Genomic DNA, 144179 nt, shown 5'->3' with positions numbered 1-144179 from the left:
ACTCAGCTAATTTTTTTTTTTATAGAGATGGTGGGGCCAGGGTATCCCTATGTTGCTCATGTTGCTCAGGCTGCTCTTCAACTTCTGGCCTCAAGCAAATCTTCCACCACAACCTCCCAAAGTGCTGGCATTACAGACATGAGCCACCATGCTTGGTCTGGAAATATATTCCTTGGTCTGTCATTAATCAGCAGTGTGACTTTGGGGCAATTATTGCAATTCTTTGGATCTCCTCATTCTCATCAGAGATCAATTTAAGCTGATGGACTAGGTGATTTTAATGTTCTCCTCCATTCTAGAATTCTGAGATTGCAATTTCCATGTGGGGAAGTGACTATGCCACAGAGGAAGATTTTTTCATTAGGGTTGTCAGATTTGTCAAATGAAAGTATAAGATGACCAGTTTAATTGGATTTGAGGAAAACAGTAATTTTTTTAGTGTAAGTATATCCCATGCAATCTTAGGGATATTCTTACTCTATAAGATGTTTGTTGTTTATGTGAGATCCAAATTTAACTGAGCATTCTGTATTTTATCTGGTAACCCCCTGCCTTCCACCAAACATGTCTGCCTCACAATGGAAGTGCTGGGGAAGGCATTTCTGCCTCTCTCCATCTTCTTACTGGCATGTTCTGATGGAAGGGAGCTAACTAATGTGGTTGGCCAGAATTGGTAACATTCCTTGGCCACATTTGACTGACAGGGAGAACTGTCTGTGTCTAAGGCAAAGCTCTTGGCTTCCCCGTTGGGTTTTACTGCCTGGACACAGAAACTGTGTGCTCTTTTTCTCCTTCTCTGTCTTAGGAGAGCCCCCAAAGGATGGCTGCCTGTGGGAAAATGGTGGGAACTTCTCCCTTTGTTCTGCCCCTGCAGCTCTCATTCATTCCAATGGCCAAGTGAATGGATTGGCAGTGAGCTCCGCAGGCCCATTCGTCATAGGCATGCTGGAACTCTTAGGTCCCAACATAGAGATTTGGAATGGGAGCAGAGAGCCCATTTGTCCTAACATTTAATCTTTGATTCTCTAATCTAGCTTTTACCAGTGAGCACTGAATTTGGGAGCTTATAGGATGCTTGCTGGCCTAGTAATAAACTGACTTTGACTTCCCCCTGGGCTAATGGATTTCCATGTTTTCCTGTTTGACCTAGAAGGGAGGAGCTTTGATCCTTAGGTCCTGAGCCTCTTACATTATTGCTTTCTCTACAAGTCAGACTCACTGGCCCATCTTGATTCAGTCTCACTGATTGTAAAAAAGAAAAGAAAAAGTGGATGGCATGTGAGATCATTAGAATGACTGGACAAGGAGGACAGGATCAACTGTAGGTCATCTTGGGACATGTCTTGTTTACTTTTAGGAATGGTCTTGGAACTTCATGTTGTAAATAACTGCTTGCTGTAAGAAAGAAGATGGGAGAGCCTTAGTCTTGTTGTGCAGCATTTCCAGTTACAGACTTTAACAATGAGATGCTTAGCAGAAGACACTGCTGGAGAGCCTTTGCCAGTGGATGCTATCATCACAGTTACTGGGATTTTCATAGCTCAGGTCCTTACTTATTGCCTGGACCTTTGCTACACACAGCATTGTAACTCCATGCCTCCTGTACTTGACTTTGCTGAGTGCAGAACTGATTATGACACAACATTGCCTAAAAGCTTACCCTTACCTGCAGAGGCAAGTCCCATGCTTTTCATGCCATAACATGGCATGAAAGTCTTCCCAGGCTAACATGACATTTCTTGCATTGCCGCTTTTCTCCTACTACCAGACTCCCAGCTCCTGGGCACACTACGTATTCCAAAATAACCTTTTAGTGATCACCCAAATATTCTCCTTCATATCTCTAAGAGTTTGTTCATGCTGGTTCTTTTGTTTCTAATGCCCTTCCTCTTGTCTTTCTGGCAAACATTTTCTTTTGAGAGTTCATTCAAATGTCAGCTCTCCAAAGCCTTGTTGAATTCCTTTCTTGGCAGAATTCCTGTCCCCACTCCCCTGCGTGCTAACTCCACCATCTTGCATGATGAGGATTGGGCCAGGTATCTATTTCTCCCATGGGTCTAAAAGCTCCCTAAAGGCAAACAGCTTGTCTCATTTATCTTTGCCTCCCTGCATCAATGTCACAGGCTTCTCTTATTCCTCTTTCACAGAACCTGGCACAGCAGGAACATTCACTAAGTGATTATTGCATAAATGAGGACCACAGAATACAGTCCAGATATCTCATATTTAAGTTGTTTTAATTAGGTGGTGTGTGTGAATTGTCAGACAAAATAAATCTTCAGGGTGGAAATGATTGAAATGAAATATTACTGTAGGAACATACGGTGGCTCATAAAAACCAAATAGATACTGTAATTTAAGAGCGGGATATTAAATCTTTATCTCAAAGCACAAATCAGAATAGTGCCACAGCATGAAACACTTGTAATAGGCTAACATTAGCATTTAGTATTAGCATGCAGTAATCCTTCCTTCTTTGGGGTAGAGAATGCCTTTTTGGTATCAAACAAACAACATTTAATCAACATACGCGTTATGATTTATGGGAGGGATTTTTTTCCTTGTTAAGTGAAATTCATCGGATCAGCAAAATATCTCTGTTGGCAAGCACTTTGTGAGAGGCTGTGAGAATGATCACAGGGATAAAGAGTATTTATTTGGTACTTTGCCTAAATGAAATCTGGAGTGACAGCTCTTCTAACATTTTATTTCCTTCAATACACACTGGGCATAAATTCAGCTCTTAAAGTCTAAGGACCTTAAGAGGAAAACCATGAAGCCAGAAGCACTCTAGTGAAGGAGCACTGGACTTGGAGTCAAGATTTTAGTCCCGATTTTGATACTAACCAGCTGTGTGATCCCAGGAAGTCCCATAACCTCGGAGGACCTCAAGTTTCCCCATCTTTATAGCGAGGGTTGTACTATATGATCTCTGAAGATATTTCTCTGCTCCATCACTTTGATTCCGCATGCTTGTCTGCAGAGACAGATTTACTGTGACTTTAATGAAGCTCAAGCTTTAGGACTCTTTACTTGCTTAGCTCCTTCCAAAAGCCCCAAGAGAGGCCCCATCAATGTCTTTTACATGGTCGTATATTTTTGCAAAGTTTCAAAAGTAAGATATTTTTACTGAAATTGGTTAAGACAGCCGTCTCTTTCTACTCCCTCCTCCCTTTCACAAATCTTCAGGTGCAGGTCGGCCTGACAGTGACAGCAGGCATTTTTGGAATGGAGTTGGGGCTATGTGGATTTTGGAAGGGCAACTGAGTTGGGGATGTGTTGATTTGGGATTGGTTGGTATATCTTTTGTACTTTATAGCTACTCTGTATACAGTTACACTGTTGCTAGTCATCCTAGTATAGGTATGACTTCCAAGAATATTTCTACCACCCACTGTGTAGTCTCCCCCAGCTCTGTGGCATGAAGGTTCAGGATATTGTGGGAGTAGGTACTTGTCCTACAATACCTGGCACTAGGAGCATGTGGAGAGTGGAAGAGAAACCAGATTGGAAATGGACAGAGCCAGAAGCAAATCTGTGGAAAATTCTTCCAATCATCAGACATATAAAATTGGTAAATGAACGATTTAGTTCACAATGATGACTAAATAAAATAGAAATATTACTCTGTCAGGAATATACTCAGTAATGCAACATACACAATTATAAACACACTTTCAGTTTTTTGATGGCAATTGCTCAGAATAGAATCCACCAGAATTCTTGTGTTTGTAAGGACAAAAATCTTTAATTGTATTATGAACAGTCTGTATGTGCTGTTTCAGGTTTTAGGCATCTCAAAAAGTCTTAGTATATTTGATGCACCTTCTCGTGATAAATGTTGGTGGTTTTAGATGAAATGGCATGCAATTTTGACACAATGCAACAGAAAGTCCCGAAGAAACGAGGGTTCTAGTGACAGAACTCCTATATTCATCAGTACGGCAGCAGCAGCAGATACTACCCTGATGTAGTATCAGGGTAATTTAATCCTACTATTATGTAGCTCAATGTATTTGTATTATATTGTATTTAAATACAATACATTATATTTACAATTTTAAAATGTGTGGCTTTTTGTGGGGGGTGGGGAATGGGGACGGAGTCCCAGTCTGTTGCCCAGGCTGGAGGGCAATGGCATGATCTCAGCTCACTGCAACCTCTGCCCCCCGGATTCAAGTGATTCTCCTGCCTCAGCCTCCTGAGTAGCTGAGATTACAGGCACCTGCCACTGCACCTGGCTAATTTTTGTAGTTTTAGTAGAGGTTTCACCATCTTGACCAGGCTGGTCTTGAACTCCTGACTTCATGATCTACCTGGATCAGCCTCCCAAAGTGCTGGGATTATAGGTGTGAACCACTGCACCCGGCCTAAAATGTGTTTTACTTGTTCTTGAACATGCCTTAATTTCAGACGAATTTTGTTTCTATTTTCAGAGTGGTTGATCATACTAAAACTCAAATGAGAAGGGAAGGCTATAACCTACTGGAAACTAAAGGCCTAACGAAAAGAAGGAACTTTTAGGAACTAGCAGAAACTTCAAAATGTTGAAAACTCTCTTTTATCATAAGAGAAGAGAAAAACTCTTTATGATGCCCTTTATGATAGTCACTCTCATAAAGACAAAAAAACAAAAAACAAAAAAACAACCCAGACTTGCAAGAGCAAAGAAAATGTAGATAAAACAATAACAGAAGAGGTAAAGAAATGTATGTGAATTGGGACAGACACTCTGGGGCCTGGAGCAGAAGAGAAGAAACATGAAAGAATCATCTGCACAAGGATGTTTGAGTGTCCTTGATTCCAAGGGCATTTAAAATTAGCCACTGGATGAGAACCATGAAATGCCATGACTCTTACAGCTCCCATGAAAGACACTGGATAGAGCTTATCCTAATTGAACAAAACTCTAGAAAATTTTACATGATTTTACAATGAGTTGAAAGTTGAAAAAAAGCTTTTCTAGATTACCAAGAATGAAAGACAAATTTCTAGCTGACTGAATTAATTCTCATCTTTCTATAGAAAGATCATAGAAATTTTTTTGTCATATCAAGAGATAGCTAAAAATTTAGAAAAATAAAGACGTGTGTTAGGCAGCTCATGAGTAAATGCATTTTGTCCTTTTTTCCTCCAGAATTTTGTGATGTTTGTGGTACTTTTCTGCTTTTAAAAATTTGTATTTAATCAGGACTTATTCCTTTATTGTAAGAAAATATTAAATTTGTTCTCAATCTTTGTTTGTGATTTTGTATATTTTTTGGTAAAAAGGACTCCCCAGATTATGTAAGCTTTAGGTCTCACAAAACCTAGACCCGTTGCTGTATCCTTTCTAGAGCAGTGTTTCTCAAACTTCAGTGTGCATTTGAATCTCCTGGGGCTCCTGTTAAAATGTAGCTTCTGAGATTATGCATTTCTAACAAGCTCCCAGTGCTGAGACTGCCCATCTGGGGACCACACTTTGAGAATTAAAGCTCTAGAATAATGGTTCTTACCTGTCTGTGCATTGGGATAATTTACAGTGCTTTTGGGAAATACATTGTGTCCAGGTCCCACCCAATTCTCAGTAGGTTTGGAATAGGGTCCTATACTTTTTTTTTTTTAACTCCACAGTTTGGGAAAGAGGCCCTTTCATATATTGTTGGTGGGAATACAAATTGATATAGCCATTTTTGAACTTGGTTTGGCAATATCTTCGTAAGAGAAATCAAAAGCCAGTTGGCAAGGCAGTCTGGAAAAGGCAGTTTACTGATTCCCACTCCAGAGTTACAAAGCAGGTATAGAAGGATGGGCTTTGGCTGAAATATAAAATGGGCACAGGTATATTCTCTGTGATCCAGTACTTGCACTTCTAAAAAACTGACCTAGTAACATTATAGGTATCAAGATTACATATAAAGTTGTTCACTTCCATAATATTTGTACCAGGGGAAAACCAAAAGCAGTCTATATGCCCATAAATAGATTATACAAATTATGGAACGCTTTTCCAATGATGTAACAATAGCTAATCTTAGTTGAGCAATTATTACTTTATGTAATGTAGACATTGTTCTACCTTATTTATAAGTATTAACTAAATTAGTTTTTATAATTATCATATTTCCATTTTACAAATGACATAATTTATATTATTGACCTGGGAAGATGTCCAAGGATATAACAAGCAAAAAGCAAGAAGCAGAACATTATGTCTATTATGCATTACCATTATAATACACTAAAATCTAATTCATTTGATTCTGATACACCCTCCCCAGTAGGTAACAACGGATCTCGGATCTCATATAAAAATGAAAGAACACACTCCCCAGTAGGTAACAACGGATCTCGGATCTCATATAAAAATGAAAGAACATTGTTACATCAAACAAACTGTTTTAGTGCAATTTAGTTAACTGGTAACACTTTCAGAAGAAGACAAAGTAAAAATGGTTAGGTCAATTTGGTGGTGTAGAGTATTCTATCGATCAGTGGTCAAAAGAGGAGTCATTCTGAGTGATCTCTAATATTAGGATTGATGGAAGAAATAACCCATAGATGTTCCTAGATCTTGTTTCTTTTAGGACACACACTTGGGAGAAATTGTCCAGTGCACTTTGTCCAGGCTTTTCACTTGGACCAACTACTTACATTATGTTGTTTTCATGTTAGTGATTCTGCTTTCTAGTCCACAGCAAAGCTTTTTTTTTTTAACATATATATTTTTTTCCAACACTTTATGGGAATTTTCAAATACACAGAGAAGATAGAAATTTACAGAGAACACTCGTGAATCTATCAGCTGGATTCTACAGTTAACATTTTACTGTACTAGTTTTATTGCATGTCTGTTTATCTCCCTGCACATCCATTGATCCAATTCATCTTTAGGATGTGTTTCAAAGCAAGTTGCTGACATCAGTACACTTTCCCTGCAATACTTTGGTATGTACATCAATAACCCTAGTTTAAGATTTGTTTCTTTTTCTTTTTTCTTTCCTTTTGAGGTAAAATTTACACACAAGGAAATGCACACATCTTAAGTGTACCATTTGATGAGTTTTGAGTAATGCCTACATGTTGTAACTCAAACCTCTATCAAGAAAGAACATTATCATACCTGAGAGTATCCTCATCCTCCTCCCCTGGGGCACTCCCTGCCCCTCCACACCAGTCCCCCCAGGTAACAACTGTTCTGATATCCCCCTTGCCATACATACCTGTTTTACAACATCATATAAATGAAATGATACCATGTGTCTGTTATATAAGTTTTATTCCACTCAGCTTAATGTTTTTGCCATTCACCCACATTATTGATCGTATTAGTACCTTGATCCTTCTTATTATTGAGTAGTATTAGCTTATATAAATGTAGCACAGTTTATTTTCCTATTTTGATAGCTACATGGGCTGGTTCTGATTTTTGCTTATGCATAAAACTGAGTTTTCTTGTACAAGTATTTTTGTGGACATACATTTTCATTTCTCTTGGCAAAATACTTAGGAATGGAATTACTGGGTCGGAGGTTATACTTTTAGTTTTCTAAGAAATTGTCAGATCTCTTCCCAAAGTAGTTGTAACATTTTACACTCCTGCTAACAGTGCATGAGAGAGCCAGTTTCTCTGCATCCTCTCCAACATTTGGTGCTGTCAGTCTTTAAAAATTTTACTCATTTTGTGGTTGTATAGTGGTATCTCATTGCAGTTTTAATTTGCACATCCCTGAATGTGTGTAGGTATGTATATGTGTGTATTACATAATATATATAATATTGTTTCTTTCATTTATTTTGAAGTAATTTCAGAGTTTCCAGAATAATACTGAGAACTCCTGTACTCACTTCACCAGATTCTCCAGTTGTAATATTTTATTGCATTTGCTCCATTGCCCACTCTCTGTACTTACACCCACATCAATGTTTCTGAACCTTCAGAGATGAAGTGAGAAAAGATATGATGTCACCACCCTCCCCTTCTAGTGTGCCGTTCCCCCAAATAAAGACGTTTCCCTACAGAATCAGCATATGATCCTCCATATCAGGTTATCAACAATAGTGTAATACTGTCCAGTCCACAGACCCCATTTAAATTTTGCCAATGAGCCTTCAAATCTCTGCTTTTTCTTTGTGTTCCAGGATATTATCCATGAGCCTGTGTTTCCTTAAATTGTCATGTTTCTTTGGATTCCTTCAAACTGCTACAGCTTCTGTGTCTATTCCTGTCTTTCATGTGCTTGACAGCTTTGAAGAGTACAGGTCTTTCATTCAAGAGGATGACCTCCAGGCCAGGTCCACCTGATGTTTCATCATGGTCATGCTGAGGTTATACATTCTGCATAGTAATTCCACAGAAATGCTGCTTTGTTTATCTTAGTGCCTCACACCCAGTGGCATCCCCCATCACCACTGGTGATGCTAACCTCAATTGCTTAACCACATTGTCGCCAGGTCCCTCCTCCTCAAATTCAACATTTTGCCTTTTGCAATTTATTTGTTTTGTGGGAACATATTTTCATTTCTGAAATTAGTCAGTATCCTGTTCCTTATCAAACTTCCAACTCTGGTCTTAGTATCCATTGACTGAATCAACTGCCTTTATGTCAGTTTCCAAGTGATGAGTGTCTGTTTTCATCATTGGTTCTATTTTTGAGTTGGTATTTTACTATAAGAAATAGCATATTATTTTCTATGCTTAAACTATGGCAAGCTTTCAAGCTGGTTCTTGTGACTTTTTGGCATAACCCCATTGTTCATTGAGCATTTCCTTATTTTCTGACATAAGAAGATGTTCCAAGTGCAACTTGTATATTACCTGTTTCAGCCCTGGAATCAGCCATTTTTCTAAGGATCCTTGGTTTCTTTTAATAAAGGATACTATTTAGAAGCTAAGATCTGTGTAATCAGTATTTTTTTTTTTTGAGATGGAGTCTTGCACTGTCGCCTAGGCTGGAGTGCAGTGGTGCAATCACTCACTGCAACTTCCACCTCCAGGTTCAAGTGATTCTTCTGCCTCAGCCTCCAGAGTAGCTGGGATTACAGGCACCCACCACCATGCCCAGTTAATTTTTTGTATTTTTAGTAGAGACAGGGTTTCTATGTTGGCCAGGCTGGTTTTGAACTCCTGACCTTGTGATCTGCCTGCCTCTGCCTCCCATCAGTATGTTAATTGCTAGTGGGGTATCATTGCTTTTAGTCCCATTCAGTGGACAGAGCAAGGAAAAATATACATTTTTTCATGTCTATGTATGTATGTATTTATACATTTGTATGATTTTGATATCAATCTCTGTATATTACACACACATATAATAAAACCATAAGTCCAGACTAATATCTCTATTTCAATCCAACCCCTCAGGATTATTTTTCTAGATTTCCCCCCCTTGGTATTTATAAATATCTGCTTCAGTAATGAGGATTTGGCTCCTAGTATCTTCAATATAGTTACTTATTTACTTAATCTCCCAACTACATTGCTGTCTCTTCTTCCCATCACCTCCACATCTTATCTCCTTCCTGACCTATATGTCACTGGCTCCTGCCCTGCATCCTTGGTTTTTGGGCTGTTGGTCCATGTCTCTTCACAGCTCTCTAACACCCTCGCCTCCTTATGATTTCAGCTACTGTGCCGACTTATCCACACTGGGAAAGAAAATGAAGGGACAATGTAGCAGGTTTTGGTGGTAAAGCAAACAAACAAACAAAAAATTAAACAGAACCAACCCTTCATTTCCATTTGCAGTAGTTCTATTTCCCAGCTCCCATTCTTGAATTTTTACAAAGAAAAGCACTCAGTCTTTAAAAAAAAAAAAAAAAGTGAAAGATTGAATGTAGCTAGTTACAATTTTATTTAAGGTCCCAAATAAAAAGGCTCTTTAGAAAGGTTATCAGAATTATAACCTGTTCCTGCTGTGCAGTCAGCTCAAACCTATCACAACTCTGCCCAGCAGGAACTAATGCTACACTCTATCAAGTGAACATGCTTATGGCCTGCAAAGGGGTTAATGAACAATAAGGAGTTTTAGCAGAAGCCTCCGTTTGCACAAGTGTTGGCTGTCCTTTGATGGGCACAGTGGGCGAGGATCCCTGCCACCTGCACCAGTCCTCTGACCTTGGTGTTCACAAGGTCTCAGTTGTGACAAGCCTGCAGGCACCAATGTCAGGTTTTCAGCATGAACTGGAGCCTCATGGGGGCTTTCTCATCAGAGCCTTTGCCTACTGCCTTAGGGGAGAAGCACCGCAATCATTAGTTTCACATTCTTTAAATCAGAGACATGATCTGGCTGTTGGAAACAATCTGATAGCACGTTCTGGAAATTGGGGGTGGTAGACACACCTTGAGAGTACCAAGCAGCTCTTTCATTCCTTGCTAGACATTGACTCACTCCCCTCACTGCATTCCCTGCACCAACCCGAAAGCACAGATTCTTGGCTTAATATAGATGAGAGTACACAGAACTGGGGCACCCTTGGGGTCTGCCTTTCTCTCTGATCACACATTCCCCACTCACCAGGGAACCCACTTAATCATCTTTGAAATAAGCCTCATTTGCAGGTGTAAGGCAGCTCATGACCTATGATAGGGAAGGAAAATTTGCCTCAATACATGTGCTAGCTCTGATTGTGAGTGGAAGCCTGAGAGAGCTGTGTGAAAAGGATTTTGAAGCCTCATCTGGGTGTGATAGGAGAGTGCTATAATTGATTAGTGGTATCTGCCATGAGCATGGAAGGGGGGATTGGGACAATGCACAACACTAGGATAGAGATGTCATCTCTATCCTAGGATTTAACTCCATTTTCCAGCAGAAAATTGCTGAGACAGTTTTCCCTGAGATATTTGGGGAAATTATCTTAATTTCAAGGCTGTCTGGTGATATCTCATGTTTGTTATCCTTATTTATATTATTAAGATTTTGGCACTTGCGTGTTCCCTGACTAATGATGAGAGAGAAAGTGAGATAAATGAATATTTATTAAGCACCTACTAATTGTCAGTTATTCTTTTAGGAGCTTTAAATATGTATCTCATCAAATATTCACAGTAAACCTGTAAAATCAGAATATTACTCCTCTTTTTAACAATAAAGTAATGAAGGCTCAGAGAAGTAAAATATTTGCTTAAACCACAATAGAAAATTTCAAATCCAAGGATAATACTCATTCTTTTTCTTTTTTGGACAAGTTTAAAACATATATTTAAAATATGATTTATAAAATGCTTAATCTGCCAACTCAGGAAATACTCATTCTTATATACTTGGGCAGTGGGTCTTCATCTTGGGAAGATTAAAAGAAAATGTAAAGTACAAATGACTGCATCTCATCACGATAATCACATCAGAATCCCCAGGAAAGGGAGGCTTAGGCCTGAGAATGGTGTTAAAAATTCCCCAGTTGATTCTAACCTGCAGCCAGGGGTGAGAACCACACACAAAGAGGCTAGGGAGCAAGATAATTCTCATTTATAAAATGCCTACTCTGAACCTGGCTTTTTCTTTTTCCCTCTATATTTTATCTTATTTAATTTTTACATGATTCCTTAAATCTTTATTTTCATCAAATATTCACAGTAATATTCACATCAAATATTCACAGCCTGTGAGGGAAAACTGAGACTCAGAAAACCTAAGAACATTTCTGAAGATCATGCAGTAAAACTGGAATTTGAATGCAGGTCCATTTGGTTTCAAAGCTCTTGCTCTGTCCATGGCTCCATGCTTCTTCCATTAGGTTTCTGAACCCAGGCTCCATCCTTAATCTTAGTGTTGAGCAATTCTGGATCCCACCTGGTTTCCAAGTCTAACCCCAACCTGTCATTCTAGCTTGGGTTGGAAGCATCATTTGTAGTCTTAGCATTTGGTTTTGTGGGAGAAAAAATGTAAGAAGTGCTTCAGAAAGCTACTACCATTTATCCTATGGAATTTGGGCAGCTCAGCATGAGGCCATTTCCAGAGCTAGGGGTCCTGAACAAACCATGTGACCTTGCCTCTGAAGGATGTCTGTGTTTAGACCAAAGGAGTTTGGAGTTTTCCTTTGGTCCCCAGGCAGTTCAAAGCCGGACAAAAGAGTTGTGGGGTCCAGAGTTCCTGATCCTGTGGGTTGTGGGCACCTGTGTTCCTTCTTTGGCCATCATGGCACCACACTGACTTTAGCTCCTGTGGACAGAGTCATGGGTGTCCTTGAGATAACAGAGCAAACTAACAGAACCTCAGAGTTGGAATGGATCTCTAACTCAATCTAGTTGCAACCCCTGCCTAGGGCAAAAATGCCCACTCTAGCATCATTGTCAGAAAGGGAATTCAAACTCTGTTTAAATGCTTCCCAGGGATGGAAATGCATGATCTCTGCATTAATTAGCGCATTGTTGGGCAGCCCTTGCAGCTCAGAAGCTGTTTTAAAATTAAGTTTATATATTGCTCTCTATAATTTTCAAGTTCCTTGGTTGGTCGATTTTCCTCAGTCTTATCAAAGACCGGTTTCTATAAAGCTGATCCATCAGCCAAGTCATTTATGCAAATCAGAGTAGCCTAAGCAAGGTTAGTTTCAGGCAAAATTATTAACAAGGTCTCCAGTGGACTTTATTTTCACTCCCCTTCACCATGCTGCCTTCCTTTAGGGACAGCTGCTTCTCACTCACTCCAGCAAATCTTGCTGCCAGAAAAACTTTGGAAACTCAGCCACTATCAGCTATAAATGATGCATAAAGCATGACTGCTCCCTTCCAAGAGCAATTACACTTTATTAAGGATGACACCTTGAAAGGTTTTGCATAAAGGAAAAAACTTGAAATGAATCTTAGTCATTAGGCAGTCTGAGGGAGGGTAGGGAGGGGTAAGGTAACATAGCTTCCCAGTGCTTCTGACACACCTCATGTAGGGACATCTGGTCGCATGTCCCCACCTTGGGGCTGCTGCCTGGTCGGAGGCTGCTTCTGTCCTAACTGAACACTGGTGGTCTCATGTAAAGTTGGAGTGGACCCTAAGGAGGTTAGATCCCTGAGGTATTTGAGGTCTAAGTGCAACAGAAAATGGCTTGTTTGCTAAAATTAAAGCCCTGTAGGATTTGAATGGCCACCCTGGGTTTGACTGATAATCTGTTTTAATTTTCTTCTCAAAGATGACACCTCCAACAGAGCAGTCTCCACCAGACTGTTCCTGCCGCCAAAACAAGAGTCCGTGATCATCGGAGGGAAGTTTTCCTCAGAACAAACAGTTCTGTTTGTGAATGCAGGGCACAGACGTTCCTTGAAAGGCTTTTTGTTCAAAACAGACAAGGTCCCAGCCTGCCTTCCTTTAAGAGAGATGAAAATATCACAGCCTGCGGTGGTTGAGGGCGCTGCGAAAACCGAACTTCTTAGCCCTGAGGTGTAGGGAGGGCGTGTGTGTTTTCTTTATTATTTACTGAAAAATCTGTCCAAACACTGCATTTTAGGAACTGCTAAGAAACACTGATGAAAATGTGAGCACTGGAGGCACAAAAGAACCTTTGAAAGTAGGACACACTTTCATTAGAGCCTTACCTGGACTCCGTGGGTGAGGCCGTTTGCATGCACCACCCTCTCCTCATTCCAAATTCATTTTGCAACTTGGTTTAGACTCTGGGAAGCAGTGAAATTGGGGATTTCAAATGAGCCTCTCAGTCCAGATGTGTCCATAATAGAAACTACTGGGCAGTGGGTCATAATTGACAATCTCCCCTTCACTGAAACCACAGAATGGCATTAATTTTGCCAACTAGGCTTGATGTGAATTGGCTAGAATGTCTGAGTAGATTTCCAGCTGCTGCTCATGTAGCTCTGGCTTCCAGCAGTATTTGCATTCCAAATAAAACGAGGCCTGAAATAGATGTGTGATACATGTTCAAAGCTATTTTTAATCAATGATCACTTGGTTAGCTGTGAAAGATTATCAGCAGGTCACAATCCGTTTTGAATTTTGCTGTGTCCTGCAGAACTGATCTAAATACGCAGCGACTTCAGCTTCCCCTGCAGTCCTTGTGCTTTGTCAGCTCTTTGGGTGAGGGGTAGGAGGGGAGTGAGGTGGGCTGGAGCAGCACAGATGTGCCACAGTGACAAGTACTGGAGCTGGAGGGCCATTTACTCAGGGTAAGGCTGTGTTTAAGTTGGCCCTGGTCCCCCCAGAGAAACCTTGTGGCACAATCATAAGACTGAAAACCCTGTCCCCTGAATGTCCCCCCTGAAACTCACCATGTTACTGTCCAGAAAGCCAGAGAAATGTTTGTTTCTTGTTTGCTAACCCCTGTCTAGCTGTGGGGATGCTTTGGGCATTGTACATTTCTTTATAGAGAGTGTCTTACTGAAAGCTTGAGATTTCTATGGAGACTGTTGCCAATATCATTCACTAGTTGTGTGTGTGTGTGTGTGTGTGTGTGTGTGTGTTTAAATAGTAGCCCCTTACATTTACTTAGCACACTATTTGCAAGCAAATCTATAATCTCATTTGCAAAAGGCATTTACATAGTATGAATACTTAAATACTTATAATTGCAAATTAATTTTGCTTAACAGACTATGCTAATATTATTTTCCCCTCCCTTTTCTTTTTCCATAATGTGTTTTTCTTTTTGATCTGGGTTTTCTGACATACTTTTCCACATGCTTTGCCAACTGAATTTCAGTTGCACTAAAGAGTCTTGATCCCCAGAAACATTAGCTTTAAGGCTTTATCTTTCTATTTAAAAAATAATAACCCACTGTCTTTTGCCCCTAATATTAATTTTGCCCTCATTTTATATCCTTCCCAAATATTAATGTGTAGTTTCCAAAAGCTTTCTGCCATGATTTATTTACAGCTTAGATGTGGCTTTGTCTTTTCTCAAAAAAGTTCTCATAAGCATTCTTTGCTTAAGTTTTAAAATGGTCGATCTGTCTTTTCTGTTAAGAACACTTGATTGCCATGCAAATGAAAGAAGAAGGTAGGAGCCCAGAGGTGAACATGCATCTCAGATACACCATAAAAAAACAAAGCAAAATAAAACAAAAATCACAGGTTGGGCGACCAACTCTCTCAGTTGCCTGGGACTGTCCTGGTTTTAGTACTGAAAATTCCGTATCTTAGGAAACCTCAGTGTCAAACAATCTGGAATGGTTGATTACCCTAGCTCTTGGGGTAATCTCCATTGGGATGACCTCCACAAGAAAGGGAGAAGATGCAACTGACCAAGAGGCTTAGATGAGATGCGTCCACTTCCTAGGTTAAATCCTAAGGAGATTAAAGAGCTTCTGCTGCCTCCCTGGTTTATGCAAGGGCTAGTTTGCTATCTATTTTTTCTTTTCTTTTCTTTTTTTTTTTTTTTTTGAGATGGAGTCTCACTCTGTAGCCCAGGCTGGAGTGCAGTGGCGCGATCTTGGCTCACTGCAACCTCTGTCTCCTGGGTCCTGGTTAAAGCAATTCTCCTATCTCAGCCTCCCAAGTAGCTGGGATTACAGGCATGAGCCACCAGGCCCAGCTAAGTTTTGTATTTATTAGTAGAGACAGGGTTTCACCATGTCGGCCAGTCTGATGTTAAACTCCTGACCTCATGACCCGCTTGCCTCGGCCTCCCAAAGTGCTGGGATTACAGGCATGAGCCACTGTGCCTGGCCAATCCATTGTTTTTTCTAACCTCACCTCTCCTTTTATTTTCTTCACAATTTATCCCCATCATTTAGAAATCCTGCCTCTGTATTTTGGCCACAGCAGCCAGAGCAGATCCCTAGAGATAAACAAAAAAGAGTTAAGTAAGAAATTTTAATTCAGGGTAGAGGGAGTTGGAGATGGGGAACTTGGGAATGGGCAGGGGTAATGCATGCACTGAATATATACAACCTTAGATCTATGCTTATTTTAGCTCTGTCACCCAGGCTGGAGTGCAATGGAACGATCTCAGCTCACTGCAACCTCTGTCTCCCAGGTTCAAGCGATTCTTGTGCCTCAGCCTCCTGAGTAGCTGGGATTACAGGCACCTGCCACCATGCCAGGCTAATTTTTGTATTTTTGGTAAAGACAGGGTTTCACCATGTTGGCTAGTTTGGTCTTGAACTCCTGATGTCAGGTGATCGGCCCACCTCAGCTTACCCAAAGTGCTGGGATTACAGGTGTGAGCCACTGCACCCAGCCTGAGTCTTACTTCTGATGCCAATCACAAGCCCCAAGTTATTTTGCCTGTGCCTCTGACTGAATGGCTGTAAATATGGTTTCCCACAGCTCCCTCCTTGGGTTAGATTAATTTGCTAGAGCAGCTCACAGAGCTCAGGGAAACATTCACTTTTACTGGTTTATCATAAAGGATATTACAGATGATACAGATGAAGAGATGCATAGAGTGAGATATGGGGAAAGGCTACAGATAAATTAATTATGGCTAGATTGTGAGAGTGGCGAGAGTGAGAAATGAGTCTGGAGAGGAAAGTTACATATCTCTATGTGAACTTTTCTTTACAAAAATTACAATTGTGTGGTATAGATCTTTTCTAGAAGCCTATTGTTTTTGGAATAAAAGGGGTTAAAGCAAATTTGCAAAGTATGGAAAAGTATAAAAACAAAAATATAAGGCAGCTAGATTTCAAAACCAAGTGACATTCCCTGTGCAGTTTATATAATAACCACCACCACAACAGTGAATGATTTAGTGCTGTCCACAGAGCACTATTCTAGAGGCTTTGTTTTTAATAACGCATTTAGTCCTCAGGCAACGCTGTGAGGCAGATGGCGCTCACATTTCCTATGTTACAGATGAGGCAACTGAGGCACATAAAGGATGGGTTTCTTCTCCAAACACATGACTGCTAAGGGGATAAATAGTGATTCAAACCCAAGCAACTGGACACGACTTCCCATATCTTATAATAATGTACTGCTGTATTAGACTTTCAAAACCTACTTTGGGCACCACATTTTCTGTATGAATATTTGGCACTGAAATACTCACAGGTATAGATGGAAGATGATATGGAAAATATTAGGGCTATTTGGTATTAACTTTTAAAATATAGAAATTCTTCTTCAGATTTATCATCAATGAAGACGATTATATTGTTCTATATGTCTCTATCTTTGGGGAAAGGAAAAACTTCCAGTTATTAATTTTCCCAGCCCATGGGCAGTTTAGACACTGGTAACAAATGCCCTCAGCACAGAACAAGACCAACTATCTTTTTAAGTTTTTATTTTGAAATAAGGTTAGACTTACAGAAGAGTAACAAAAACAGTACTGAGACTTTACATATACCTTTTATGTAGCTTCCCCGAATGTTACCATCTTACCTACCCATGATACAACTATTAAAACTCAAAAACTGACGTTGATACAGTACTATGAGCGAAACTGTAGACAACTTTTATCTCTTTTCTCACTAATGTCGCTTTTCTGGTCTAAAGTCTATTGTCTTTGTCTGTTTGTGCTGCTAGAATAAAATAGCTCAGACCAGGTCATTTATAAACAACAGAAAATTATTTCTCACAGTTTTGGAGGCTGGGAAGTCCAATATCAAGCCATTGGCAGGTTCCATGGTGAGGGCCTATTTCTCATTGGTGGTGACAGCTAGGTGTCCTCACATGGCAGAAGGAATAGAAAGGGCAAAAGGAGAGTAAGGCTGTGTCCTCACATGGTGGAAGAGCGGAAGAGGGTGAACCCACTTTCTCAAGCCCTTATTTAAGGGCTGTAATCCCATCCATGAGGGCTCCATTCCTGTCAATTCCCTCTTAAAGTCTTTACCTCTTAATACGATCACATTGGCCATTAAGTTTCAACATATGAATTTTGGGGACACATTCAGACCATAGTACCTATCCAGGATCTCACATTGCACTAAGTTTTCTCCAAATAGGTGACAGTTCCTCAGCCTTTCCTGACCTTCCAGGATCTTGATACTTTTTGAACAGTCTGATCAGGTATTTTGTAGAATATCCCTCCATTTGGATTTACCTGATGCTTTCTCACGGTAAGATTGAGATTTCACATTTAGGAGAGAAATACTGCAGGGGTTATGTACCCTTCTCAATGCATTGTATCAGTGGGTACCTGATTCAGTATATTTTATTACTGGTGGTGTTAACCTTGACCAGCCCGTTACGGTGGCATCTGCTATGCTTCTCCATTGTATAGTAACTTTTTTCCCTTTGTAAATAGTAGTTTGTGAAAAATATTTTGGGGCTATGCAAATATTCTATTCCTCTTCAAACTTTCACCCACTAATTTTAGCATTTATCAGTAGAACTTGCCTGCAGCAGTTATTACTGTAGTGTTCAACTAATGTTTTTCTATTTCCTTCATTCCTTCTAGATTTATTCATTGGAATTATTCTGTAGGGAAGAGTTGTCTCTTCTCTCTGTTTACTTATTTATTTTATTTACTTATATCAGAATGGACTCATGGATATTTAATTTGTTATATAAGCTATAAAGCAATACTGTAGTTATGTATTTTGTTATATAAGTTGACCTAGTTTTGACCACTGCGAGATCTTTTAGATTGGCTCTCGTCTCCTTTAGACATACCCACATTTTGTTTTTGGGCACTTTCTTATTTCTGGCATCCAAAGATGCTTTAGCCAACTATGGTTTTGTTTTTCTTTTACATTATTAGACTTTACTTTCAGAGCAGTTTTACGTTTCCAGCAAAAGTGAGCAAGAAGTACACAGTTCCCATATATATCCTCAGTTTTCCCTATGGCTAACATCTTGGATTAGTATGATACATTTGTTATGAGTGATGGGCTGATATTGATATATTATTATTAATTAAAATCCATAGTTCACATTAGGGGTCACTGTTTGTTTTGTACAGTTCTATTGGTCCTGACAAATGCATGATGTCATGTATTAACCCTTACAGTACCATACAGAACAGTTTCACTGCCCTAAAAATCCCCTGTGCTCCCCCTATTACTCCACCCTCCCCCACACCAAACTTCTAGCAAACACTGATGTTTCTGTTGTGTTTTCTTTACTATGGTTTTAAGTTTTGCCTTTTCTAGAATATTTATGCAGTCAGAATCATACATATGTACCCTTTACAGTCTGTTTATTTTTCACTTGACAGTATGCTTTTAAGGTTCCTCCAGCTTTTTGTGGCTTGATAGTTAATTTCTTTTTATTGCTGAATAATATTTCATTGTTCATATGTACCACAGTTTATTGACACATTCACCTACTGAAGGAGATCTTTGTTGCTTCCAAGTTTTGGTAGTTACAAATAAAGCTGCTATAGACGTTTGTGTGCAGGTTTTTGTGTCAATATAAGTTTTCAACTCATATGGGTAAATACCTAGGAGTACAGTTGTTGGCTGGCATGGTAAGACTATGTTTCGTTTTGTAAGAAACTGCCAAACTGTCTCCCAAAGTGGCTGGCACCATTTTGCGTTTCCAACAACAATGGATGAGAGTTTCTGTTGCTTCATATCCTTATTAGCATTTGGTGATGTTAGTATTTTGAAGTTTAGCCATTCTGGTAGCTGTGTAGCAATTATGCTGGTTAACTGGTCAAATCTAATAGAGATGCAATCTAAAATATGTTATAAGGAATGTGACTTGAGAGTTGGATTTCTGGAAATAGGAAAAGAACCAAAGTAGAAGCAATTTTGAAAACGAGGTTGGGGACAAATCACCCAGGATGGCAAGATCTACCTGAAAACACAAATAAAACTTGATTTTCAAATTTAAGATCAAGACCAAGGAAAAGAAGTACACCAGTGTTTTCTAGTATCTGAACATCTCTTTTCTTAATATATTATTTTGGTTCATTTGTTCAGTTTGCTGACATTCTTCAAGTACTCTATTCAAAAAAGATAAATGGATAGTATATTTTCTGGGCCCATGAATATCTGGGAACGCCCTCGAACAGAGAGGACAAGTCTGTCAGAGTGACGAAACATTGTACTTTTCTACCCAGTGTCTTGGGTTTTTGGTTGAGGACCATTTTCTCTCCAGATCTCTGTATTTTTAGTGTAAATATCATTTCAGCACGTACAGATACCCATATTTGGTTAATTGTGATAACCTGTCCACAAATACTTATAAAAAGTGTGGGCATACAATGCAGATAGGGCCAGTCATTGTCATTGAATAAATTACATTTAAAAAAAAATTATATGAGTTGGTTTTCTATTCTTTACACCTCAAAAAATATAGGATTGGTACTAGGAGAAGGCCATGACTAGACAGACTCTACAATGAAGGGTTGGTTAAGTGTGGCACAGGATGGTGAGCACTCCTGTACCCCGGGCAGGAAAGTTGACAAACTCTGTCATGCTGTTCTGAAACACGTGGTCAAATGGTCACCTGTTATTTCTTTGGGCTCACATCATGTGCCCACTGAAGCTAGAGCTTTAGGGGAATTGTCAAGATTTCAGGATGTCTGCTTTTTGTACGTCTTTCAAGAAAAGAAAAAGCTTGAGTATAAATTGATCCCCCCAAAAGCAGGAAGGAGATAGTATGTAACTTCATTAAGAAATGCCTTTCTCCCACTTGGACATGAGCAGTAATCTTAGACTGAATTGAGTCAGATAATCATGCAGCTCATGGAACTGCAAAAGCCAATATCCCTGTCCCAAGTCGAAGTTAGTGTTGGCAGAGGCCGGGAGGTGGGAGACACAGTGGGGGACGTGGCTGGGACACAGGAGGAATTTCAGAAATCTGGAAGCCTGTTCCTTTAAGTCCCTCCCCAATCTCCTGCTCTCCTGAGAAGAATTTGCTGGTGGTAGAGGTAATTCAGTCCATAGTCAACAGCCAGCCAATGAGATTCAGCCTGGGCACAGGGCTAGATTGGTTCTACCTGAACATCTTATTTAAGAGTCATTTAGCTGAAGGCTAACACCTGTTGCTAAGGGACAGATATGCAAAAGAGTCTGGTCCATAATTAAGGACATGACAAGATTTCCTGGTGAGTTCATTCACAGAAGAAGGCTCTAACAGTAGCTGTCTGGATATTTAAAGGTGTAGAATTGCCAGAGAAATGCCAACCCAAAGGAACTTGGGTTGTTATGTTTCTAAGGCAATAATAGTAAAAGTAAGAGGGATGCTAAGGGCCAGGACCTCTAGAAGGGACCCCCTCCTGGCATTCATTTCAGGCTCAACTTTAAAGAATAATGAATTTGGGTGGTTTGTCCACAGAGCAAATCCTGGGGCAGTCAGACTGGTTCCACTGTTAAGATGTAAATCCTTGCTATGCAGTTCTGCAGAGCGTGGTACATGTGGTGGCATATGTCATGTCACCCATTCTAAATGGAGTTTTAATTGACGATATTCTGTTTTCCATTCTCTACTGTGTAATGAAAGTGTAGGGGATTATTATGTTAGTGATTTAAACTTCAGGTTGTTGGACCAAGAGTGACCATATCTGGATGTGAGAGCTGTGTACGTCACTGAGAGATCCTGGATGTGGCGATGGGTTGGTGACTGTATGTGTTTCTGGGTTGTTTCATTTGGAGCAAGTGTGATTTGGGTTACACATTAGTGGGACAAACGTCAGATGGAGGCACTTTTGAAATTAAATATGCAGAGATGTGTATGAGTGTGTGTTAAGCAGACATGGGGGAAGGTATTAATAGCTGACATTTGCTCTTATTGTCCATCCACCCTTTTTCTGTGAAGGAACTGCCTCTCTCATCTCATTAGTTTCTTGTTGGACTTTTAATCACAGTGTATCCCCTGGCTGAAGGAGCATTGTGTGAGCCAGGCCTGACTGTTAATGATCCAATCTCTTATTCATGGTGATGGGACATGTTCTAAGCACAGGTAACCAGAAGATTTTCATGAGATTAAAATCTCATGGATGCATGAATCTGTCTTCCATTTGAAACATGAACTAAAACAATGTGGGCTGGAAATTGTGTCTTTGGCCATGTTTCTTAGGATAGGAAAAGAGTGTACACATGTGTTCATTAAAACCTACTGAATGTCATAGTTTAGCCCAGCCTACCTCAAACATGCTCAGAACACTTACGTTAGCTAAACTACAAATCAGAATCATCTGGCAACACAGTAAAGTTGACCCTTGAACAACACAGGTTTGAGCTGCATGGGTCCACGTACATATGAATTTTCTTCCACTTCTGCCATCCCGGAGACAGCAAGACCATCTCCTCCTCTACCTCCTCCTCCTCAGCCTATTCAATGTGAAGATGACAAGGATGGGGACCTTTATGATGATCCACTTCCACTTGATGAATAGTAAACATATTTCTCTTCTTTGTGATTGCTTAGCAAAATTTTCTTTTCTATAGATTATTGTAAGAATACAGTATATAATACATATAACATACAGAATGTGTGTTAATCAATTATTTATGGTATTGGTAAAGTCAGCAGTAAGCTATTGGTAGTCAAGTTTTAGGGGAGTCAAAAGTTATATGTGGATTTTCAACTGTACAGGAGTCAGTGTCCCGAACCCTTGTGTTGTTCAAGGGTCAACTATACTTTAAGTGGGAGAGAATAAGACCAATCAAGAAAGACGGGCAGGGACAGGATAAAGCAAGAGATTGGTGGGGAGAAAGAGAGAGCAGGAGAATGACATTATTTGAGCCCCTGGATCCAGCTGTACCTAAACTTACATTGGAAGGTTTGTGGGTCAATATATTCATTTATTTCCCCTAATGCCAGTTTGAACGGATTTTCCTCACATTTGCAATAAAAAGAATCATAAGAGGTAGGTGTGAAATTTTGAATGACAACGTTTGCCCTCAAAATTCTGTACATTTTGCTTAATTTCCTTCTGACATACAATAATAGAAAGGAAAATTCTGAGAACAGCCTGACTTTCCCTTCTTTATATGCAATGTACTATTCCTGTCTGGATGCTTAAAGAGTTTTTTTATACTCATATTAAATCTCTTCCAAGAATGCACTTAACTGTAGGTATTTTACACACACACACACACACACACACAATCTGAAATATTGTAAGCTCTTTGAATCTGTATACTTGAGACTTTTCAATTCATGATTTTTCAAAAAATTGTGTCTTTGATTGTGGTTTCCATTCTCTTTGCTTTGGTTTCTTTTACCTATAATTCATAAGTTGGATCTTCATACATTGGAGAGGTAGGAAACGTAACATTCTGATAGCCTCCAAAAGCAGCAGCTAGCCTGTAAAGGTCAACAACTAACCACCTTCTGGGTTGGAGCAGATCTCGCAATCTTATTCCAGGGAGCCAGATTGTTTAGAGAAACGCATGGTCTTTGTACCTTTTTTCAGATGGGCTGTCTTTCTGTCCAGGCAGAGAATAACACAAGAGGTTACCAACTGCACTCTTAGCACAGTCCTATTAGTATGATGGCTTGTGAAAATGTCTGAGCTTTCCAAGTGGTACATTTTTATTTTCTCCCCCTTCATATTCATAGATATTTTAAGAGAAATTTTAGAGGGACTGTGAAAGGCTATTTAAAGTTAGAAGTCTTCTGTTGACTTAAGAGCCAGCCAGCCAAAGTATCATGCAATTTGTGTTTTCAACATTCACTTAATTAATCAAGTCACAATCCAGCATTATTGGGCACCTTTTATGTGCCAGACCCTATGTTTACATAGGCTATAAAGTTGAACAAGATGCTATTCTAATTCTTAAGGTTATAGGAATCTAGTGGGTAGACAGACATGTAAAACAAAATAACTTGGTGAGCATATGATATACAGAGTTCTCTGAGAGCAATTTGGGGAAGGCTTCACAGGGGAGGTGAGAGACATCTGTATCACACTTTGTGGAATCTGCAGTTTACCAAATAAATGAAGAAGTGGCGTTGGTGTGTTATTCTATCATTGGTCTGTGTCTTTTCAATGGGAGTGTGATTGGGACTCAGTCTGCATACTGACTGATGATTCTTTCCAAATTTTCAAAATTTTACTCCACCGCTTTCAAATTTCAAAGTGTTTTCTTATGACTGACAGATCTGTATGCCACGCACAATGTGTGGGATCATGTGGGCAGCTTTGCCTTTCTCCTTGTTAGTTTAACTTCTTTCTTTCCACTTACTGGCCATAGAGATGCTATGGCCAGTAAGTGGAAAGAAATGTGTAAATTCTTACACATTTTTTTTTTTGAGACAGAGTCGTGCTCTATCACCCAGGCTGAAGTGCAGTGGCATGTTCTCGGCTCACTGCAACCTCCGCCTCCTGGATTCAAGCAATTCTCCTGCCTCAGCCTTCCTGTTAGCTGGGATTACAGGCACACACCACTATCTCCTGCTATTTTTTTTTTTTTGTATTTTTAGTAGAGACAGGGTTTCACCATGCTGTCCAGGCTGGTATGGAACTCCTGACCTCGTAATCTGCCTGCCTCGGCCTTCCAAAGTGCTGGGATTACAGGTGTGAGCCACCACATCCGGCCTCTTACACATTTTAATTGTTTATCTATTGCAACTTGTATTTTATGTAAGCTTGAAGAGAAATAATTTATATAAGCAGAGTATGGGAAAGTTTAAAAGGATAACCTAGTCTAATCTCTCCATTTCTACTACTGGTTATAGCTGGTAAGATCACACTGCTGAGTAGAAACTCAGCGGGAATAATGATGATGATGATGAAGATTGAATAATCCCAGCAATTTATAAGACTTTTTCACAAATATCATGGCATTTAATGTTCCCCCAAATCCTCTGAGCTTGATATTATTATTATGTCCTGTTTACCAGTAAGGAAACTGAAGTTTAGTAATGCTAAGGTATTTGTTGGAAGATGTTATCTTCAATCTCTGAACTTTCAGTCCAGCACTTTCTCTATTACTCAATGAAACGTCACTCTTTTTAGTTTGTGCAGTTGAATCATAGTTATAAATACTTTCCAAACTAGGATTACCCTTTTTTTTTCTTTGAGGCAGAGTCTTGCTCTGTTGCCCAAGCTGGAATGCAGTGGCGTGATCTCAGTTTACCACAACCTCCGCTCACCACTTCTGCCTCCTGGGTTCAAGTGATTCTTCTGCTTCAGCCTCTCGAGTAGCTGGGACTACAGGCACGCACCACCATGCCCGGTGAATGTTTGTATTTTTAGTAGAGACAGGGTTTCACTGTGTTGGCCAGGCTGGTCTTGAACTCCTGACCTCGTGATCCACCTGCCTCGGCCTCCCAAAGTGCTGGGATTATTGGCGTGAGCCACCATGTCTGGCCCAAACTAGGATTATCTTTAAAAAAAATTATGAGAAAATACATAAATGGTATTTAGCACCAATACTTGGTTTCCTGCATTTCTCATAGCCTGTTATCAAAAGTAACACTTACCGTTAATACATCGCTTTGTGTTATCGTCTAGTTTGTGTTTACATAGTTTGTCTTGTCTGAGCAAAAAGCTTTCTCCTTGCTCAAAATCTAGTCAATTTTCTTTCTCACCCCTTCTTTGCGACTTCTTTTAAGTTCACCAAACTGTCCGCTCTTTCCCACCTCTCTATGGCAGACTTTCAGGTTTCATTTATTATGCCTTTGGCTGTGTTGGTCAGCCATTGCAGCAGGCTTTTTGCAAAAATCATATAAAGAGTGTACTATAATGTCAGTGGCCTCTGCTACAAATGCCTTCTTCTCTTTCTTTTAAAATAATGCTTCAACCTCTTGTTTTATTGGGTGGACCATTTCACCTTTCTCACATGTGCAGAGAGGCTCTTCTCACTTAGTAGAAGCAGATCCTGAACTTTTCATAGTCAAAGATACTTCCCTTCTTCAGCAATTCTATCTTGTTGCTCCCTAAATCCCTCACTCCTTTAGTTTCCATTAGGATCCCATAAGGGAGTTGTTCAGTGTTGAATACTGGTCATAGGCTTCAGATTTAGGGTTCTGTCTTCAAATCCTGGCTCTGACACTGTCTGGTGGGGTCATCTTAGGCAAACTTCTCTGAGCCTCATCTGTAACATGAGATCACATTGTACAAACCTACCTGGTAGAATTGAGAAGACGGAATTAGAAAAAAAGTAAATTGCCTAGAATAGTGCTGGACACATAATAATGGCTACTAGGAAGAAAATGTTAGTTTTCATATCTACTGTTTCTGTAAATCACTCTTCGGCTGAAGTTTCTCTTTGTGCCATGCCAACCACTCAGTTGGAGGTCACAATATCACCAATGCCCCCTCACTTTGGAAACATTCGAAGTCAGCTATTTTGCTTCTTTTTACCTAACCTGTGTATTTCTTGAGCACCTTGATTCGCCTATCTTTTTAAACATTTTTGCTGATTCTTCTCCTGAAGAGTTTTTAGGACCTCCAACTCTCTGGCATTTTAGATAGGAGCAAATATTTTCTCTGGGCCACTCCTCTGACATTTTTAGTCATGTCCAAGTTTCATAGTAGTTTGCTAACTTCACATGTAATCTGATAAACCAACTTTCAAAAAAGTAAATTTTCAGTAGGTTTTTGGAAAAATTGGTATCTGTCACTTTACACTGGTATGTTCTCATTGTTCTATTGGCTCATTTCTCATTTTTTTCTAAGCTCTTAGAAAGAGCATTCTAATAAATATTGTTCGATTTTGTATTATTTTTATGAACTCAAATCCTGTGATAGATTACTTTTCATCTTATCTCCTTTAGTCTAGAGGCAGGCTAGATCCTCTTCCAGTTCTAATGCTTATTTTTATATTAAGGAAATGTACCATTTTGCAAATATTTATTGAAAACAACTATAAACAAATTCTAGGATTTAGGTACACAAATAAGGATTCAGATAAATAAAATATTATTCATTCTTTAAGGAAAGCACAAAAAGTAAGTTGTCCCTTTCTTATGTCTTTATAAGATATTCATATCTTTTTATTTTTATATCATGAACCTTGGCTTCCTACACAAATGAGCATATAGGCCTACCTCCTTAGAAGAATTCTCACCACCCAGGATTATTCTAAGGCCTACATTAAGGTGGAAAAAGAATTAGCTGGTTCCCAAAAGAAGTCGTTTGTCATTTGTGTATAGTATTTGCATGACCCTGTTTTGAAAAGGTGTTTCATTTTGAGTTAAAATGCTGAGGTTACAAATGAGAGTGGACTACCTGCTTCATGTTTGGTGACCAGCATTACCATAGATTCCCTGTTCAGAAACATACAGCCAGAAGCGAGCTGACAGTTAAATGGAACAGAGATGAGGAAAAAAAAATCCCAAGAAATCTTCTAAGACAGTAATAGCCCCCATCTGGAATTTTCTTCTCTTTCACAGGAGCTATTGCAGATAAGTAGAGCACAGCAGGACCAGAGGGAGATCTGGTCTGCACAATGAGAGTTGGTGGATATTCCAAATCTGCCCATATTCAGGGAGGCCTTTGAGTTAGGGCATAGAAGGGCCCCTATCAAAACAGAAATGTTTAGTTGTAGAATTTTATTGCTGCAAGCGACTGTACACATCATTATTACTACAGAGGCTCCCAAGCTTTCTCAAGTATAAGAATCCCTTTTCAACATCAACATTTCTTGGATTCTCACATAGTTGTAATAAAACTTATACCATCCATGGATTGAGAAGATGTATAATGACAATATTCTGTTATAAATTCAAGAATCATTTTATATAAATTTAAGCTTTATGAATTAGAACAGCAATTGCACATATTTGAAAGAAATAGCTATTTCTATATTCCTATATGAGTGAGACATGCTACATATGGATTTGGAAATCTCGTGGATTTGGAGGCCCCCAGGGATTTGCACCTTGGGAACCATGGATCTAATCTAATCTCAAGTTTTAACAGATAAATTACATATGGCTCATGGCTTATGGATTTTTTTTTTTGCAAAGAGCATTTGTATTTTATTTTAAAAAATTTATTTATTATAGTTTAAGTTCTGGGGTACATGTGCAGATCATGCAGCTTTGTTACATAGGTATACATGTGCCATGGTGGTGGTTTGCTGCATCCATCACCCCATCATCTACATTAAGTATTTCTCCTAATGCTATCCATTCCCAATCCCCCCACCCCCTGCTATTCCTCCCCTAGCCCCTCATGCCCCAGGCCCTGGTGTGTGAGGTTCCCCTCCCTGTGTCCATGTGTTCTTATTGTTCAACACCCACTTATGAGTGAGAACATGCAGTGTTTGGTTTTCTGTTCTTGTGTCAGTTTGCTGAGAATGATGGTTTCCAGCTTTGTTCATGTACCTGCAAAGGACATGAATGCATCCTTTTTTATGGCTGCATAGTATTCCATGGTGTATATGTAACACATCCAGTCTATCACTGATGGGTATTTGGGTTGGTTCTAAGTCTTTAATATTGTGGACAGTGCTGCAATAAACATACATGCACATGTATCTTTATAACAGAATGATTTATAATCCTTTAGGTATATACCCAGTAATGGGATTGCTGGGTCAAGTGGTATTTCTGGTTTTAGATTCTTGAGGAATTGCCACACTGTTTTCCACAATGGCTGAACTAATTTGCACTCCACCAACAGTGGAAAAGTGTTCCTATTTCTCCACATCCTCTCCAGCATCTGTTGTCTCCTGATTTTTTAATAATCGCCATTCTAACTGGCATGAGATGGTGTCTCAATGTGGTTTTGATTTGCATTTCTCTAATGACCAGTGATGATGAGCTTTTTTTATATGTCTGTTGGCTATATAAATGTCTTCTTTTCAAAAGTGTCTGTTCATATCCTTTGCCCACTTTTTGATGGGGTTGTCTGTTTCTTTCTTGTAAATTTGTTTAAGTTCTCCATAGATTCTGAATATTAGCCCTTTGTTAGAAGGGAAGAATGCAAAAATTTTTTCTCCCATTTTGTAGGTTGCCTATTCACTCTGATGATAGTTTCTTTTGCTGTGCAGAAGCTCTTTAGTTTAATTAGATCCCATTTGTCTATTTTGGCTTTTGTTGCCATTGCTTTTCGTGTTTTAGTCATGAAGTCCTTGCCTGTGCCTATGTCCTGAATGGTATTGGTTAGGTTTTTTTTCTAGAGTTTTTATGGTGTTAGGCCTCATGTTTAAATCTTTAATCCATCTAGAGTTAATTTTTGTATAAGGTGTAAGGAAGGGGTCCAGTTTCAGCTTTCTGCATGTGGCTAGCCAGTTTTCCCAACACCATTTATTAAATAGGGACTCCTTTCCCCATTGCTTGTTTTTCTCAGGTTTGTCAAATATCAGATGGTTGTAGTTATATGGCGTTATTTCTGAGGCCTCTGTTGGCTCCTGGATGTTAAGTGATCTTCCAAGACACAAATTGCTGGTGGCAGAGTCCAAGTCATTGACACCTTTTTCACTGTATCACAACTGTCTTAAGCTTTCCTGAAATTATTATTCATCCAAATCAGTAGAGATAGGTATCACAAGTGAACTAGCTCAAGGAAATTATGATGGGCATACCACACTTGGGAGGACATGCTTCTATATTTAACAACAACAAAAACACCCTTTAAGTTAGTTAGATTGTGAATAGAATTCTTGCATAACTTGTCCCACTTGACAATTAAATATTTCTTGAGGATTTCAAGGAGTCAGGGGCCTACTTTAGGTAATTTTTAAACCGTAGAGTAAAATTGGGAAATACTGTATTCTATCTCTGGTTATAGAAAAAAACCACTGCACACACAAACACACACACACACACCAGGGAGATTTTTAAAAATCTTAAAAATTATGAATTTTTGGCAATGAATGGGCACAAAAGTCAGCAAGAATGGACATCTTCAACTTCTGCCAATTAAAGAGAAGCAGTTCTGGCTGCCAAGTTGAGAAAAGAAATGAGAAAACTCACCAGCCAAATAATACATTATATTATTGGCAGACAGAAGGAGGAGTGTGTCAAAGATATTAAAAAGCTATTTAGTGTTATGGCTCAATTCAGTTGGGGAAAGATGAAAAGAACAATTGATATTTCTTAGATATTTTTTAATATTTAGATACAAGTGGGTGTTTCAAGACTCGCCAGGTCTTCAGCCAGGATTTCTCTGAGCGATTCATACGAAGTTAAGTTTGCTAAATTGAATGCTGATCAAATTCACAGTCTTCCTGGGCAGTCCATTTCTCCCAGTACTGAATTGGTTTAGAAAACATCAGGGGTTCAACAGATCCGCCTTAGGCCTCTCTTGATCTGGATGACCTTGGAGATTCTGGGTCAATTTTGATTCCCATAAAAATCTGGGTCATTTTGAGGTAGATTCTTGGTAGTTCAATCTTTTCTTTTATGTGTGTATTGTAATCATGTGGGTCCATTCAGTTAGCTCCAACAGTGTCTTAAGAAGGTCAAGGCTGCTTATCTAGATATTATATGTCCATTCTCCATGGATAGAAGATCTATCTTATGATAAACGTTTGCCATTTTCATCCCAACCAAATGATCTGGAACCATGAATTTCATAAGGAATCTTGGGGTGGGGGATTGTGTCAAACATGCACAAATCTATTGCCATCACCAGAAGATGTAACTCAACCTGTGTGGTCTTTGGGGGAAAGCACATCTGAGTCATAGAGAAGCAAAGAGTAGCTATAATTGGTTTTGACAGAAAAACTGTGCAAACAGTCCTCAATTAATTAAAAATTAATTCTGTAGCCCCTACAGCTAAATATAATAAAAATGGGGTCCAGGGAGGATTGCTTTGAGTCTGAGTTCCCCTACCCTCTAATTCCCAAGACTCTCAGGAGTCGCAGGGAGGAAATAGTGTTTACCACTGAGCAGAAATTCTTTCTCTTCCCATTACCTCTCCCGATAGTGCTGCAGTGCTGGCAGCAGTCCCGAGAAGGCTCTGAAGAGTGGGCTGGTTAACAGGAGCGTTTTCACTGCAGGCAGACTCGGTTGCCTTGGTGAAATCCCCGTGCATCTGAAGAGTGGCTCATCTGTTCCCGCCTGGGGATCACTTGTACTCATCCAGGCATGGCCCCCAGAAGAAACCTGGGAGAATGGCAAGCTGGTGCCAGCTGAACTGTGAACCTCTAAGAATAAGTGAATAAAATGATTTTATGCTCTACAATTCTAGGAGGACTAATTCCCGGAGTAAAAGTAGTTGGAGAAGAGTTCCGGGTATTAGAGGCTGGGGCAGGAATAGCAAGCGGAGAAGGAGGAGGGGAAAGGTGAGAGTAGGGCCAAGCAGGGAGGTGACTTGGGATAAGTGGGGTGAGAGATTCTTAGCAGTTGCCTTGGGAGGGAAACTTTGGAGACAGTCATCTGAAAAGAGTTTTTATGATGTAGCCTTTATATATGCTGTGACAAACCTTGCCCCAAGTCACACTGAAGACCTACATTCTGCTCTGTCTGGTGTTGGGAGCAGTAGCCATATGTGGCTATTGAGCTCTGGCATGTGCTGGCCCCAGCTGAGACGCACAGCTAGTGTAATATACACACTGGATTTCAAAGACTTAGTATGAAAAAAAGAATGTCTCACTGACAATTTTTTTACTTTCAATTTGTTGAAATTTTTTTACATTGAATATGTTAAAATTTTAACGTATTGGATTAAAGTATATTAAAGTTAATTTTACCTGCTTCTTTTTACTCTTTCTTTCTTTTTTCTTTTCTTTCTTTCCTTTCTTGCCAGATGCAGCACCTCATGCCTTTAGTCCCAGCACTCTGGGAGGCCAAGGGAGGAGGATCACTTGAGCCCAGGAATTCAAGACTAGCCTGGGCAACATGGTAAAACCCTGTCTTTACAAAAAATACAAAAATTAGCTGGGCATGCTGGCATGTTCCTGTACTCCTAGCTACTTGGGAAGCTGAGGTGGGAGGATCACTTGAGCCCAGGAGGACAAGGCTGCAGTGAGCTGAGATTACACCACTGCACTCCAGCCTAGGTGACAGAGTAAGACCCCGTCTCTCTCTCTCTCACACACACACACATAAACAGTGGCTACTAGAAAACAAATTACATATTTTTTTGGTATTTTTTTTTTATTGGCTCACAATCAACATCATTCTTCGGTTCTGGAGTTAGATTTGTGTTTGTCTTGGATTGGTGTTGGTGATGACACAGTGTTATCTAAAGCTGACACCCATACCCATGTCTATTAATGGCCAAAAAGGAAGGATCAGGGGAGATGATAAATCTCAGGGTTCAGAAGGAGACTTTGTCTTCAGCCTTTGGTAAGCACGTGTGTGTGCAGAAACCTGCAGCCATTCAGAAAGAGTTGAAATCCAGGAGAAATGGTGCCTGACCTTAAATATATCAAAAGGAGGGCCAGGCGCGGTAGCTCAAGCCTGTAATCCCAGCACTTTGGGAGGCTGAGGTGGGTGGATCACGAGGTCAAGAGATCGAGATCATCCTGTTCAACATGGTGAAACCTCGTCTCTACTAAAAATACAAAAAATTAGCTGGGCATGGCGGGGCGTGCCTGTTCAGGAGAATTGCCTGAACCCAGGAGGCAGAGGTTGCGGTGAGCTGAGATCTCGCCATTGTACTCCAGCCGGGGTAACAAGAGTGAAACTCCGTCTCAGGAAAAAAAAAAAAAAAAATATATATATATATATATATATATATATATCAGTCAAAAGGAGACCAGGTTTCCCTATAAGAATAGAATTTGTGTTAACAGAGAAACTTCATGAGACAATGACTGGAAATAAAAGGGATGCCTGAGTGAGAAGTGGAGAGAGGATGTGGCCTTCTCCTTGAATGTAAACACCACTTGTCTTCTTTCGGTAAGAATGCCTGGGAGGGAGGAGGAAGAGGGAAGAGGAGTGTGGGGAGGAGAATGGAAGAGAGAGAAGGAACCAGAGGGAACTGAATGGAGAAAGTAGAACAAGACACGTGGTTCCTGTGGCTTCTAACAGATCTTGTGAAGGAACGATCACTCCATGGGACAGAAATCCTCCACGAAATCAGTGCAAACAAAGCAAAACACAGCTTTCCTGAACGCTCAGTAGCGGCAGTGTTGAGTTTGTTTATTTGCAAATTGCTCTGAATGGCCCTAATCCTTTGCCGTAACAGGACTGAGAAGAAAGGAGTATTTGCATAAGTGATGAGGGAAAATGGCTCCAGGGGTTCTCAAGGTCTGTCCTGCTGCCCTTTAGCACTCAGCTGTGGCCTTGGAGGGGTCCCCACCTTCATCCCAGGTGTGGTATGATGATAAATGGCATTATATAGAACTCAGCTATCCAGAGCACCATCGGGCCCTTCAATTAACCACATAGTGTTTTTTATTTCACACGAAGGCAAGAAAAGTTGCTCATTCCAAAGAGTTAGTAGAAACACATAAAACCTGTCAACAGAGTCCAGCCCTGCCTGTGATCCCAAGAAATTTAGTTCAATTTCTTATCCTATAACTCTTGTATCTTTAGGACAGGAAAATGAAAATGAATGTCTTAAATAATGACCTGAGGCATTGCAAGGGTCTGAAGAAGCACCTCACAAATCATCAACGAAATATTAAATTATGTTCCTTACTCACCAAAGCCAAAAAGTGAACTAATAATATATTTTAGAAACCATTGCTCCAGGAGCTGAGATTGAAAACATGGTAGCGTTTAACCCCAGCGTAACTAGAATATCTAGGTAACCAAAGGCCCCACATGAAAGCTTTACAGTTAATTCTGTTGCAGAATTGCTGCCCCTTAGTTCCGGTAAATTCAGGTTCTTGTGTCATGGCCAGGAAAAGTTAGGCAGGTAGACACATTGAAGGGTGGTGAGGAATGGAATTTATTGGGCAAAAAAGGAAAAAGAAAAAAAACTCTCAGCAAAGCGAGAGGGGTTCCTGCTAACAGGCTCCCACCTCATAGGTTGAATACCAGCCCACCACACAGGAACGGAAGAGGCCAGGCTCTTGCCCCCTGCAAACTACGTTTAACTTTCATGGCTCCACCCTGTTCTCCCTGTGCACAGGCCTCCGGAGATTCTCCAGGGGCCCACCCACTTATCTGCCTCCCGCATTTATCCATTCTTTTGCATGTTGATACTAGGTATGAGAAGCCCTTATGTGTTAGGTATTCTTTGAGGCAAAGTTGTTAACACTACCAGCCTGTCAGACCAGCGGCACTAGCATCACCTGGGACTAGCTGGAAATGCAAATTCACAGCTGACCCTCTGCAATTCCCCCAGCCATACTAAATGGAACAGCACTGTGGCAACATCTCCAACATCTCCAAGGGGATTCATTTGCACACTGAAGTTTGAGAAGCACTGGTGTAGAGGTCAGGGATTAATCAGTCTCTCGGAAAGGAAGGAACCCCTTTTCCTGGAACAGGGTCTTTGGGGATACACTTTCTTCAATGCTTATTTTGTGTTCTAGGCACTGTGCAAAGAACTTTACATGACTTATCCCACTTTAATCCTTATAATGGTCCTATGGAGTATCAAAATTAACTCCACTTTACAGATAGGAAATTGAAATAAGAACCCATTAAGCAATTTGCCCAAACTCATACATATTAAGTACTTGAACTGGGATTCACATCTAACTGCTACTCGTCGGCAGGAATTATTTGGTCTTTCTTCCTCAGGTTTTAAGCCATCTACAAGGTGGAAAGATATGAAGTTCTGTGGGTCTTACCCCCTTGAGTTTTTTCTGTCTTCTCCAGAAAGCCTGGAATTTTCTGCCTGAAATTCCCACATAATTTAGATGGTGAAATGACTTCCCAAAGTCACTCAATTAATGGCAGAGTCCTGAGTGGAGTGTAGACTTTCTGACATTTTGTGTCGTATGTTGCAATCAGAAAATACTGAAAAGTAGAACTGAGACCATAAAATTGATCAGGAATCCCATCTTTCAGAGATAATATCTGTTAAACTTAGAGGTTTACTCTTTTTCTCCCACTTTATTGAGTATAATTGGACAAATAAAAATTGCATATATTATGATGGTTATCAAAACACGACCTGATGTTTTGATATATATATATATATATCAAATATAGGTATTCTTTGAGGCAAAGAATGGTACATGCCCACAGTATATATATATATACTGTGAAATGATTACCACTATCAAGCTAATGAACACATCCATCACCTCACACCTTTTACCTTTCTCATGTGTGTGGTGAGAAGACTTAAGATCAAGTCTTTTAGTAAATTTCAAGTATACAATTCAGTATTATTAACTATAGTTACCATGCTGTACACTACATCTTCGGAACTTATTCATAGAGGTTTACTCATATATGACTCAAGATAACTCAACTAAAGGGGACTTGTTAAAAAGTAGGGAAAGGAGGGAGACAGTAACACTTCTTCTACCCGTCGGAGTCTCAGGTAGTGCCATTCTGTTTCTTTTTTCTCTTCCTCTCCTCTCTGCAGACAATGTTCTCTCTGCTTACTCCTCTGCTTTTTTGTGGATGAATATGGCCACTCCACCCTGATTTGATAATATCCTTTAAGTTCACATCTCAATGAGCGTGTAAACCTGGTGTTTGTGTCTCTTGTTGCCAATTTTCCAGAAAGAGAATGCCAGGATATTAATTGGGTCCTCATATCAATCAGCCAAAGTCAATTTGTTATTAAAACAGAGCCAAGAAACCACCCCTGTTGGTAGGAGTTGTGGGTGGAAAATAATTCCAAATAATGGATTGTGGGTTAGGCAGGCATGCCCAGATATTTTGTTTAAACTACAATGTTTAAATATAAAAGAGCACATATTTTATAACTATCTTTAGCTTAACATTTTGCCAACATACTTCCTTGTCAAGATAATTATATCTCATCATTTTTCGTGACAATGTAGTATCCATTGAATGTATCTGCCTCAGTTTACTCAACCAATTACTATTGCTGGGTAGATAATCTTTCATCCAAGTATTTGCCAATATATTCAATGTGGTTATAGACAACCATGATAAATATTTGTGCCTAGCCTTAATTATTTTTTAGGGCAAATTATTATTTTTTAAACTTTTATTTTAAGTTGGGGGTATAGGTGCAGGTTTGTGTCACAGGGGTTTGTTGTACAGATTATTTCATCATCTGAAAGCCGAGTACCCAATGGTTACTTATTCTGCTCCTCTCCCTCCTCGCACCCTTCAACCTCAAGTAGACCCCAGTGTCTGTTTTCCCTGATTTGTCTTCATGAGTTCTCACCATTTAGCTTCCATAAAAAAGAACAGGAACATGTCTTTTGTGAAAACATGGATGAAGCTGGAATCTATTATCCTTAGCAAACTAATGCAGGAAGAGAAAACCAAATATCTCATGTTCTCACTTATAAGTATGGATATTACTAAAAGCAGAATTGCTAGGTTAAGAAGTATGAACAGTTTTAAGGCTTTAGAAATACACACCAAAATTTTCTTCTGGAAAAGCTGCAGCAGTTCATATTCCCACCAGGAATGATATGTGGGAAAGTTCTTGCCTTTCCACACCCTCACCAGCACTGGGGATTAGTCTCTTATCTTTGCCAATTTGATGGGCAAAACTGAGCTCATTGTTCTTTTAATTTGTGTTCTTACTGAGGTGGAACGATTTTTCATATGTTCATTGGCCTTGGTATTTCTTACTTCATGACACACTTATTTTTAAAACCCAACCGTATACAAGGGAAAAAAATGACTTCAGCAGCTGTGATTAGTTGTCTGCTTGATCCTTGCCTTAATTGCACCTTGTGTCTTCTTTATTTGATTATTCTCACCTAAAAATAAACCAGCATCACACTGTTTTCCTTAGAATAACATTATTTGAGTCACAAAGTAATATGTAAAACTAAGCCTTCAGTTTATTACATGTTATTGTCCTATCAACCCTTTAGGAAACTGTTCTAGGAGAATGAATTGATCTTCCAAGCCATGTGATAAAATGTCTAAGACTGAAATATCCAGGAGGGTGGAAATGTTGGGATTGAGGCGAAAGGAGAATGTGAGAGATACTGAATTCATCTACTTACAAGGCAGTTGAATCCTGCTCTCTAAGGAAGGGGAGGGAATCTTCATGGAAAGTTTCTGCTTGATCCCTGCTTTACAGCCGACACATCTCCCGTTAAAGTTGATGCCTGGGTAATATTGAATCTTCTCACAATTACTTCCCAAGGCCTTGAAATGATTCAGGACAGAAGACTCCTAAGATACCAGGCTGAGGGGAAGAGGCTTATTGAGAATCACAGGCCAAGACATTTTGAGGAGTGCAAGATGGTGGGGCTTGGCTGCATTAATCAGAAATGTCCTTATCTGCAGCAGCCAGTGGCCTCTGTGGTTTGATTCAACAGGGTGTCCCAAGCTTCCCTCATGATAAAAGTTACCAGATACATGGACTAAAAGCAGAGGTTCTCAGGCCCTATCCTACACTCACTGATGCAGACTCTTTAGACAAGCGTCTGACAAATGTATCATCAGGAAGTGTAGAAAATGCAGTTTAGAGTCTGAGCCAAGACCACCAGTAAGATACAGCTTTTAGGACAGCTGTTCAGTCTACGAGAGACCCACCAACAAAACACTCTACCCATAGGTAGGGCCTTAATATTCATACTGGGTCTATATCATCTCCACACCCCTGGCCTTGAAGGGATTCAGGATGTATCAGTCAGTTTCTTTCTCTGAAAATTAGAAATGGTATTTAGAGACAGCCAGTCTATTTCTTAAACTTTTACATGGAATCTCAAAGTGTGGACACCCTTATTGTGCCATGTAGTTGAAGAAGCAGGTAGTGGTCTACAGGGAGAGGAGACAGAAGAATGAAATACAGATTCTTCTTTTGCTTGAAGTAGCTTCATATGCTTTTAATAACTTGTACCCCTAGACCAAGACACTCTAATACTTTCAAAAATCACCTATACATTATGAAAATCTTCAAGGTGAAGATCACTTGAGGTTGTGTCTTCTTTTATTTGATTTGCATTTTAAAATACAAATTCTTCTGGAAAGATTAAGCCTGTCAAACATGTATAATGTAGTGTAAATATATGAACCAGATTACTGCAAACTGAGGGAATGGAGTGTTTGCTATTTGTAGGGGAAAAGGTGGGGAACAGGTAATGAAGACGACTGGAGAGGGGCAGCCTAGGTAAGGAGTCACAGTAGGAATGTTAGAGATCAACACAGTAGGGCAGCACAAAGGCTGGAAGTGGTCGTTACACGTTTTCTCCTTGTGATAAGAGTCACAGTAGGAGTGTTAGAGGTCAACACAGTACGGCAGCACAAAGGCTGGAGGTGGTCATTACACTTTTTCTCCTTGTGATAGGAAGTATATAGGCCTTTTCAAGGCAGGCTGACCTGTCCACCATCTGTGTTGTAGCATGGGCATCGGATGATAATTAGGACCTGTCAGATGAAGTTTTTATTGGTATAAGCAATACTTGGTTAGGGTTCCTGAATCAAAGCTTGAAAATATATATGGGTTATCTCAAGATAATTTGGCGTGCCCAGTAGAGTTGATTCAGTGTTCACTCAACTAGTCAATTCACTGCACAACTAATTTGTGTTTAGCTTTTGCTCATTACACAAGGGTGAGACAAATTCTTCTGCAGCTGAGAGTTGGCAGTTGTTCTCTCAGTCCTACGCCTGAGTGCATGTCTGCTCCGGGCATCTTGGTCTCTTGTCTCCTTTTGTTTATGTTTCGAGGGCTTGCAGACTCCATTGGAAGTTATCTCAGCACTCGATTGTAATCACAGTTTCTAGACTTTCCAATGGAGTTAGTAAGCTCTTAAAAGCTGGTTCCTGAGATTTCTTTTGGTTCTGAACACTTAGTAAAAAGTACAACATTCTCAGTCCTTTTTGATTCTGCTGCCTCCTGTTTTTCCCACTATTTGCCTATTTATTATTTCATGTTTAAAGGATGGATGTGGGAAGGGTGGCTATTACCTCCCAGGGAGGCTTGCTGTTGAAGAGGGAAATCCTCTGGTCTCTCTAAGATTCTTCATGTTGCTGTTCTTTAAAGGACACCCCAACCACTGAGAAGGGGCTGAAGCCTCTGCATATGGAAGATGTTGGCCAACATTTTAGAACCTGAAGCACTCCTACCTTTAACCCTTCACTGTCGCACTAATGATTCATTTTGTTGTTTTATGGGATTCCATTGCTTTGCCAGGGAGTAACTTCAAATGTCAATCAAAGGTCCCCAGAAAGCTAAAAATGTAGGATTAGTGTAGATTGTTTGATACAATTACAATTTTTATCTTCGTGATACATTTGGAAAAGAAGTGTCTGTGGGCGAGTCCTGAAAGTCCAATCCCGAATCCCTGGCTGAGTTCATAGGGGAAAACGCATTGCCAGGAGGACATATCTGATCTCTTGAATCAAATGGACTCCAAGGCTGCATTTGACCTGAAAGTGATTGATTGACTGTGGCCTACTAATGCTGGCTATTCACTGGTGGGCTGGGAAGGCATATGAAAATGATGCTTAGAAAATCTGTGCTTTCTTGACATAGGGTACAACGTAATGTACTTATTTGCATATATAATGAACTCCTTTTTATTATCTTTTAAATAGGTGCTAAGAGACTTTGCAAATATGAACTCCAACTCTTACTAGGTCTGTGTTTTATTTCTCTTATTTATGGCTGGGCAAACCAAGGCGTAAAGAAATGCAATGACTTGCCTGAGATCGCCAAGTAAGTAAAACAGGTAGAGCCAACAAACTTATGGTCTCCTACCGCTCCTCTTGCCCGGCCGGCCTGCTTCACACTCTGACTTCTGAGACAGCTGCCATCCACAGCTCTTGGGGAGAAAGAAATTTCAAGTGCAAATGACAGAAAAGGAAATTGTTTCAGTCCAGCATTCTCTTAATATTTGATCCAAACCTGTGCTGTTGGACTGGCAGCACCCGCATGCTTTACTATAATCATGATTAAACTAGCACTAAAGAAAAGGTATCCCAACACTGATACGTATTTGGAGAGAAAACTGCAGATTCCAGATAAGTCTACATTGATTTCCACCACATGAACTACAATGCCTGCAATTTTTTTCTGTCTGTCCATTTAGGAATTAAATTGAGTTCAAGCAGCTTGGAACAGCTTGATAACTTCTTTCTGCCACAGAAGGTGCCGGGTGTCCTGCATCTGGACTCTGACATCCTATCAGTGAGGGTAACAATATGCAACTGGTAACCCTGAGAGCTTTCAGCTCTTTTTAGGCCCTCCTACGGACTGATATATGTTAGGGCTGGCAGTGCTGTTAGAAACGAAGCAGAGCTGACAGCCTGCGCTTTGGAGACAGGTGGTCTTAGGTTCAAATTCTGCCACTTAAAAACATTGTGATTAAGAACTCCCTGAATGTTGTTTTTCAGGTGACAATAAACAGCATATGATAGGTGGGTAATAATAGTAACAATGATAATTATCAGGGCACCTATCATTAAATGAGTGCTTGCTGTGCTAAGTGATCTCAAAATCACCGTACTAAGGGAATCTTTTAATTTTTACAACAACCCTAGTGGATGGGTACTCCTAATACGTGTATACTTAACCAATGTCAGTTGCTTTATTCCTTGATTGAGCAAGTATTTACTGACTGCTGGTTACATGCAGACATTGTACTAGGTGCTGGTGATTCAACGTCAGATAGGTTGTGGTCTCTTCTCTTAAGGAGTTCTCATATTCTTAGGGGAATGGGGAAAACAAAGAAAATGTAGTATGACAAGGGCTAGCTAGAGCATGATGGGAGAAAATGAGGAGGAGAATATAAAAGAGAATGGGAATCAGAGAAGGCTGAATCCTCAAGGATATGTGGCCAGAGGGTTACTGAAGTGCTAGAAGTCATGGGCTTCTAAGTTCAAGACCAGTGCCCTCTACTTCCTGGATGGGCGCCATTTCTAAGACAAGGCTTGAGGAGCATCTTCCCAAGGAAAGAATAAAAAGAACAATAGCAGAAACACAATTCATTGTATAAGATTTCAAATTCACAAAAATAGATTAGACCCCATTCACCCATTCCTTAGATTTGAAAACTAATCTACATTTTGCCACACAAGCTAGGTGAAAGCCCCGCCCGCTTTTTTTTTTTTTTTTTTGAGACAGAGTCTTGCTCTGTCACCAGGCTGGAGTGCAGTGGCACAATCTTGGCTCACTGCAACCTTCACCTCCTAGGTTCAAGGGATTCTTCCACCTCAGCCTCCCAAGTAGCTGAGACCACAGGTGCGTGCCACCATGCCTGGCTAATTTTTTTGTATTTTTGGTAGAGACAGGGTTTCACTGTGTTGGCCAGGATGGTCTCGATCTCTTGACCTCATGATCCACCCGCCTCGGTCTCCCAAAGTGCTGGGATTACAGGTGAAAGGCACTTTTAATAAGATGACTCTGTATCAGGCTCTACTGGTGATTCCAAAAGGACTAGAGAGATCCCTCCATTCTCCTTTTCCAGAAACAGGATCTTCTTTCTCCCCTTCTTTGAGAAGGTACCTTGGTTCTAATGAGAGTGAGTTACAGAGCTGTATTCCAACCTCTGTCACAGCTGGAGGAAGACAGTTCCACAGACATGCTGGACAGGCAGCCTCCTTGTAAACTATAGAGAGCATTACCGTTGCTGTAATCAGGTTTGCATTCTGCAAGTATGGCTTTTATTTAAATGCTGCCTTGGCAAACAATAACTGAGTCATCACGTGGCTGGTGTAGTATGGGCATTTTTAACAAATGGATTGGACACAATGGGCACCTTAGTTAAGATGCTGAACCATATCAGGTAACTGTTGTCACCCACATCTATTACTTGCCAATCATCTGGTGAATGGTAGACCTGATTGTAAAAATAGATTGGAATTTTATCTGCTTTCTTCCTTTTTCCCTGTTAGCCCCAGTCCCTGGGAAGGAGTGTGTTTTAGGCAGTATGCCCTGAGTGGCAATTTAGAAGGCAGGGAAAATTAAAACAACAACAACAAAAGAGTGCTTAGACTAGTAACCCATGGGATTTAGACTCATGGTGCATATTTTTGGATTACAAAAGAATTGATCGAGTTTATGAAAGAAGAATAAGTCATTTCTGGCAAGAAAATCTTTTTTAGCATTCAGTAACAAGGCTGACTGAGGTTAGCCGAAGTTACAATAGTGCTGTTTTTGTTAAAGAGGAAGTGATGGGTACAGAGGAAAGCATTTTGGATTGTTAGGAGGGTGTTGGGGAAGGCACTTCACATACCTCTGAGCCTCAGTTTCCTTACCTGTATCATCTGCAAGATGCCTTAGTCTCTATTTATTTATTTATTTTTGAGCTAGTGTCTCACTCTGTGGCTCAGGCTGGAATGCAGTGGCATTATCATAGCTCACTGCAACCTTGAACTCCTGGGCTCAAGTGATCCTCCGACCTCAGCCTCCCAAGTAGCTGGGATGACAGGCACGCATACCATGCTGGCTAATATTTGTGTTTTTTTTTTATATGTGTGACGGAGTCTTGCTCTGTTGCCAGGGTGGAGTACAGTGGCGTGATCTCAGCTCCCTGCAACCTCTGACTCCCTGGTTCAAGTGATTCTCCTGCCTTATCCTCCCGAGTAGCTGGGATCACAGGCCTGTGCCACCACACCCAGTTAATTTTTGTATTTTTAGTAGAGATGAGGTTTCACCATGTTGGCCAGGATGCTCTCAATCTCCTGATCTTATGATCTGCCCTCCTTGGCCTTCCAAAGTGCTGGGATTACAGGCATGAGCCACCGCACCCAGCTAATTTTTGTATTTTTTTTAGAGACAGAGTTTCACCATGTTGCCCAGGCTGGTTTTGAACTCCCGAGTTCAAGTGATTCACCTGCCTTGGCCTCCCAAAGTGCCAGGATTATAGGTGTGAGCCACTGCACCTGGCCAGTCTCTGCTATTTTGTGATATAAGAGAGTTTAATGCACTGTGGTGGTTAAAAGCAGTGTAGTGGCCTTTTGGTATCAGATAAAACTGGGTTTCATGCCCGTGTTGCTGCTTGTTTGCTGCGTGATCTCAGGAAATCTCACTCAATCTTTATGTTCTCCATTTTTATCATCTGTAAAACTGGTACAATAGTAACAGCTGTAGCCCAGACTTCTTATAAAGATTAAATGTATTGCGCTTAGCACAGGGCTTAGTACATTTAAATTTTCAGTAAATGGAAGCTACAACTATTATTACATATTTTTGTCCATTTTATATCATATTATACTTAAACAATTAAAGACCCAGGAATGAAAATAAAGCCCTCAACAGAATTTTACAAAAAAATTGAGCAAAACATGTCTTCAGCTAGCATCATTTTCCCAAGTGTTTTCCTCTGATCTTGTGCTAGCATACATAAAGAAAGGATGCACTATCAGATCCATGACAAGTGTATGGTTCATTTCCAATTTCATTCATTTAAGCAACCAACCAGCATCACTTTATGCCTTCTAGGTTCTTGACATTCAACTAGCCTCCCAGGATAAAAAGGCAAATGTGACATTTTCCTTCCTATTACAAGGCTTACAGTGGAGAGGGAAGAAGTAAAGACAGCAATATTGTTGCATTACATTGTTTATCAGGTCTCTCTCACCTTATGCTTTGTGGAAATCCTATCAGATCTGGAATTCAGCAGTCTGTGCCAGTTTTAAAATTTGCCCTAAAGTCAGCTTTCTCTGTGATGGTGTTTGGTTCCGATAGACCATTGCTTACATTCTAGGTCCACACAATTTCAGATTCTCCTTGTTGAAGTCTGCAATTGGCAGAATTCTTCTCTGCTTAACAAGAGTTTAGTTGAGGCTGGGCACAGTGGCTCATACCTGTAATACCAGCACTTTCGGAGGCTGAAATGGTGGATAACGAGGTCAGGAGTTCAAGATCAGCCTAACCAATGTGATGAAAGCCCGTCTGTACTGAAAATACAAAAATTAGCTAGGCGTGATGGTGAGTGCCTGTAGTCCCACCTACTTGGAAGGCCGAGGTAGGGAGAATCACTTGAACCCAGGAGGTGGAAGTTGTAGTGAGCCGAGATCGTGCCACTGCACTCCAGCCTGGTGACAGAGTGAAACTCCATCTCAAAAAAAAAAAAAATTTATTTGAAAGAAAATTGGAAACAAACTTGAAAAAATGTAGATTTTTGTACAGTTACTGGAAATAAGCCAGCAAACAAAGCAAGAAGAGGGGCAGACTGGTTCCACTTTAAAAAATAATGATAAACATAGCTAACTTAAACTGAGTACTCACTGTGTGCCAGGAAGAGGCTTACGGTCTTCGTATATAATAATCTATTAATCCTCACAACAGCCATGTGAAGGAGATTCTACTATAATCCCTGTTTCACTGGTGAGAAACCTGAGGGACAGGTAGACTGAGTAATTTGTTGGTCAGACAACTAGTAAACTGGGATTTGATCTCTTGCAATGTGACCCAGAACCAGGCTCATAATCAGTAGTTTCTGAATGGCACAAGATACTTGTAATAATTTTCTATTGTTTTATTAAATATTGAACTTGAGAAAATTAAATCCCAGAAGGTTGCAAATATAATTCAAACTTTTATTAAATGTCAGAATATTGTATCCTTGGATAGATTTTGCTCCTGGGCAATTATCCAGGTTTGGAGCACACATTTAAGTATTTGCTGCCGTGATTATTGCATTGACTTACAGTGGCAAATCAGATTACACAGTGAAGAGAATTAAGTTACTGACACACAGTTTCAGGAGAACACCTTTTGATTTTGGTGTGTGACTTCAAATGTTACCTCATAACCAGCAGCTCTTCTCCCCAGCCTGGGTATTTCCTTTGAACTACCTGCTGTATTGAAAAAGTTGTCATCCGACTTGGAACTTGTGAGTTCTAAAAGGGAAATAAAAGATCTTTTTCTGTCTGTCTTACTCTACGATACTAGAAATAGTCATTTTGTAAGTCTGTGAGTCCTCCAAGAGGCATCCACGGTACTTACTTCTTGTCCCTTAAAATGATCCTGGCCACAGGTTCTCCTCAGTTACAAAATCAATCGTGGCAGGAAGTATTATATATACGTCACCTCTAGAATTTGTTCATGCTCTCAGCCTGGGTGTTCAGCAACAAGGTCCCTGAGCCCTTCCTCAGTGTGCCCAGTGCTAGCCGGCAACCTCCTTCCTGACACTAAAATAGAGTCAGCCGTAAGAGTCTCTTGCCACTGCGGCCCTCCCTTTGGGAAGAAGCTTCATGTGTTTTCAACTCAGCCTGATTTCACTGTCCTTTGAGGAGAATGCTGTAAGACTGAGTCTGACTCCTTCTGTTTCCAGAATCAAGGGCGAACTATAAGCTGGGAATGTTGGGCTGAATGCTCAGGCTGCCTATGGAGGCAGTTACAGAAGTATGTCCTGAACACAGGCTAGAGGGGCCACAGTGCTCATGATTCTAGAAAAGCAGTAAAAGATCAGGTACAATGCCTCACGCCTAAAATCCCAGCACTTTGGGAAGCTGAGACAGGCTGAATCACTTGAGGCCAGGAGTTTGAGAGCAGCCTGGCCCACATGGTGAAACTCCATCTCTATTAAAAATACAAAAATTAGCTGAGTGTGGTGGTGCGCACCTGTAGTACCAGCTACTAGGGAGGCTGAGGCAGAAGAATTGCTTGAACCTGGGAGGCGGAGGTTGCAATGAGCCGAGATTGTGCCACTGCACTGCAGCCTGGGCAACAGAGTGAGACTCAGTCTCAAAAAAAGAAAAAAAGTTAAGCATTATTAAACAAAGAAAGAGAAGAAATACCATTAGCCTAGAGGTGAAATGATGGGTTTGCTGTCCAAAAGCACAGGTAGACAGAGGTGCAAGGTTGAAACTGGGGCTGAAATGAATGGTTGCTGAAGAGAGTGCAGACAGGGATGGAGCAGGGGGCAGGCGGCAGGGAGTGAACCTTGCAGGTCTTGTTACCCTCTTACAGGACAGTGAGTGGCACCTGTCAGACTGGATGCAGGACCTTGAAGTTTGTAGCTGGTCTGGCTTATTGCCTGGTTCACTGTGCCCATCCCTGCCTGCCCTTTGCTGCCAAGGCTCCAGCAGACCTCCTGCCTGCCAGAGTCTGGGCTCTGTCCCATTTTCAGTTTAATAGAATTGATGTTACTCAGTGCTCCCAGGACACATGGTATTGCACTATTTGGCTCTGGCCCTGCTTTCAACAGAAGGGGGAAAGAAAAGAGGACTGCCAACAAGGCTATTTCCTTCCACTGCAGCCCCACGGTGCCTCCTGCTTCTTCTGAGTGATAAGCCTGAAAGATTCTGAGTAGAATTTTAAAATTAAAATATTTTATGTTTTTTATCATAGAACCTAAATAGTGGGGAGAAGAAATCGTCTCTAAAGTCAGCAAGTGTTTATTGAATGTCTAGTACTTACTAACATGACTTACATCCCTAACCTTATTATAAAGGTCACAGAGGCAAAAATAATATAAAATGTGGTTCCAGACTTTAAGGGCATATCCAAAAGTCATTATGACTTAAAATCATATAATGCATATAGAAATGTAACTAATATTGCAAAATGGTTCCTGGATTTAGATATTTCATGACTCAAATAATGCTGACTGAAACATAAACCACACGGATAACATTTGTTTTAGTTTCATTTTCCAGCACCAGGCTTTAAAAGAATTCTTTTTTTTCCAGCTTTATTGAGCTATAATTGACAAGTCAAAATTGTACATATTCAAGTTGGGCAACTTGATGTTTTGATATATGCATAAGTTGTGTAATGATTACCACAGTGAAACTGCTAGCATGTCTATCACCTCACATAGTTACCATTTTCTTTTTATTTGTGCTAAGAACACTTAAGATCTATCTTTTTAGCAAATTTCAAGTGTACACTATAGTCTTAAACACAGTCATCATGATGCGCATTAGATCGCCAGGACCCATTCATCTTACCTAGCTGAAATGTTATACCCTTTGACAAACATCTGCCTATTTCCTCCTCCTATCCTCACCCCTGTGACCTTGGCAACCACCATTTTACTCTCTACTTCAGTGAGTTTTATTTTAGATTCCATATACAAGTGAGAGCATGCAGTATTTGTCTTTCTGTATCTGCTTATTTAACTTAGCGTAATGTTTCCCAGGTTCATTCAGGTTGTTGCAAATTTCCTTTTTTAATGGTTGAATAATATTCCATTATGTAGGTATACACACACAATGGAATATATATATATATATATGTATATGTATGTATGTATTTATACCACATTTAAAAAGAATTCTACCTTTAAACTCTTTCTATGAATCCTTGGAGTTATAACTAGTGATAAAACACACACACACACACACACACGTACTCTGAATTACTATCAAGTCAGATCAACCATAAAGTTGGCCAATGAATAGCTAATAACTGGCTGGCTGATCAGCCCATATATTCCTTGGCAAATTAGATCAAACCACAGAAAAGTAGTCTCAGGTAAAATGAACAATATAACATAATTTCCTTTCTCATAGAAAGAGGCTCTATTTAATTTTCACACCCCTGTGTCTGTTGTCCTTTCATGAAATACAGTCCCTTCTCAAAATGTCCCTGCTGGTGAAGGACATGCATTTATTTTTTACTACATTCTTAATTTCTGGTATATAGGAATAAACTATGCCTCTGGGAAAGAAATGCACTGCATGGATACACTTTGTGAAGGTAAACATACAGAGGCATTCTGCTTTCTGTTAATTAATGATAGTGATGCCAAGTTTTTATAGGAAACCAGTTTTGCTTTTGAACACGAGGGAGATCTTTTGAGCATAAGAAATATTTCAATTTGGGAAACTATAGCACAGCCAAGAGTCCAAATGTAATAAGTGAATTACATACAGTTGGTCTAAACAATTGGATGCATTAGGAATTGGTCCATGAATGTTCAGTAAATACAACTAGATCCCTGAAAATATTTTCTCGAAGCTAAAGACAACTCTGAAAGTTGGGATTTGTTCCAGCATTTTCCCAGGAGTGGGAATTCAGATGCATGGGCTGGGACCATGGGAGCTGAGACAGGCTGGAGTGGTGAGCAGCCTGCTGGGCAGAACCTTGCCTGGCTGGTGAGAGATCGATGTTCCCTGGCTCCAAATGGAGACTGAGTCTGACATTTTTGCAGAGTGGGAGTTTGAGCTTCCTCTTGTTTTTATTCATTACAAAGTAATTTATGAATGCACACTAACCATGACATGACCTTGTTGGTATATTTAAAGCAACCCTAGGCTGGTGGGGTTAAAAATTTCATTGTACACACAGATGCGGCTTGTCAGCAGGAGTGCAGAGTTTGGCAGGGTTAGAGGCAACGGACCTGAGGGCTGAGTCACCCTGCAGAGCATGCCAGATAACCCCTCCCCACCCTACGCAGTGGGTTCTATTCTAGTGCCATTCCCAACTCTTCACGATCTATACTGTTTCTGCCTTGGGCTTGTGTGCAATCGTCTGCATGGAGGCATAGCTGGTAATAAAAGGATGATGGAAATTAGAATGGTTACTTAAAGTGAAAACACCAAAGACTGTGTTCTCTGAGCCCTCCCAAAGGTGTTTACTCTTTGACTTCTAGGAATCAGTTCCACAGAAATACTCATGTCCACAAATACACACACACAAAGAAGTTAATTACAGCATGGTGTAGAAGAATGACTAATTGGCTGGGAACGGTGGCTCATGTCTGTAATCCCAGCACTTTAGGAGGCTGAGGCAGGTGGGTCAGTTGAGCCCAGTTTTAGACAAGCCTGGGCAACATGGTGAAAGCCCATCTCTACAAAAAATACAGAAAGTAGCCCAGCATGGTGCTGCAAACCAGTGGTTCCAGCTATGGAGAGGCTGAGGTGGGAGGATCACCTGAGTCCAGGTGGTTGAGGCTGCGGTGAGCCATGATCAAGCCACTGCACTCTAGCCTGGATGACAGAGCGAGACACTCCCTAAATAAATAAATAAATAAATAAATAAATAAAGACAAAGACAAATTGGAAACAACATAAATTGGAAGGGGTCATAAATTATGACAGGGGTTCCCAGCAGGTACCGGTCCGTGGCCTGTTAGGAACTGGCTGTAGAGTAGGAGGTGAGCTGCAGGCAGGCCAGCATTACCGCCTGAGCTCCACCTCCTGTCAGATCAGCGGCAGGCATTAGATTCTCAGAGAAGCGTGAACTGCACACACAAGAAATCTGGGCTGTATGATCCTTATGAGACTCTAATGTTGCCTGATGATCTGTCACTGTCTCCCATCACCCCCAGATGGGACTGTCTAGTTGCAGATAAACAAGCTCAGGGCTCCCACTGATTCTACATTATGCCGAATGTGAAATCATAACAGAAATAAAGTGCACAATAAATGAAATGTGCTTGAATCATCCTAAACCCCCCACTACCCTGTCCTATGTAAAAATTGTCTTCCACAAAACTGGTACCTAGTGCCAAAAATGTTGGGAACTGCTGAATTATGAACGATTTATGCAATGAAGTATTATGTAGCTATGAAAAACAGCTAGGCAGCTTTACGAATAAAAGTGTCCATCATAGATTGCTAAGGAATGGTGTGTGTGCATGTGTGTGTGTGTGTGTGTGTGTGTGTGTGTGTCTGTAAAATCTCATTTCTGCATTTTAAAAAACTATGTGTGTGAACCAGGGTTGCAGTGTTACCTTTGAAAGTGGAGTTGGACCACGTAAAGGAAGGACCAGTGCTTCGTTGTTGTCACTGTTGTTGTTTTTGAGACAGAGTCTCCCTCTGTCACCCAGGCTGGAGTGCAGTGGCATGATCTTGGCTCATTGCAACCTCCGCCTCCTGGGTTCAAGTGATTCTCCTGCCTCAGCCTGCTGAGTAGCTGGGAACAGGCGCCCACCACCATGCTTGGCTAATTTTTATATTTTTAGTAGAGACAGAGTTTCACCATGTTGGCCAGGCTGGTCTTGAACGCCTGACCTCAGGTGATCCACCCACCTTGGCCTCCTAAAATGCTGGGATTACAGGCGTGGGTCACTATGCCTGGCCAGGACCAGCACTTTGGCTTTGCTTTCTACACTTCTGTAGAACTAGAATTTTTGCAATTAATATTATTACTTCTGCAACTAAATATACATTTGAAAAAGGAGATTAAATAACTAAAAAGTTACAATCAAAATTCCCAGAGTAATCCTGGGATTACATAACAGCCAAAAAGTACAAATCCATAGCTAGAGACAGAGGTTTTATGGTAGCTCTAGGCTATTGGATGAAACATTTCATCATCAAAGTATACAGTCATGTGTCGCTTAAAAACTGGGATACATTCTGAGAAATGCATTGTAGGAAAATGCACCCTTGTGCAAACATTACAGAATGTAGTTGGTATACATTCTATACCTACCACACCCTAGGCTGTATGGTACAGCCTCTTGTTGCTAGGCTATGACCCTGTGTGATATATTACTCTACTGAATACAGTAGCTAATTGTAACACAATGGCAAGGATTTCAGTTCTAAACATAGAAAAGGTACACTAAAAATATAATATTAAAGATAAAGAATGGTGCCATGAATGGAGCTTGCAGGACGGGAAGTTGCTCCGTGTGAGTCGGTGAGGGAGTAGTGAGTGAGTTTAAAAAACGGTTTGACTTTTGTAATAACACTCAGCTTAAAACCAACACAAGCAGAAAGTACTTGTGTATAGCTGGGCAAAAACTCTTTCTTTATATTCTTATTCTAGAAGCTTTTTTCTTTGTTTTTTGTTTTGTTTTTTTAACTTGTTAAACTGTTTGTTAAAAACTAAGATATAAACACACACACTAGCCTAGGCCTACCCAGGGTCAGGATCATCAGTAAAACTGTCTCCACCTCCACATCTTATGCCCCTGGAAGGCCTTCAGGAGCAGTAACAAGCATGGAGTTGTCACCTCCTGTGATAACAATGCCTTCTCCTGGATACCTCCTGTAGGACCTGCCTGAGGCTGTTTTACAGTTAACTTGTTTTTTTGCTTGTTTGTTTGTTTTTTTATATATAAGTGGAAGGAACACACTGCAAAATAAGGATTAAAAACATAGTAAATACATAAACCAGTAACAGTCATTTAGTATCAAGTATTATGCGCTGTACATAATTGTCTGTGCTGTACTTTGATACAACTGACAGTGCAGTCGGTTTCTTTACACCAGCATCACCACAAACACGGGAGTAAAAGTTATGACAGCTACAAGCTCACTAGGTGACAGGAGTTTTTCAGCTCCTTTATAATCTTACGGGGCCACCTACATGCAGTCAATCATTGATTGAAATGTGATGTGGTACATGAGTGTATTTCTAGAATTCGTGTTCTACTACGAGAAGATGGGACTGTTAAGTCCAAACTGTTCACTGGGCCCTTTTCTTCTATCAGTGTAACTGAACTACCAGTAATGCGCTATTATTCATTTCCTATTTTACAGCTTACAAAGCACTTTTCACACCTTGAATAATAGTTACAACAAACCTGTAATGGGATATCCTTATTTTCAGAAAAAGTAATTGAGGTTTAGGGAAATTAGTTTATGTGTTCTAAATGACACAAGTAGTTAGGACAAACTTCAGAAGGAGTCAAATAGGGATTCTGTCCCCAAGCAGGCCATTAATTCTAGGTAAATCACTGTTTTCTAGGTCTTGGATTTCTCAACTATACAACGGGGCGGTGGGGGGGGGAAGTGTTCTAAGTATAAAATTATACAATTGTTTAAATGAAATTGAGTAGCCCCTCCCTACCCACCACCCTTCAATTAGCTTTGGAACAATTCCCTGGATGTGCTTGAAGATATTTATGTTGTGTAGACATGTCAGACATCCTTCTATTAGCATATTTAGGTGTAGGGTAAAAGGCTATCTACTGTGAATTGATTAAGGGGACGGATTCTGTTCTGGCAGATTGATTGGAAAGAACCCAAGGGGATATAGGCACACCTTCCCTTCCTGGGCTTCTTCCCCAGGTGGCCCCGGGTGGGAGATCAGGAAGCTCCCAGACGTGGGACATCTAACTTATTTAGGTGATCACGGCACAGAGAGGTAAGAATTTCACTTGAATTTAGAGGGATGGTTTTGTACAGATCTGGTTGGTACATAGTAACTCTAAATAAATAAATATTTGTAAAACAATTGGATTTGTTGTGCTGTTTGGTAATGGGTCAGAGTAACATAAATGGACTTTTCTTATGCCTGAGGTGTCACCTGAGTCTTATTGTTAATACCATCTGTCAAACCACGGAATCCTAATCTTTAATTAATCAACACAATTTTATGAGCCTATGCCCACAAAGCCAGGCTTTAAGCCATGAGTGTTGTTATTATTCAGGAGATGACTGCCATTGAAAAGATGTCTTGTTACTTTGGTTTCTAAGAGGAGGGGCCATGCCACACAGGGTCACACCAGGGAGTGACTGGATGGGTCAGGAGGCAGAGGGAGCAATGGAAAACCTGGGCCAGAGCCTTTATTGTGGTTTCCATGAAGGAATGGTTGAGGCAGGGTAAGCAGGCTAGTGTGAACACTTCCCATGGGCTCTGGGGTATGGGGACTATCTCTATCAGTTAGCCTGATACCTGGCCCTGGGTGGTTAGAGTATAGTGGCTCCACCTGTGAGAGCCCAATAAAGGAGGGCATTGGGGCTTGGGATCTGAACTGGTTGGTTTGCATATGAACGACAGACATTCTTCACTATCTCTAGGAATTGACCCAGCCCTGAGAGGGCCAGTCTCTCCAGGGTCAGCAAGGCCCCAGCTGTCAAAGCACCAGAATAAAAAGACATGCTTAATACAGGCTGATATAAATTAGGTTAGCCTTAAAAGGAAACACAGAATTGGCAAGTGGGAGTGCTAGAAAAAATATGGATATATAACTTATCACTGTATAACGACACGTGTACCAACACATACGACAAATCCATTGTGGGTCACTGGTTTGGCATTAGTGAGCGGGGGAAAGGCTTTTATGTGGTTTTTTTTTCTGCTGAGATCACTAGGTTACCTTGTCATTTGAGGTAGTGTATTTATTTAGTTTTCCTGCAACTGAGGTATACAATTACCAGGTGACAGTGGGTTCATAAGCATGGTGTTTCTAGCCTCTCCTACCTCACCCCCATATGTATACATACATGTTCTTGCTTGTTTAAAGGTAGCATTTCATTACCCACCTTTTTTTAAGATACAGGAAGACAGATACAATTCTATTATTAGTACCATGGATATACTCAACAAAAATATATCATGAAAATATATTTATCGTATCATTGCCCCTCCAACACCACAATACCTGCCCCTTCCCTGTGTAGTTAGAGGGAACAGGTTCCTGAAAAGTATATAAGCTCACATATTTTATTTTTGTTCAGGAATGACGTACGTAGAGACATTATTAGAATCAATATTTTTTTTTTTTTTGAGATGGAGTCTTGCTCTGTCACTTAGGCGGGAGTGCAATGGTGCAATTTCAGCTCAGTGCAACCTCTGCCTCCCGGATTCAAGCAATTCTCCTTTCTCAAGCTACTCCTCCTGAGTAGCTGGAATTACAGGCGCATGCCATCACACCCAGCTAAGTTTTATATTTTTAGTAGAGTTGAGGTTTCACCATATTGGTCACGCTGTTCTCAACTTCTTGACCTTAGGTGATCTGCTGGCCTTGGCCTCCCAGAGTGCTGGGATCAAAGGCACGAGCCACTGCCCCCAACCAGAATCAATAGATTTGTTTGCTGTAATTCATTGTACCCTTAAGTGAGTCTATGAAAAATTAATTTCCACGTATGACTTAACAGTCGCCTTGTTCTTACAGATGTATCATTTATAGAATGATAAATGTCACTGACTCTTCTCTTATACACACACCCATCTGGGCAGGCACCAGGCAAGACAGGTGCCACCCATGCTCTGATCTCAGGCCAGCTGATGTAGAGCATGAGGGGGTTGCACTGCTTCTTTTACCATGGGCTGAGGATTTCCTTTCATGTGGGGCTGGCAAGGCAATGCTTATATATACAAACATGTTTTTTTTCAAATACCTACACTTATTTGCCAGTTCACCCAGAGAAGCAACAGGTCTCAGGGCCAGAAGTTCTTTCTGCTGGAAGGGTCCAAATTAATCCTTTATACATAGTGAATTCATTTCTTTCATGATCTCATTCACGGCTGCATAACTGCCGTTCCTCCAAATCTCCCCAGGTAGTGCTAATTAGTCACATGGGGCCCGATTTCTAATAACAAATGAATGTATTTTTTTTCCTTGTCATCACCTTACTAACAAGGGAAAGAAACCCCCAAAGCCAGAGCAATAGAGACTATATCAGGCATAATTTAGCTTCTCTTGAATCCTTTGCTCTACATACCTGACCCCCAGTTGTGTTTTTAACACCTTTCACTTTTATGACGCCAAGAATAAGGATATAAATATTCTTCAGTTTCTCCTTCCTCTCTTTTTTCACTTTTTTTTTTTTTTTTTGCTGTTTTTCTATAAAGTCTTCATTACCAGTCCACATTCCCCTGGATTTAATAACTGAGTTCCTTTTCTTTCTTCTAGTAAGCCTTGATGTCTTTCCTTTCTTCTGTACAATAGTCCTTCTCTGGATCAATAATGGTTACCTGCTTTAAAAGTAACTCTCAAAAAAAAAAAAAAAAAAAGTAACTCTCAAAAGACTTAGATCCTTTTTCAGAGTCCAAAGGCAACCTCTGGGGTCTTGGTAGCTTGGGTTCAGGTAATGAGAGCAATAGCAACATATGCTTTATTCTGCTAAATGCCAGGTGAAAATCCATTCTGATTGAATTCAAAGTGCAGTTGAAAGAAAAAAAATAAAGTCTTCACAGAAATAACTCATGGTTTTGTACACACCTGAAGAACTCACTAGATATATCTTTCCTGTGACCGTAACAGACAGAATAATCTGCACTTGGGTTTCTCTGTTGCTTTCTAGAGCATCCACTATAGTAATTCTCACACCTTTCCAGTTTCTGGATGGCAGATAAAGGAGCACCTTGGGTAAGGGAGTGAGGGCTCAGGTAAAATAAATAACCCAAGAGAGAGGCAGCCAAAATCCCCGGAGGGCCAGCTCAGACATTCACTCTCCAGCTGTTAAGAATGTTCATTTTCATATCTTTTGTAATTCCATCAACCTTTGGAGCATTCTCAAAGAGGAAGCAGGGTCAGGGAGGAGGGGAGATAGTGGTGAGAGCTTCAGGCTACCTGTCTGAACAAGTCAGTAGCTTAACCACTGTATTAGTTTCCAATTGCTGCTATATCAAATTACTACCAACTTAATGATTTGTAAAAAAAGAGTATTTATTATCTTACAGTTCTGTAGGTCAGAAATCCGAAATGCTGCATGGCTTCTGGAATCTCTTAGGGGGAATCCATTTCCTTGCCTTTTACACCTTCTGGAAGTTTTCATGTGCATTCCTTGGTTCACGGCCACCTTTCTCCATCCTCAAAGCCAGCAGGGTTGCACTCTCTGACTCTTTCTCTGTCGTCACGTTTCTCTTGTTCCCAGGCTATAGCTGGGAAAATTTCTCTGGTTTTAAGAACTCATGTGATCCTACTGGAGCCACGTGAATAATCCAGGATACTCTCCCCATTTCAAGATTCTCAATCACAGCTGCAGAGTCCTTTTTGGCACTTCAAGTGACTTATTCATAAATTGGGGAGGGGGAAGTCAATTACTCTATCCTACCAAACCACAACACGGATACCCTCACTGAGATGGAAAAAGCAAGCTTCTACTTTGGACCTGATGTTGTGAGCGAGTCAGGAGGGCCACACCAGCTCCGGAGGCAGTTTCCAGGAGCTCCTGGTCAATGGTATGGAGAATGACAGGACCATCCAGAGCTGGTAGAAGAGAAAGGGCTCCCGTGATGTGACCCCTGGGGCCTGCAGCCGATCTGTGTCCATAGAGCGGTTAAAGCAAGAATCAAGCTTCTTGGGTCTGAGAGGCAAATAGAAGGCAAACCAAAATAAATAAAATATAATAAATAAAAAATAAATATTAAAAAATTTTAAGTAAAATAAAAAATGTTAATTTTTGGAGAACTTTGGCAGTCAAAGGAGGGAGAGGAATCATTCTGTATCTAGAGAAGATGGGATGATTCAATATTTTTTTTTTTACTTTAAGTTCCAGGATGCAAGTGCAGCATGTGTGGGATTGTTACATAGGTATACATGTGCGTGGTGGTTTGCTGCACCTATCAACCCATCATCTAGGCTTTAAGCCCCACATGCATTAGCTATTTGTCCTAATGCTCTTTCTCCCATCACTCCTCCCACCCTCTGACTGGCCCCAGTGTGTGTTGTTCCCCTCCCTGTGTTCATGTGTTCTCATTATTTAACTCCCACTTATGAGTGGGACATGCGGTGTTTGAAGTTTTTTTGACGGTAGAGAAAACTCATGTATGTTTGAAGAAGGGACATGAAGAAGAGACCAAAGTCACCCTCAAAACTGAAATTAAGGTTTCAATGTGAATTTTAAAATTGTCATTATTAATATTATTATTGCTTGCCTGTAATAAAATTTCATGTGTCACAGACTGATGTGATGCCAAATAAAACAGAATTTTTAACACTATCCCATTACAGCTGAGGGTCCTTCTCACTTCTCATATGTTTCACCATCATTGCTAGATTACTTCTTAATCGCCTTCCTTCCATCGTGTCATTATCTTTCTCTCCATGGCCTAAGATCTGGTGTTTCTCCTGTTGTTCAAATCTTCTACAGCCTGAATCGAATCAATATTTCCAAACTTAGCCTGAACTTTTTATTACAAACTCTTCTCTCTGGCAGGACCCGGATGCTCAATGTCATGTGTGTATACCTTGTTCCTTACTGTCTCTGAGTTCACATGGATTTCTATTCCCCAAATACTCTTCTTCCTCTCCACTGATTTACTCATTTAGATCTTTGAAAGCTTAAATCCCATTAATACTTTGGCTGTCTCTATTTATAAGAGTCCTCCTCTCTTTGAACACATTATTTACTAAACACATTATAGGTCAGTAGATAACTTCCATGAGGTCCAATCATCACACCCACCCATCTTCCTGCAACATCACTACATTCTCAGTTCTTTCCACTGTTACTGTGGATGAACTATGTGTATGCCTACCTTAAACAACCTCTCCACTTATCTGCCAGATCCCGTCCTCTCCTGCCCATTCACAGACTTTGCTCCTGGAAGTCTCCCTCTCTTTTCTTGAATCAAGTTTTCCATCTCTCAAAATCATTCTCATCAGCATACAAATATACTGCTTTCCCCGTCCTCAATAAAACTAACGCTCTCTTAATGCCACTTTCACCGATAGCTATTACTCCTTCTTCTTCCCTTTATGACAAAACTCCTTGAAAGAGTTTTGCCTATACTCACTGCTATAACATCTCTCTTTCCATTCTCTCTTGGACTAATTCCAAACAAACGTCCCCAATGTTCTGATTAAACTGCTCTTATTAAGGACACTAAAGACCTGTGTGCTAAATCCAGTGCTCAATTACCAGTTCTCATCTGGCTGGACTAATCAGCAACTTTGAGATTCTGATGATTCTCTGCTGTTTGAAACACTTTCTTCACTTGGCTCCCTGGATTCCACACTCTCTTACCGCTCAGGCCACTCCTCTTCACTCTCGTTTGTTGGTTCCCATTGATCTAGGCCTCAGCAAAAAGCAGTTTTCCATGTTCCTCTCCTCTATTCTACCAACACCCACTCGCTGGATGACATCATTCAGTCTCATGGTTTAGGTCCCATCTATATGTTGATTATCATGGCTTTCAAATTTACATCTTTAATCTGAACCTCTCCCCTGAACTCTAGACTTGTATATCTTACTGCCCACTCAACATGTCCACTTGGGTAGCTAATAAATAATTCAATATCGGGAACTCAGTCAGTGTACCCCAAACTGGGCTAATATTGTCCCTGCCCTACCCTGTTACTTTCTATAGTCTTCCCCATGTCTATTGATGACAACTCCCCCCAATCCCTTTCTTTCTCTTTCACTGCACACTACACGTCAGCTAATCCTATTGGTTCTACTTTCAATATCTATCCAAAAACCACCACTTCTCACGACTGTACTTTTATCACCTGGTCTAAAACACTGTAATCTCTCTATTAGCTATACAAATAACACTTAAGAGTGCAGGCCCTGGAGTCACACCATGAAGGTTTGAATCCTGGCACTACCACTTACTAAAGTAGGATGTTGAGCAAGTTTTTTGACCTCTCTGAGCGTTGGTTACCTCATTTGTAAAATGGGGATAATAGTAACAACAATATTACTGCTTCTACTACTACTAATTGTTACAAGGATTAAATAAGAAAAACGTATAAACTGCTTAACAGTGCCTTGCAAATAGTATGTGAGCCACACACATTTGCTATATGCTATTATGCTATAAATCTACGAAAGTTTCATGGCAATAGGTGGCAAGTAGTAGGCAAGAAGATCAGAGAAACTGTGGAAACGGCCATTCTCCCAAGCAGAAACCGTCCGAATCTTTAAACACCCAAACTCACACTGAACCAGGCTGGGAAATTTTTGTACCAACCCACTCTGACCTGTGTCTGTTGCTTGGTATGTTGCTTTCTTTGTGCAGCTTTTACCTATAAATTTATAGAATAATAATCCATGGCTAAGATTTTAATTATGTACTATTTGCTATCATTGCTTCTCTTTCTTTTGTCTTGAGAAGAATTTCTATAGCTCCTATTTTCCAAATTTTCATTCAGATCCTCAGACAGGCTTAGTCCTGATCCTGGCTTTATGTGGGTTGACCTCCCATTTCAGGATATCATATCTAGTTTGCTCTCACTTCTACCTATTGTAACATTTAAAAGGGGGCCATATAAGAACTACAAACTACTGCTCAAGGAAGTAAGAGAACACAAACAAATGGAAAAACATTCTATCCTCATGGATGGAAAGACTCAATATCGTGAAAATGGCCATACTGCCCAAAGTAATTTATAGATTCAATGCTATTTTTGTCAAACTACTATTGATATTCTTCACAGAATTAGGAAAAACTACTTTAAAATTTATAAGGAACCAAAAAAGAGCCCTGCATAGCCAAGACAATCCTAAGCAAAAAGAACAAAGCTGAAGGCATCACACTTCCTGACTTAAAACTATACTACAAGGCTACAGTAACCAAAACAGTATGGTACTGGTACCAAAACAGAAATATAGACCAATGGAATAGAATAGAGATCTCAGAAACAAAACCACACATCTACAACCAACTTGTCTTCGTTGTAGACAAAAACAAGCAATGGGGAAAGGATTCCCTATTTAATAAATGGTGCTGGGAAAACCAGCTAGCTATATGCAGAAAACCAAAACTGGACCCATTTTTTTATACCTTATACAAAAATTAACTCAAGATGAATTCAAGACTTAAATGTAAAACCCAAAACCATAAAACCCTAGAAGAAAACCCAGACAATACCATTCAGGACATAGGTATGGGCAAGGATTTTATGATGAAATAGCCAAAAGTAATTACAACAAAAGCTAAAATTGACAGGAGATCTAATTAAACCAATGAGCTTCTGGCTGAGTACAGTGGCTCATACCTGTAATCCCAGCACTTTGGGAGGCCGAGGTGTGCAGATCATGAGGTCAGGAGATCGAGACCATCCTGGCCAACATGGTGAAAGCCTGTCTCTATTAAAAATACAAAAAGTAGCTGAGTGTGGTGGTGCATGCCTGTAATCCCAGCTACTCAAGAGGCTGAGGCACGAGAATCGCTTGAACCCAGGAGGCAGAGGTTGCAGTGAGCAGATATTCACCATTGTACTCCAGCCTGGTGACAGAGCAAGACTCCATCTCAAAGAAAAAAACAAAAACAAAAACTAACGAGCTTCTGCACAGCAAAAGAAACTACCATCAGAGCAAACAGCCAACTTACAGAATAGGAGAAAATTTTTGCCATCTACCCATCTGACAAAGGTCTAATATCCGCAATTTGCAAAGAACCTAAATTTATAAGAAAAAAACAACCTTGTCAAAAAGTGGGCAAAAGATATGAACAGACACTTCTCAAAAGAAGACATTTATGTGGCCGACAAATATATGAAAAAAACCTCAACAGCACTCATCATTAGAGAAATGCAAATCAAAACCACAATGAGACACCATGTCATGGCAGTCAGAATGGTGATTATTAAAAAGTCAAGAAACAACAGATCCTGTCAATGCTGTGGAGAAACAGAAACACTTTTACACTGTTGGTGGGAATGTAAATTAGCTCAACCATTGTGGAAGACAGTGTGGCAATTCCTCAAGGATCCAGAACCAGAAATACCATTGACCCAGCAATCCCATTACTGGGCATATCGCCAAAGGAATATGTCATTCTGTTATAAAGATACATGCACACGTATGTTTATTGCAGCACTACTTGCAACAGCAAAGACATGAAACCAATCCAAATGGCCATCAATGATAGACTGGATAAAGAAAATGTGGTACATATACACCATAGAATACTATGCAGCCATAAAAAGGAATGAGATCATATCCTTTGCAGGGACATGGTTGAAGCTGGAAGCCATCATCCTCAGCAAACTAACACAGGAACAGAAAACCAAACACTGCATGCGTTCACTCATAAGTGGGAGTTCAACAATGAGAATGCATGGACACAGGGAGGGGAACAACACACACTGGGGCCTGTCGGGGGATAGTGAGGAGAGGGAGACCATCAGGACAAATAGCTAATGCATGTGGGGCTTAAAACCGCAGTGACAGGTTGATAGGTGCAGCAACCCACCGTGGCATATGTATACCTGTGTAACCTGTATGTTCTGCATGTGAATCCTGGAACTTAGAGTAAAAATAAAAAATTTAAAAATACAATTAAAAAGGGTGCCCTATAAACCCAGTTAACACTGCAATGAGAGCCATTGTAAATTCTCATTTTATTGACAAAAAGAATCTGGGCTTCTTGGCAAATGTAGTTGATATGAAAAAAGGTAAACTGCTGAGTGAGAATGAAAAAAGCAAGTAATTAAAACTACACCCACGAAATTCAGGACCAAAACAGCCATATACCTTTCAGAAAAGGAAGTTGATAAATTAAAGTATTTCCTTAAATACCCAGAAAATAAACTTTCATATTTGGGATTCAACTTCAGTGTTTGAAACTCCAGGAATATCTTTTGGCTAAAGACAAGGATTCTTAGGAGAGAATCCCTTTCTGTTGTGTTTTGGTTTCAGCAGGGTTCAAAAGGGTACATGGTGACTTGGCTGGAAAACACTAAGAGACATCTTCCCCACTACCTACCCCCTCCCCAACTTGCCACTCAGTAATCCGGGGCTCTTGGTCACATGCAGATTGCAGACACCAAATAAATTAGGCAGATGGAACTCATACGTCAAAGCCACCTACTTGGATTCCTTTTTGGCTATTGGTACATTTCCTCTCTTTTTTAATCAGCCTCATACATCTGACCCTGACAAGGTCCTGCCTCTCTATAGCAGAGTTGGAGGTGAGATGGTAATATGTCCCGAAGGTTTCATTTTCTTCTCCACTTGAGTGACCGTCAATGCCATGTGGCACCCATTCATTATGGGGCTCAGGTGCGGCTGTGAGGAGGCGTGTGTCAAGCCCTGCCAAATTGGTTACTCCTTCCAAAAGAACAGGATGGTTCTCCAAGCACTGCACATCAGATGATTACACTTCACAGTGCCCAATGAAATCCTGGCATGCCAAGAGCCATAAGGAACACAACACACTGTTAGGTATTCTTCTGTGTATCTGGTTCATAATAGCTATTTACATACTGGCTAATGACTACCTGGATTTAAATAATTTTTAAAGGGGTTTATCCAAATCAAGAATTGAAGACAAAATCAGAGCTGTCCAGAATGATAACCTTGTTCTCTGAGGTGGGGGCAAATGCCAATGGACTTGTGTTGAATTCACCATTTTCAGGGATATCTGATTCAATGTTTTTCTCCTGGTCTTGACAACAGAAATCTGGAATATTGACCTAGCTCATGTGGACAAAGTGTAGATTTCTCATCACGTGTGAAAAGCTGCCTTCTGCCTTCTAGGAGTTACATCTTTGCAGTCTTCGGTCCTTCCTGAGTTTTTGCCGTTTTCTCTCTGCCCTTCTTAGAAGGCGGCTGTCTCTTTTTCTCCTTTCCACCAGATGCTGTCCACAGCTGGTTCAATGTCCCCTTGTGCTGTCAGGGATCCCCCCGTTCCTTGGTTGGGGAGGGGATGTTCCAGGCACTCCCTTTATTCTCCAAGCTTGATTTGTACCCATATAATGTGGTAGCTGTGGGCAGTCTTTTTCTATAGCGGCTTTTCTATCTAGTCCATTTTAAAGATCTTGAGAAATGGAGATACCTTATCACATTCTGGGTGCTTATTTCTGCTATTCACAAAACAGCATTAAACTCCTTTTATGGGCTCATAACAAAATAGCCTATTGAAAGAATATAATGGTCCTCGTGCTTTTGAATGCTCATCATTTCACTATTACTAAAGATGTTTTATGTTTTTAGGGGCCTGATAGTAGGTCTTGACACTTTTCATTAGGGCACAATCCTTGGGAGAGTAATGCTCTGTACTACATCCAAGACTGTGGCCTGCAAATGTGAGCAGTCACCAAATATTACTGTTGAAGCTGATAAATGACAAAAATGACCGTGGCTATTATTTATATATTGAGTCCTTTTCATAGGTCAGACTTTGCATTCTTTATGTTGATAAGTGCTTTATATTTATTGTATGTTTGGATGCTCCTAGTATTCTAAAGAAACATATTATTATTCTTATCCCCATTTCATGGATGAGGAAACATGGATGGAGCTGGAACCCATTACCCTTAGCAAACTAATGCAGTAACAGACACCCAAATACTGCATGTTCTCACTTATTAGTGTTACTAATGCAGTAACAGACACCCAAATACTGCATGTTCTCACTTATTAGTGTTACTAATGCAGTAACAGACACCCAAATACTGCATGTTCTCACTTATTAGTGTTACTAATGCAGTAACAACAGACACCCAAATACTGCATGTTCTCACTTATTAGTGTTACTAATGCAGTAACAACAGACACCCAAATACTGCATGTTCTCACTTATTAGTGTTACTAATGCAGTAACAGACACCGAAATACTGCATGTTCTCACTTATTAGTGTTACTAATGCAGTAACAGACACCCAAATACTGCATGTTCTCACTTATTAGTGTTACTAATGCAGTAACAGACACCCAAATACTGCATGTTCTCACTTATTAGTGTTACTAATGCAGTAACAGACACCCAAATACTGCATGTTCTCACTTATTAGTGTTACTAATGCAGTAACAACAGACACCCAAATACTGCATGTTCTCACTTATTAGTGTTACTAATGCAGTAACAGACACCCAAATACTGCATGTTCTCACTTATTAGTGTTACTAATGCAGTAACAACAGACACCCAAATACTGCATGTTCTCACTTATTAGTGTTACTAATGCAGTAACAGACACCCAAATACTGCATGTTCTCACTTATTAGTGTTACTAATGCAGTAACAGACACCCAAATACTGCATGTTCTCACTTATTAGTGTTACTAATGCAGTAACAACAGACACCCAAATACTGCATGTTCTCACTTATTAGTGTTACTAATGCAGTAACAACAGACACCCAAATACTGCATGTTCTCACTTATTAGTGTTACTAATGCAGTAACAGACACCCAAATACTGCATGTTCTCACTTATTAGTGTTACTAATGCAGTAACAGACACCCAAATACTGCATGTTCTCACTTATTAGTGTTACTAATGCAGTAACAACAGACACCCAAATACTGCATGTTCTCACTTATTAGTGTTACTAATGCAGTAACAACAGACACCCAAATACTGCATGTTCTCACTTATTAGTGTTACTAATGCAGTAACAGACACCCAAATACTGCATGTTCTCACTTATTAGTGTTACTAATGCAGTAACAGACACCCAAATACTGCATGTTCTCACTTATTAGTGTTACTAATGCAGTAACAGACACCCAAATACTGCATGTTCTCACTTATTAGTGTTACTAATGCAGTAACAGACACCCAAATACTGCATGTTCTCACTTATTAGTGTTACTAATGCAGTAACAGACACCCAAATACTGCATGTTCTCACTTATTAGTGTTACTAATGCAGTAACAGACACCCAAATACTGCATGTTCTCACTTATTAGTGTTACTAATGCAGTAACAACAGACACCCAAATACTGCATGTTCTCACTTATTAGTGTTACTAATGCAGTAACAGACACCCAAATACTGCATGTTCTCACTTATTAGTGTTACTAATGCAGTAACAACAGACACCCAAATACTGCATGTTCTCACTTATTAGTGTTACTAATGCAGTAACAGACACCCAAATACTGCATGTTCTCACTTATTAGTGTTACTAATGCAGTAACAACAGACACCCAAATACTGCATGTTCTCACTTATTAGTGTTACTAATGCAGTAACAGACACCCAAATACTGCATGTTCTCACTTATTAGTGTTACTAATGCAGTAACAGACACCCAAATACTGCATGTTCTCACTTATTAGTGTTACTAATGCAGTAACAACAGACACCCAAATACTGCATGTTCTCACTTATTAGTGTTACTAATGCAGTAACAGACACCCAAATACTGCATGTTCTCACTTATTAGTGTTACTAATGCAGTAACAGACACCCAAATACTGCATGTTCTCACTTATTAGTGTTACTAATGCAGTAACAACAGACACCCAAATACTGCATGTTCTCACTTATTAGTGTTACTAATGCAGTAACAGACACCCAAATACTGCATGTTCTCACTTATTAGTGTTACTAATGCAGTAACAGACACCCAAATACTGCATGTTCTCACTTATTAGTGTTACTAATGCAGTAACAGACACCCAAATACTGCATGTTCTCACTTATTAGTGTTACTAATGCAGTAACAACAGACACCCAAATACTGCATGTTCTCACTTATTAGTGTTACTAATGCAGTAACAGACACCCAAATACTGCATGTTCTCACTTATTAGTGTTACTAATGCAGTAACAGACACCCAAATACTGCATGTTCTCACTTATTAGTGTTACTAATGCAGTAACAACAGACACCCAAATACTGCATGTTCTCACTTATTAGTGTTACTAATGCAGTAACAGACACCCAAATACTGCATGTTCTCACTTATTAGTGTTACTAATGCAGTAACAGACACCCAAATACTGCATGTTCTCACTTATTAGTGTTACTAATGCAGTAACAGACACCCAAATACTGCATGTTCTCACTTATTAGTGTTACTAATGCAGTAACAACAGACACCCAAATACTGCATGTTCTCACTTATTAGTGTTACTAATGCAGTAACAACAGACACCCAAATACTGCATGTTCTCACTTATTAGTGTTACTAATGCAGTAACAGACACCCAAATACTGCATGTTCTCACTTATTAGTGTTACTAATGCAGTAACAGACACCCAAATACTGCATGTTCTCACTTATTAGTGTTACTAATGCAGTAACAGACACCCAAATACTGCATGTTCTCACTTATTAGTGTTACTAATGCAGTAACAACAGACACCCAAATACTGCATGTTCTCACTTATTAGTGTTACTAATGCAGTAACAGACACCCAAATACTGCATGTTCTCACTTATTAGTGTTACTAATGCAGTAACAGACACCCAAATACTGCATGTTCTCACTTATTAGTGTTACTAATGCAGTAACAACAGACACCCAAATACTGCATGTTCTCACTTATTAGTGTTACTAATGCAGTAACAGACACCCAAATACTGCATGTTCTCACTTATTAGTGTTACTAATGCAGTAACAACAGACACCCAAATACTGCATGTTCTCACTTATTAGTGTTACTAATGCAGTAACAGACACCCAAATACTGCATGTTCTCACTTATTAGTGTTACTAATGCAGTAACAACAGACACCCAAATACTGCATGTTCTCACTTATTAGTGTTACTAATGCAGTAACAGACACCCAAATACTGCATGTTCTCACTTATTAGTGTTACTAATGCAGTAACAACAGACACCCAAATACTGCATGTTCTCACTTATTAGTGTTACTAATGCAGTAACAGACACCCAAATACTGCATGTTCTCACTTATTAGTGTTACTAATGCAGTAACAACAGACACCCAAATACTGCATGTTCTCACTTATTAGTGTTACTAATGCAGTAACAGACACCCAAATACTGCATGTTCTCACTTATTAGTGTTACTAATGCAGTAACAGACACCCAAATACTGCATGTTCTCACTTATTAGTGTTACTAATGCAGTAACAGACACCCAAATACTGCATGTTCTCACTTATTAGTGTTACTAATGCAGTAACAGACACCCAAATACTGCATGTTCTCACTTATTAGTGTTACTAATGCAGTAACAGACACCCAAATACTGCATGTTCTCACTTATTAGTGTTACTAATGCAGTAACAGACACCCAAATACTGCATGTTCTCACTTATTAGTGTTACTAATGCAGTAACAACAGACACCCAAATACTGCATGTTCTCACTTATTAGTGTTACTAATGCAGTAACAGACACCCAAATACTGCATGTTCTCACTTATTAGTGTTACTAATGCAGTAACAGACACCCAAATACTGCATGTTCTCACTTATTAGTGTTACTAATGCAGTAACAGACACCCAAATACTGCATGTTCTCACTTATTAGTGTTACTAATGCAGTAACAGACACCCAAATACTGCATGTTCTCACTTATTAGTGTTACTAATGCAGTAACAACAGACACCCAAATACTGCATGTTCTCACTTATTAGTGTTACTAATGCAGTAACAGACACCCAAATACTGCATGTTCTCACTTATTAGTGTTACTAATGCAGTAACAGACACCCAAATACTGCATGTTCTCACTTATTAGTGTTACTAATGCAGTAACAGACACCCAAATACTGCATGTTCTCACTTATTAGTGTTACTAATGCAGTAACAGACACCCAAATACTGCATGTTCTCACTTATTAGTGTTACTAATGCAGTAACAACAGACACCCAAATACTGCATGTTCTCACTTATTAGTGTTACTAATGCAGTAACAGACACCCAAATACTGCATGTTCTCACTTATTAGTGTTACTAATGCAGTAACAGACACCCAAATACTGCATGTTCTCACTTATTAGTGTTACTAATGCAGTAACAGACACCCAAATACTGCATGTTCTCACTTATTAGTGTTACTAATGCAGTAACAACAGACACCCAAATACTGCATGTTCTCACTTATTAGTGTTACTAATGCAGTAACAGACACCCAAATACTGCATGTTCTCACTTATTAGTGTTACTAATGCAGTAACAGACACCCAAATACTGCATGTTCTCACTTATTAGTGTTACTAATGCAGTAACAACAGACACCCAAATACTGCATGTTCTCACTTATTAGTGTTACTAATGCAGTAACAGACACCCAAATACTGCATGTTCTCACTTATTAGTGTTACTAATGCAGTAACAACAGACACCCAAATACTGCATGTTCTCACTTATTAGTGTTACTAATGCAGTAACAGACACCCAAATACTGCATGTTCTCACTTATTAGTGTTACTAATGCAGTAACAACAGACACCCAAATACTGCATGTTCTCACTTATTAGTGTTACTAATGCAGTAACAGACACCCAAATACTGCATGTTCTCACTTATTAGTGTTACTAATGCAGTAACAACAGACACCCAAATACTGCATGTTCTCACTTATTAGTGTTACTAATGCAGTAACAGACACCCAAATACTGCATGTTCTCACTTATTAGTGTTACTAATGCAGTAACAACAGACACCCAAATACTGCATGTTCTCACTTATTAGTGTTACTAATGCAGTAACAGACACCCAAATACTGCATGTTCTCACTTATTAGTGTTACTAATGCAGTAACAGACACCCAAATACTGCATGTTCTCACTTATTAGTGTTACTAATGCAGTAACAGACACCCAAATACTGCATGTTCTCACTTATTAGTGTTACTAATGCAGTAACAGACACCCAAATACTGCATGTTCTCACTTATTAGTGTTACTAATGCAGTAACAGACACCCAAATACTGCATGTTCTCACTTATTAGTGTTACTAATGCAGTAACAGACACCCAAATACTGCATGTTCTCACTTATTAGTGTTACTAATGCAGTAACAACAGACACCCAAATACTGCATGTTCTCACTTATTAGTGTTACTAATGCAGTAACAGACACCCAAATACTGCATGTTCTCACTTATTAGTGTTACTAATGCAGTAACAGACACCCAAATACTGCATGTTCTCACTTATTAGTGTTACTAATGCAGTAACAGACAACCAAATACTGCATGTTCTCACTTAAATTCTAGTCTGATTTGGGGAGGCCTGAAGAGGCTAAGTACTCCCCCATTGCCCAAAGCACACTACAATTTAAACCCAAGTCTCTCTGATGCCACATCCTAGACTCTATGTTGTACTGTCACTGTGTCATCATAGATTATTAGATTCTCCAGTCTTGGCTTTGAGGACACAGATTTTCTTAGTTTTCACCCCTATTTTCCCTCTCATGGTTTTTTGTGGTGCCTCCTCCTCCCATGGAGATCTAAATGCTTGTGCCTCAGAGCCTGGATCTAGACATCTTAGTTTTTCTAGCTAACTTTCTCCTAGATAACCTCATCAAGTCCCATGAGTTTAATTGTGAGTATGCATATAGCACCTATGTGCTGATATACACAAAATCTAAATCTCTAGTCCAGATGCTTCCCTTACTCTCAGGTTCACACATTCAGTTGCCTCTCCAACTGAGATTGGCACCACCATTCAAGCACCCACACCAGAAATGTAGCATGGCTCTTGATCGCTTCTTTCCCTCATCTGCACTCACAGTAATTTTTTAAAATTTGTTTTTATTTTTATTTTAAGTTTTGGGGTACATGGTGCAGGTGTGTAATATAAGTAAACTGATGTCATGGGGTTTATTGTACAGATTATTTCCTCACCCAGGTACTAAGCCTAGCACCCAATAGTTACTTTTTCTGCCCCTCTGCCTCCTTCCATCCTCCCCCCTCAAGTGAGCCCCAGTGTCTGTTGTTCCTTTTTTTGGGTCCATGAGTTCTCATCATTTGGCACTTACTTATAAGTGAGAACATGCAGTATTTGGTTGTCTGCTACTGCATTAGTTTGCTAAGGATACTGGCTTCTAGCTCCATCCATGTAGTTCTATGGTTTTGACCTCTACCCACTTCTCACTGTTTCCACTGCTGCCTCCTTAGTCCAAGTTACTAATATCCCACGTCTGCATGATTGCAATAGCTTCCTGACTGGTTTCTCTGCCTTCATACTTGACACCTGTAGCTTCAATCCATTTTTCACATAGCTGTCTGAGTGACACTGCAAAACATTAATCAATGCGTCTCCTGTGCTTAAAACTCTTCAAAGGTTTTATTTGAACTGAAGTCCAAACTCCGTAGTTTGACCTTCAAGTCCTGCACAATCTGGCATTGACAATTCCTGCAATTTCATCTCATACCACCCCTTCCTCATTCACTACTCTCTGGGTCTCTTTGCAGTTCCTCCATGACGAAAAGCTCTTTCATGCCTCAGGGCCCTTGCACTGGCTATTCCCTCTGCCTGGAATGCTCTTTCTCTGGCCCATGGGTGCTCAATAATGTTAATACAATAAATGAGAATAGATGGTTTCTTTTATTCGAATACTAGTAACTGATATGAGAGAATAATGTGTCATTAACATTTTATCCATTTGTATTCACAACATTTAAATCATATGGTCTTAATATGATAGACCTACGGAATTTCTGAAGCATGTTTATGTATTTACAGATGGAGTAGGGAGGATAAGAGAGTGGGAGGAACGAATTTATCATATGATAACCATGAATCATGCATCCTGTGAGTTAGATGGTGATATCCTTACTTTTCAGAACTTAGGTGGTTTGGGAAGTTAGGTGGCTGGCTAAGGGTGAACAGGTAGAAAGCAGTGGGTCTAGAATTCACATGTGGTTTGACCCCGGTACCCATGTGCATTCCCCAGATCCTGGTGTCTTTGAGCAGACACAGCAGAGAGAGAGGTTTGAAGGTAAAAAAGAGGAGAAACACCTGGAAATACTGGCTTTTATGTTCATCTGGGCAGCATCACAGGTGGCTGTGAATCAGACACAGGATATCTTAGTTGTATTCAAGTCTGCCTTATTTGTCAAACATGGTCTGAATGAGCTGAATTAGACCCCAACTTCGAAACCCAGTATCCATACACAAAGAAAAGGTGGGAAATACAGTTAGGTGTGGCAATTAATGAGCCACCATCTGCTAAAACATCACACTTTAAGTGGGACTTAACATGGTTATGGGTTTCTTTTTTCTTTTTTTCTTTCCTACCATATGTGCTTAAAGACTCCAAAAAGGAAACAGCTTAATCCAGGAATGTGAAAAAGAATGGTGACATTCTGCGGTGTGTCAGTGAAATGAGAAACTTATCAGGCACTGTCTATTTTGGGGGTTTTGTGGTATTTTATGGTTCCAGGCTTCTAGTCAGTGACAAAATGGCACTGCCAAGATGACTTACCACATGCGTGGGGTATAGAAGAGCACCATGATAGGTGCTGCTTCTAAAATTTACTTTTGGCTTTGCCCTGGACTGAGTTGACACACATACAGAAAATACTCCTTTTCCTCCAAGGCCTAACTGAGATAGCGTCTATTCCACTTGGCTTAAACGTATTCTTCCCAATGGAGAAACGAATCTCTCTGTAGTAGGTTTTCCTGTTGCTTTGTTTTGTACCTCTGTGACAGTACTAGTTTCAAGCTGTCCCTCTTAGTGGCTTCCTGCATTTCTATCTTCCCCTCCAACTACCCTAAAGCTCCCTGAGGGCACAGGCCATGTTTTCTTCATCTTTACAAAATCCAGTGGGACTTTGCCCAATAACTTACATTATTTAACTCATAGATATGCTGTTGAATTAAAATAAAGTTGTTTCAGGAGAACAATTTAGAGTGATGACTTTAACACAAGACACCTCAACAATTTGCAAAATGGCATATTTGTAGGTTAACACTATAATTGACTATATCCTTTTATTGAATGCTGAAAGAAATCTGATATTACCAAGAAAAAACTTCCACACTTGTTATGAAACCTAGTGTATAGTTTTGGTTAAAATGCATAACCTGAATTGCAGAATCTAAATGTTGGAAGTGAGGAAGGATACTGCTTTTAGTCTTAGCAATGGTGCAATAGGGTGAAAATCTTTTAGAATATGTATTGTTAGGATGGTTAGCTTAGCATGGGTATATTAAAAAATTATCACCATAGCTCTGCGATAATTTGAGATTTCTCTCTCTCTGTCTCTCTCTCTTTGTGTGTGTGTGTGTGTGTATGTGTGTGCACTGATCTTTTCTCTTAGGAAATATTTATTTAAAGAAATTCCTGACTGTAGAGAGAAACATGGTGAATGTCATAGATATTATGGTAAGTGGGTTTGGAGAAGGCAAAAATATTTTGTTTTGTAAATATTTAAACATGGCCTGCACATCAGTTGTGATGTTTAAATGCGATGGGAATTCCGGCAGCAACAAAGGACTTTGAAATGGTAGAGTGGAGAGTTCTCCCTAACCTAGAGTTGGAAGCTGAAAGATGACATAAAGTAACACTGAAGAACGTGCATTTGGCAACAATATCCGGGATAGCTGCAGGAAAGGTTGATGTTAGATTCATGGGGACCAAGGAGGAAGCTGTAATAATAATACAGATGTCTGGGGTAGAGGCACAGTAAGAGCAAGTGGTAGAAATGTAGAGGAAGGGGTGGATATACAAGAAATTTCAAAGGAAAAATCTCTGCCTTTGTCAATGTGATAGATAATTCTAAAATACCGCGTCTGAGTGAATTGATGATGTAACACCAGCAAAAGAGTTGGGGAGGATAGTTGAACCATAAGGAAATATGAGACTTTAATTTTGAATATCTTGAGCCCAACAACACAGTGAAATACCCAGGTGGAAATTCTCCGGGTCCATCTCTGCCATAGGAGGATACTGTTTTTCTCTGAGGGATGCGCTAGGGATATCAGATCTGGAGGTGGCAAGAGAAATTTAAGACAGGTAAAGAACAAGCAAAGTTTGAAAACATCAAGGTCATAGCATAGCCAAAGCTCAGATATGTCAGGTGTTCTAGCTGGATATTTGATCTCCCGTCATCTTGACTCCATGCTGAGCTAAATGCCCTCCTACACTGATTATATTCACGTGTAGACTTTTCCTTCCACTCTACAATGGTCCAGCTTGTAGTCAGTCATTAGAATGTGATAACTTTATGACTTAAAAATATACAAATTTTACAGTGGCCTAATATATTGAAGCTTCCAAATGTATGAGGTAGACACCAGACCAAAGAGGTATTCTCTGACTGCAATACAAACATCTCTGATATCCTCTTGGCAAAGTTTAACTCATCCTTTAAGAACTAACACAAAAGTTACTATCTCTGTGTAGCCCACCTGACCCAAGGCAGTTAGTCTCTTCATTGTCCATGCTCCTACGGCACTTTGTACTTTTTTTCTTTTTTTTTAACTACAGCATTTGCCTCTCATTCTGTCTATGCATCTGTTTCTTGACACTAGGCTGGGAGCATCTTGAAGATGGGCACCACTTACTCGTCTTCATATTTTTCACTCCCCTAACAGAGTGGGGGGCTAGTGGGTGATAGTTCACTGTTGGAAGTATCCAAATGGGGAATTTTAAAAACATGGATGGAGCAATGAGCAGTTGCTGTAGCGAAGCCTGTGAACACATCAGATGCCACATCCTTGCTGGCGCCATTAATGCTGCACCAGGAGAGGCAGCACTCTCATTACATACTGCTGGCCCATATTTGTAATGTGTGACATTTTTTATGAAATACTGTCAAGGGCAATCCATCATATAGTAACCTTTGGATTATATGCTGAGACTGGTCTTAAGCATAGACATAAATGAACTTCAGGAATAATGCTATTTTCTAAAAAGAGTGTGATCAAAGATTTCTGGCTAGGAAAATGAGACAGAACAGTGTGTTCTTTTAAGTTAAACAGAAGTGCCTTAAAAGGAGGTTTTCTTCTGTCTAGCTCCAGCTGAAGACAGGGTTATTGTGTGAAAATGATGAGGTGACTCGGGAATGCGTCTGAATATTTATTTCTTGTGGTACATGAGGTGAGGACTTGAGAAGGGGATGAGGATTTGCTAAGGGCTTGACAACCCGTGGGGCTTGCAAGGTTTGTGATAACTTTATCTCAAGATACATTTAAAAAAATAAAAGAACACATGATGACTTGAGTGAATTTCAGATGTCAACTGTGGACCCACAGTTAAACGTATCCTCTCTGTGCATCCATTAAGAACTAGGATTTTATACATATTATAGAGTATAAATAAAAGAAAGCTTCTAAGTCTTATCATTTTGGTGCAAATCCAGATAAGACTCCTTTGATGAGATTAGTGTTTCCTGTGAAGGAAAAGCTTATAGGTGAGAGAAACACTAAAATTATAACTCTTTGTCTTCCTTAATTAGACTAGAGCTCACATAGATCTTGCTGAAACTGTGAGAAAATCCAAGCAATAATTCACATTGTCAGGTCAGCAGAAATGGGAACGGGAGTCCGATATGACTGAAAGATTTGCTTAAGTGATCTACGTATGCACTGAACAGCTCAGAATAGGCATACGAGCTTCATTGGAAATATACCCTCTGAAGATGCTAAACACAAGCAGCAGTGAAAATCAATCCCAGCAAGAGTCTTATACCACCTTTACAGATGTCATTCTGGAGGAAGTATATAAAGCGTATTAATACCAATTGATGCAGGGCACTAATTAATAAGTCCCATTAAATCATGGAGTAATGACATTTAGTATCTAATGAATGCCTCATAATTTCTTCATCATTAATATTTCATAGCATAAGAACACAAGAATTTTCATCCCTGGGCCAATGCAGCATGGTTTTCTGTCTCTGACACGACCACAAGGGCACTGAGTGGCACCACGAGTGCATTGCACCTCTGTGGTATAGACTGACTATACCGCACAAGTGATTAACTCTTAGCATCCTGGGTCCTGGCATTTCCTGATTTTAGAAAATGTCAATCTGCCTGCCATTCTTGGAAGCAAGCTCTGTGACTGGAAGACGGCAGCCGCCTGGAAGAACTGCCCCAGGCCCAGGTGTTGACTTTGGTGTGTAGCCCTGTTCTGCTGTTGACCCCACCCCCCAGCCCAAGAGGGAAACCTGCACGGGAGAAAATCATTACTTTGATTTATTACTGGGGGCTTGCTGTCTGCAAAGGCAATAATCACCTCATGGAGCAGGTGCCACTGCCAGGGTTCATTGATCCCAGGCTCTTCTAGAAATTCCAGGAGGCCAGTCTGGCGGGAACACAAGTCCATCTCATAGCAGGTTGAAATGAAGCGGGAGAAAAATCTCTGGGCATCGTTCTATCGCTCCACTGACACTCGGTGTCTTTTCTTTCAGAAGAGGGGCTTGAGCAGACAGAATGCTTAGAGGCTAAGCGAAGATGGGTAAGTGAGAGGGAAAGAGAGAGGACAGATAGAGCTGGCTGCTTAGGGGGCTCAGAGGCTGCATCCTGCAGGCGGCAAGACAGAGGGTCCTTCCGCCTCCAGATCAAGATTCCAAGGAGTTAAACGCTACCACGCAGCCCGACCTGGATGGGATTCGCTCCTGGGTACAAAACGGGACACTGATCAGAATCAACTTGGACAAGTGACAAGAGTGAGTCTGATGTCGGTGGATGTCTTTTAAGGTCGTTAGAGGGAAGAGGACGGGAGGGGTGTGCTGAGGGGTAGGTGGAGAGAGGCACCGAGTCCAGAGCCGGGATATAAAGGCACCAGAAGCCGGGGAGCAGAGGAGCAAATGAGTGGGGGAAAGAGCGAGAGGAAGAGTTGGAGAAAAGTCTAGGGAAAGTAGGGACAGGGTTAAGGGGAGACAGGAGGATAAAGGCGGCGAGGAGGGATTAAAGGGGGAAGGGGAGTCGCTGGAGAGGAGGGCGGACTGTTGGATCGGAGGTAGGGAGACTGGCGAGGGGCGAGGGGCGAGGGGCGAGGTGCGTGCTCCGGGTAGGGGGCGCCGGGGCGAGGAGAGGGAGCTGGGGAAGAGGAGCGGGCTAGAAAGCCAGAGCGGAGCGGGGGAGGGCGCGGAGCCCTGGGGCCGGGCCGGGGGCGGGCGGGCGGTGGGAGGCGAGACCAGGCCGGGGGAGAGGGAGCGAGCCAGGCCGGGCGCGCGGGGCGGGGAGGCCGTGGGAGGGAGGTGGGGGGCAGGTGGGGGGAAGAGGGAGGGAGCGGGCGGAGAGCCGGGGCCAAGTGCATTGTGTCTGGCGGCGGCGCGCGAGCCCACCGGCGGCTGCGGCGGGGCGGGAAGCCATGGAGCCGCGGGCGCTCGTCACGGCGCTCAGCCTCGGCCTCAGCCTGTGCTCCCTGGGGCTGCTCGTCACGGCCATCTTCACCGACCACTGGTACGAGACCGACCCCCGGCGCCACAAGGAGAGCTGCGAGCGCAGCCGCGCGGGCGCCGACCCCCCGGACCAGAAGAACCGCCTGATGCCGCTGTCGCACCTGCCGCTGCGGGACTCGCCCCCGCTGGGGCGCCGGCTGCTCCCGGGCGGCCCGGGGCGCGCCGATCCCGAGTCCTGGCGCTCGCTGCTGGGGCTCGGCGGGCTGGACCCAGAGTGCGGCCGGCCGCTCTTCGCCACCTACTCGGGCCTCTGGAGGAAGTGCTACTTCCTGGGCATCGACCGGGACATCGACACCCTCATCCTGAAAGGTGAGCGGCGGGCGCGCCCCGCGTCCCCGGCGCCCGCGCGTGGAGCGCAGCCCGTGGCTTCCCAGGGGCGCGCCGGTCCCTGCGGTCCCCTCCCCGCCGCGGCCCCGCGTCCCCGCGCCCCCGCGCCCCGGTGCATTCTTGCATCCTTGCCTCCGCCTCCGGTCTTTATCCCTTCCCTTTCTTTCCCCGCTGCCTCCCTTCTTCTCACTCTCCCTGACTCTCTTCCTTCGTCCTCATCCTGCGCGTCCTTTCCAGTCCGTGCCGCTCCCGCAGCCTCTGTCTCCTTTCCTGCCTTCGCCTCCCTTTCCCCGTTTCTTTCGCTCTCCCCCGTCCTTCTCCGCCTTTGTACACCTGTCTGACATGTGTGTCTTTTCTTGACGCTGCTCCCCGTAAGGGGGACTAACCGTCAAAGACTCGACTTTTCCCAGCCGGGATCCTTCCCTCAAGTTGTGCTTCCCTTTTGGAAATACCGTTTGGAAGAAAAGTGGTGCCAACCTCCGAAGAGGGGGAAGGGGCTTTCCCTGTATTGTGCGGATGCTGGCTGGTGTCCGATGGAACTGATGTGGTCATCCCAGCCCAGCGGGCTGATGGGCAGCTAACGAGGCCCTGGAACCTTCCTCCATACCCCTGAAGTGTAGGGTGTGTGTGGATTAGACTTCAGAGACCAACCATTGGCTGGTGAAGGCTGCCCAAGGCAGATAGGACACCTGCTTTCGAACCTTCTTGGGGACCCCATACCCCCACCTTCCTCGTTGTCCAGGCACAGGTGGCAGCTGAGGAGAGAAAATGTCCTAGCCCTTGAAACTAGAGCTTTCCAGATCTCGGCACTCATCACTGTGCCTTCTGTGTGTGGTACCTTGTCGGGTTGTTTCTGTTGTTTGTTTTGTTTGGCACTGAGTTGTAGAGCATCATTTTTTTTCTTCTGAGATCTGCGCAACACCTGGCTGCTGCGAATGGAATCAGATAGTTTGAATTTTTATTTTTTTTGGTAATCCCATTCATGTAAAAATATCCAGTGTGACAATTTGTGAAGCTTCCTTTAACTTCAGAACTTGACTCAGTATATATATTTTTTTTCTCTGAGATAAAAAACAAATCAACACCTCTTCTCTTGGACTCGTGATGTCAAAAAAAAGTCCCAAATCAGTACATTTTAATATTTAGTAGCCATTCAGGAAAACAAATAGATTTGAGTTACAGCCTGCAATGGAAGGACATAGAAAAGAGAGGGGTTAATAATGTGTTGGCCTTCAGAGTCTTGTTAGTTGGTGGATTCTTCATTTCAGAAACATGTCAACTTCCTCCTTCCCATGGCTAGCTCAGCTGGGGGCTGCCATCCGAATCTGTCTGCCTGTGGAAGGACTCCAGTACTTTTGGGGGAATCCATACAGTAAAACCTTCCTTTGGGAAGTGCACCATTTTCTTTTCTCTCCTAACTTGCATCCAAATCTGATTTCTCCTCATGAAGATGCTGCATAATTAATTCTGATGGTAGCATAGTACATGAACAAACTGTAAAGCTGAATTTGGAGGCTCAGTTATGGAGTGCTCATTTAGGCAAGGCAATTTTGAAAGCTCAGCAGTGTAGTCTGTCTTTGGAAATGACAAAACTGCACTTGCTTACACTGTTTCTGTGCTTAGAGTATTTGATTGCATGGAAATTGGATATAGAGCAATGCCTGAAACAGCAGGGCAGAGTCCAACCCGCAGTAGAAGAGGGACCCCCACAGGATATTGCACAACGCCTCTGGAAATGCCCTGGCTAGCTGAGATGCCAGTTCCTGGGCAGTCCAGGGTCAAATAATCATAGAGGTGGAAAGACTTTGGAGGCCATTGAACTTGAACCTCGACTGGTTGTTCCAACTCCCTTCTACAATCTTTCTGACAATCTAGCCCAGTACTTCCTTAAGACAGAACTCATATGCTCGTTAAAAAAACGAGACTTTTCCAGTTACGAATGCCTATTTTTAGATAAAAACAATCTCAGATTTATAATATTGATGGTGTTTAGCTAGCCTTTTGTGTAGAACACTGAAGAGTTCTCAGTTGTGAGCAGAAGATATGGGCACCATTGCTGGCCCTGTTGTTAAATTGCAGTGTGTTCTCCAAGTATCCCGGTCTCCTTTGCCTTCAGTTTCCTTGTCTGGAATATTAGGAGGGATGACTATTCTTTAGAGAATTTTCTAGTTCGCGTATCTGTCATTGTTGTAATTAATAACAATGTAAATTTAGCTTCTTGCAAAGTTCATGAGCTGACGCTATTAATAAACGTGGAGTTTGGAGGAAAGAACAGGCATTGGTACATTATAGGATCTTAATTTGTTGTTTGGGAGATGTCCAGAAATGCCTTGCAACACTGCAACTAACCAACCTTGGGCTGATTACATAAGTCTTCTAGATCTCAGTTTCATCATCTGTGAAATGTATGGGTGACAATGAACAGCTTTCAAATTCTGAGTCTATGAATAATTTGAGAAAAGAAAATGTCACCAACATTTTCCTGTCTCAAAGATGATTTTGGCACCCATATTAGGCAAACATTATCACCTTTGTTTTGGCATCTGTCATTCGTGGCTGTGGTATGAATTTCTTATATGAGCCATTTATAAAACTAGAAATTAACACTATATCTAATTAAAAATTGTGAGTAACCACAGTCCCAAGTTCTGCTCTTTCTTCTGTGAGTTACCTTATCAGTCTTGGCATCATTTAGAAATTTTAGTTTTAGGAAGTGAAGAAAAATTTATTCTGATGGAAGAGTGGAGAGGGGTGGAAAAAGGGCTCAAGAACTGCCTGGCAGGCTTAATGAGCTTCTGAGAGGGAAAGGTGCCAGTCTTTTCTCCTCTGGACCTAGAGGGCAAAGCTAGGGGTTAAATGAGAAGTGCAGGGAAGAAAATGTAGAGTTGATAATATGGAAACCATTCTTACAGCAGGAATTATTTGCATTTCCTATTATTGGAGGCAAGACAAGAGAGATATATTTCTGAGAGATGTACAGGAGATAGAAACATGCAATGTGAGCAATAAGAGATTAATTTAGAAATACGCACAGACTCTATAGTATTAGTCTATTTCAGAGAAATCACAGCAGCTAGAAAAGCATTTATCTCAATGGGACAAATATTTGGGACAATCATCAAATTCTTGTTTTCACATACTCATTATGGTTCTAGTTCACTTCTATCTAGCCCAGACTCTGGAATGGTCTAGGCTTGACCTTCAACCAGAACCTTCAGGAAGAATGGAGGTAGTGTTATTGATAAGCTCATGAAGAATCAAGACTAGAACCCTATGCTATTCTACCAGATTGGAAATGAAACAAAATACTTGCCAGCATAGTTTGAACATAGTTGCTTTTCTAGCAGCAAGTTCTCTTATCAGCACTATATTGACCAATTCACACTTCACTATCTTGTTCACTGAGATAACGTGAGAACTTATCAAATGCTTTAGATAGATTATATTCATATTATTTTTCCATATTTACTGTCCAATTCAGTAAATGCCCATTAGAAGTCCATTATGTGTAAGGTAATGCAAGAAGATTTTAGCTAAATACGTGGGGGTTCTTTTGTGTTTGAGCTGGTCAGTTGACTCTAAATTAGTCTTCCATATATGCCCTTCTTGCAGCACCGGCTAACTTTCGATGCCAAGGAAGTTTTACTGGTCCAAATAAGGACTGACTCAGAAAAGTATGCAAATGAAATCAGCTTTCATCCAGCAACTTGAGTGCTGAAATTGTTGAATAAAACGGACTTAAAGCTTAGGGCTTCAGGTATCTCTGTGCCACTGGGAATGTGGGGGGTTAGAAAGAAGTCTTTAGGTGTAAAAATCTTTAAAGCAAGTTCATGTGTCATGGATTATATAAGGATGCCAGGAAATGACAATGGACCAAAAGATAAGTTCTTCCTTCGTTCATCCATTTATTCACTCAACAAATAGATATTGGAGTGTTGGTTATTGTCCCAGGTGTAGAAGATACAGGAGTGAATGAAATGGATAAAAATCCCTGCCTTCAACCAGTTTATTTCAACTAGTGGAGTTTGTATTTTCTAGTGGATTATGTTATAACTACTCTTGTAGGTCATAGGAAGATTAACTGACCAGGGTAGGAGGATACTTTGGGATGGCTGATAGCACTGGTGGGTAAATGACAGAAAATACAATGCAGAGTGATCGAGTGCAGCATCCTTTGGGGGACTCCTAGCTGTTTTCTCCCAAGTGCAATATGTGTGTTTCAACTGCTGGATGAACAGGAAGACAGGACAGATGGAAGACGACTCAGTTGGAAACATTATGTAATGCTTCTTCCAGTTCTTGAAAACACTGACTTTAATAAACATTGATGTGACTTGCAAATACATTATGTAAAACTTTGGAGAAATCAATTTTGAATAGAAATCAGAGTCATAGAAATGACATTAGAAGTTCAACTGTTCACACTAGACCTAACTTCAACTTTTTAAGGAAACATTTTCATTAAAACCAATTAACACTACTTTTCAAATATATATACTTTATGCATGTAAATGAAATTCTAATATTATATGTTATCTGTAATACAAATAGAAAATTAATGTGTTTTTTCTTAAAATTGAAAATGATAGGATTTTACAAATGTGAAGATTATAAGTCTGTATACACAGTGTTGACCTTTATAAATCATTTGGGTATTCTTTTTTTTTTTTTGAGATGGAGTTTCGCTCTTGTTATCCAGGCTGGAGTGCAATGGCACGATCTTGGCTCACTGCAACCTTCATCTCCTGGGTTCAGGCAATTCTCCTGCCTCAGCCTCCTGAGTAGCGGGATTACAGGCACGCACCACCATGCCCACCTAATTTTTTGTATTTTTAGGAGAGACGGGGTTTCACAATGTTGACCAGGATGGTCTCGATCTCTTGACCTCGTGATCCACCTGCCTCAGCCTCCCAAAGTGCTGGGATTACAGGCTTGAGCCACCGTGCCCGACCCTAGGTTTGAATTCTTGAAACTTGAAATAGAACATGTTTTTGTGGTTGCAGAAGCATTTTTTCTCTAATGAGATAAACAGATAACAAAGACAGTGGGATGTAAATACTTTGTCATTTTGTTCTCTGTAAGAAAAGGAAAGTAAGAGATTTGGTAGGAATTCATTGGGTTTGCTTTTCACTCTGCTAATGATTTATCTGCTTCTTCTGTTGCTTATTTCCCACAAAATTAATAGTCTGTACAGGACCCACCAAGTTCTACCTGACACAGAAATAGATTGATGATTTTCTTCTGCTCATCTGTGGACCAAAGTATAATTTGTGTTAGAATTATCTTCCAAGATCAGACATACCTAGGGAAGCTGAGAAGCCAGCACTGTTTCTTCTCCTTGACCCAGTGGTTCACAGATTGTTCATGGACCTTCTCTTGAGCTAAAAGGTGCTGCTGGCAAAAGGGATTCCTTAGTTTTGGGGGTTCTGGGGATATGATTAAGACTTTGTTTTTCTTTCTCTCTTTACTTCTCAAGGCATGGGGTCTCTGAAATTCTTTTGACCATCACTCTATGTAATTTATGTTTATTCATTTTTAAATTACATGCGTGGACTGTACTGACACATATACCATAAAAGGAGCAAAAGAAAATTTGGAAGGGATGTGGTAATAAATAGATATAAATGGAAGTTCAACTATTTTCATGCCACCATCCAAAGAATTGCATGTGCACCTCTGCCATGTACACACCCCACTCTCAAGACTGTTTCTGTCACTGCTCAGAGCCAAGTCTCTCATCTGAGCAGAGGAGGAGGGATTTTTCCAATCACAGCTGAAATTCATGATGGGTATCCCAGTGCACTGTTATATCACACACATTTATCTTGCACAGGGGAGAGAAGCAGATGCATTTTATTTCTGTATCAATTCTGACATTAGGCACAGTATTAAATGAGCCCTTTTTGATTAAACAACTGCTAGTCATACTACACAACTCTTAATGACTAGATTTGTAGTTTTAGCTTGTTCTACAGTGTGCTGAGGCTGAACATACCCAAGTGTGATATTCAATGTTTCAATACATTCTATTGCTAACAATCATGAAGGTTACCTTGAATAGAAATTAAATTCTTGCTACTTTGCAATCAAAAGAAGATACTTGCTTCCATTCTTAACATCTGCACACAGGAATTGTCTTTTAAGAGTAATTTATAAACACCAAAGTGAATGGTGCTTTAAGTGGTTTGTCATCAAAATTGCCAGAATCAACGACATTTTCATTCACTGTGTTTCATGGATAACGTTTAGCAATGGCCTTGAGGGGAAAAAAGGAAGAGTTTGCTATGTCATAGAAAGTTCACATCCAATTATACCCGAGTTGCTGTGGTTTTTCTCTTTAGCTACTGATTTTTCTTCTTCAGATAGCTAAAAGAGCCTTTAAACCCCATCAGGCAGACTGCTCATAATTATAATTGCAAGTGTTCTTTTCTGATTTTTAATTTTTTCAAACAGGGTCTTGTTCTGTCTGTCACCCAGGCTGGAGCTCAGTGGCACGATCATAGCTCACTGCAGCTTTGAACTGGGCTCAAGCGATCCTTTCACCTCAGCCTCCTGAGTAGCTGGGCAGGTGTGTGCGAGCTACACCTGGTGTGCTGAGGCTGTGTGTGCCTCAGGTGTGTGCCAGCATGCCTAACTGATTTTTTAAAAAAAATTTTGTAGAGATGGGGTCTTGCTATGTTTCCCAGGCTGATCTCAAACTCCTGGCCTCAAGAGATCTTCTTGCCTTGGCCTCCCAAAATGTTGGGAGCCACCGGGTTTCCCTCATCCAGTGAGCGCCCTGATTGCTATAAAAGATCAGCTTTTGCTGCAGGAGCCTCTGGACATTCCATTCCACTGAGGAAATGTCAGTGCTAAGCGCGAAATGCTGGAGAGTGGAACATTGAAGGAATTTAGGTGAGTCACAGGGTTTTCCCAACAGTTACCAGGAATGAACTCTGCTTTCATCTCTGTATACACCTGTAGTGCTGTGTACTCCAGATAATCAGATTATAATCACAGATCATATAACCACAGCTTATCAGATTAGAATCACTGATTATTCACACCAAGCAAACCATGACCTCAGATTGGCCATCTCTTCATGCCCAGAGCCTGCCTTTGTACCTTATCATTCAGGGAAAGTCCACTGTCCTTTTATTCTCGATTGTGTCCATATCTGTGGTCCATTTTCTTATATTATTTTCTGGTTAAAAGAATAAAAATCAGATTTGGTCTGGTCAGCCTCTTCATATCCCATTCCCTCCCAATAGCAATGGTGGGATGGAAGAACAAAAGCTGCAATCAGCGAAAATGGAGAATTGGCAAATAATACAAATAGCCAATGTGTCTCCTTTGGTGTGAAACAGCTCAGTATTCGGGGTACTTCAGATAAGATCATATCTTTAGGTTTAAGCAATTTTGTTTTTTCTACAGTTACTATTTTTCTTTAAAAAACCCACCACACCATTGATAGGGTCTAAAGCTTTACAAAACTAATTGTAAAGCTTTTTATCATAATGAAGGAATTTGTAAATAGAAAGTGGAATTTATCTTCTGAAATGGGCAAAATTTATGACAATTAATTTTTACTCTCTCACAGTGTTTCCCTGTGGTTAAAAGTGATTGCAGTGATTAATCTGTTTTATTGCAAGTTTTATTCATAACTGAAAGGATGCAACTGAACTTCTTGGAGCATGAGAGAGTCTGCCTCAGCCGTCATCATGAAGCTGGCAGCCTTTGTTTGCTGCAGAGTAACGGGAAACTACATGCTGCACTCCATCTTTCTTGTAACTCCGCCAGATAGCTGATTGCAGACCAAACAGTAACGTCATGGGGACACCCATCAGGGAATGCATTAGCAAGTGAACAAAGGGGGACAATACAAACCATATGTTAGTTTCAGTTATCTTTAATTACTGAGGACACACTGAATTATTTTCTACAACTTGCTGGTTGTCCTCCAGTGTTCAGACTTTTTAATATTTTGTTCATAGGTAAAAATCAATCAACTCATTTTTCCCCTAAGAACCTAAAGGATGTAATATGTTCCCTTTTGGTTTCACCAAGTTATTTGACATTCTGTAGATAGGGAAGAGACTCCAGAAATGTAAGTAGAAAATTCTGAGTGTACAGATAATTTCAGAAGGCTTAATTGTCTCTTTACAACAGGACACTCAACTGCACATCCACACCGATGCTTCCATCTGCCTTATGAGTAAGTACTAACTTGCACTCTTAAACGTCTATAACAGCAGCATTAGCAGGGTAGGGACAGTGATGGGTGGGAGGCTATATTAGGCTTGGATCTCTTTTGTCTACATTTCAAGGAATTTTTTTGGTGTGGGGGATACGAACACTTGTTTCACTCAACAATCAGTCAACAAATGTAAAAAAAAAATGTTTTTTTAAAAACAGGCTGCTTATTGGCCAACATGGCGAAACCCTATCTCTACTAAAAATACAAAAATTAGCTGGGCAAGATGGTGAGCGCCTGTAACCCCAGCTACTTCTGAGGCTGGAGAATTGCTTGGACTCGGGAGGCAGAGGTTGCAGTGAGCCAAGGTCGTGGCATTACACTCCAGCCTGGGCGGCAAGAGCAAAACTCCATCTAAAAAAAAAAAAAAAAAAATAGGCTGTTTAGTGAAAAACATGGGGGTTAAGTCTTCCAGGTCCCATGGGAATGTGCCTTCCCTGACTATACCCAGAGCAGTGAGGAAGTGGGTCTAAGTGAGTGGGTGCAAGCTGCTGGTTAACTTGAATTTCAATGCCTTTTTTTAAGTTCTCACAATTCTGAAAACTGCTTACAGTAATATTTACAATTAGAAGTTTAAGTATGTGCATCCTGTTAAATATTACTCAATGACGCTATCCTGGAAAAACAACATCTATCATGTGTCATATGATTTAAAAATTATGAAACAGATGATCACAGCCATAATTTGACATACCTAGATAAACTGTATGGTGTGGGGAACAAAACTTACAATGGCCAGTTGGAGCAACTGAACCCATACCAGTTAGAGCTCAGTATCTGTTTTATGCCACTGATACTGAAGAATCATTTATTCCAGGATTAGATCTAATCCTTAGCATCTAGCACATTGTAGAAAAACTTCACTTGGTGTTCAGACAGAGATAGGCTGAATGAAAGAGTGGCAAGAAAAGCAATGGTGACTGCCAACATGAATGGCTCTTAAAAATATTGTTTTTTTCTAAGATACTTGCACACATATGTTTATAGCAGCACAATTCACAATTGCAATTGGGTTGGTAGAACCAACCCAACAAATGCCTATCAATCAGAGAGTGCATAAAGAAACTGCAAGATATATTGGCCAGTCGTGGTGGCTCACGCCTGTAATCCTAGCACTTTGGGAGGACGAGGTAGGTGGATCACCTGAGGTCAGGAGTTCAAGACCAGCCTGGCCATCATGGTGAAATCCCATCTTATTAAAAAAAAAAAAAAAAAAGAAAAATATGCAAAGAAAAGAAAAGAAACTGTGAGATATATATATAATATAATATATAATATATATTATATATATACAATATATAAATATAATATATATTATATATACATTATATAATATACAATATATATAATATAATATATATAATATAATATATGATGGAATACTACTCAGCCATAAAAAGGAATGAATTAAGAGCATTTGCAGTGACCTGGATGAGACTGGAGACTATTATTCTAAGTGAAGTAACAGGAATGGAAAACCAAACATCGAATGTTTTCACTGATATGTGGGAGCTAAGCTATGAGGACACAAAGGCATAAAAATGACACAATGGACTGTGGGGACTTGGGGGAAAGAGTGGGAGGGGACGAGGGATAAAAGACAACAAATAGGGTGCAGTGTATACTGCTCAGGTGATGGGTGAACCAAAATCTCACAAATCACCACTAAAGGACTTACTCATGTAACCAAATACCACCTGTATCCCAATAACTTATGAAAAAATAAAATAAAAAAAATTAAAATTTGATTTTTTCTTCAGCTGTTTGAAACAAACAAAAAAGACACAAAGAAACTGTTTACTATACAGCAGTAAAAGATAAAATCCAGCTAGAAGATGTCTGCTGAAGAAGCATCAAAGTCTTCTATTTCTTTTTTTTTTCTCTTTTCTCAAGGGTTACCTTTTCTTTCTGAAATTCAAGTTGGTAGGAGGAAAATAAGCACATGTAAAATAAAAAATTATCATAGAGTTGAAAGGAATTTCAAGCAATGATTCTAACCTGATTTTGATACTATATTGCAGGTGATAGGTGATTTGCACTTGGGCTATAAACTCCTGTCAATTACCAACAAAACCTAGCATACCAGCTCTAACTGCCTTCATTTCTCTCTGAAACTGCATTATCAGAATGCCTGTGAGCAAGGGGGATGTTATTATCAGCATAATCTCAAATGGGTTTTAATTTATAAGACAGAATGTATTGCTTGGAAGGAGCAGGCCCTTTGATTTTTGTTTAGAAGATGTAGGGATGGGAATCCCTGCAGATTATCCAGATTGCGCATTTTGAAGTGTCGAGGGTATATGATGGATATTGTGGGCATGGAAGCTTCAGTCCCCCAAAGTCATTTCTAGGCACCACCGCTGATTTGGAAAATTGGCAGCTGTATAATAACTTACTACCTGTTAGTCCTCTGAAGAGGTCCTAACGCATCTGATTTGGGAAAGTTGAAAAATGACAGGAGAAATTATAAAAGGGTACAGTTTTGTATGCCCTACAAATGTGGCAGTTACTGAAATAAATAGATCTGCGAGCCACTGAGAGGTGTGAAAGAGTAGTTCCCTGTTCACTTAACCACTGATACAGACGATTCTGCAGTAATATTTTGATTATGCCATAGGGGAAATTGATTGCTTCTTACTAATAGGCCCCAGATTGTAATTTTTGAAATTTGTGGCATGGGTGTTTTTAGAGCATGTTTTTATTTCTGAGTCATCACATAGTTCTTGTTTTCACATTCTTCTGATTGTATTTACAGGTTCAAATGCCAGACCTATTTTTTTTTTTCCTGGTCAGGTATTCTTCCATACATGTAGTTTTCTGGAGTTGTTATTTATTTCTTAAAAACAATTTTCTCTTTTAGAGACAAGGTTTCACTCTGTTGCCTAGACTGGAGTGCAGTGGTATGATCATATTTCTCTGTAGCCCCAAAATCCTGGGCCCAAGTGATCAGCCCACCTCAGCTTCTCGAGTATCTAGGATTACAGGCATCCTTTACCATGCCTCGCTAATTTTCATTTTAAAATTTTTTGTAGAAACAGGGTCTCGCTTTGTTGACCAAGTTGGTGTCAAACTCCTGGCCTCAAGTGATCCTCCCACCTCAGCCTCCCAGTGTTGGGATTACAGTTATTTCTAAAAAGGTCAGATACGGCAGTATTTCCCATGAGATACGAAACATAATTTGGGTTGTGGGTGTAATTTAAAAATATGTAGTTGATAAAGTGCTTGATAAACATTTATCTACTTACTTGGGTGGGCCTTTAAGTGCCAAATAACAGAATACTCAAGTAAAAATGGCTTGGCCTACAAGGAAAATGTATTATCTTGCATTAACAGGAAGTCTGGAGAAAGCCTGCATCTGGCTAATTAAAGAGATTCAAGGCTTTTGGGCTTTAGCAGACTCAAGGTAGTCGATTTTGCCTTGAGCCATGTCTCTACCGGGTCACGACAGTTCTGTGAGTTGCTAGTTGTGAGTTCTGTAAGTGAGCTAGGAAATAGAATAAGCCAGGCCCCCTTTTCTGATCTTTTACAATAAATGTGATTTCCCAGAAGTCCAGCATACTTCCCACAGGTCTCATTGGCCAGAATTATGTCAACTGACCGTTCTTAACGCAATCCCTGGCAAGTAGAATGAACCGTGATTTTCTTAGACCAATCAAGCTTCAGCCCCTGGGGCTGGAGAAGGGCCCAGTCTCCCCAGGAAGCACTTGGCTGCCTGACACCTGAACAAAATCTGGCTTTGGTTAGCCAAGGAAGAGGGTCTCCAGAGAGCCACACAACCGTAGAAGCCGAAGCAGCAGGGATGTTCAGGTGGCAGTCCCATCCTGCCTATGGCCATTCCATAGCAAGAGAAGACTGAGGAGAACTCAGATTTCCTTCCAGCTTTTCTAGATCGACCGCTTTCTCCACATACTGCCCTAACAGGCACATGGAAGTGGCCTGAAGGCCCTGTGCTTTTCCTTTCAAAGAGCTGTTGGAGTCTCTTTACTCTCAAAAGACCCAGAGAGATTGCATGGTTGGTTCTAAGGAGGCTTATTTATAATTGCACTTTAAAAATGGAAAGTAAAATGTTCAAAATTGTGCATATTAGGGGATATCATTGGACTCTAAGATCAGAAGGTGCAGTTGCTACACGTCGGATACTTAGACTGGTGTTTCAGTGCTCCTAGATGCACAGCCTTTGTCCTCAGGCTCCTTCCCATCCCCACACCCCCGGATGTTCAGTGTCTCTCAAGAAGAGCTTCATGGAGAGCATTTTTCTGAACATCTCCCTTCACCCCCACTCCTCAAGCCAGGTTCATTTATAGAACACTGTTCAAGTTAGGCTATGACTTGTTTTAACTTCTTGATTTCTTGGAGGAAAACAACAACAACATGTATCATTTCTGTTCTCTGACTGGCAACTTCCCAGTGCATCTATAAATATAACAACATTGAGCAAGAAAATTAGCAAATCACTCCTTGCAATTGTCAGTGTCCTGGTGTGGTGTCAGGGCACATGTTCAAAATTAGAGAGCAACCAATTCTAATTTGAAGAAAAGCCACTTAACTCATGTCTGTCTTGGGCTTTCATAATCCTTGAAATTTCTGTGAAGAATCCTCTGCTTTTGAAATGACAAGCTGGAAGACCTGTAGAGGAAGCAGTTGTTTAGCAATGTATGTTTCTGTGTCTGGAGGAGTGGGATGGAGGGAGAATATAGGAAGATGGACCCTGGTTATCTCAGCAGGAATGTTCAAGTCAAAACCCTTCTAGCAAACCCTTCCAGGAGCCTTTCTTGTGCTAGGCTCCTCTTGGAACTCTCATTCGATACCGAGAGACCTATTTATTACAGCTTGATGCTTCCTCAGAGCAGGAATTATGAAGCAAGAAAACAATCTTAACTGTTACAGATGGGCTGAGCTAGCAGGATTTTAGCACAGAAGCCTCAGAAGATGGTGTAAAGCCACAAGGTATGTGGGTGGGCATATATTTGGACCACCATATTGCATGCCAACTTGTAGGTTCGACAAGAAAAAAAAAGCAAGCAAGCAAGCAGGAGAGAAAGGAAAGGAAATAGGAAGCCCAAGAAGGAATGCAGAAAGGAACAGATGAGCAACTATTTGGTGGATCTTTGGGGAACCATCTCTATAGATCTTGTTTCCTTAAATATCCATCAGGTACATTTAGCTTTCTAAAATACAATCTTACGTCTTTCCTTTAACTAAAAATATCTGATGGGTTCCTCAATGAGTTAAACATAGAAGAACCAAATATCCCAGCAATTCCGCTAGTAGGTATATACCCCCCAAAGTTGAAAACGGATACTCAGGCAAAAACACTCTACATAAATGTTCACGACAGGACATTTGCAATAGCCAAAATTTGGAAACAATCCAAATGTCCATCAACTGATGAATAAAGGAACTGTGGTATGTCCATACAATGGAACATTATTCAGCCATAAAAAGGAATGAAATACTGATACATGCTACAACATGGATGGACTTCAAAAACACTATGCTCAGTGAAAGAAGCTGGACACCAAGGCCCGTGAGTTATATAATTCCATTTATGAAATATCCAGATTAGGCAAACCCACAGAGACAGAAAACAGGGAGGAGATAATAGGGAGTGACTGCTTGATGGGCAAGTGATTTTCTCTTAGGCTTGTGAAAATGTTCTGGAAATAGGTATTGGGAGTGATTGCACAATGTACTAAATGTCACTGAATTGTACACTTTAGTTAAGATGTAAACAAAAATCCCCCAAATCTCTGATCATTTCCCACTGCCCACATCCACAAGTCTGAATTTAGCAGGTAATAAGCTTTTACCATGTGCCTCCAGCTACTTCTGCATGAAGTCTAGGGTCAAGTTACACGAGACCATTTGCTAGTCCTTCAATACACATGCACTTTCGTATCTCTTTGTCATTGTGCATACTGCTTCTTCTACCTAAATACCATCCTCTCTTGTCCATCTGGACAGCATCTACTCTTCCTTAAAAGCTTAGTGCTGGCCGGGCGCGGTGGCTCAAGCCTGTAATCCCAGCACTTTGGGAGGCCGAGGCGGGTGGATCACGAGGTCAAGAGATCGAGACCATCCTGGTCAATATGGTGAAACCCTGTCTCTACTAAAAATACAAAAAATTAGGTTGGCATGGTGGTGTGTGCCTGTAATCCTAGCTACTCAGGAGGCTGAGGCAGGAGAATTGCCTGAACCCAGGAAGCGGAGGTTGTGGTGAGCCGAGATCGCGCCATTGCACTCCAGCCTGGGTAACAAGAGCGAAACTCCGACTCAAAAAAGAAGAAAAAAAAAAAAAGCTTAGTGCTAATCTTATTTCCTCTCTAGCTTTCCTTGCCTCTGTCTTCAGCCCCTCTCTCATTCCCTGCAGAATCAATTGCTATATTAACTGGGATGCCATTCTGTTTTATAAATGCCTTTATGATGGCACTTTCTACATTGTACTGTATGGTTTCCTTGTTAATTTTACATCCTACCTTAATGCCAGGGATGGATACCATCCAGGTTAGTACTGGGCACTTGGGAATCTTCCACAGAATGGTTGTTGAAAAATTTGCCTTAGATTGATTAAAATCACAGTCATATCTGACCCATTCTCTTCTCGCCCACTTCGTTTTTTTTCTTGTTTAATTCAAGGACAGGAGTGAAAATCATTCTCAGTTTTCAAAGACTAAGGCACTAATTAATCCAAAGAAGATAAGGTACTTGGTGTTAAAAAAAATGTAGTAATAGTTATAGATGGGTAAAATGCCAACATTTATTGTATGCTTTTATTTTTGAAGTATTCAAAACAAAATCAGTGTATAACTAACAAAATGCATCTTTATGGAGATTTTCCTCATAAAATGTTCTTAATCCTTAGTGGAAGGATTATATCATTATGTAGATTTTCTTGTCTCTTTGCTTATCTCCATAGGAAATCACCGTCTTCAAGAAACTCTTCCTTTGTCTTTGTTCTCTTACAGGACGTAGTAGGGCGGTTTTCAGAAGCCAGGAACTCAATATATCAGTCATGCTTTGCCAGGTTCATTCTATGTATGTCCTTTTACTGTTTTGGTTTATTAAAGATTCTTTTTCAGTAAAACAATTGCAACTCCAGTTACACTCTTCCCTTGATCAGAAAGCAGAATAGCTGAAATGAGTTGCTGCAAGAAAGATTCTTGGTTGCTGTCCTTTATCAGGCTCTTCACTGAATCATTCTGCTGCTGTGTCAGACTTGCTACTAGGGAGGTTCCTGTGTGCTGAAAAAAGCCTGGAGCATCACGTGGGGTGTGAGGGTGCTCTTCAGGCTCTTCAAGCAGAGGTGGCTCTTCCAGAGACCCGTGGTTTTACTGCATTCTGAAGCAATCTTCCTCCTAACAAGTTTATTTTGCAGTTTATTGAGGTGACAGGAGACTGGAGATTTGGGGCATGTTCTTAACTCTGCTCTTAACTAGCTATGTGACCTTGGGCAAGTGACCTTACCTCTTCAGATCTCAATTTTCTCATATGTAAATATGGAGGTTGGATTAGTGTAACCTGTTTGGTCTCTTGTAGCTTTAACCAGCTGTAATTATAAGATGCCTAGAAAACAACAGCTTAATTAACTCTGCAAAGTGTCAAGATGGAAAAGGTCAGTTCTCTCTAGAGTGGGCAAGCATTAGGACAGCCCAAGTTTAAGGGCCTTTTTCTGTTTTCAAATTGTTCACTCACAGAGCTCTTTTCTTTGCTCTTTTGAATGTGACATGCTTTCTTATTGCTAATTTTCTTTTTCATTTCCTGAGGGATTCAAAGGAGAAAGTGGAACTTTTCTGTCATTCCAGGCATTCTGTTCTGTTGGAGCAACATTTACCATTTGGTTAGAAGGGCTCAACTGTACAATTTTTTTTCTTAGATGATTTCGTAGGAAATTGGTAATAAGTGATATCTGATGTCAGAAACTGGAATTAGAGTTCATAGCAGAGAATGCAAAAGGGTAATTCCCTTTAGAAAATTGCATAGTATAATTTAAATTTTTCCTTAATTGCCCATTTTAAATTTCTTTGAAGAAGTTTTAAAAAGATGTTGATGAAAGAAAAAAATCATGCTTTTTTTGTTGCAAAAGGAAAAGCATTCTAGGTTTATTCGATCTTTGTTTCATGAGAGTATTTAATACTTATAATTCACGTGAAGGCAAAGAGAAGTCTATCATTGTGCTTCCTTTTGTTCAAAAGTTTTAGATAGGTGCTTTCTGAATTTAATAATTCTCTGTGTTAAGTATCTGGAAGTTATATTTGATCACTTTAATTCGTATTACGAGTCTTGATTATTCATTTCAGTTTCTTCCTTTTTTCCTTGAATGATATTTCTAGGTAGCTATCTACATACTGTAATTGGCATAATAGTTAATTTCATTCAAAGTCCTATTCAAGAAATCTGAACATGACATGACTCTCTGTGACCCCAAATTTCCTGACGAAAGGTCATATCTAGGTAAACCTCTTTAGTCATACATGGCAGTAATTATAATGGCAGATCTGCTGCTCAATCTCTGATGCTTGATAGGACATGTTTTTAGTTAAATCCTTCCACACAAAGCAGACATTAGGTAGACATGCCATGGGGTCAGGCTGGCTCTTCCTGAGAGAGCCACATTGTGACTTCCAGAAGACAGAATGTATATGATCTAAGGTATTGAGCATACTGCCTCATGTTTGCCCTGTCCTAAGCAGTTTTGGTCGTTTGGAAGACGTAAAAGATTATCTAAGAGGAGAAAAATGAAACTGTTCAATGTAGATTAATAAAACTGTACTGGCCAGTGATGGGAAAGAGGAAGAGAGACACCTCCATAGAAGAGAGTCATCACATACTGGTCTTCACTTTGGTGTCTTGATTTGAAAATATGTTTCTAGATTTTTTTTTTTATTCTGTTGAGAGTTTTATTTGTTTGTTTCATTCTAATAGTCACACTAAGGAAGAGTCTTACAAAATCCATGGGAGATTATGAACTCGAAAACTGAAGTTACTCTGTAGTAGCCAGATGATAAGTGCATTAGTCATGGAATAAAAGATAAAGCACCTTAAATGTACACAGCAACTTTCTCTCACATAACTCAGAGCAGTTTTTACGAAGAGAGAAAGGAGCCATGTTTCCTGACTAAGTGTATCTGATCAGGAGAATAGCATTGGAACTGCTGGTAGTTATCAGTTGTTGGCAGTGGAGAGGGTGTTCAGGTGCTACCGTGGGGGAGGATTAGGAACCCTGAGAACCAGGAGCTGAAGGCCTGGGCTGGCTCTTCCTGCTCCCTGTGGGACTTTGGCAACTCATTTCAACTTGCGTGGGCCTCAGTTTCTCATTTTAAAAGTGAAGGGTCAGACTTCATGCTTTCTTTTCTTTTTTTTGTTACCTTATTATTACATTTTATGATTTATTTGGAGCATCGGGAAGTACAGAATGAGTTTTTCAAATAGCTAAAACCTACCTTTCTGTGCATCAAAACTTGTATTTATCTAACTGGATGAATATGTTTATTCGGTGCATTATGCACAGCACATGTCTGCCTTCTGAAACAGAGCACTAATTTTAACTTTTGCATAATGACTCAAGGTTATCAGTATGAACTATGATGTAACGCCTAGGTTCTCTTAGGGGTTACAGAGGTTTGTAGAATTATTTGCCATAAGACTAAATGATGTAGTTTACTATGTTTTTTTAAAGATCGTGCTTATTTTGATTTTTAAAAAACGATTCTTGCTTTGCTAAATATCATTTCCTTCTGCTTCTGTTATCTGCCTCTGGCTGTCCCTTTGAATATTCCACTTTGCTGCTTCTGCTGGGCCAGGAACAGGGGGCCATAAATGAAGCAAGTAGATATTAGGCCTGAAATTAGGGCAAATAGTTCCTAGGTGAGGTTTCAGGAGGTACTTCTGCTAATGAGGACTTTGGGAAGACTTATTGCCACTGCCTGGGGCCTCTGAGATATTTTTCTGTGTTCTAATGAGTGACCCTTAATAAGTAATGTTATCAAGGTATATGGCATTTCCTATTTAGAGGATGATGTAAATTTTGTGGCTATCTTTCCTAGAGGGGAAAATGAGGATGAAAGCAGGGCAAGAATTACATAGCCAACAGACCTCAAGAGGGCTCAGAAATATAAAGGGGTTACAGGGTCTGTGAGAGTATCCAGATGACTGACAGGTATGGGCAGATATCATTTGTAGGGCATCCCACACAATTCTCCTGTTCACAGCCTGGGCCTGCAAGACAGTGTCTAATATGACAGCCCGTTACCACCTCCGTAAGATAAAGCAGATACAGGAGGATGGTCGTGGCAAGGGTTGAATTAGGACTCATGGATTCAGGACTTCTATTTAATTGTTATTCTATTGATCTTCAGGACTACCGGCGGTAGATTAAGAAAATTTAATTTGATTATTCATTTTCTCTGTATTTACAGGCAAATGCCACTTTATTAGCTTGCAAAATTCGGTATCATCCATTTCAGCATAAATCTGGACACTGACTGATTTGCACTTGTTTAATCTGCAAGCTTGGCAATTTTGGGAAGCCTCCTATCTCCTCCATTGTCCCTCTCTATAGTCTCACCTCACCCATCCAGCAAAGCCAACAGTGTTATTTTAGGCTGTGGAAGCCATGTTAAAAATACCACTGGGTTTCTCTAAGCTTTTCTGAAGTTTTAAAAGAATAAATAAAAATAAGGCCAATTTTACACGGGGCTCTCCTTTGCTGCATTTTCTGGGCACCCACAGAAGAGAAGTAACATGGCCTACAGTTGGATCTGGTGCTGTTTCAGGACACAGCTTTCCTGTCCAGCAGGTGGACAGGAGCTTATCCTGGGCAGGATAGAGCCTGAAGGGTCTAATATCTGCAGCCATAATTTCACTTAGGATTGTGTTTTTTTTTTTAGTTCCTGAGAGTGATAGGGGAAGTGTGGGAAAGAGCCATGATCAGCAATTAGAGAAATAGGGCTGTCTGCCACCTATTTCAGCACTGGAGTTAAGTATGCCACAATTGTGTACCACTTGGATTAGCTTTTTCCTTCCTTTTAACACAATCAGTATGGATGAAGATGGGCACAGCATGGAAGCAACTTCTGCTTTCTTCCCTTCTAATATCGGCCCCCTCCTGACTTCTAGAAAAATACTGATGTACTTGAGATCAGGCTTCTGAAATTACAGTTCCTGTAGCAGTGGCTGTAGACTGCCTTATTTATCGAAGGCTTTGGATTGACTTCTTTATTGATTTGGGCTGATAATCATGCAATCTGTTGGGCTGTCCCTAATTATTTTGGCTATCTTAATTATTGAATTGTGCATGATCTGTTCTGTTCAAGTAACATCTCAGCAAAAATAACTGAACCAGCTGAAAAGTGCATACATCTACCTAGTTCTGATCTGCTTCTGCCTCTAGCCTTTTGTGTCATGTTGCATGAATCATTTTGCTTCCCTGCTTTTTATTTTCCCCTCTGGGAACGTAGAATGGTATTTATCTTGTGGCTTAAGATTTAGGGTCGCTAAATATCAGGTGCTATCAAAATGTAAATTATTGCAATCAGTGTGTTAGGGCCATTCATGCTGACTTCATGTAGTTTAAATATTTGTTTTTTTCTGATTATGAACTTTTATATATACACGCTTATTGTGATAAATACAGAAAACTGTAAAGAAGGAAAAATCATCTCTTATGCTGCCAGTTAGTTATATAAACCTGTTAAAAGATTTGTGTTCATTCAGTCTATATGCTAATGTACACACAAACCTATTATTTGAGATACTATGAAATATACTGCTTTGTATCCAGCACTTAAGCCAGGAGAATTCTCCACTTTTGATCATTTGTAATATCTGCATAGTATTTTAATGTGTGAACGCAAAGCCACCTATTCCTGTATCTCCTCATATCCCTTTTTTTACCCAACTGACAGAAACATCTATCTAAAATAAACTTGATCATATCGCCTTCCTGCTTAAGTCCTTCTGCAGCTCCCGATAACTTACTGGATGGAGCCTGGTTGCGTGGGGGAGGGAGCTCTTCCCGCCTGGTCCCTGCCAACCTTTCCTCTTAGCTCTTTATTTCTCATCACTCTCCCTCTCACGCTTTTTGCTCCTGCAATACTGAACTTCCTGTCAGTTCCTATAAAGGCCCCTGTCCCCTGTACCTTTGCTTTTGCTGTTCCTCTGTCTAGAACGGCCATTTCCTCCCCTCAGTGCCACCCATATGTGCCCCTGGACCCAGCTGACTCTGACACAGGAAGGAGTCTCCAACCTCCTCTCACTGGAGCCTTTTCCTCTTGGCAGTTTTGCATTGCCCTGTTTATATTTCCATCCCTTATATCACTGCCAGACCCTCCAATCTGTTCTTCATGCAGAGACCAGAGTAAAATGTTTTTTCCTTGTTTAAAAAAATCAATTCTGTTCGTGCCTTTTCCTAGTTTATAATATGGTGACTTCCTTTGGAGTTCCCAATAGAGACCAAGTCTCAGCCCGGCCTTCATTCCCTCCTGGTCTAGCTCCCTCCTTCCTTTCTAGCAACATCTTCCATGACGCCCCCTTACTCTCCACAGCGCAGGCCTGCAGGTCTTCGTGTTCAGGAGTGAGCTGCTCTCTCCCCACAAAGCCCTGTGCCTGCTTTTCCTTCTGCCCCAAAAGATCATCTTGCTTTCTCTTGGGAATGTCAGCCTTCTTCCTGTTATAGCTCAGGCACCCTGTTCTGTGATTTCAGGACACTCTGTACTTCTCCTTTATGTCAGAGTTGTTATTTGACATCTCTTTGTGCTGGTCTTGCAATAATGCCCCTGTCCTTTTCTAGACTCTAAGCTCTTCGAGGGTAAGGCTTTCGTTTGTTTTCACTCACTTTATAGGTAGGATTGAACTGAGGGAAAATTGAAGGGTCTAATAGGTGAGGCCCTTCAGTAAATCGGGCTAGATAAGACTAGTTAAGTTAGAGTGACTGAGTAGGGTATGGCAGGAGGCATGGATTAAAGGTGATCATGCATAAGAAGTGCCTGGTCTCTTGTACTACTTGGGATTCTGATGAGAAAAATATTAACCCCATTTTACACAGTAACTCAGAGCAAAGACTCAGAGACTTCCTTTGCTGCAGGTAGAAAGCTAGCTAATGGGTGGTAGGACCGTGATTATTAAGCCAAACTCCAGGATAAGGAGGCTGTGTAGAATGAAGGGCATGCCGGGCTGTCTCTGAGGAAGTGGCAGCCTCCTGGTCTGTAGTTTGTAGAGCTTGTGTTTGTCTGTGTGCCTCAGGAAGTGTTTTGGCTGATTGTGGGTCTGAAACCAGCCAGGCAGTGAAATGGGGCATCCAGAAGCAGGGAGTCCCGAAGCTGATTTCACCCCTATACACTCATGCCTTGGTGATGAGTGGTGCTCTCTGAGACCCTTTGTATCGCCCTACATAGATGGGGCAGCTGCTGGCCAGGTTGCTGGTCCTCAGAGAGCACTCCACTGAGTCACCAGGTGCTCAGACTTTGGAAAATTCAGGTACTTCTGAGCCCTGCAGGGAAACAGGTGGGCTTTCTCCTCCTAGCCCAGGGCTCTTTAGGTACCCCTCAGGAGTGGCCAGGACTGTGGGATGCCCTAGAATAGTGGCTCTCCAGCCCCAGGCTTGGAATTCCAAACAAAGGCACAACAGAAGTGTTCTGGTAAAAGGGAATAATCCATAAAGGATGTTGCCAGACAGTTTTAAAAAATGTCTTCAGAATTCTCTTAAATTAGGTTTTTCTTTTAATTACCTATTTATCCTTCAGAAACTTGGAACAGCCCCATTTCTTATCAGCATATTCCTTGTCAATTATGTACAGGCACCAGCTTATGGTGCTGAGGGTGATGCTTAAGTACAGGCAGCTGGAATGTTTTCCCCTTGGGTTGAGGAGTGATAGGAATGCTGATGTGCTGCAGCTCTGGGCTGTGGATGGTGGCTGGTGGCAGAGGGGAGAGCCTCACTGAGCACAGTAGGCAGTAGCGCCTGGGGGCAGGGTGGTGGGCAGATGGGGGGGCAGAGCTGTGAATGACATAGCGAGTGGGGGCTGGGTGCTAACCTCTGATTTTTGTGTTGCTCTAAACTCCTCCTATTCACTGGTTCTTAGCAGTGAATTCCCAGCTAGCTGATTTAAGGGATGCTTAGCAAAACTGCCTAATGGCACTTTTCTTTCTTCCAGCCTGGTTGGCTATGTCATCATGCTGCTTGACATAAAATTAGGGCTGGAAACATTTTGTGGGCCTGTTCTGATGAGATGTAGGCTGAAATGTGGCAGAGTATACATGTGTGCGTGCGTGCGCGTGTGTGTGTATTATGAGATGCAGTGAGAAGGGTAGTAAGGTACAGGTCTGGACTGTTTACAGGTTATCTCACCCTCTCCTTGTCCTCCAGCCAGGCAGTCTGTATGTCCTTGTCAGGACTGGATGTGATAAGGATGGGCGGTAAACAGAAAGAGGATCATACCTCCCCTTCGTGCTGTCGTCAGAACTGGACCAGATGTCCATTTATATTTCAGGCTCAAGCACCTGATAGTTATTTGGACTGTTTCACCTATGTGGGGTTGGTAGGTACATTCATGTAGGAGGAAGTATAAGGAATTCATTTTAGAAGGTGCAGCTGTGGGGATGGGCCCCCTTTCCCCACTCATAGAGAGATTTCTGTCTGGAGACATCAGTTCCACTAGGTCAACGGGAGGTTTTCCCTTCCCTTCCTTACCAGGTATTGAACCCTCAACTCTCACCCCTGATCTGGGGCTCATGCATGCCTAGGGCTCTGGGTTTACAAAGAGGTGGAGTCCCTTGCCTTCATGTCCCCCTTTTCCTGGACCTTTTTTTTCTCATCCTAGTAGCTCTGTGTCCCTTTTCTTGTTTTTTTTCTCAGTCCCAGTCAAGTGTTCAGGCACCTGAAAACCAAGCAGGGAAAGGAGCTTTTCTATGCAGAGTTTGATACAGGGGTTTCCTTGAGTCTGTTTCTGCTTTAGTGTGGGTAGAAGGCAGCCTCAAGGTATCAGTGTGAAAGCAGAGGGAATGGAAATGTACAGATTGATATGATAAAAGCAATGCCATGTGTCAACACAGGTCTGCCTGCTCTGTCCTTGTTCACTTGAAAGGATTAACTGGGCATGATCAGATGTAGTCACAGTGACTCCTTATCTGACAAAGTCTGTTTAGATATCTAAGAACTGGTTTTGAGGGCAGATGAAAATTCAATCCCATCTATGTCACTTGTTAGCTGTGGGACTACAGGCAGATTATTTAACTTCTCTCAGCCTTGGTTTCCTCCTCTGTAAAACAGAGGTAACAATAGAACCTATCAGATGAGGAAAATGTGAGTAAACTCTCAGCACAGAGCCTGGCATATAGTACACTTTTAGAAATTTATTATCAGTCCTGCTTAATTATGAGGCCTTTGGCAGGCCATTTAAGTGCTCTATGCTTTGTTTTCCTTATTTGTAAAAGGGGAAGAATGTCTGCCTTAGGTAACTAACAAGGATGTGTCAGAAGGCACTTTGAACAAAACATAACATGGTATATAATCAATAAAAGCAGGATTATCATTTTCCTAGAACTACACTAAAGCAATTCTGGTGGTCTCAAAAGTGTACTTATCCGGCTGCAGACTTAGGTCCTGTTTAGAGATGCCTGTGGAGCTGTTGGAGAAACCAGACACATGGGAAACAGTGATAAAAGCTGCTAAAAACAGAGGGTCCTGCCCTGACTCTCACTTCCTGCCCTGACTCTCACTTCCTGCCCTGACTGTCACTTCCTGCTGCTGCCACTAATGGCTTTGAGATTTGGCTTCTTCCTACCATGAGGCTCTTGCTGCTGGAAGGTGGTGAGTGTCACCCTCAGCTCTTGTTGGAGCATCTAATTGATAAAGCATCTAATTTGTAGACTTTAGTGCCCTTTTCCTTTGACTCTGGCATTTGCCAGGCTATCTAACTGTAAGAGGATGGGTTGAAAAAGTAAAAGGAAATGTAATTCAGACTTTTCAGTTTTGCTTTATCATTGCTTAACCTTGATTATTGTTTAGAAAAAGTTGAAAACATTGTTCATAATCAGTTCAATATTGTTTTTGATATTTATCTCAATAATGTATAAAAATTCAGGAATACAGCTCTGTCAATTAACAAGCCAGTTATGGAGCAGATTCTCTCTTTAGATGTTGAAGTCCAGGTTGAAAGGGGCTCCTAGTTTTCGTTTATCTTGATATGTATCTATAACATATCCCGTCATAAATCCAGCAGCCCATCTGGTGAAGGGGACATGAGAACATTGTTCATGGTAGCAAATATGTTTAATTTTTTTTCACACTCTGAGCAGAGTTATTGCCCTTGTCTATATTTTCATAAATTAGCTGTACCAAATGTCACTTTCCTAATCACCATATACAGTAGTAATTAGTCAATTCAGCTTGATCCACAGCTCATTTTCATAAAGGAAACTTGAAAGTGTAGTTCAATATGAAGGATTCTATCAAGACACCTGGACGGGACCAACAGTGCATTGTTTTTAAGGATAATTTACCCTGGAACACTGCCAACCCACACTAAAATATGCAGCCTTTCTCCAGTAAGTTGCTCTTTTCTGAGTATTTGGGAATTTGCTAAAGCCATCAATGTTTATGGATCATCATGTGGCAAGTAGGAGATCTCTTCCTCCCCTTCTCCCTCCCCATTTCAGAGTTCTAGTTTAGTTTCCTTTTGTTAGTTTTTGGGTTTTGTGGCACCATATTCTAGACTCAGATAGTAGGTCTTCTGTCTAAAAGGCATGTGCGAATTAAATGTTTATTGAATGAATGAGTGAAAGAAAGAGTAAATAAAACGATTGACATTTGAATGCAAAAGGTAATGCTTGAAATGGAGACAGAATGGTGGTTTCTAGGAGCTGGAGAGGAGCAAATAAGGAGTTTTTGTTTAATGGGTACAAAGTTTTTGTTTTCAAGATGAAAAGAGCTCTGGAGCTGGATGGTGGTGATGGGTACAAACAATGTGTGTGTATTTAATCCTGTGCCCTTAAAAGTGATTAAGAAACAGTGATGTCAGCAGATGAAAGAATAGGATATTCCAATCCTCATAGCCACACAAAAACATTGATTTTGACAATTATCCATGGATGAGAATACCTCTGTGGTAACTCCAGAATCCAGTGGAGAGATTCTAGAACCTCATTTAAGAAAAAAAAAAATATGAGAATAGATACCTTGAATAGGGTCATAAGAACAGTTTTACTTTACCCGTGTCACTTCTCCCTCGAGGTGGCACAGCTCAATTCCAGGAAAGACCACTTTGGCCTATGATTTATCCAGTGGGGTAAAGAAAGAGTGTAGTTACTATCTGATTTGCACAGCCTCACAAGACATTGTCCAAGATGCTCACTTCTGCCTTACCCCACCCCTAGATCACTAATGGGAATGACATGTTTGAATAGTCCAGGGGAAGCCAGGAGCAGGGAAAAGGGTCAGGAGCTCACAAAAACCATTGCATAGGTCTCATCCTATTAACCGACTGTGGATTCCACCAAGAGGCCCACCCACAAACCCCATGGGATGCCTCACCTGAAGCCATGTGCTCCCGCAACTGGCTATCATGTGCTCTTAGCTATCTGTGTGTGTGTGTGTGTGTGTGTGTGTGTGTGTGTGTGTGTGTGTGTCTGTGTATATATATATCCCTAGGATGGTGCATATAAGCCTCTGAGATGGTGTGTGCATGCTCTTACAGACAGCATGTGAATATCAGCCCCTAGCTCAACTCTGGGGGATGCAGAGAAGGTGTACAAATTTGAACACTTCAGGACACTGCCCTGGGGAAAATCAAGGGCAGTGTCCTAAAGTGTTGATAAAGTGAAGGCCAGTGCCCTAAAGTGGAATTGAGAGAAGATCCTGCAAGAGGGAATGAGAGAAGTGGGGCAGGTGTGTCCATAGATAAAGACTGAGAGACCTTTAAAATCTCTAGCTGGGCTGACTGGTGAAGGTCATTCTCTCCCTGTATCAGTCAGCAAAAACAGGAGGAGGAGACTGTTTCCTCAAATGTGAAAACAGTAACAAGCCTTCAAGGAAAATGAAGAATCAAGGAAACTTTACTAAAGGAACAAAATAAAGTTCCAGTAGTTGGCCCCAAAGAAGTGAATATCTATGAATTGTCTGATAGAGAATTCAAAATAATTATCTTAAAGAAGCTCAGTAAACTACAAGAGAACAGACATAACGAAATGAAATCAGGAATACAATACTGAATAAAATGATAAGTTCAGTAGTGATAAAAATCATAAAAAGAACCAAACAGAAATTCTGAAGCTGAAGATACTAACTGAAAATTTAATAGAAAGCCTCAACAACAGACTGAAACAGAAGAAATAATCAGTGAACTTGAAAACAGATCAATTGAAGTGATTCAGTAAGAGGGAGAAACATACAAACAAAAGAATGAAAAAGTGAATAATGTATTTGTGACTTATGGGATAGTATCAGACAAAATTCCAGAAGGAGCAAAAAAAGAAGAAAGGGACAGAAAGCTTATTTAAAGAAATAGTGTTGAAAACTTCCCAAATCTGAGGGGGGCAGTGAACATCCAGATCCACAATGCTCAAAGAACCCTTAATAGGCTGAACATTAAGAGATTTTCACTGGGACACATGATAATCAAACTGTTGAAACTCAAAGACAAAGAGAATTTTGAAAGCAGCAAGAGGAAATCAACTCATTACATACAAGGGAATCCTCAAAAGACTACCAGTGGATTTCTCAGCAGACCCCTGCAGGCCAGAAAAGCAGGGGCAATATATTCAAAATGCTGAAAGAAAAAAAAAACTCACCAATTTAGAATACTTTTTAGAGTGACCATTTTTTAAAAAACCAAAAGATAAGTAGTGGCAAGCATATGGAGAAAAGGGAACCATGGTACACTGTTAGTGGGAATGTAAATCGATACAATCATTATAGAAAAAATTATAAAACTACCATATGACCTGGCAATCCCACTTCTGAATATTTATCCAAGAGAATTAAAATCAGGATCTCGAATAAATGTCTACATGTGCATGTTCTTTGCAGCATTATTCACAGTAGCCAAATATTCACAATAGTTAAGAAGCAACCTAAAGGTATATCTACAGATGAATAGAAAAAGAAAATGTTTTATATATGTATATAAATGTTTTATATATGTATATAATGTGTAATATGTATATAAATGTTTTATAATATAATATATATTATATATATATAAAACATTTCCTTTATCCATTCATCTGTAGATGGGCCTTTAGAGTGCTTCTTGGCTAAAGCATATATGCATATATATGTGTATAATGGAATACTATTTAGGTTGCTTCTTGGCTAAAGTATATATATATATATATTATATATATATAAAGTATATATAAAGTATATATATATATATATATATATATATAAAGAATATATATATATTATGGAATATTATTCAGCCTTAAAATAGAAGGAAATGCTGTCATATGTGACATGAATGGACCTGGAAGACATTGTGCTAAGTGAAACAAGCCAGTTATGGAAAGACAAATACGGTATGATCTCACTTATATGTGAAATCTAAAATATTCAAACTGATAAAAGCAGAGAATAGAATGGTGGTTATCAGAGGGTAGAATGGTGATAACCAGGGGCAGGGAAAATGGGGAGATAGATGCTGGTCAAAAGGTACAAAGTTTCAGCTATGCAAGATTCATAAATTCTGGAGGTCTATGTACAGCATGGTAGATAGATAACAATATTGTATTACAGACTTGAAATTTGCTAAGAGGGTAGTGCTTAAGTGTACTCACTATACACACCCACAAAGGGTAACTATGTGGTGTGATGGATATATTAATTAGTCTGATTGTGGTGATTATTTCACAGTATACAGAGCTATTAGATCATCAAGTTTTGTACCTTAAATGTATACAATAAAAATGGCTAAGATGGTGGATTTTTTGTTATGTGTATTTTACCACAATAAGAAAAATTGGAGGAAAAAAGACAGTGATTGATAGTTGGCCACTTTTTTTCTTCTAAATGCTGGAGATGAGGATGAAATTACAAGTACTATAGTTGCTAGGTCATACTTTGTTGGTCCTGCCTATAAAGTGGGAGGAGAGAGGGAATAGAGTGACATTAACAGTTATTAAGCACCAGTTATAGGCTAGGCACTGTGTTAGGACAGTGCATATGTATTATCTCATTTGATCCTTATGACAATAATGTGAGATTGTGTGACCACTTATTTTCCAAATGAAGAAATATAGGCTCGGAGTAGTCAAGCTGATTGCTCTAAGTCACACAGCTGGTCCTGAAAGCCAGTATTCTAGTTTATACTTTTGCATGATACTTCTTACCCACACACAGAAGGTAGAAAAAATACATTCCCAAATTTCTCTTAACATTTGGGAGCATGAAGGCTTAATTAACTTTACAATTTAAAGTTACATTCACTGATGTTCACTCTAAAAAAATGTGATACTGGAGAGTGAAGAAAGCTGAGCTTTGTTTCCCACCCTGACTATTTGGATGCTTTGCCGAATCCAAGGGATTTTAAGTTCAGGTTTGTAAAAACAATAGCTTTAGACCCATATTCTGTTAAGACAACTTTTGTTCTGACTATATTCATCTTTCTGAGGTCAGTATGTTGTGACCAGAGCAAGGGTAACCAGTGTTAGCCTGTTTTTGTAACATGGTATCCCTTGTGGAAAGGAAAGTCCACAGTGTGTTCCACATGAGCATCAGCTGAATTGATGGCTATGTTCAGTTTCACCTGAGACAATGGCTCTGGGAACAAGGTACAGGACGAGTGTCATGTCTTGCCTGTGTCTGCCTTTTTTCTAACAGCATAATCAGGTCCCTTTTCCCCTGAGCTGGAGAGAAAAGAATAATGTCTCTACATTGTGATTCCCTGGTCTCCTGCTACAGAGGGAAGAGAAAGTAAAGGAGAAGAGGAGAGCAGGGAGGGAGAATCCTCTATAAGCCACATAAAGCTATATCTTCTCTTTGGTCTTGAATGGTAAATACTGTGCTGCCACACCAGATAGGTCACCAACTGTATGCCAAGATGGTTCTGAGAAGCTGAGAATCTCTAGCTTTAAATTTTAAAATCCTAGATTACTTTTGATTATAGATGCAATCTAATAACTACATTAAAGGAGATTTAAAACTTAATTCAGCAAGCTAGTGGTCAGCCTAACCCAATGACAGATTCCACTTTTGCACAGGATCATGCCTATTTGAACACTATTATTTCTGGTGTACTTCTCAGTCACTTTTTTTTAAGCTTCTGTGATGATATTTACTATCTCTGAAATGGGTTGAATCTGTATGACTTGTCATTGAACCCTCCCTCTTTGGCCTCTGGAGATCATGTGTTTGTAGTTCAAGGAACGCACCTGAGTCTTACCTTTAAGAAATAGTCCATTTGTCTGGATTTGTTCAGATAAATAAAATAGCAGTAGTAAGAGTAATAATAATTAAAGCTATCACTAATAATATTATATTATTATTTCGTGTCGTCCTCCTTTGAGATAGATGAACTGCCATTGTCTACGTATTACAGCTGAGGAAACTGGTGCTCAGAGAGGTTAAATAACTCCCCAAGGGCTCACAGATAGTGAATAGTGAAGCCAAAATGCAAATCCAGCCTGTTTTGCTCCAGAGAGAATATAGAGTGAACACAGATAAAATTTCTTAGTTACCAAGAATTTGAGTTTCCATTAATAATAAGAAACAACTATGGCAGAACCAGATGCAGTATGTGGTAGATGGAGAATCTAAAGAAAGAATAACCGCACACCTTTTAGTCCCTTTCCGTATCAAACATTCTTGCTGTCAGTTGCTTTTACTTTGGTTAGAGTCTTACTCATTTTCATCTAGCAATCTCCCCTCTCCAGGGTGGAAGCCACATGAGACTTGAGCATCTGAAATGACGCTTGTCTGAAAAGAGGTGCTATAAGCAGAAAACATCAGATTTAGATTTTGAAGACAGTATGAACAATTATGTAAAATTTCTCATTAACAGCTTTCAAAGTATTGATTGCATGTCAAATTAAAAGATGTTAAAATTAATCTCACCTAGTTTTAAAAATATGACCATTAGAACATTTAAAATTCTTTTGACTTGCATTGTATTTCTATCGGAGAGAGCTGCTTAGACTTACTAATTAGTATCTCTCTGAGTTCTGCAGACTAATGATGAAAACTCTGTCATCAAGAGATTTACCTTTGGAACTGGTTTTAGCCATTTGAGGCTCAAAAGTCAGTGTTAAGCCCCTAAACTTACTGTATTTCGTTTATTTATTTTAACAAGTTTAACTGTTTATACCCAATATGGGAGGTGATAAGGAAAGCGTTTTCTTTTGTCTGCTTAGCCCCTGCTTTGCTCTGAAATCAAATCTCTGACCAGAACATGGCTGCTACCCTGTCCTGTGACCCCATGATTGATTTTTCTTTTCAAACTGGGATGTGTGCTGGGGAAAGAATTCTTTATTTTTCTGCTCATGGGCCAGCTGAAGAACTCCAAGTTGCCTTTGAAATGTTTAAGAAATGGTATAGCCTGTTATTATCTCTTTCTGCTAGAGAACCTTAAGAATTAGTTATACAATTTCAGACATATCTCTTAAATGTTGTATATCCAGAAAAAAGAAGTCACAGCCTTCCTGCTTAAGGAACTTGGGACATTCATGAGAAGGCAGACGTTCTGATCTGTTAGGCAGTAGCAAAGACTGAGTAATCAAGAGTGAGATGGTGAGGCTCAGGCTCTAACTTCAGCATAGAGTCAGCAAAGAGAGTGAGCTCTCTTTGCAGTGTTTGGGGAGGGCTTTTCGAAGGCAGTGAGCCTGAAGGGATTAGTAGTTTTTGGACTGTTCTAAAGTTAGCGATGTAGGCTAGGATGGTCACAGAAATGGGGATGAACTTGCCAGGGGACGACTCCAGGAGGGAGGGAAGTAACCCCTGGGAACCAGTCACAGGTAAGTATAAGTGAGGTTGTAAGTGGGAATAGATGATAGGGGTCTAGAGTCTGAGTTTGATTCAGGGAGGACCCAATGGTATGTTCCTCAACAGAGCCAGACAATGAAAACTCCAATCTCATGTTCTGAGGGACTGCATGTGATTTTCTAATCTTCTGTTTGTCAGTGTGGAAGTTGGCACACAATGGCAAAGCATTAAAACACTTAAATAAACAATTATATAGTATTTATATGTGTCAGACACTTTATTTTGAAATAAATACAAAATTTTAAAACAAATACATAATTATATCATGGCAAGTGAAACTGCTTCTCACTTAAGAGTAGTCAGTTTAAAGCCACATATTAAGTTAATGATACTGTAAAAGGCAGGTAGATGTAACAAAAACTGTAAAGGTTTTCATCTTGCATTTTACCCATGGGCACCTGAGCCTCCAGAGGCCCCAAAACTTCACACAGCAGATTTCTCTAGCAGGGGCATGCAGGGTGGGTTGAGAGTTGAGCAAGGAGGTCAGTTAGCAAATTCTTCAGGAGGGAGGTGATGGGAGTCTTGAGAATGGAGAGGAAACAAGAGTGTTGTTGGTTGGGTCATTGTTCAGGCAGCTGTTGTTATGTGTCTGTTTATTTCTCTGTACACTTGGGTTAATCTGTGATGACCGTTTAGGGTGCAGACTCCTGGTGTGTGGCAGTGGTTCTGTATGGCAAATTGGGCGGGTGCCAAGAGAGAACTCATAATCCAACGCTGACATCATGGAGTGCTTACCGTGGACCACACATCTTATGCTAAGATCCTGAATTGCCTCTTTCACTCCTAACCATAATTCACTGAGGTATCTGCCATTATCCCCCCTCTTTTATAGACGAGGGAACCAAGGCTCAGAGAGCTACAGTAATTTGCCGCAAGTCACACAGCTGGGATTCAAACCCAAGTCTGTCTGACTGCAAGGCCTTGAACCATCGTGTATACTGCCCACCTCATTATTGATAGTAATGACTGTTGATAGCATCTTTCTCATGTTTCTCCCTCATTTAACCTTGAGTAGGGATTTCTATGACTTAGCTTGGAATTCAGCATTGGAAATAACAGAAATTCACTAGGCAAAAAGCTCCATTTCTCACCCCCTCTGCCACATACTTATATATCTTATTCTATGGTTTATATCATCATTAAAGTGGCTCTACTTGGCCCTTTAAGAAGCTAATTAATCACTAAATATAAACCACAACTTGTTCTTTTCAATCCTCTGCATGTTTCTTCCCCCCATTGTGTGATGCCATCTGGTACTATGAGCTCATGCTTTTTGTGTTCCTTTTCAGAGAGCCAGATTCATTGCTGTCTAAGCCCAGAAAGCCAGTTAATTTCAAAGTTTGCATGTGTGACTTTGAAACAATTGGAATCTAATGCCTCCTTGTGGATTTTCACAGTATAAATTATTCCTTAACATAACATTGCGTGGAACTTCCATCCTTACCACCATCATGTATATATGTATGCTCGTCTTTTTATCAAAAAGGCCTAATTTGTCTTTGGTTGCTTGATTTGTTCTCCCAAGCAACTACAGGTCTTTTCCTATAAGAATTTTTGTTGTTTCATTTTGTCAATTTAATATGTGTGCTGTAGGGAGCCAAACCTTAATAATATTGCTTTCCTCTTCAAATCTATCTGACTTTCTGCTGTGACAGTGGAACAAGTGTTTAAGAACAAGGACATAAAACAGCTAATGGTAGGTCTCTAACACTGCTGCTGAGCTGTCTTTGATTCTCACTTTCTAATTCTGCCTGAAGTCTCTAATCATCTTCCAAGGGAGTGGAACACCTGGACCATAGAACGTTTTCTTGCAAACTCAGCTGTGGAGCTCTGGGCTCACTACCAGACCCTCACTCTTTGGAGTTCTTGAGTACTTCTTGCTACTGTCAGCCCAGATCTCATCATTTTCCCTACCCTCTTTCTCTTCTCATTTCAGAATTCTTGGCACTTTAAATTTAGCCTGAGAGCCCCATGGAGAAGGAAAGGGGATTTAGTGATGTGTGCACTACTTACCTCATACCTGGCACACGCAGAGGAAGCAGGAGAACCCTGGGCCAGTTGCCATCTCCTTCCTGTTACTTTTCTTGCCCACTGGGATCCTGCCCTTTACAAGCAAGGAGCAGAGGAGGAGATGGGCCTTGAGAATATTTGCAGTGATTTAAAAGGGACTACACATTTCCCTAGCACAGAATCTGTTCTAAGGCCAGCTCTTTTGAGTCTGAGAAAATAGTTTCTCCCCGGTTCACTCCAGCATTGAGCAGCTTCTGTGAGTTGCAGGTAGGATGAAGCCACTAAGTCAGCCATGTAACCAACCCAATCTCCTTCAATTAAGAATCAGCTTTATTTCCAAAAGAGCATATGTTGGTGTGAAATTGGAAAGATTGTTTTTTATTTCAAATTGACAGTACATGTAGTAACTCTAGCTTGAGTATCCACAAAATTAAGATGTATTTCTAGAAAACTAAGGGCTGCTAACTTTTCTGAGTAAAAGGATTTAATATGTAAAGTTTGGGTAAGAGCATATATGTTAAAGCTTGGGTTACAACCTTGTACCATGTCCTCAGACTAGTTACTTAACTCTCAGAGCTTCAGATTGTTTTACTCATTTGGTGTAGTTAATAATACCTTCTATATTTAGCTCACAGGGTTGTTGATGAGTAGCAAATGGATTTTGTCAAATGCCTTTTCTACATCTTTGAGATTATCAGGTGGTTTCTGACCTTTATTCTGTTGATATGCTATATTGCATTAATTGATTTTCATATATTGAAACAATCTCGCATTCCTGAGACAAATCCCACTGGGTCATGATGTACAACCCTTTTCAAATGTTGCTGAATTCCGTTTTCTAATATTTTGCTGAGGAATTTTGCATATCTATTCATAAGGGATAGTATGTAATTTCCTTTTCTTGCGATGTCTTTGTTTTTTTCTATCAGGGTAATAGTGGCCTCATAGAAAGAAGTAGGAAGGTTCCTTCATTTTCTATTTTTTTTGTTTTGAAGAGTCTATGAAGGATTGTTAATTCTTCCTTAAACATTTGGTTAAATTTACCAGTGAAGTCATCTGGTGATGGACTTTTCTTTGTGACAAGTTTTCACTAAGTTAATTACTAAGTCAGTTTCTTTACTTGCTATAGATGTATTGAGATTTTCTATTTCTTCTTGAGTTAGTCTTGGAGTTTTATATTTCTAGGTATATGCCATTTTATCTGTTTTATCGAATTTGTTGGCATGTAATTTTTCAGTGTTCTCTTAAGCTTTTCTATACTTTTCTAAGATTGTAATAGCCTCTGTTTCATTCCTTATTTTAGTAACTTAAGTCTCCTGCCCTTTTTCTTTTTTTTTGAGACAGTCTTGCTGCATTACCCATGCTGAAGTGCCAGTGGCACCATCTTGGCTCACTGCAACCTCCATCTCCCAGGTTCCAACAATCTTTGTGCTTCAGCCTCCTGAGTAGCTAGGATTACAGACATGTACCACCACACCCAGCTGATTTTTTGTATTTTTACTAGAGATGGGGTTTCTGTATGTTGGCCAGGCTGGTCTTGAACTCCTGGCCTCAAGTGATCCACCTGCTTCAGCCTCCCAAAGTGCTGGGATTATGGGCATAACCAAATTTCGGTTTTGTTTATTTTTCTCAGTTTTTAATTTTTTGTTTTATGTATTCCACCCTAGTTTTATAATCTCTTTTCTTAGTGTGCTTTTCTTTTTCTAGTTTTATTTTTTTTAGGGTTGAGAGTTAGGATACTGATTTGAGCTCTTTTGGGTTTTGTTTTTGTTTTGAGACAGAGTCTCACTCTGTCACCCAGGCTGGAGTGCAATGGCGCAATCTCAGCTCACTGTAGCCTACATCTCCTGGGTTTAAGCAGTCCTCCCACCTCAGCCTCCCGAGTAGCTGGGACTACAGGAGCATGCCATCATGCCTGGCTAATTTTGTTTATTTTTTGTAGAGACAGGGTCTCACTATGTTGCTCAGGCTGATCCTGAACTCCTGGGTTCAAGTGACCCTTCCACCGTAGACTCTCAAAGTGTTGGGATTACAGGCATGAACTACTGCTCCAGGTGGGATCTTTTTTTATTGTAGTCATTTACAGCTATAAAGTTCCCTCTAAGCATTGCTTTAGCTGTATCATATAAATTTTGGTGTGTTGTGATTTTGTTTTTATTAATTCCAAAATGTTTTCTAATTTACTCTAGTGATAGTGATTTCTTCTTTGCCTTGTCGGTTATTTAGGAGTTTGTTCCTTAATTTCTACAAATTTGTGAATTCCCAAATTTTCGTTTATTATTTATTTCTAATTTCATTGCATTGTGGTAAGAGAACTTACTTTGCAGGACTTTAATGTTTCTAAATTTATTGAGATTTATTTTATTGCCTACATATGGTCTATTCTAGAGAATATTCGATGTGCACTTGAGAAGAAAGTGTATTTTGCTGTTGTTGGATGGAGCGTTCACAGATATCTCTTATATCCCCTCTCTCTTCCTCTGTACTATTATTGTCAAACAAATTACATGTTTACACATTGCATGACCATCAACAGAGATTTATAATTATTGCCTTATGTCTTTTAAATCAGATAGGAGAAAAAAAGAGTTACAAACAAAAACACATTTAGTCTGTCTTTTGTGGTGACCTAAGTTGTAACCTTTGCATGTGCTCTTTGTTTTTTAAATATGAGTTCAGATGTTATCTTTCATTTCACCCTGAAGGACTCCTTGTAGTATTTATTTTAGATCAGGTCTGCCAGCGATAGATTCTCTCAGTTTTTGTTTAGCTGGGAATATCTTAATTTTTTCTTCATTTCCAAAGGATAACTTTGATGCATGGAGGGATTCTTAGTTGACAGTCTTCTTATTTCTGTGCATCCTATTCCCTTCTGGCCTCCATGATTTCTAATGAGAAATCAGCTGATAATCTTTCAAAGATTGTTTTTGTGTATATGATAATTTGCTTTCTTGCTGCTTTCGAGATTCTCTCTCTGTCTTTGGCTTTCAACAGTTCGATTATCATACATCTGGGTGTGGGTCTCTGAGTTTATCTTGTTTGTAGTTACTTGAACTTCTTAGATACAGAAATTCATGTTTGTAATGAAATTTGGGACGTTTTTGGCAATTATTTCTTCAAATACTCTTTTTTGCTCCTTTTTCTTTCCTCCTTTCTGCAGTTCTCATTATGCTTGTGGTGGTGGCTCACAAGTCTCTGAGACCTGACCATTTTTTAAATCGTCCTTTTTTCTTTATTTTTCTCAGACTAGATAATCTCAATTGGCCTATCTTCAAGTTTGCTGCTTTTTTTTCCATCTCAAAAATTTTTTTATGCCTCTTAAGTGCATTTTTCTTTTCAGTTATTATACTTTTCAACTCCAGAATTTCTTTTTTTTTTCCTTTTCAAGAATATTTCTGTCATGTTACTGATATTCTCTATTTAGTGAAACACCACTCTCATACTTTAGTTCTTTGGATATGGTTTTCTTTACTTCTTTGAACATATTTAAAAATAGCTGATTTAAAGTCTTTGTAAGGTAAGTCCATATTTGGGCTCCCTCAGTGACAACTTCTATTGATTACATTTTTTTCTTGTTCTTTGCATGTCTTGTACTTTTTTGCTGAAAAGTGGGCATTTTAAATAACACACTATGGCAACTCTAAAATTAGATTCTTGCCCCTCTCCAGGGTTGATTATTGTTTTTACTGTTGGTGGTGGTGTTCCTTTAGTGGCTTCCCTGGACGAATCCTATGAGGTCTGCATTCTTTGTCATAGGAGGCCCCACAAGTCTCTGCTTCATTAGCTTAGTGGTAAACTAATGATTGTACAGAAATGTTCTTAGCCTGCTAGAGCCAATAAACCTTCCAGTCTTTGCCAGTGGGGTCTATGTGCATGTTGAGTATGCCTTCATCTCTGCCATAGCTTTCACTTCCTGCTTACAGAGCCTCAAGGCCAGTCTGATAAGTATCAAATGGAATGATAGTTTTGGAAAATTACAAATGTAAGCTGCATTTGTGGTCCTTTACCTGTCATTGTTCTCATACCATATTGTTTGCCCCTTGGAAGTACAGACATTTCCTGCTGTATAAACAGCTAACTAATATGCAAACAGCTACCTTTAAGGCCTTAGACCTCACAACCACTGCCATGGGGCTTATGTTGAAAAAACAAATTAAAAAAAAAGAACTTCGAATTTTAAGAAAATGTGTGGTTTCATTAGAAAGAAAAAGCTTCCAAAAATCAGAGATAGTTTGGGTAGTTTTTCTCAAAACGAGATTCAAGGACTACCTGCATCAGAATTACTTGGGATGCTTGTTAAAATTCAGGTTCCTGGCTCCATCTCAAAACTTTTGATTCAGTATATCTGGGGTGAGGTCCAGGAGTTTACATTTTTAACAAGCCATGTAAGTGATTCTTACGTACACTAATATCTGAGAAACTCCTTAGGGAAGATGATCCTGTTAGGAATATTCACAGGAGGGACTGACTGGCTCATGATGCAAACTGTGCTTAAGTATTAATCTCTTCCTTTCACCGTCTAATCTTTTTAAAATTTCACTTTTATACGCACACAGATTCCACCGATTAGAGATTCATTTGCATCTATTAGGATTTTTTTAAACAGCTGCCAGAGTTAAAGGACTAACATTCATTCACACCTTTAAAAAATATTAGTTCAATCGGATTGCATTTATCCAAACAACTGGCCAAGATGATTTTAAATGAGAGAAGAACATTTTATATGTTTTTTAAATTTTGAGACAGAGTAGATGGTTTTCATGAAATTCAGAAGTCTTTAGGAGAAGAGATGAATGGACCCATGTTAATTTATGCAGTAAAACATGGGTGTGTGGGGTGGGTGTGAGGAGGTAGAGAGTGTACTAGATGAATCAATGTGTACACCTGCCCATATCAAAATATTGTGCCTAGGGCTGGCCATATCCAGATAGGGGAGGAAAATTATTTCTTTCTTGTTCCTACTTTCATTATTACCCTACCCTTTTCCTCGAGATCTGGAATTCAGGTCTGAATAATGGTGTTAAGGAATGACATCAGCTGCACTAGGGTTAAATAGGCTTTTGAGGGTTGTCTGGAGATATAATCACCACCTAAACCATGTGGAAGGTTATCTTTATAGAAAAATGTCTTCTGGTTTCCAAATAACACACTTCCCAATGAACTTCTTGAGGCTATCCATTTGAAAGTTTGAGACTGGATCAGATTCAGATCTGTGATTTATTTGTGTTAATTTAAAATTCTAAGCTGATCTTCCCAACCATCTATGTACTTTTAGGTCATTTCTCCTTGAGGAATTTTGTGTTTAGGTAAAACAAACTCTGTACTGGAAAACAATTAGGGGAGTATAGATCCTCATACAATTTAATACATTAAAAAATGAAACCTGATTTTAACATTATTTTATGTTTTATGTTTTTATTGCTCTGAATCAAGAGATTCTTATCCCCTCTTCCATTCAGTCCAGGTTAGGTTACATTATTCTGCCTCAGGTCTCAGAATTCTGTTACAAATAAGCAGACTCGTAAATTGCATTTCTTATTTCCTTCAAGGTATTGCGCAGAGATGCACGGCCATCAAGTACCATTTTTCTCAGCCCATCCGCTTACGAAACATTCCTTTTAATTTAACCAAGACCATACAGCAAGATGAGTGGCACCTGCTTCGTAAGTATTTCCAAGACAGGTTCAGAGAGGAAATGGTGTCTTTCTGAACGAAAGTCCTACCACCCCTCTCACATCTGGTCAGAATGATGTTATTCTTACCCTCTGAGAGCCTCTGGGCCCAATCAGATGTGGTCAGAGACTCAGAGGATCATTTCACTATGCTGTGGACACAGCTTACTTAAAAATAAAATGTGTGGAAACCTGGTATGAGTCCCTGTGAGATAGTCTGCCCTGCTGGCATCTGTATACAGCTGCCTACTGAATCTTTTGTTTGCTGAGTCGTTGGGTGTAAGGACCTGCTGTACCCCTTGTCTTAGTAAATCAAGGAGATTATACCTCAGGTGCTCTTATTTTTGTTTTGTATGTACGATATTTATTTTAGCTACTGTGTTTATCTCAGACCTTTGTATTTCTGCTAAAATACCTTTATGAGTGTATGTCATAATTTTCTCAGAGGGTGTCTACATCTCAATGAAAGGAACTACTCTTTTTCACTGTCAGGAAAATGTGAAATTCTAGAAAGGATCCTGCAGTGTGAAACTAAAGAGGGCTGATAGTTACCTAAAAACTATTGATTTAAGCTGCCTGGTGATAGATAGCTCCCCCAAACAAAAAACTACAGTGAATGTTTTTTGGTCCTTGCCCCCATCAGAGATGGACATTGTTATTTTCCAATAAAATAAGTAACGAGGACTTCAGGACCTTGTTTGGTGGCCAAAGCCATTGTAGACAAATAATCAGAGTCTCATTCTGTAAGTAAATCTCTCTGTGGATTAAAAGGTGTTGTTCTGAATCTCAAGCACATAGCTCTTATGATATTGCCAGAGCAGTGGTCTAATATTATACATATTATGACTAGCCACTTTCAGACTTAATCATCTTTCTAGAGAGCCACATAGTTACTGGTTCAGGTCAGGGGAGAAAAGATCATCATAGGGGCCTGAAACAGAACCTTAGCTCTTTAATAGTTTGTACCCATGATTGCCCAGTAAGGCAATATCCGAGCATTCTTTTTTTAATCCTTTCTGGAGTTCTCATGGAAAGATGCTTTTAGCAGTCTCGTGCATGTCTGTTTCTAAAAAGTCACACTTGGTGATCTGTAGCACATTTACTGGATAAGCTTAACATGACTGGTACTAATGCAAATCCCATGTGGATTATATCTGAACCTTGTGCCTTTTCATAGTCACAGAAAATAGACTGTCACTCAAATCACTGGAAATTTGGTAGGCTATAAGATAATAGTGACTGAATTATTATTACATTTTCCCTGCTCAGATGTGGATGTCTCAAAAGCTCCTTATACTCTTAATATTAAACTCAGCATCTTTAAATTATCACTGTTCCTGGCCCCTTGTTCATTGGTGTCCACGTTTCCTCTTCTAGGCAGAAATACTCTTTTAATTTGGGTGCTCTGAGCCGGAAATGAGAAATCCTCCTTTAAAAAAGGGATGGTCTCTGTGTGGCTAAGATGCGAAGAGCAAGACTGGAAGCTACTGTGATCCATCTTCCATGAAGTCACCCCTAAGATACCCCGTAGCCATACAAACACGCAATCAAGTGATGGCTGCCTGGGCAATTTCACTTTAGCAGAGCAGCCCACACGTCAAACAGTGTAATGTGCACCTTGTCTTGGCCCCATGTGTACACAGGTCTGCATGATCCACGAGCATTTGCCCAGGCCTGTTACCTGGCCTTGGGGAAGCAGATGTGTGCTTGGGATGTGTTGTTTTAAGAATGATGATTGAAATTTAGCTAACAATTTTTAAAGTTAGCTTTTTTTAAAAAAAGAAATTCTTTGAGATGAAGCTGCAAAGTAAATAAAAAAGATTCAAAAGTATTTTTTTTTTTAAAAAAGAAGGAAGGGATAGAAAAAGTAAAATAGCCAGAAGGTAGGCAATGAGACTGGTTTAGCAATTCAAGGCAAAGTATGTCCAGATGCAGGTAGTCAGCCTACCTTTTGGTTTGGCCGGGGAGGTGGGGAAAGAGCCGGGTTTCTGGCTCAGTGGTCACAGTTGTGGTTTTGCCATAGACCAAACTTGACAGTTGGGCATACAGTGGAGACTCGTCCTGTGAGAACACTACCTCCTTCACCTGGGAAAATGGATGCCCAGGCTGTGGGACCTATGCTTTAAGGAGGAAGGCATTTACGAGCAGATGTTTCGGAGGAAAGGGTGTTTATGAGCACACGTAACCTATGTGCACTTTATACCACTGTTCCAGTCACCACAGTTGCCTCCACTTTCTCAAATTGTTTTAGAAAATAGGCAATAGATGTAGATGAAGAATTAAATAATTGGCATTTGTAGTGATCAGATAAAACCCTACAATAGCTTTTTAGGCTCTTCCTCCCAAGCCACATTACGTACAGCCATTACTATGGTGGTAACCTACAATTCCTTCTTTCTTTTTCTTTTTAAAATTTCAATAGTTTTGGGGATACAGGTGGTGTTTGGTTAGACTACATTTCTATTGCTCCATTAAGGCTAACAGAGATATTTCTCAAACCTACCTTGCTCTTGGTTTAGTAAGTAATTTGGCATCTGTTACTCAGGTCTATCCTGGGCTTGTCCTCTACTCTATCCCCCACTTGGTGTGGACTCTCCGTGGACTCAGAGGGTAGAGTCTGAGCCTCCATCGGTTACACGCCATGTGTCCTCTTATGGAATACCTGGGAAGAGTATTGCCTAAACCTCCTCACCCTGTAAGCTCTAAGCCCATCCATGAAACTTACTAATTTGCACCATCTATACAAAGCTCTAATTCTCTAATTTTTAATAACGTTCCTGATTCTGATTGTGAATGTTTGTGTCTGTTTTGGGATTAGATTTAAGAAGAATCACTGCTGGTTTCCTGGGCATGGCCGTAGCTGTCCTTCTCTGCGGCTGCATCGTGGCCACGGTCAGTTTCTTCTGGGAGGAAAGCTTGACCCAGCACGTGGCTGGACTCCTGTTCCTCATGACAGGTAGGCTGTATGCCTCGGGCCATCTGTCCCAGCCAAGGTGAAGGCTGCTCTGCGTGCTACTAGCTAGTGTGGCTTTGTTATCTCCCTGTTAATTTTGTTTTCACTGTTAGAAAAGCAACCAGAAGGTCATTTGGCTTTGCTGGGAAATACAGAATTTAAGGAAAACAACAGTGTGAAAAATGCAGCCTCCATATCCCCACTGTGGCCTGTTAGTAGGTTAGACAGAAGTGCCTTGGGTTTAATCTCTATATGAGCCCAGTCTGTTTTTTTATCCCTTCTTTTTTTTTTTTGAGATGGAATTTCACTTAGTTGCCCAGGCTAGAGTGCAGTGGCATGATCTCAGCTGACTGCAACCTCTGCCTCCTTGGTTCAAGTGATTCCCCTGCCTCAGCCTCCCGAGTAGCTGGGGCTACAGGGATGTGCCACCACAGCCGGCTAGTTTTTGTATTTTTAGTAGAGATGGGGTTTTACCATGTTGGCCCAGTTGGTCTTGAATTCCTGACCTCAGGTGATCCACCCGCCTCGGCCTCCCAAAGTGCTGGGATTATAGGCAAGAACCACCATGCCCAGCCTTCTGTTCCTTCTTTCATACTGTGCCTCAAACCCTGGCCTGGACTCTTGGCAAACATGGGCCACTGCTTATGAGGTACCCTCAAAGATAGAGAGGGATAGATCAGCACAACTCATCGCCCACTAGATGCCAATTCAAAGGTCATGCCTTAGTGATGGTGTTATTTATACATACACAACACTCGTTCATTTTACTCCACAAACATCTTTTGAGGACTTACTATATATGAGGCCCTGCTCTGGGTGCTAAAGACACACAATGAATAAGGCAGGCAAAATCCTTGCTCATTTTTATTGTGGAGAGACATAAACAATGATTTGTGGTAGTGATAAAAAGCTGTGAAGAAAATAAACAGGGTGAAATAGGAGCTCGGGGAAGATCTTGCTGAGGTGGCAATTTCTGAGCTGATTGGTGAGAAGCAGCCAGTGGTGGGCAGAGAGCAGCAGACAGAGGAAACCGCCAATCCTGGGAGAAGCAGTCAGTGGGGCTGGAGGGGGCAAGGGACAGGATAGTATCACATGAGGTGGGAGCAGTGGGCAGTGGCCAAAGCTTCAGGGCTTTGTTGGTCATGGTGAAGAGTTTGGATTTGAAGCTAAGGGTGACAGATGCCACTAGGAGGTTTGAAGCAAAGGAGTAACTTGATGTTTAAACAAGGGATTTGAAGGGGTCGGGGTGTGGAGACAAGGCTAGGATTTTTTTGACTAACAACTAAAGGGTAGTTTTGTCTAAAAAGGTGACAGGTGCTGAGTTGATGGCTAACACGGACCGAAGGTAGGTCCAGGGAAGAAATCTTTTCTTTCTTCTCCTCCTCCACAAAAAACTCATGTATTAATGATTAGTGAATGCCAAGCTAACTGGGCATTAACAGTTTCACAAAGTATACTCAGCAACAGAACAGAACTAATATTGCCCCAGATAGCCATTTTAAATAGGCTTATTTCCACGTGCCTGGAGTTCTATTCCTCAAGTGACCATGCCTAGATTTTCTAGTGCTTCTCACTGTGATGGGTCACTTCAGTAAGCCTGTATTAACAGAAGGCAGCCACACCCCACCAGGGCTGACACTGTTTTCTGACTGTTTTTGAGAACTAACAGGCAGGGGGTGCTTTGGCTTCTGGCATGGTCGTCTGCCCCGCGGCCTTAAGGAGCCCACTTCGCAGGTAGGGATCCTTCCTTCTAACTCCCACACGCCCCTGTCCCACTCCACGAAGTGGTGCTGCAATTGACAGTGATCTGGAATGTGGGGCGTCATCACCAGCATCTTGGAACATTCAGGAGTCACATGGATCCTGCCTAGTTCTGAGCAGAAAACCAATTTAGGTTTTCCAGATTTTGGTGAATACACAGTGGCCACCAGGACTGTGGCACAGGGAGGCTAAAATGTTAGTTTCTGAGATTTGGGAGGAGGATTTGGACCCTCAAGACCCGCCACTGAGTTCCTGCCCAAGAGATAAATCCAACTTACAGAGTAAAGCAGATGAGGGCAGCAAAGAATCAGAGAGGACTATGCTGCACCAAGGATTCCTTTGTGCCTCTCCTGGGGCTTAGTGGTTATTTAAAAATCTTTCCCACTTTCTTCTCTCCCTTTATTTAAGCCCCCATTTCTCTGACGCTTGTCTCCATATATACCAAAGAGGTGCAGATGTGTTGTCTCCCAAGCCTGGAAAGGCCCCAGAGCACATCCCTTCATCAGGAAAATGGGGAATGCTCTGGAGTGGACAGAAGCCTCAGCAGGAGTAGTTTTTAAAGGATACTTTAAATATATGTACTGCCTGAATAGTTTAGTATGCTCTTAGCAAATAAAACAATTGTTAGCACTAAAATAAATTGCAAGACCATGAAAGCCTACTGAGTGCTCTTTGGGAGGCCAAGGGGCCAGTCTTGTTTTAAATGAAAGGAAGTTGGAGGTTCAGTTGCAGGTGGCACAGAGGAGAGCCAGGAGTTTTTTGGGCCAGTGCCACCTCTCCCTGTTCTCAGCCCTTATTTTGGATCCATGTGTGGATTGTATCTCTGGACCAGAGGAGCTCAGGAGTCCTCAGGATCGAGCATGGGAAGTTCCTATGTAATTGTTTGGCAACATCAAAACAAGCAAAACAATAGCCGCAACAACAGATACCAGCACCACCACCACCACCACCACCACCAACAAAAACTCAGACAATGACCTTGGAGTTTGATGACCAGCTCTGAAGGACTAACAGATACAAACTAACATTGTTAACATTGTCCTGTTTGTTTTGGTTGCCCAAACAACCTTATTGGAATGAAGGGGTAATCTACTTAAGACCTCATTACCTAAAAATAAAACAACCTGGTTTAAATAGTTCCCTTATTCTGGACCAAATCTTGTCATGCATTTGCTTCATTGTAAAAAAAAAAAAAAAGGAGAAAGGAAAAGGAAGGAGAAGAAAGGGGAGGGGATGGAAGAGGGGAGAAGAGGAGCCATGATGTGGCTATGCTATGCTGGATCCACCTCTTCTGTTGCCGTGGGATTTAGGGAGGTTTGTTTTGTTTTTGTTACTACAAATAATGCCTTGGAATTTCCTTTGCAAACACTGAGACAACCATGTCAGTCTATAGCATGCAATAAATTAGCGGTAGAACGTTCACATCCAGTAGCAGGAGATGAGAGCAAAAAAGGTTAAAAAATTCATTTTTAATTAAGTAGAACATCCTCAGCCTCTCAAGTCAGCATCCGTCCCACAGTTTTGATGCTAAACTTAGCCCCTTCTAATGCTCTGCCATCTTCATTCTCTGCCTGAACTTATTAGCTAAACCTTCGAATGAAGAACATCAACCATGTGACAGTTTGGGCGGTTAAAATGGAAACTTTGGAATGATCTTTTTCCTTATTGACTGCATGCAGACAGGTCTTGATTACCACATGTGACACAGCAGCCCTGCTGACTGTTGATGCACCTCTGGAGCCAGGTCTCACCCCCTTTCCTCTTCCCTGGGGCCATGCAGGGCTCCTCCCAGAGGGCCAGAGGCAGGCTGCTCAGCCCTCATGGGCCTCCAATTTAGACTTTGGATGCCACACCCTCTGAGGTCACACACACAGGCACAGAAGCCTACAGAGGAGACTGAGGGAATAAGACTCATCTTCCAGCTTTAAGCTTCTACCCATTACTAGACTATACTGCTTTCAGTGTACTGTGAATGAATATTTCCACCTACACTATTAAGCAATGCATTCTATTAGATGGATATAATAACATAATTATACTCATTATAATTTAAGTTATAAATATAAATGTTTTAAAAGTTTATTTGGTACAAACATTTTTATGTCTCTATTGTAGGATTTTTATTATTTTTTAATGCACCAGGAGTCCTAAATATTGGATAAAGCTTGAGCCTCCCTTGGTGGGGGACTCACTGCTCACCCAGTGCATTCACCTTCAAGGCTGTGCCTTGAGTGGCCAATTGGAAGATCACACACAGTGTGAAACACTCCCTTCCTGACAGCAGAGACAGAGGAGACTGTCCAGGCAGCCCTAGCAGAGCTCCAGGGACAGTTAACACCCATCCTCACTGGGTTATTGGTTCTTTTGTTTCAATGAATCCAAATAAAAAAAGAAGACTCCGCCATAGCAGGTGTATTGAATTATCTAGATTATCCATTGATTATGTCCTGAAACTACAGGTCCATGATACTTTTTCTATATCCGGGGGGGCCATATTTGTTTTTTAATTCAGGATTTAAAAAAGTTTATTTTAGAAGAGTAACATGGTACATATATCCTGTGTTATTTAACACCCTCAGCAAGGTGTGGGGTGGCATCTTGAAATCAAATACATTAACATTTCTGTAGCTAAACATATGAATATTCACATTAGATGGAATCAATGAGAACTAGAATAGCCTATGTCAGACCAGGCCAGGATTTGTCACTAAAGAGATTGCTTCAATCTTTCAGAAAAGATCAGATACTTTTGGGATTTAGGAATTGCATTTTGTGCGTGTGTGGCTAAAAGTTTGTTTCCCTCTGTTAGGTCTGGCAGTCAGTTAGGACAATATAAGAATGGCTTTTTAAGCAATCTGTGTGAAAACTAGCATGAGGCATTTGATGGAAGACCAAAGAGGCCAGAACGATGGGCAGGCCATCTTTCGAATGAGTAGGGGGAAAAAAAAATCAATGTTTATGGCTTTGGGTGTTATAGTTACATTATTTATCAAGCAGGCTAAACAGGGTGAAGCAACTTCCACTCCTTTCAGCCTTATAAGCATATTAAAAAACGGTGGTCAAAAGAATGGGCCCCATTACCCTAATTACATCTAACCATCCGGCACCATGATTTTAGGGTAAGAAATTAGATTGACGATGTGGGGATGGTAGCATGAATTTACTTCTGTCCTGATCTGAAAAGATCCCTTCTAGCCTTGTAATTCTGTGATATTGTGGTTTCTGCTAATTAGGAATATTGGCAGAAAACCTTTTAATATTTTATAAGAAAAGTAGTTGCTTGCAGGGCTTGTCAGGAAACCAGTAATTTATTCACTTTTTTGAAGATGCTGCCAGCAGTAGTCAGGACTGAGCTCGGGACTCAGGAACCTCTCTTTCTGTCTGGGGGCCGCCGGCTGGCTGAAGAGTATCAGCTAGGCAGGGGAGAGGTGTAAAGGAAAGGAAAGCCTCAGAATGGAGGAGAAGCCACCTTTCTCCCCATGGAGCATCAGGAAGGACCATTAGAGTTTAAACTTTCTGAATGCAGAGGTAATAACCTTATTCATCCTTCCATACTCCTTTTACATACCTTGCATTAATTAGATTGCTGCCCATGAAAATGCAGCATTATCAGAAATAACTTGCTACATAGGTAATCCCTACTTGGGGTCATTTGCAATGAACTGGCTGTTAAGTTGGTAGAACTCAATATATCAGAGAATTCAGTTTTGTTCAGGTTTTCTTGACTCCATGTGCTCACCTCTGTTGGACCCCACACAGAACTTATGGGGGGTCTAAGAGATCTCTATGGCCTTTTCCTGAGATGCAGACAGGGAAGTGGAGTGGAAAGAATACTCGAGGTTCCTGACCACATCAGTGTTGAACCAAGTCCAGCTGTGACCAAAAAAACTCACGAAACTAAACTATCTCTAATATACCAGAACTAGGTTTGGGACATGGTAGACACTCGACCAATAATTGTTGAGTAACTTATTGAATAACACTTAAAATAGTACAATCTTGCTAAAACCTATAAAAAACTATACTTTATCATGAGTACACACACACACACACATGCACGCATGCACACATGTGCAATGTGTGGGCTGAGTTGTGTACCCCCAAATACATTTGTTGATGTCTTTGTCTCCTACCTCAGAATGTGACAATATTTGAAAATAGAGTTTTTAAAGAGAAAATTAAGTTAAAATGAAGTGATACGGATGGGCCCTAACCCAAATGACTGGTGTCCTTATATGAAGAGGAGATTTGGTTGTGGTGATAGAGGAGAGATTGTGTGAAGACACAGGGAGACATGGCCATTGACAAGCCAAGGAGAGAGTCCTCAGTTTAAAAAGCCAATCCCACTGACACCTTGATCTTAGACTGTAGCCTCTAGAATGGTGAGAAAATAAATTGCTGTTGTTTAAGCCACCCCCAGTCTGTGGTACTTTGTTACAGCAGCTCTGAAAAACTCATACCTATGAGTACTATAAGATGTGCATGTGAAACCTAAAATAGAATCCCGCACTCTCAACACTGACCTAAAACTATTAACCCAGCGACAGTAAGAATGTTTTTATCATTTCAAACAAACTTTTTCTTGATGTCTTTGAATTTAGGATTTTTCTGTCTTGTTTTTAAAAATGTCTTGACTGGGTTAGGCTTCTTTTACAAAAGCTTGTTGGAAATGTTGGAAACAATGCTTTGTCTCCTGTTAGTACATTTCCATGTACTCTCATTCTCCTGCCCATCTCACAAATCATAGCGCTGGCAGCTATATATGTGCAAACATTCTTAGAAATGTGAGGCTCTGAAAAGAAGAGCTCCTAGGTAAGCTTTTCTTGTCATTCTTTCCTGCCCTGCTTTTGTCTTACTAAGAACAACTTCGAGAGCACTTTGGAAGGAGAAGAGGTGTTACAGAAGAGCTAGCTATGGGGGCCTTTGTGGGAAGGGGGATGGACAGAAAGGGGACATATTTATGGGCAGATAAGTCTTCTCTCCACCATGCTCAGCTGAGTGAATAAAGGCAACAAGAAATAAAACAAGTCTGAATCAAAGTTTGATGCATGCCCTGTTCCAAAAAAACTTAACTGGCATAGAGATGCCACTTAAATTAATACAAATAAATAAAGTAAGACAAAGGGGCCATCAGGTTTCCAAAGCAACATGGATCCAAGAGTAAAATTAGAAGCAAAAAGCATGCCATGGAATCCCATACTTTTGCTCATGGTGGGCTATAGATTAAGCTTTAGGGAGCTTCAGTGCTCTGGCAACTTGGTCAAAGAAAAATTCTACTAGTGACATCATTCACAGTGTCCATGAGGTATGCACAAATCAATTCCCCAGGAAAAGCACAACTGTTCATGACATTGAGGGCAGAGAGAAATCATTCTGGTTAAGGCCTCAGAATAGATTGTTTCTTGTCATTATTTTCTATTCAGTATGAACCGGTGGTGCAATGATGGTATTCAGGTCATCAAAAGCAATTTCATGGGTTTGGCAGGGGAGAGGAGGTAACAAAATAAATGTAAAGTGTAAAATCAAAGGGAGTATATAAGAAAGATAAATACATTGGACATTCCATTTTCATTTAATTGCTAAGCTGAGTACTAGATTCACTAGGAAGTTTTAATAAATATTCTTGTTTCATGTCTCATTTTGGAATAACAGAATCACAGAAATGTGATACTTTTAGGGACTTCAGTAATCAAATCTCCCATTCTTTTTTCCCTAGATGAAGAAACCAAGGCTCAGAGAGGTTAGGAATTTCAAGTTTGCATAGTGTTTAGCAGAGCTGGAAACTAGAATACTTACTTCTCACATCCCACCCAATGCATTTGGACATCAAAGGACGCTTAAAGTCTAGGTTTGAACTCAAGCTTTCCTAGGTCATTAAAACCGCATTACTTGTAAAAATGCTTGTTTTTAGGCATTCGGCTGTGTGCAAACAACTACATGCAGAATAACATGGTTTTTCCTGTGAAGAGGTCATTGTTCTATTCTATTTTACTTGTTGATGCTTCAAAGATTATTTTTTCTAACTGCCTATTGTTCTATTACCAGTATTTATTAAAAAGGCCTTGTTATATATAAAAATTGCCTTTGTTTTGGTGCCAGTGAAAACATTTGTGTAGATGTGAGAACATTTGCTTTTCACAAGGTTTGAGAGAAGTGGAGTCTTCTTTTTTGAGTGGTCCGTTACTTTATGAGAGAATTATTTCCATCTTGATTTTTCTCCTTGAGAACTCAAAGTGGTATGTTTGCTATAATAAATTGGAGCAAGAAGTCAGAAGAAAAGATTTTATCCTTTTTAGTAAAACAAAATTACTTTAGAGTTTAAGTGCCGCATGAAGCAAAGAGTAGAAAATATAAAATTATCTCAGATCAAGTGTCCTTCTAATTCAGAACCTTTATTTTCTAAATGCACACTTGGAAAAAGATTCAGGCAGTGTGCTCTTACGTGATATACATGGAGGCAGAATTCTAACACTTTAAAGATGGCATTAACGTGACCTTCCTTTCCTCCAAATTGCTGCCTGCTATGAATTTGTTTTTCTGCTAATGTTTCTAATCTTCAAAGCTATAGGTTAAAAAAGAGTGGCAGGTTGGGGGCAGGGGGCTTTGGGATGGGGGTCGGAGAGGTAATTTGCTACTTTTAGCTCTCTCTTTTCAGTTTCAAAATCTGTGTCTCTTTCCAGTGGAGATGATACATGTAACCCTAAGGATGCCAAAGGAATTTTCTAGCCAATAAATGCTGTCTCCATTGTACACAGGGATAAACCTGACTATGAAGAAGAGATGTGTAGGATTCAGAACAGAACTGGACATTCTGATGCTCGACTGGGTGCCAGTTTCTGTTTTTATTACTCACCACATTCTGATCCTCTGCTCATCCAAAAGGAGCATCTTGAGGGTTCATTGTGGTGGAATAGAAGCACCTATATCCACATGACATGAGCACTAAAAATCCTGTGTTTGGGGCTTATGAGGAATTTTAAAAATCAGTTCTGCTTTTAGTGTTGCAGAAGGAAAATTACCCACACATGCATTGGTCTAAAAAGCAAACTTTTGGGTCTGTCCATTTTCCTTATGTTGCTCCAATTGCCTCCATTTTGAGCGGTTGAAGTGGATGATCTCCTTACTCAGCTATTTTACATCAATTCCAAATTGCTGGACTTAATTTATGCTATTTAAAAGCATTCATTCATTGAAAAACTCCATTTGTTGAGGTCCTGGTATATGTCAGACTCTGCCTTAACAAAAATGATTTAGCCACTTGTATGAGTTCATCTAAAATATTATTTAAGACATGATAAATATTTATGATGTTAATTGAAAAAGAAAGCGGATTTTCTATAATGATTACAACAGTATAAGTGTGTGAAATTAGGTGGAGAGCAAAGGAAAATGAAAACTATTTTGTGCTCAATTTGAGTGATTGTAGGAGTTTTTGTCTTAAAAATAGAACTTTCATTAAATTGTTTTTTTTTTTTGAGACGGAGTTTTGCTCTTGTTACCCAGGCTGGAGTGCAATGGTGCAATCTTGGCTCATCGCAACCTCTGCCTCCTGGGTTCAGGCAATTCTCCTGCCTCAGCCTCCTGAGTAGCTGGGATTACAGGCACGCACCACCATGCCCAGCTAATTTTTTGTATTTTTAGTAGAGATGGGGTTTCACCATGTTGACCAGGACGGTCTCGATTTCTTGACCTCGTGATCCACCTGCCTCGGCCTCCCAAAGTGCTGGGATTACAGGTGTGAGCCACTGTGCCCAGCCTCATTGAATTGTTTTTAAGAATAAAAAAATTGTTTTAATTCTTAAAAAAATACATACCATTCAAATTAGATAGTTCTGAATAATTCAAGTTAACAGAATTTTCTTTTTCACTTCTCTGTCTCCAATCCCTAGTGTAGGGTCTGGCACACAGAAGTTTTGCCAATGTTTGTCGAATGAATTAATTCAAGTAAAGGAATTGTGGATCATTTGCAAATTTGGAGTGACTGCTTCACTGGCTGACCTGATTTTCATAAAGGCCTGTCTGGCATTTGCCTTGTAACAGGCAAAACTGTAACTAATCATTCTGTTCTCTTTGTATTATTTATAGGGATATTTTGCACCATTTCCCTCTGCACTTATGCTGCCAGTATCTCTTATGATTTGAACCGGCTCCCGAAGCTCATTTATAGCCTGCCTGCTGATGTGGAACATGGTTACAGCTGGTCCATCTTTTGCGCCTGGTGCAGTTTAGGCTTTATTGTGGCAGCTGGAGGTCTCTGCATCGCTTACCCGTTTATTAGCCGGACCAAGATTGCACAGCTAAAGTCTGGCAGAGACTCCACGGTATGACTGTCCGCACCGGGCCTGTCCACAGTGCGGGTGACTCCTGAGGGGAATGGCGTGGAGTTCAGGATTCCAAGCACAAAGCAGTCTTTTACATTCCAACCTGTTGCCTGCCAGCCCTTTCTGGATTACTGATAGAAAATCATGCAAAACCTCCCAACCTTTCTAAGGACAAGACTACTGTGGATTCAAGTGCTTTAATGACTATTTATGCTTTGACTGTGAGAATAGGGAGCAGTGCCATGGGACATTTCTAGGTATAGAGAAAGAAGAAACTGCAATGGAAAAATTTGTATGATTTCCATTTATTTCAGAAAGTTTGTATATAACAATTACCTGAAAGTCATTTCTATTTGCAAAAGGGTTCGTAACAAAGCGAGTATAATTTTCTTGTCGTTGTATCATGCTTGTTAAATTTTAATGCAGCCTCTTCAGAACTTGTCCTGATGGTGTCTCATTGTGTCAGCACCAAATATTTATGCATTATTTGTGGATATTCCTTGTCACAGGAAGATTCTTCTTCTGTTGCCTTATTGTTTTTTTTTAATTGAAGTCTCTTCTCTGTCTTTATACTGGAATCGAAATAATAAGATAAACAGAACAAACGTACTTAAGAGCTAACTCGTGACACTATGCAGTATTGTTTGAAGACCTATCTGTTGTTCAACCTCTGTCTCTTTATGTTAACTGGATTTCTGCATTAAATGACTGCCTTCTTGTTAATCTGGGTGTGTTTTCCTATGTCGTTTAGCTGTGTCAACAGGTCGCCCTACCCAGAAGGACAGATGAAAACTTGTTTTAATAAAACTCGGGCCTATAATCCCAGCTACTTAGGAGGCTGAGGCAGGAGAATTGCCTGAACCCAGGAGGCAGAGGTTGCGGTGAGCCGAGATCGTGCCATTGCACTCCAGCCTGGGTAACAAGAGCGAAACTCCGTCTCAAAAAAAAAAAAAGACTCTTATTAAGACAGTAATTGCTTCATTTCACTTAGGTTGGGCGTTATTATTTCTCTTCTGTAGCAACCACACACTTGCTATTGACAGAAGATGTCATTTTCAAACTTCTTTTTAAACCTTACTATATAAAATTTTCTTCTCTTTCTCATTTTGTTTTTCTTTTATTCCTCTCTCTCTCCCTCTTCCTCCCCTGTTTACCATCTGCCTGGTATTTAATCCAGTCAGAAGGATACATGGTCTCTGTTCTTATTCTTGGACCTCCTAGAGCTGTGATTTTCAACCTTGGCTGCTTAATAGAATCACCTGGTGAGGTCTTCAGCTGTACCTATACTGGGCCTCACCCCGACCAATTAACGCAGAATGGCCACAGCTGGGCCTAGGTGAGTCTGATACACAGCTGTGATTGAGAGCTACTTGCCTGGGGCAAAACTGTAGTTATTTCCTTAACTACTAACAAAGTGAACTAAGGTATGTAGCACTTACTCTGTGCCAGTAACTGGGCTGTGGTGTTACTTTACTTGGTCATCTCAGAAGCTATGTGAGGTAAGTGCTGTTATTTTATGTTACTCATAAGCCGAGGATCAGACTGAAAACATTTGCTTCGTTTATTTCCTCAATGCTTTGTCTTTGAGTGGGTTTGGGACAACAGTTAAAATTCTTTCATTGTGTTCTCTTACCTTTCAGTGGAGGGGGTGGGCACTCGCCAACGTCTAAGCTTTTCTTTTTAACTCCAACCCTTATCCCCAATTCTACACACAATGTGGGCTAAAAATGCCCTGTAAAATAGACTTGCCATGTCCAGAAGTAAGACACTGTGTCAGATTTTAATTTCATAATATTTTGTTTCTTTATAAAAACTGATTTAGTACTCATAAAAGGAAAATGATCATCTACTTCCAAAGAATAGAGTCTGATTTCCAAGTGACAGTGTCCACATATTGTCATGTAAGGGCTGAAAGGGGCTGGATGATGCCAGTGGCCACACAAGCTCTGGCTCTGTGGCTCCAGGCACAGCACAGGCTTGTGAGTATATTCACTGGCACTGTCTCAGGCTTTTTAATATACTGGTCCCTCTGGATGAGATCAGAGACGTATAGAAATTCTAGGGGCAATTATTTTCGCTTACTATGTGGGAAATTCTCAAAGCAGGAGAGCTCTTTCTTTGAAGTCTTCTTTAAAGATCCCCATAGAAGATGTCAAGACTCTTGGACATTTATATTCCAACCAACAAAGCAGTGTCTGAGTGAATAACTTTTGAAGTTTCAGAGAAGTTTCCTAGGGGTTTGAGGTGAGAATGGAAGAAAGCCTCGAGGTGGCAGGAGGTTGAAGGGTTCACACACCACAAAGATTTGCCCAGAAGCCAGGGGAGTTCACTTAGGATTCATATGAGTGCTGGCAAGGAGTGAAGGCTCCCTGCCTCCCAGCCAAAGTGAGCTCGAAGCAACCAACCTGCCAGGCCAAGCTTCCTCGCTTTCTACTTACTGTCATGGAAGTGTGGGAAAATGTTGCTAGTGCTGGACATTTGGCCCTGAGTCCTTGGGCTTCTCTTAGGAGTTTTTTCTTAACTGGCTTGTGAGAGAAGAATGGTTGAAATGATTGCACAGTACTGTGCGGGACAGAATAATTTATTGAGATCCTCTGTGTGTTCCCCTGTGTTCTCTCTGTCCCCCACACCCCTCTTTTTAACAGCCTCGTCCTTGGTTTATTTGCCGTATTAGAACCAGTGTTATCCATTCTGGGGAAACCCTCCCCCATCTTTCAAGGACAACCATGGTCCAGGATAGTCAAGATTTCCCAGGATACGGGAAACCTCCACAGAACATAATAGCCCCCATGAAGTTTCTTAAATATTCAACAAATATTTACTGAATGGCTATGATGTGCTCACATTCTAGCACTTGTGAAACATTAATGAAGCAAAACTAAGATTCTTGCCCTGGTAAAGCATATGTTCTAGAAAAATGCAGTGAAGGACAAGTAAAAAAAATTAAGGTTACCCTTTTTGGCCCTAAATGGTTTTATAAATCAGGTATTAAAGTCATTTAGTTATTAAAATCAGTGTCTTTTAAATTACATTCCCATTAGCTGTGCATTTCATACTTCACAACATGCTCATTATTTGACTCTAGCCCTGGCAAAATAAAAAATAAATCACTAACTTTTTTTTGCAAGGGGGGTGGTGCATCTTAAAGATTTCTTATTCAAAAGTGAAGTCTGAGAATGACAAAACTGTGCCCGACAGGTGAGCTAGAGGGAATGAAAACCTGGGAACCTGGGACTCAGGTAAATGGAGGCCCACGAGCTCAAGATAAACCTCCTGATGGAGGCGGTGCAGCATCCCAACTGGGATGCTCGTGCTGCCTGGGCACCCATCCCATCCAGGTCTTTGCTCAGGCTCTTTCCTCTGCTGGGGACGCCCACTCCTCCGCCTGGCTTATTCTGACTTTTCCTTATGTCTCAGCTTCAACACAATACTCCTGGATACTTTCTTAAACATGCTGCACTGCTTCAGCCCTTTTCCTGAACAGTTACCCTCTGCACATGAATTACCTGGAAACCCTTAACCAGATCATACACTCTTGAAAGGAGAAACCTGTGCCTTGTCCTGGTGCTCAGCCCACCCAGTGCCTGGTACACAGCAGGTGCTCTTGAATCTTTGTAGAATCAATAAATGGATGCAGAGTCACAGATAAACTCTTTTCTTCCCTGGACAGAGCTGACTCCCTTAGCACCAATTTTAGGGAGCCCATAAAAAAAATAGTAGAGTGATGAGGCTAAATGGAAAGACAATATAGCTTGGCAAGCAAGGAAGCCTCATTAGAATAATTAAAGGGACTATTAACCCAAACCAACCTAGACATAATTTAAAATGTGTTATGAACTAACTACTATGGAACATTTATTTGACAGCTCAAACATTATTACGTTAGTAACCTCAGTATGGTTCTACACCTCAATTTAAAGCGTTCGCATTTACATGCATGTGTGTTTTAAATCTCTAATTGGAATACTGAAAGGAATGCTTCAGAAATGACTTCCTTTGAATGCAAATAGCTATCCTGACCAAGAACACATTTAAATTGCATGTGAATATCTCTGGGGCCTTGCCCTTTGACTGGAAGAAGAGGAAGTTTTCTGTGCTGCATGCAGGACAACCGTAGATGCTTGAAGATGCTCAGGGCACCCAATTGCATACTGGGAATTTGGCTATGCAATCCATTTTCCTCTTATGCAACCTGTATTTTGCCAGGCATCAAAGTAAGATTTCTAATTGTCCTAAAACATTAGAATATGTCTGCCTGGAGCCTCTGTAAGAGGAAAACAGATTGGCTGGCTATAAAATAGCACTTTTTCTGTTTTTATTTCCAATTTCTTTCTCCCCTTCAGCATTCACTGTAAAATATTGCCTACTACTGTAAGGTCTTTGGCTATGCTTGGTTTCTCTCAGGTCTCTAAGTGAATGTTTTGCAGAGAAGAAAGAGACAGGACCAGGGATTTAGAGCAGAAAAAACAAGGGAACAGTGGTGCAGATGAGGTTGCCAAGATGATAGGCAGAGCCTTGCTGGCTGCCGGAAAGTCTAGGATTTACTCAGGCAATAGAAAACAAATGGCCTAAAAAAGGACAATGATGTGATCTGATTTCCACTTTGGGACTATCAGCTGGCCAGGTGTGGTAGCTCATGCCTGTAATTCCAGTGCTTTGGAGGACTGAGGTGAGAGGACTTCTTGAGCTCAAGCATTCAAGACTAGTCTGGGCAAACAGTGAGATCCTGTCTCTATAAAAACATTTTAAAAATTAGCTACGAGTGTGGTGGTACATGCCCGTAGTCTTAGCTACTCAGCAGGCTGGGGCAGGAGGAATGCTTGAGTCTAGAAGTCTGAGGCTGCAGTGAGACCACTGCACAGCACTCCAGCCTGGGTGACAGAGTGAGAACAGTCTAAAAAAAAAAAAGATTCAGTGTTGCCACTGTTGCTGGCTGAAGAATGGATTTAAAGGGGCACAACTGGAGGTGAAGAAGCCAGTTAGGAATGAGGATGTTGCACAGGAACCCAGCAAACGAAATGTGCCTGATGGAGAGGGTGCTGATGAAAACGTAGAGCAGCGGGTGCATATATTTAGAAATGGAATTGATTTGCTGGTAAGTTACATGGAGGTGGGGAAAGGAGGGAAATGATCAAGGATGACAGCTAAAGAATTTGTAGAGTTAGGTTTAAGTAAACTAAGGAAACTGCTTCTTGTATCAAAAAGGAGATAATTTGAAGAAAAGGGGAAAAAGAAAAAGTTGCTAAGTTTTATGGTTAACTCAGGGTAGCATTTATTTTGTGGAGACTGGAATTGAAACTTGTAGTTGAGAAAGTAGTTCAATGGCCCAAATCCTCCTTCTTGCTAATTGACCCAGCTGCCAGCTGATTCCTCTCTGGTTTCTAGTTGTTCTCCAGAAGTTGTGTGTATCAGGCTTGAAAATACGATTCGGTTTGAGTGGGAACGTGGTCAGTTAGTGGTGGCTGGGAAGATTTCAAACCAGGTACAAGGGGAAAAGTGTTTGTGAATGAATGGGAAAAGCAGATGTCACATATTGGCCATCCGCAGTTTAAATCAGGCTGGATGGACTATTGGTCTGCTTCAGGGCACCATTGCCCTTTTTTTGGAGTTCAGTGAGAAATTCAGAGAATAAACTCCCACATCTTAGGGCTGATGTTCCTGATGCAAGACCATTGTCCCAGTGAAGTGCTTATCCTGGTTGGCCCAGAGTCTGACCAGGCCACTGCCTTGACTGTGGGTGTGAGGATGGATGAACTGTACCCTCAAGTTCATCAGGAAGTGTTCTAAATCAGGACCTTAGAGCTAAATTCACTCAGCATCTGGCTAAACATGAAGTGGCATCCTCTCGGGATTCTGGAAAGGGCCGGGAAGGCTTGCTATAGTAAGGGTGCACGGAGGCTCCACTGGATCCTACACAAAGGGCCTGGGTTCCTTTGACTGTGCTCCCAGAACACAGTCACAGCTCAGGGCATTTCGTTCTTGCAACATAAAACGCCTTTTATGTCCATCCTCATAGCTTTGTCGGTCAGTCAGGTGGATTGTGATGGACACAAAAATACGTGCTTTAGCAACTTGGCCATGCCTGATCTGAACTACACGCAGCTGTGGCTTCCGTGGGCCTCATGTTCATTCCCCACAGGTAAAACACATTGCACTTACATATTGGTTGAATCTGTGAATCACAAGAGTTTAAAATGAACCTAAAGACCTGAATACATTGTTGACGTTCTCTCATGTCTCCTCTAAGCCACGCTTTGCCATTTGTTAGCTCTGGACTCTGTTTGTTGCTCAAAAAATAGATAGATACATAAGTAAATAAATAAAGCACTTAATTAAATCGAGGATGGCAGTGGAGCCATATTATTGTCAACTTTTAAGTCTCCTTCATTCTTGTCAATACTAGACATAAATAAGAAGTTGCAAAGAAAACCCGGATCCTCAAAAGCTTCTCCAGTGCTTTTTTTTTTTGGCATTGATGAGACTGAGTCCTTGAGTGAGGGACTGCCTCAGTATCTCCTCAGTGACTGTGTCAGGCTGCGTCTTTTATATACTATATCTTTATTTGTATTTTTTTTACAAATACAAATTTATTTGTTATTATTTGCCCGTACTTTATGGGTACAGAATCTAAGGCTCACAGAGTTAAGTAACCTTCCGTAAGTTACTAACCAAGGTTTAGTTTCCAGCTTGCTCACTCCAAAGTCCTTCTGCCTTCCTGGGCAGCGTCCATGTCACCTACCCAAGACCCTGTAGCATATCCATAGTGCATTTCTAACCCTATCTGAGCTGACCGTCCACATTCTAGATAGGTTCACATTCCCCTGCATTTTCCAAGGGTCCCTTTGGAAGTTACTGCTCTGTAGTTTTTAATCAAGCTTCTGTATTTCTATGCCAGGGCACACACTGCACTTCGTAATTCTGTAAAGAATGCCAGATCTATTTTTGTAAGCAAGAACCTCTCCTTACATGACTGACCTTCAAGAGATCCAGTAGTTTGTAGTAGCCTAAAGGTAATGACAGCAATTTTAATTACCTTGTTGGCACTTCCCCCACAGAACATTATGAGAAATTCCCATGTCACTAGGGCTGCTCAAAGATTTATAGTCGAGTGGGTAGGTCCTCCTTACTTTGTCCTATGATAGAACCCCGATGGCTATTTTTAAATTATTAGATGAAAGTAATTATTTCAAAAAAAAAAAAAAAAAAAAAAGGAGGCTATCTAGCCTTATGGTTAGAGATAGGATAGCAACTCAAAGACTCGTGAATTTCCGTCCTTGCTCCCTGACTGTCTTCATGTGTGGCCCTGTACGTCAATCATGTCTCTGAATCTCTCTGGAGACATCCATGAACTAATGTGTTTTCCAGAAAGGCTGGCGATAACCACACATTTAAGAAGCCTGAAAAACACTTTGAACACCTCTAAAAACTTGTATTTCCTCTATCCAAGTTGAATGTGAACTAATTTAAAAAACATATTAAGTTACACTAACAATAAAATAAAGCCATCTGATGTTGAGTCAAAACAAGGAAATCTTCCAAGTTTTTTATTACATCTGAAGGAAAGTACAGTACTTCATTTAGTGTTTTCTCTTCGAGAGATTGGTTGCTGTGCAGTGACTTAGAAAACACCCCAGAACCAAATCAAAACAAACCTCAAGACAGCCTTGGAGGCATATGGAAATGGTGATGATCATCCCTCTTTGACAACAGAGAAACAGAGACGCTGAGCATTAACCCAAGATCTCTCAGTTTACAGCAGAAGGTTCACCTCCCCGTCAAAGGAGGGAGCTAGATCTTGAGGTCAGCATGTCTGAGTGAGTATCTGTATTCCTGCAAACACATCTACGGAGCCTCTGCTTGACAGGCTTCTGTGGTGACAACGGTAAATTGCTATCATGCCCACATGTTTCTCAAATAAAAAGGACTCAGGAATTGAAACTAAACCAACTGTGAAAGGTAATCTGGGGAGATAACGCACATGATTAATGCAATTAATGTATTGACTCAAGGGATGAACCAGTTCTTAAAGAATTCTCCAAATAAAGTAACAGTTTAAAGAATGTTCACAGAAGTAGGGGAGTGGTTTTTCAAGAGAAGTGAAATGAAGATGAGGAAAGCTTGAGGGTGAGCTGGAGGGAGAGTCACGTGGAGCCATGCAGGGTGGGATGGGTGAGTGACCCTCTCCTCAGAACCCTATTCAAAAAGCTCCCCCAAAACCAGTTCCTTTGAGGAGCCAGATGAGTAAGAATACAATGAGTGAAGATGAATTCAGTAAAACTTCATTATTTTTTAAAGCAATCAGCCTGTGGGTCTGTGATATGCCTACATAATCAAGAAAGGTGTCAGAAAATGTCAAGCTTTTACCCAGTAACGATTGAGGAGCTGGTTCTGCGTTACATGATTCCACACATTCCAATATCATAAAGGGGAAAAAAGTCTTTCAGGGAAAGACAATTTGTTCTTGTTTCCGTTGTGACACTGGAATTCATGGATTTGGCCAATGTGAGGGGAACCTTGGTTCGGCATTCTGGACCTTTCCGGCTCTGTTCACTTGGTTGGCAGATGGCTATGAAAAGTAACTTGTTTGGGGGGTCAGTGGGATGTGGAGGAAATGCCAATAAATGTGTGCTGAAGGAATGAGGGAATAAATGAATGACATCACCAAGATGGTGCTCCCTTGAAGCAGACTTGCTGCCTCACAGCCTCTATCTCAAGGTTGCTTTTCTCTTGTTGTTCTCAGGCTTAACTTAAGATTGTAGACTCAAACACTTTGTGGTGTCTTTAGGAGCAGGCCCACAGTAGCAAAATGGTTCTGGGGCCTCAGCGAAAATAGGGACATCTCAATCCTGTGGAACAAAGACACACGGTCGAATGAATGACCAGTTGTGTTCACTTGCTGGTTCATGTGTTCTTTCATTTGTCACATCTGTATAGAGTGCCTAGTATGTGCCAGAGACTGAAGTGCAGGGAATACACAGTGAATATATCAAAGCTGCTGCCTTCAAGAAGCTGCCATTGTAAAGTGACAAAGGAAAAGAGAAAAAACAGTCTCCTTTCAGGGAAAGACAAGTTTTTTTCCTTTGTGTCTGTCTCTCGGAGACAGACAGTAATAAACATGACTTGTGTAGTAGGTGGTGGTGACATGTGCTATGAACGAAAAATGAAGTGGTTAGAATAGAGGGGATGTCCAGTTTAGGGAAGCCAGCAAGGGCCTCTCTGATAAGGGAACATTTGCCCAGAGACCCTGAGCTATGCAGGTGTCTGGAGGAATATCCAGGGCAAGTAGACAGCAGGTACAGAGGCCTGGGATGGGAACAAGCTTTGCATGTAGCCGGGGCAGCGAAAGGTAGGATGACAGGGAGAGTGTTGAGATGAAGTAAGAGGGAAAACAGGCCCCCCAGCACCTTTGAACACTTTTCCAATAAAACCCAAGACTTAGAGTTTCATTCTGAGTAAAATGGAAAGTCAGTGGAGGATTTAAAACATAAGAGTGATATAATCTGACTTACAGAAAAACAGATAAAAATCCTTTGGCCAGTGAGCAAATTTTCCTTGGTTCCCATGTTAATACCCAGAGGTCAATACTGGGCGTTTGGGTCCCTCTGGCAAAATACATGGTTAATGTGCCTACTCTTCCGACGTGAAGTCAATCTCATAGTGTACACATACCAAGGGGAAGAGCCACAAAAAGACAGCTAGGAGGGTGACCCGAAAATGGTAGAAACAATGTGTAAGGGTTGGGGGCGGGTAAGGAAGGGCCCTGGAGTAATTGCTGTCATTTATTCCATCTTGAGCTGGCAGTTACTCACTGAAGAAACTTAATGAAAACTGACAATATTAAATGATTGTGGCATTCAGATGGCAAAATTACACTTCAAATCTCCTGACTCTCTTGAACATAATACATTCATGGAATTTAACTAAAATAAAAAGCTGAGCTCTTCCTGCACATTTTGAGTTGTTTCTTTAAATTTCCAACAATCTATAACTTTTCTCTCAAATGTTTTCCTGGAGTCAGCTCATTTTTCTCTCTCTTCTGAGGTTTTCCAGAGAGTGGTTTCCCTCCATTTCCAAAGGTCAAGGATATTCCTCTGTCTCATAAGCCCAGGCATCTGGCTGGCATCCTCTCGTTCCTGCCCACATCTCTTTCAGTGAGCTGTCATAGCAGCCATTCAGGAAGGGCCAGTTTACCAAGGAACATTCCCAGAACCTGACATATAGCAAGTACTCACTAAATGCCTAGTAGCTAAGCAAATGAAGGAGCAAATGAATAAATGAATAAATAACAGATTTGAAAAGGCTACAAACACTATGGGAAAATATAAGCATGCCTAAAAAAAACTCACCTGGATTTCTTAATTAGCAAGATTCCTCTGAGAATCTGCATCTCACTTAATTTTAGTCCAAGGACTTTCTTGCATAGCTCTCTGAACACACATACTTACTTAATATTTACGTGAACATTTCTTCTCAAACTTCAATTTCTTTTGAATCTCTAATGAGACTTAGCTTTCTAGGTTACATAGGAAGTCGGTGTCTCCCTGGACAGCTGTCTGCCTCTTGAAAGGTTTCTGAGTGTCCCTTTGATTCACTGTTCTCAGATCTACAGGCATTTATTTATTCCCTCCTACCAGGAGTTAGTTCAATTTAGTTAACAAAATAATTGTTCTTGTCTGGGCCACACCCTGTGCCCTATTCTGGAGGAGGAAAAAATACTATAAAATAGTACTCCGTTTATCTGATATCCTCAAATTGTCATAGATTTTCAAAAAGCTTTATAGTTGTGTGTATTTAATATTTTTTTTTGTTTGTTTTTGTTTTTGTTTTTTTTTTTGAGATGGAGTTTCGCGCTTGTTACCCAGGCTGGAGTGCAATGGCACGATCTCGGCTCACGGAAACCTCCACCTCCTGGGTCCAGGCAATTCTCCTGCCTCAGCCTCCTGAGTAGCTGGGATTACAGGCATGCGCCACCATGCCCAGCTAATTTTTGTATATTTTTTAGTAGAGACAGGGTTTCACCATGTTGACCAGGATGGTCTCGATCTCTTGACCTTGTGATCCACCCGCCTGGGCCTCCCAAAGTGCTGGGATTACAGGCTTGAGCTACCGCGCCCGGCCGTATTTAATATTAAAGATATTTTGGCAGAAACTAAAATCATGATTTAATTCTGCAAAGTACACTGAGATCATTAGAATCGCTACCTCTTATGATCTATACCAGTCACTCACTTCAAGTCAAGAAATGCATTTTTTTAACCTATCGTTTCTTGCATTTTGATCACACAGTCCACCCCCACATGTTTTCTCTTCTCCTAAAGATGTATATAAGGCTTAGGCAGATGATGGCAGAGACTGTTATTCAAAATCTTTGGGAGGCCAAAACATTAAAAGTGATTTTGGGGAGAGGGTGCCAAATACTGATAAAATAGACACCTAGAAAATATGGTAAAAGAAAAAATGCAAAACATTTGGAGGGACTCCACTGGGAGTGGGATGTGCTGTGCCTGCAGGGCAGGAGTGTGCTTCTGTAACCTTGGTGTGTGGCAGGGGGCCCCCAGTTGCAATCAGCAGAATAACTCTAGGTTGTTCAGTAGAAAAGGAATTCATTAAAAAAAATGAGAACGATCAAGAGGGCCAGAAAATTAATCTAGTGGCCTACACAACCAGGAACACCTTCCCAACCATACAACGGGACGGTAGTTTCAAAGGTCCACTGCCACCCCTGCTGGGCATCCACGCCGTAGCTTGCTTGCACAATGGATATTGAATCCTGAATGCTGTCCTCTGCACCAGATAGCCCCTGAGGCCAGATGCTTCTGCTGCCCCTCCCCAAGAAAGTGGATTCCATGGTGACTGGTTCCTCTGCATAGCTCACATCTGAATCCAGTTATCATATGTCAGGATCTGGCCTCTGTTCTACACATAATGTAGGTTGGAAAAGCTCATGTTCTGGTTTCTGCCTTGGAGAGGTAGGATTCAAACATTGGAAAATGTGATAATTTACACTTTGATGAACATTTTGGATGCCCAATATCAATATCCGTTCTTAATTCGATATTTAAACTTCCTCCAAACAACCAACATTCGCATGTAAAATGTGCAGCTGTCCTTTACACAAAAACCTGCTCATCCTCTTGCCTTCTGACAAGGGTAGACATATCCACGTGAAGAACATGACTTCTGGGTGGCTTCCATTTCTCTGCTAGTTCCCGATGACATTCTGTAAGTTAGGGTTTACATTGTGGGATGGAACTCTTAAATTGGGAGGGAGTTGAAAGTCATCTTACTCTTGGCCAACAGGAGATACTGGTGGATATTCTCTTCTTTTGAGCAAACAACTCTGGGTTGCATTCTGCATAGATCTTCAGAGGGGTCCTATAGGATCAGATCCCAGCTTCTCACAGTGGTGAGCAGCTCAACAGTGCATCCTTGGATTACCTTTTTTCCCAGTTTCTCATTTACTCCTTCTAGTTCCTAACTCCCAAAATAAATTATCTATAAGAAAATCTTTGTCTCATCTCAGGTCTTGGTAAAACCTAGGTTAATACTGGGTCCTAGATGTACCTCTCTCTGGTTACTAGGAGCAAACTCTCCAGCCCACATAGTTAAATCTGTGTGTTTCTGTCCAGTGGAATCAAGAAGCCAAAATAATTGGGTGGAAATCTTACCTCTTAATTCAATGGCTTCTTGTGTTTGCTGACAGTAAAAAAATCCTCTCTTGGCAACTATTTTGAAAGGAGTAGCATTTCCATGAATGACCCTGGGTGCTCAGAGTGGATTAAATGGACAATGAGCAGCTGAAAATTTGGGGGCACCTCAAGTTTCCCAGGTGCAGGGCAGCTGGCTTTCTAGACAATTCCTGTAAAGAGCTGATAGACCAAATTCAGACTGCTGGCACCAAGAAGCTTATGCATCCCCCTACTGAGCTGCTTTCTCATGGTTGCCCTGTAAGAAAAAAGACCCATAGGCTGGTAGCAGTAGCGGTGGTGGTGGTGTGGTCATTTGTCCTAATATAACTGATCTTTCCATGAGATGATGGAGAGACCAATGGATGGTATGGAATATGTCTTGACTTTCTATGCAATAGGTGACAGCACTGAAGGTTCCCACCTGGAACAAGAGGCATCGAAAAGTCTAAGCCAGGGAGCCCAGATGCTCCAGTGATAAGATGCAAACATTTTAACAGGGTAATTAGGAGTGATAATAGTAACAGGTACCATTCTCATTTCCAGCTCTTGGTCTCTTTATTCTGACTACGAGAGAAACAGTACCATCTGTCAGCTGTTGGTTCATAGCACCCAGAGTAACCTGTATGGAGGTATCTCATCTTCTCAAGGAGTTATCTTCCTCCTGGCACAATAACTGAGTGTTCAGTAGGCCATTCCATCATGCCATAAGGCCTTGTGCTTCAGGTTATGGAATTCATGATAAGACAAGAAACCCTACGAGCCTCAGTCTCTTGTCTCACTCTCATCTTTGTAAAATGAGCTCTTTAGTGAGAAGCATTGTGACAAGGAAATGAATGATAGTGAATAAGGCGATGTGTTAAGGTCATGGAAGGTGTTGTTGGCATAAAGAATCCAAATCCAGAGTAAATAGTTATTCCAGTGAGAACAGTTATTGCCCTCTTTACAAGGGGAGGGCCTTCAATGTAATTCCCCTCCTGTTTGTGGTTGTTTTAGTCCATTCAGTGTTGCTATAATAGAATACTTGAGACTGGTTAGTTTATGAAGAAGAGTTGTTTATTGAGCCCATGATTCTGCAGGCTGAGAAGTTCAAAGCGTAGTGCCCCATCTGGTCAGTTCCTGGTGAGGGTCACATGCAGAGAAGCAGAAAAGTGAGTGGGTATGTGCAAAGAGAGCAAGAGAATGTCTAGGAAGTGGAACTTGCTTTTACAACAACCGATCTCTGGTAACTAGTCCTGGGAGAATGAACTAGCTCCCTCAAGAGGGTATTGATCCATTCGTGAGGGATCTGCAGACTGGACCCAAATACCCCTATTAAGCCCAACCTCCCAACACCAACATGTTGGGGATCAAATTTCAATGTGAGTTTCCAGGAGGACAAACTGAAACCATAGCAGTAGTGTTACAAGTCTCAGGGTTGGTCACCGCTGCTGGAAATTAATCAGCAGTAGCAGTAGCCATATCACCTTGGAGAGAAGTCCTTTTTGGGCCAGTGCATTGTTTCTGTCTGTCTCTGCAACCATTGTCTGTGGGGCCAATGAGCAAGTACCAGGATTACTGGGGAAAGGAAAGGGCATTGGGCAGGCAATCTTTTAAGTACATATTTAGAACCTCCTACACAGTAGGGGCTCTTATGACCATTCCAGTGGGACACAAATATTTGTCTATATTGGCGTCTAGTATAAAGACGTCCATCCACATTCCTCTTCCCAAGACCTTCTTTCATGTCCCTGACCATCCATCTAAACTGTCACTCATGAGGATGACATGATGAGGTTCTGCCTCTCAGGCCATTTCTCCTTTCAGGCAAAGTACATATTGTGGACCACTCCAAGTTCTGCTTCCTGGGAGGATATCCTTTCCCCACTGTCTTTCACTCTGAGTGAGGCTGCAATAAAATTCCCACAGGTGCCAGCAAAACTTGCAGAGTCATCTGTAAGCCATATTTAACTTTTTTTCTCCTAGGTGAACTGCTCAATGGGGATTTCCCCATGAGACCATGGCTATGAGGGGGAGTGAGCATGGCAGGAGGCACACGGGAGGATAAAGCACTGATTGCCCCTGCAGCTCCAGTGCAGTCAGCCACGTGAAGCTCAATGCTGATCTATACCACTCCCACCTGATGAGGATGTGCTGCTGGGTTGGGTCCATGTGACTTCTGGCTTGGTGTGTCATCACTTCAAGATGGACAGCTTAGATCACATGGTCTCCTAGTGTCTCATGGTCAAGCCCTTAGAAGCAAGCCCCAGTAGCAAGTCAAGAATTATTTCCAAAAGGAGAATAATTACTTGTCTAAGAGAGGTTGGCTTTGCTCCAAAAGCTAAGCAGCTGCAGTTGTGCTTCCTCTACTGGGATCTGCTGTAGGCTCCACACATCCTCCAGGTCTGCCCCAGTTGCTCTGAGCACCATCAGATCTCCTGGGTCTAAGGGCATTAGGGAGCTGCATACAGTGGGGCTGGTCCAACTGGAGAGTCATCTCTTGCCCAGACCTCCATTAATAGTAAATGAGTCAGAACAGCAAATACAAAGCTCATGTTTAGATGCTAGAGAGTTCCATCAACATCTGAGCCTTCGTGGTGGCACTAACATGGGCAGCTCCTACAAATATATGGTATTGCCTTTGTCTGTTTTGGTAGGAAGGGGGAACCTAAGGAGTGTGACATTAGCCCTTCCAAAAACCTATACTCTTACTCCATGGATCAGAAAGCCAGTATGGGTATTCTGCAATTGCTGAGGGTAGCTATTCTAGCTATAGACTCAGATACTGGGTAAGTTACTGGATGGTTTTTCACTGAGAAAGTTGAAGTAGTTGAAAGAGAACTTCCATAGTCTACCACCACCACATCCGCCCACCTTCCAGCATCTGCTCCCACTTATAATCTGTTCTCTTACAACACGTGTTTCTGTAATGGGCATTAAATCGAATATTGCTAAGTAAGGAGATGATGTCACTCTAATGTGGAAATTGGGTTGGTTCATATGTGATTTTTTTTCTCCTTAGCATATTAATGTTGTGTGTCACCAGACAGGAGCAGCTGAATATGAAGGATGCCAGTGGAATGAGTTGAACGAACAAGGTGTGGAATAAGGCACTTTATATGACGTCCATAGTCACAGGTTTTTTCCAGTTCATCTTGGCTGCAGGTTCTGCTGTGACCGGGCAGACAGTGCCTGTTGTGTAACTCAGCATCTCCTTACCCTTCTTTATTTAGGCCCGTCTATCAAGGTGCCTGTGCCCTTTTCTTGGAAAGGTGAAGTCCTTTATAATATTTTTGTTAGGAATATAATGTCTTAATGGTACCAATATTTTTACTAAGATTGGTGTTTCTGTTAGTGTTCAGGTTGCAAAATTGGATGTTTGCAATGGTTTGCCCCAACCAGAACTTACATTTTTTTCATAAAATATTTTTAGTGCATAAATTTGAGAATGAAAAAAATTTTAGGAGCATACTTACACTATAGCTGAAATGTCTGTATGCTGTCTTCCCACCTATAATCGTGAACACATGATCGTGTTCCTTTTTAAAGCTAATTCCTCCAATTGTGGACTAAATTTTATCCTCTTATTCAAGGACATCACTCTAGCACTTGTCCCTTTTTTCCATTTTCACCATCCTTTCATCTCTCCTGGAATTCTCTTTAACATAAAAAATGCTGCTGCTTCTCCCAACAAATCATTCTTTTGCTTCCACATTCCTTACCAATCCACTACTCCTATTTCTTTTCTCACCTGTTTTGCAAAACTACTTGTAAGAACTGTCTATGCTTACTCTCTCCAGCTCTTTTCCTATTTTCTCTTAAGCTCACTGCAGTCTCGTTTAGCTCCCCTTCCATGCCACGGAAAGACCCATGGTCAAGGTCGTGAATGACCCCTCACTGCTAAAGCCAATGGTCAATTTTCAGTTCTTCCCTTATTTGGTCAGTTAGCAGCATTTACAGGATTAAATACTCCTCCTCTATACCCTTTGTTCATGTTTTCCAGGCAATCACACTAGGTTTTCTTTCTGTTTCACTGGTTGTTTCATCTCAGTCTTTGCAGATTCCTCTTCTCCTCCCAAGCTCTCAGTATTGGAGGAATT

The 144179-nt window shown here is 40.6% G+C and overlaps 1 protein-coding gene and 1 long non-coding RNA gene across 3 annotated transcripts; both read left to right on the top strand.

Moving 5' to 3' along the window:
* Positions 1-73772: 73772 nt before the first annotated feature.
* Positions 73773-74434, top strand: LOC144579172 (uncharacterized). Of its 2 annotated transcripts, none has more exons than XR_013526115.1 (3): positions 73773-73877; positions 74173-74219; positions 74322-74434. It is a non-coding gene; the product is annotated as an uncharacterized LOC144579172 (long non-coding RNA). The 2 variants fall into 2 exon arrangements; XR_013526116.1 differs by lacking the exon at positions 73773-73877 and adding an exon at positions 74064-74097.
* Positions 74435-74968: 534 nt separating this feature from the next.
* TMEM178A (transmembrane protein 178A) lies at positions 74969-128137 on the top strand. Its single transcript, XM_017964392.3, has 4 exons — positions 74969-75477; positions 114257-114370; positions 117198-117335; positions 127179-128137. The coding sequence occupies exons 1-4, from the start codon at positions 75078-75080 to the stop codon at positions 127418-127420; spliced, it is 894 nt and encodes a 297-aa protein (XP_017819881.2). The 5' UTR covers positions 74969-75077; the 3' UTR covers positions 127421-128137.
* The last annotated feature ends 16042 nt before the right edge of the window (positions 128138-144179 follow it).

Source organism: Callithrix jacchus, chromosome 14, assembly GCF_049354715.1.
Source record: "Callithrix jacchus isolate 240 chromosome 14, calJac240_pri, whole genome shotgun sequence".
Classification (NCBI taxonomy): Eukaryota; Metazoa; Chordata; class Mammalia; order Primates; family Cebidae; genus Callithrix; species Callithrix jacchus.
This window is presented reverse-complemented; position numbering and strand designations above follow the sequence as displayed.

Bases quoted from the DNA above. Each gene is read 5' to 3' on its own strand.
- TMEM178A (XM_017964392.3), top strand. From the start codon at position 75,078: ATGGAGCCGCGGGCGCTCGTCACGGCGCTCAGCCTCGGCCTCAGCCTG. The intron at 114,371-117,197 runs GTAAGTATTTCC...TTTTGGGATTAG, and splicing joins AGATGAGTGGCACCTGCTTC to ATTTAAGAAGAATCACTGCT. The intron at 117,336-127,178 runs GTAGGCTGTATG...TATTATTTATAG, and splicing joins ACTCCTGTTCCTCATGACAG to GGATATTTTGCACCATTTCC.